The 144,179-nt window shown below is 37.9% G+C and overlaps 8 protein-coding genes across 8 annotated transcripts; 6 read left to right on the top strand and 2 right to left on the bottom strand.

The window, feature by feature from the left end:
• Positions 1-10,006: 10,006 nt before the first annotated feature.
• Positions 10,007-38,783, top strand: LOC590806 (aminopeptidase N). Its single transcript, XM_030972867.1, has 17 exons — positions 10,007-11,906; positions 20,283-20,556; positions 21,487-21,607; positions 22,946-23,100; positions 23,849-23,962; positions 24,843-24,977; positions 26,297-26,428; positions 28,332-28,504; positions 28,987-29,078; positions 30,256-30,392; positions 31,356-31,559; positions 32,357-32,439; positions 33,084-33,209; positions 34,969-35,139; positions 36,704-36,841; positions 37,239-37,317; positions 37,690-38,783. Exons 1-17 carry the CDS (start codon positions 11,155-11,157, stop codon positions 37,837-37,839), a joined length of 3,036 nt encoding a protein of 1,011 aa, XP_030828727.1. The 5' UTR covers positions 10,007-11,154; the 3' UTR covers positions 37,840-38,783.
• Positions 38,784-42,792: 4,009 nt separating this feature from the next.
• Positions 42,793-43,470, top strand: LOC115919347 (aminopeptidase N-like). Its single transcript, XM_030972865.1, has one exon. It carries the CDS (start codon positions 42,793-42,795, stop codon positions 43,468-43,470), a length of 678 nt encoding a protein of 225 aa, XP_030828725.1.
• A 4,393-nt stretch (positions 43,471-47,863) lies between these two features.
• Positions 47,864-48,568, top strand: LOC115919344 (craniofacial development protein 2-like). Its single transcript, XM_030972855.1, has one exon. It carries the CDS (start codon positions 47,864-47,866, stop codon positions 48,566-48,568), a length of 705 nt encoding a protein of 234 aa, XP_030828715.1.
• A 2,354-nt stretch (positions 48,569-50,922) lies between these two features.
• LOC115919339 (aminopeptidase N-like) lies at positions 50,923-51,809 on the top strand. Its single transcript, XM_030972848.1, has 2 exons — positions 50,923-51,254; positions 51,291-51,809. Exons 1-2 carry the CDS (start codon positions 51,009-51,011, stop codon positions 51,807-51,809), a joined length of 765 nt encoding a protein of 254 aa, XP_030828708.1. The 5' UTR covers positions 50,923-51,008.
• A 6,105-nt stretch (positions 51,810-57,914) lies between these two features.
• Positions 57,915-70,687, top strand: LOC115918303 (aminopeptidase N-like). Its single transcript, XM_030972843.1, has 16 exons — positions 57,915-58,182; positions 58,759-58,879; positions 59,361-59,515; positions 60,038-60,151; positions 60,623-60,757; positions 61,616-61,747; positions 62,777-62,952; positions 63,392-63,483; positions 64,115-64,251; positions 64,784-64,987; positions 66,203-66,276; positions 67,918-68,028; positions 68,480-68,647; positions 69,589-69,732; positions 70,185-70,266; positions 70,538-70,687. Exons 1-16 carry the CDS (start codon positions 57,928-57,930, stop codon positions 70,676-70,678), a joined length of 2,241 nt encoding a protein of 746 aa, XP_030828703.1. The 5' UTR covers positions 57,915-57,927; the 3' UTR covers positions 70,679-70,687.
• A 3,345-nt stretch (positions 70,688-74,032) lies between these two features.
• On the bottom strand, positions 74,033-85,385 carry LOC115919118 (sperm-associated antigen 16 protein-like). The gene is made up of 15 exons (XM_031000481.1): positions 85,276-85,385; positions 84,226-84,300; positions 83,555-83,622; positions 82,916-83,040; positions 82,215-82,352; positions 81,533-81,640; positions 81,022-81,139; positions 80,306-80,524; positions 79,302-79,435; positions 78,510-78,653; positions 77,748-77,848; positions 77,283-77,367; positions 76,852-76,978; positions 75,744-76,001; positions 74,033-75,154 (listed from the first exon to the last, which is right to left on the bottom strand). The coding sequence occupies exons 1-15, from the start codon at positions 85,325-85,327 to the stop codon at positions 75,044-75,046; spliced, it is 1,863 nt and encodes a 620-aa protein (XP_030856341.1). The 5' UTR covers positions 85,328-85,385; the 3' UTR covers positions 74,033-75,043.
• Positions 85,386-86,118: 733 nt separating this feature from the next.
• Positions 86,119-97,825, bottom strand: LOC590896 (fas apoptotic inhibitory molecule 1). Its single transcript, XM_031000482.1, has 5 exons — positions 97,738-97,825; positions 95,806-95,940; positions 94,151-94,373; positions 93,758-93,807; positions 86,119-90,465 (listed from the first exon to the last, which is right to left on the bottom strand). Exons 2-5 carry the CDS (start codon positions 95,914-95,916, stop codon positions 90,316-90,318), a joined length of 534 nt encoding a protein of 177 aa, XP_030856342.1. The 5' UTR covers positions 95,917-95,940; positions 97,738-97,825; the 3' UTR covers positions 86,119-90,315.
• Positions 97,826-102,035: 4,210 nt separating this feature from the next.
• On the top strand, positions 102,036-138,400 carry LOC589176 (F-box/LRR-repeat protein 20). Its single transcript, XM_030973309.1, has 14 exons — positions 102,036-102,184; positions 112,385-112,443; positions 113,177-113,231; positions 123,796-123,870; positions 124,611-124,705; positions 126,153-126,317; positions 130,243-130,369; positions 132,676-132,750; positions 133,818-133,948; positions 134,543-134,603; positions 135,584-135,628; positions 136,107-136,163; positions 136,958-137,170; positions 137,839-138,400. The coding sequence occupies exons 1-14, from the start codon at positions 102,155-102,157 to the stop codon at positions 137,944-137,946; spliced, it is 1,296 nt and encodes a 431-aa protein (XP_030829169.1). The 5' UTR covers positions 102,036-102,154; the 3' UTR covers positions 137,947-138,400.
• The last annotated feature ends 5,779 nt before the right edge of the window (positions 138,401-144,179 follow it).

Here is a 144,179-nt window from a genome sequence, read left to right as displayed (position 1 = left end):
AACCCTGTAGCTTGTGATCTATAGTCCGGTGATTTATCCACTAGACCACAGCACCTTAGCTCTAAACCGTGTGAGTCAAAAACAAAATTTACACCTAGAAAATGGCTAATTATTTTAAAGATCATCTATGAACAGTAAATGATTATACATCTTATGAAAGAGTATTATATTCCAAATCATTTGGTATCTTTTTTGTGTGGTATGTGTTCACGCTTAAATGAACAGGAGGCATTGTTTGCAAGGGTGCAAAAATCGACTTGCGCCAAAGTTGCTTATGTGATGTATTAAAGTAATAGAGGATGAATTAAATGTATAAAATAAGATGCATTGCATAGGCTTTTTGCAAAAGCAAAGTCACACACACATACATTTGATATTTGATATTGTGTGGCATGATTTATTTTGTTAGGGGTGTTATTTGGATCTGCAAAGAACGAATTAATACCCAAATCCCAATTGTTTTATTCAAACATCCCATAAGAAACTTTGGCGCATTTAAGTCGATTTTTGTGCTCTCGCAAACAATGCCTCCTGTTCATCCAAGCGTGAACACATACCACACAAAAAATGATACTAAATGATATGGGATAAAACAATCTTTCATAAGAATGTATGATAATATACTGTTCATAGATGATTTTTGAAATAATTAGCAACTATCTAGGTGTAAACTTTTTTTTGACTTACATTGTATGAATCCGTTCTAAACAGTGGATTATCTAGTATAGAGATGATCCGGCGTAAGAACCTAGCTCGATGGAAGATCCAAAGGGGGAGGGGGGTATTGAAGGTCATCATGCAATTGTAATGTTTCTATATTTCATTTTTTTTTTGTAAAGTCTCCGCGATCTTTCTTCTTCTCGCCCTCTCGCCCTCTCGCCCTCTCGCCTTCTCGCCCTCTCCCTCTCTCTTTATCTTTCTTAAGCTCCCCCCCTCCCCATCCCACTCCCATCCCACTCCCCTGCCCTTACCCTCCCCTCTGACCCTTTCTCTTTCGCACTCTTATCTATCATGTCTTTTTCGCCTGGCAATATGACACAATCTTGCAGGCGGATGTTTGCCTCTTAATTTCCAAATCATCACTATACGGCAATTTAAAACAAAGATTGATTGTACGACCAGTACCTATAGCTACAGTCCCATATACGTCCCGGACCGTCCCGGACCATCCCGGACCCCATCCGGGGTGATCCGGGATTCGGTCCGTGTTGACACCGTGTTGGCACCGGGGTGGTCCTGGATGGTCCTGGATGGTCCTGGATGGTCCTGGATGGTCCTGGGCGGTCCGGGAGTCGACCCCGGATGTTTTTGACGGTCAAAAACTGCCGGGGTGGTCCGGGACGGTCCGGGACAATAGTTTGATCCGGGGTGATCCGTGTAGCCACCGTGCTGGGTCCGGGGTCATCCGTAGTGGCGCCGGGGCGGTCCGTGTTGATCCGTGGCAGTCCGGGAGTGAGTTATCGACCGCCCAGGACCATCCAGGACCATCCAGGACCACCCCGGTGCCAACACGGTGTCAACACGGACCGAATCCCGGATCACCCCGGATGGGGTCCGGGATGGTCCGGGACGGTCCGGGACGTATATGGGACTGTAGCTTTTAAAGCCCCAGTCCCATATAAAGCCGGACCAGCACGGACGAGCACGGACCACTCCGGACCATCCCGGACCATGGTCTGGGGTGATCCGGGATGGTCCGGGATGTTTTGTTCAAAAAAAGTGTGATGCTTTTAAGCTACAGTCCCATATATGTCCCGGACCGTCCCGGACCATCCCGGACCCCATCCGGGGTGATCCGGGATTCGGTCCGTGTTGACACCGTGTTGGCACCGGGGTGGTCCTGGATGGTCCTGGATGGTCCTGGATGGTCCTGGATGGTCCTTGGCGGTCAATAACTCACTCCCGGACTGCCACGGATCAACACGGACCGCCCCGGCGCCACTACGGATGACCCCGGACCCAGCACGGTGGCTACACGGATCACCCCGGATCAAACTATTGTCCCGGACCGTCCCGGACCACCCCGGCAGTTTTTGACCGTCAAAAACATCCGGGGTCGACTCCCGGACCGCCCAGGACCATCCAGGACCATCCAGGACCACCCCGGTGCCAACACGGTGTCAACACGGACCGAATCCCGGATCACCCCGGATGGGGTCCGGGATGGTCCGGGACGGTCCGGGACGTATATGGGACTGTAGCTTAAAGCATCACACTTTTTTGAACAAAACATCCCGGACCATCCCGGATCACCCCAGACCATGGTCCGGGATGGTCCGGAGTGGTCCGTGCTCGTCCGTGCTGGTCCGGCTTTATATGGGACTGGGGCTTAAGGCAGGCGCGGATCCAGGATTTTCCAATAGGGGGCCCGGAAATTTGGAAAGTGTGCAGACCATTTTTTCAACTCAACATACCAATACTGACAAGGTCATATTAGAAGCACCATACCGGTACAATTTTTGACATTTTCATCGGGGGGGGGGGGGGGGGGGGGGGGGGGGGGGGGGCTAAAGCCTCTTTCATCACAAAAGTTTCATTAAATTATTAGAGAAAGAAGATGATTCGTTGTTATATTCTCGACTCTAAAATAATCCTTGTCTGAATTCAGTTTTCCCCCGCCCGCGCGTAGCGCGTAATTTTCGGACGCTTCATTAAATTATGAGAGAAAGAAGACCATTCGTTGTACCATTCTCGACTCTTAATCCTTGTTTGAATTCAGTCTTTCCCCTTCCCGCGCAAAGCGCGGCAGCTTTGACGTTTCATTAAATTATTAGAGAAAGAAGAGGATTCGTTGTACCATTCTCGAACCTCGATCCTTCTCTGAATTCACTTCTTCTCCCCCCCCCCCCTCCCGCGCGAAGCGCGGAAGCTTTGACTTTTCATAGTTTAATGATATTGTTAGAGGAAGAAGATGATTGGTTGTTCCATTCTCGACTCTTAAAGGCACACTGTCCTACTTGTAGCTACTTGCTCCCTCTATATAGAAAACTTACCCAATCGGCGTCTGTTGGTCCCCCATGATCCTCTTTTTCTTATGTTAAATGAGAGCTGAGTTAATGAGATAGCCACCTGTCACAGTGACCTCGCTGGCTCGCTTGGTTGTCTAACCCCTTTTGGCTGAAGTAGTAAAGCCTGCCTTTAATCCTTCTCTGAATTCAGTCCCCCCCCCCCCTCCCGCGCTAACCACATAAGCTTAACGTGTCGTTAAATTATTAGAGAAAGAAGACGATTCGTTGTACCATTCTTGAATCTCAATCCTTGTCTGAATTCAGTTCCCCCCCCCCTACCGCGCGAAGCGTGGAGGCTTTGATATTTCATTACATTATTAGAGAAAGAAGATATAAAAAAAATATTTCTTTGTCTGCTCCTTTTTTGTCTTATGTCCTCTTACTGCCCCTACCGCCCTTGGCTGTACGCCTGCTTTAAAGGGAACATGAAACAATCATGATTGTGATAGCACACAATTAGGTTAGTAAAAACGAAAGGAAAAAAAAATCTATTACACCAACCATGGATAAATCACGGCCGGGAGCGTCATATGATATGATATCATATCATAGTTTTGTGTTATCGGGCGAGGGCCGGGGCGTAGCGACCAAGCGAGATTTTGCAATGTTGAATGCTGAAATTATGCATTCTAGAATAAGCCCAATAATTCTTTCCGCTATATGTCTTTCTAGCTGTATTTCTAAATTTCCAGGGCGACGTGTCCCCCTACCGGGCCCAGGATCGCCGCCCCTGCCCCTGTCCATGCACCTGTGTGTTGGCTAAGTCAGTAGAGCGTCCGCCTCACAACCGGGAGGTCGAGGGTTCGAACCCCGGCCGCGTCATACCAAAAGACGTTAAAAGACGGGAGTTGCTGCTACCTTGTTTGGCGTTCAACAATAAGGGATAGAGCAACGTCGATATGGCGCTGCTCAGTGGCTGCCGGGCTCACGATCAATTGGGCAAAAAGAATTTCCATTTTCGGTTTAACTTAATAAAAGATTACAAAATATGGACTATAAAAGATTATTATTATTATTATTATTATTATTATTATTATTATTATTATTATGATTACTACCAACATGAGTTCAAATACAAGCACAAGCGAGTTGGTACGAGCTGAATCCAAATGAAGGGCAAAATAAGAGTTGTGAAGCGGCCCTACCGTTAATTTAAAATTTGACTGTTGAGTATATAGCTTCTATTTAAAAGACATCCAAAATATAGTGCCCTTTTCAAATATCTCACTAAAGAGTGATGACCTTTGAAGCACAGGGGCTGTTTTGAACGTTTAACTTTGAATCCGCGGCTCGAGATTTTATGCGGCCGGCCCTGCCCCCTCTATTCAATAACGTTTCCCAAGCCTTCTGGAATGACCCCAAATCTCCCGATTATAGTTTTTCCCTTATTCGTCGTTACTGTAACTAAGCGCCATTTCCTTGTCTTTCCCCCTTTCTCACCCGACTTTTCTCCCCCCCCCCCCCCCCCCATCTAGGGTACGCGCATGTATGTTCCTATGGTGGCCCTGAAGGGACATCGCGAATAGACTAAATCGTGAAAAATATGCGTACTCTATTTACGATTTCGTCAATTTTATCGCATATTTTTCACGAAGAAATTCACGAAATTGACGATATCGTGAACTTTATCGTGAACTTTTCACGATGAAATTGACGATATCGTGAATTTTATCGTGAAAAGTTCACGATATAAAGTTCACGATATCGTCAATTTTTTCGTGTACTCTATCGTGTACTCTATCGTGTACTCTCCTGACGGGCGCTTCGTAAACAAAACCAGCCCTAGCTGGGGGAGACAGAGAGAAGGAAAAAGGGAAAGGGAAAGAGAAGATAAAAGGAAAGAAAGAATAATAAGAAGAAAAGAGGGAAACGGGGGGGGGGGCGAAGGGCTCTTGCCTCCTCCTCACTCCCCCCCCCCCCGCCAAAAAATAAATAAGGAGAGAGAGAAGGGAAAGGGAAAGGGAAAGAAAATATAAAAGGAAAGAAAGAAGAGGAAGAAGGAAAGAGGGAAACGGGGAAGGGCGAAAGGCTCTTACCTCCCCCCCCCCCCCCGCCAAAAAAAATAAATAAGAGAGAGAGAGAGAGAGAGAGAGAGAAGGGAAAGGGAAAGAAAGAAGAGGAATAAGAGGGAAACAGGGGAAGGGCGAAGGGCTCTTGCCTCCTCCCCCCCCCCGCCAAAAATAAATAAGAGAGAGAAGGGAAAGGGAAAGAAAATATAAAAGGAAAGAAAGAAGAGGAATAAGAAGGAAAGAGGAAAACGGGGGAAGGGCGAAGGGCTCTTGCCTCCTCCCTCCCCACCCCCGCCAAAAAAATAAATAAGAGATAGAGAGAGAAGGGAAAGGGAAAGGGAAAGAGAAGATAAAAGGAAAGAAAGAAGAGGAAGAAGAAGAAGAAAAGAGGGAAACGGGGGCGAAGGGATCTTGCATCCCCGCCCAAAAAATAAATAAGAGAGGAAGGGAAAGAGAATAAAAAAGGAAAGGAAGAAGAATAAGAAGAAAAGAGGGGCTCTTGCCTCCTCCCCTCCCGCGCCAACAAATAAATAGGAGAGAGAGAGAGAGATAGAGAGAAGGGAAAGGGAAAGGGAAAGAAAATATAAAAGGAAAGAAAGAAGAAGAAGACGGAAAGAGGGAAACGGGGGAAGGGCGAAAGGCTCTTACTCCCCCTCCCCCCTCCCGCCATAAAGGGAAAGAGAAGGGAGAGGGAAAGAAAATATAAAAGGAAAGAAAGAAGAGGAAAAAGAATAAGAAAAGAGGGAAACAGGGGCGAAGGGCTCTTGCCTCCTTTCTTTTCTTTCTTTTCCTTTCTTTCCTATTCTCCCTCTTTTTCGTTTTTCTCTTTCTTTCTTCTCTTTCCCTTTCCTTCTCTCTCTCTCTCTTATTTATTTTTGGCGGGGGGCGGGGGACGAGGCAAAAGCCCTTTGCCCCCGTTTCCCTCTTTTCTTCTTCTTCCTCTTCTTTCTTTCCTTTTATCTTCTCTTTCCCTTTCCCTTTCCCTTCTCTCTCTCTCTCTGATTTATTTTTTTGGCGGGGAGGGGGGGGGGGAGTGAGGAGGAGGCAAGAGCCCTTCGCCCCCCCCCCGTTTCCCTCTTTTCTTCTTATTATTCTTTCTTTCCTTTTATCTTCTCTTTCCCTTTCCCTTTTTTCCTTCTCTCTGTCTCCCCAGCTAGGGCTGGTTTTGTTTTACGAAGCGCCCGTCAGGAGAGTACACGATAGAGTACACGATAAAATTGACGATATCGTGAACTTTATATCGTGAACTTTTCACGATAAAATTCACGATATCGTCAATTTCATCGTGAAAAGTTCACGATAAAGTTCACGATATCGTCAATTTCGTGAATTTCTTCGTGAAAAATATGCGATAAAATTGACGATATCGTGAATTTTATCGCATATTTTTCACGATTTAGTCTATTCGCGATGTCCCTTCAGGGCCACCATATGTTCCCTCTCTTTGAAAGCACCACTCTCCAGTGTGTAAAGTCAGCACGGGCCGGATTTTGTGTATTACGGGCCGGACTTTGTTGCGTGAAAAGTTACCCTTTATCGGAGATTCCCGGAGTGGGAGGGAGGGGGAGGGGGGGGGGGGGGGGGGGGAGCTTTCTTCTTTTCTTTTTTCTCCTTTTTTTTCTCTCTTTCTGCTTCTTTTCTCTTCTTTCTTTTCTCTTCTCTTTTCTTTTCTCCTCTCCTTTCTTTTCTCTTCTCCTTTTCTCTTCTTTTCTTCCTCTTTTTTTCCTTTTGTTGCGCCGCCAATAGGGGGGCCGCGGCCGTTTCGGCCCCTCTGGATCCGCCACTGCATAAGGGGGGATATTGACGATAAGGCTCACATCTTGGCACATCTTGGCTCAAAGCTATGGCATACTTTTTTTCGTTATGTTGATTATTCATTAGCATAGAGTACTAATTTGGTCATTAGAAAATAACCACGTTTGAATTTTATTTGGTTATTATAATACCATTCATAGTAATCAAATATCTCTGTGTGCCTATGGGAATCACAAGAACGTCAAAGAATATCTTAGTTTATTTACAGTTTGTGCTACGATATGATTTGAAAATTAACCTCCTAGATACCAATAGTAGGATAGTAGGAATATAAGTACATACTTTTTGGAGGATAAATAAAGCCCTGTGTATCCGCCCTTCCCCACCCCCGCCAAAAAAATAAATAAGAGATAGAGAGAGAAGGGAAAGGGAAAGGGAAAGAGAAGATAAAAGGAAAGAAAGAAGAGGAAGAAGAAGAAGAAAAGAGGGAAACGGGGGCGAAGGGATCTTGCATCCCCCGCCCAAAAAATAAATAAGAGAGGAAGGGAAAGAGAATAAAAAAGGAAAGGAAGAAGAATAAGAAGAAAAGAGGGGCTCTTGCCTCCTCCCCCCTCCCGCGCCAACAAATAAATAGGAGAGAGAGAGAGAGATAGAGAGAAGGGAAAGGGAAAGGGAAAGAAAATATAAAAGGAAAGAAAGAAGAAGAAGACGGAAAGAGGGAAACGGGGGAAGGGCGAAAGGCTCTTACCCCCTCCCCCCTCCCGCCATAAAGGGAAAGAGAAGGGGAGGGAAAGAAAATATAAAAGGAAAGAAAGAAGAGGAAAAAGAATAAGAAAAGAGGGAAACAGGGGCGAAGGGCTCTTGCCTCCTTTCTTTCTTTCTTTTCCTTTCTTTCCTATTCTCCTCTTTTTCGTTTTTCTCTTTCTTTCTTCTCTTTCCCTTTCCTTCTCTCTCTCTCTCTTATTTATTTTTTGGCGGGGGGCGGGGGACGAGGCAAAAGCCCTTTGCCCCCGTTTCCCTCTTTTCTTCTTCTTCCTCTTCTTTCTTTCCTTTTATCTTCTCTTTCCCTTTCCCTTTCCCTTCTCTCTCTCTCTCTGATTTATTTTTTTGCGGGGAGGGGGGGGGGGGGGGGGGGTGAGTGAGGAGGAGGCAAGAGCCCTTCGCCCCCCCCCCCCCGTTTCCCTCTTTTCTTCTTATTATTCTTTCTTTCCTTTTATCTTCTCTTTCCCTTTCCTTTTTTCCTTCTCTCTGTCTCCCCCAGCTAGGGCTGGTTTTGTTTACGAAGCGCCCGTCAGGAGAGTACACGATAGAGTACACGATAAAATTGACGATATCGTGAACTTTATATCGTGAACTTTTCACGATAAAATTCACGATATCGTCAATTTCATCGTGAAAAGTTCACGATAAAGTTCACGATATCGTCAATTTCGTGAATTTCTTCGTGAAAAATATGCGATAAAATTGACGATATCGTGAATTTTATCGCATATTTTTCACGATTTAGTCTATTCGCGATGTCCCTTCAGGGCCACCATATGTTCCCTCTCTTTGAAAGCACCACTCTCCAGTGTGTAAAGTCAGCACGGGCCGGATTTTGTGTATTACGGGCCGGACTGTTGCGCGTGAAAAGTTACCCTTTATCGGAGATTCCCGGAGTGGGAGGGAGGGAGGGGGGGGGGGGGAGCTTTCTTCTTTTTCTTTTCTCCTTTTTTTTCTCTCTTTCTGCTTCTTTTCTCTTCTTTCTTTTCTCTTCTCTTTTCTTTTCTCCTCTCCTTTCTTTTCTCTTCTCCTTTTCTCTTCTTTTCTTCCTCTTTTTTTCCTTTTGTTGCGCCGCCAATAGGGGGGCCGCGGCCGTTTCGGCCCCTCTGGATCCGCCACTGCATAAGGGGGGATATTGACGATAAGGCTCACATCTTGGCACATCTTGGCTCAAAGCTATGGCATACTTTTTTTCGTTATGTTGATTATTCATTAGCATAGAGTACTAATTTGGTCATTAGAAAATAACCACGTTTGAATTTTATTTGGTTATTATAATACCATTCATAGTAATCAAATATCTCTGTGTGCCTATGGGAATCACAAGAACGTCAAAGAATATCTTAGTTTATTTACAGTTTGTGCTACGATATGATTTGAAAATTAACCTCCTAGATACCAATAGTAGGATAGTAGGAATATAAGTACATACTTTTTGGAGGATAAATAAAGCCCTGTGTATCCGCCCTTCCCCACCCCCGCCGAAGCCTCATATTTACCATTTTGAAGTTGAGTGAGAAACGGTGGCTTCATTTCATCAAAAACATTTGAAATTTAGTGTGCTGAAATTTGGAAATCGTGCCGGCCGATATTTCGCCCAGTGAGGGGGGGGGGGGGGGGGGTCGCATAGTGAGCGTTTTTTTTAACGATTTTTTTTTCCTTTTTTATTTTTTGCCCCGTCTTTTTTTTTTGGGGGGGGGGGCAGGGTGCATCGCCCGCTCCCCCCCCCCCCTGGGTCCGCGCATGGTTCGATATATAGGTCAATATTTTTTGAGAAACTTTGAATGCTTTGCATAGTAATGATATGATAATAATGCTGTTCCTGTATAGCGAATATCACATATAACAGATCGAGTATTGCAAATGTAGATTAATGTCTTGCTAAAGGACGTTTGTGCTGCGTTAGGGATTCGAACCCCATATCTTATGGTTTACAATCCGGAGATTTATCCGCTAGATCACAACATCGCTATGGTATAAGATGATTCTCTTGACATAGATACGCAAAATAAACGATTTATGAATCCATTTATTTGATCATTAATGTATTTTATTGCGTGATTGATCTTTACAATCTGCCATACCACCCCCCCCCCCCTTCTTGCATGTTTATATCTTCGCTATGAATTTTACAAGGGTTATCTGCCCCTCACTTCTGAAAAAATCATCCTTCTCTTATTTCAGAAGAGCCTCCCCGAAGAAAACCAAAGGCAAATAGCAAATAGCGAAGCGCGGGATGGACCCTGGCTTCCGTAAAAGGTTGGGGGTTAAGGTACAATGCCGAACAAAATCTCTGACAAACGAGCGAGCAAAAATTGTGTGCGTTTGTACTTGGGGAAATGCAAGATAGATTTTAAAGGGTAACTGCTCCCTCTTTCCTACCTCCTTCCCCACCCCCTTTAATCCGACAGTGGATATCCGACTTAACGAAAAACACTCTGAGAACTGCATGGGTTGACAGTTCGCTTTACTCAGCTTCTCGGTTATGTCGACAAATGTTTATCTGGAACACTTTCCCATTCATTTTCCGAGACAGACCAAACATTTGCCCGCCTCCAGCGCTTGTGGTAAGAGGAGAATGAAGGAGGGTGGAGGGATGCAGTACATGTAGTAAGATGCGTGGTACTCTCTGCACAGCAACTATCAATAAGGTCTCTACTAGTTTTCACATGTCTATTCACCGTTTCACGGCTCTTTTAACGGTATTGGGTTTTCAATGCTGATGGTTGTGTCGAACACGGGCAGTGCAATGCCATTCAGGAGTTCTTGCTGCAAAACTAGTTTTCACATCCTTCGGATTGCGTCCGATAGGCCAATAGATCAAATCACTTCATATGCTAAACCTTTTTGTGTGAAGTATTTCTAGTATATATATAGTTTTACGTTGTTTCTCCCTCTTACGTGGACCTTGGCGTATATCTGCAACAGCTTTAACACATGGACCTAGTTTAAATCAAGGGTGTGAACAGGATTTTGTCGATGTTCAAGGTTTCTAAGGAAGAGCATATATAATTCATAAAGTGTTTCATGGAGTCAACATGCGGCTGTAGTTTCCAGGATCGTCGCCGATTAAGGAAATGCATCCACTTAAACGAAGGAGCAAAACGACTCTACATTTTGCATCATTTTTTTCTTCAACTGAGAGTTAGACAATCATTTTCACTGATTAGCTAACCCTCATTATCTTGAAACCGCTGGCACCCCTTTGACTTTCAATTAGAAGATAACGCGCACACAACATTTGGCGCTTCAAAGGCACGCCCCTCCCCAGTTCTATTTCAAAATCCGAATACGCCACTGGAGCTGTATCATGATCATGAGAATAGGAAATCGGTGGCTAGATTTTGCTTTTTGTTTTATTTTCGTTTCCCTTCAGCGTCTTCCGATATTCCGGTGGGAATATATAGACCGAGCCCTGATTTAGTAGGATAATACACATGCGCACTTGAGGTCAGTACGGAAATTACAGTTCATGGCATTAGCCGTGTATTTAAGACAAAATCCAGGCGGTTATTAGACCCACCAATTTTATTAAATTCTTACTCGCGCATAGTCACAAAGTCTAAACTGGTCTGTTCACCTATATCACCTGGCCAAGATCAAGACAGGATTAGAAAGATATGGCGACAGAGAAACTAACATCAGTTGATGGTGAGATAACCAAGTGCGACTTCGAAATGGACGCCGATTTGAAGTCGAAAAAGAGCGGACGGGTATCATTGAGCAGGACCAAGGCAGTGGCGGTGGTTGTGGTATTCGCCGCCATTGTCATCATGGTAGGCCTTCTGTGTTTCTACGAGACCAAGCGGGAATGCGACCGCAAACACGCAGCTCTCATGAACGATCATGATGCTGACGACAAAGGTGACATCAACGACATGGACAATGAAGGGGCAGATCGACCACCGTCCACTCCGCAGAATAGATTCTTGACCTACCCGCCTGCAGAAGACGACCCGGGACCATGGAAGGGCAGACTACCTACTAATGTCATCCCCGACTCCTACGATCTCTATATCAAGCCCTACCTCAACGACGAGGACGTCGAGGGGACGAACAAAAGACGGTTCACGTTCGACGGTCGTGTGGCCATTCGAATACGATGCGACAACACCACCGACGAAATCGTGCTTCATCTCAGCAACTTGACGGTGATTTCAATCACCGTGGTCGATGCCGAGAACGGAGGCGGCGACAACTTGTATGATTCGACGTCGTACGAGAGTCGGTATTCCTTTCTTCGTATATTGCTTACTAAACGACTTGTGCAAGGACGATCCTACAATGTTACTCTTGTCTACATCGGAGAGATCAGAGAAGAATGGGATGGACTCTATCGTAGTAGCTATATAGATGACAGAGGCAATCTATCGTAAGTTACTTACATTTTTAATTATTTAAAGCACGGATGCGTACGAGGCGAGCGGGGTGGGGGGGGGATTAAGGGGGGGTTAAATATCTATTATTTGGACAACCGTCATATCGTTTCCGGGCAGCGAGGTGGTATATTTTCACGCATTTATATAACAAAAACAACAAAAAAGTGTTTATTTGTCGCTCGCTTCGCTGGATCGCACAATTTATAAACTTGAAAATGTATATACACATGCAAAAGACAGAAGCCCTTAGGTGAAATTCTGTTTGTACGCTTACGATCTTTAGTACGAATGATTTTTGCTCGAGACTCGCTTATTAGCGTCAGGAAAACCCTAAACTTTATAACAATTATGTGATTTTCACTTGATATTGATCAGCACAATATAATCCGTTTCTGCATCAACTTAAATGTCCTATACTCAGGCACGTAGCCAGAGTGAGCCGAGTTTGATGTTTGGGGGGGGGGGGGGGGGACACCTACATGTAATCGATCGAGGTAAAAAAAGGGGTCTAAAAAAGTTCAACCGATCTTGGAAATTTTGAAGGGGCACGTGCCCCCCCCCCCCCCCCCCCAACCGTGGCTACGTGCCTGCCTATATTAGTCTCAATTCAAGATGTAATGCCTGATAAAGATTTTATTACGGGCATTAACACAGTGACATAAGTATGCGTGGTATAGGTCCCTGTTAGAATTTAGCAGGGGAAGGCCTTTCATTTGAAGACCCGTGCGGGAGCACAGGTCTCCCCTGCTATATTACCTCCCCCCCCCCCCCCCCCCCCCCCCCCCCCCCCCACCCCCTCCCCACCGTCCTTACCAGTCTGTTGAAGATTGTACAATCCTGTACAATCTCTTGATACGCCTTTGCTTGCCGAAAATTATCACTTGCTAGACCAAATGCGCTTATTGGGAGTTGGGGGGGGGGAATGATGGAAATATCTCTTTGCAAAAGGATATTGTAATATTTTGAATAAATGCCATCTAGGTCTTTCGCTTCGAAAACTATCAAAGTATTTATTGACTTATGCCAGTAAAGTTTATAAAGCATGACAAAACACAAACAAGAATAAAATCGACGTAGAAGAAATTTAATATAAAAAAGCGGAGAGACAATTGGGACAAAAGAAAGACAAAAAAGAATAAGGGAACATAATTCAACATAATTTTTTCAAACAAAGTTCCTAAATATTACAGTTCTGCTTGAGGTAAAGCAGAGGTAAAAAATATAGCCAAAGACGGAGAGAGAGAGAGGGGGGAGGGAGGGGGAGGGGGGTGAGAGGCTTGAGGAGATGGAAGGGAAAGGGGGCGGTGAACAAAATGATGTTTTTGTAATCTACCCTATTTAATATGAATGGTAAGACGATTGACACTGAAAGTTCAGCTGCCTGAAACGCCACAAACAACTGTCAAGGAGTATGTCAAAATCACTCCACATAATTGGATAGACAGATCGAAAGGAATGTCGCATCTTCTTCAGGGGTTGTCTAGAAGATCGTTCTCATGAAATCTAGCTTTCTGTACGACATTTTGCTCGTTTGAAGATTTCCCCCGCGGTAATTTCCTGCACCCAAAAAACGAATTATGAACTTTAACCCTGAACACATCACTATACCTGAATTATAGTGAATGAATGTACTTTTTCTCTTTTTTCTCACCCACATTTGTTTGTTAGCATTCGTACATAGGGAGTAAGTCATATTGAGGCAATATGGTATGATGTTTGGGCACCTCCGCTAAGGGCCTCATTCATTCATTCATTCATGTAGAGCCTATACATGAATTGTTTATTTTGACTGTTTTAAACGCTAAATAAACCTGAACTCTCCCCCCCCCCCCCCCTCCTCCATTCACTCATCTCTCTTGTCCTTTTCTCGTGTTCACACAGGTGCATGGCCCAATATTTACTTGGATTTTTTTCTCTCTGAGCTTGACCTCTAAGCCCGTTTTGATGACCCCTCTACTCTCATTCCCCACCATCACAAGTATTAACGAACATTATGACATCCATTTTTCGTCTGTTGTGAAACAGAAGGGCGTTGTTCTCATATACCGTTTAGATAATGCCCTTTTGGCTCTCAACAGATGATTCATATTGTTATGTGTCTTGATAACAATACACAATCTAACTGATCTGTTTTGCATTTCTCCTTAAGGCTCTTTTAAAACTGTATTCCTACTTAAAGTTATTGCTCATTAATTCCCAATCATGTCAGTTAAATAAATCGCTTATGCTCTTTAACTGTTTTAATGTATTTTCTTTGTATAACATGTTAATTTAGCCCGCTTCATATTAAATGTTGCCACCCGTGATCGGTTGTGTTGAAACATGAATTAATGTAATCACGATACGACTTCTCGAGAATTTACTTTCTACTCCATCACAGGTGTAAGTCATTATACAAAAGAACACGGATTACACATTTTATTTTGATACACTTTTCCACTGAAACGAAATATATCTGAACATAGTTGTCTCATTGCAAGCATATATTACGTAACACAGTGGCGTACGCAGGATTTTTTCAAGGGGAGGGTTTTCAAATCGGGCCCAAAATTTCGCAACGACTCAGCCAGCCGCTGAATAAAGGGGGGGGGGGGGGGGGGGGGGGGGGGGGGGGGGGGGGGGGGGGGTAAGAGGACACTTTTTTTTTTGGGGGGGGGGGTCTCGAAATTTGAAAATTTGACATTTTGTCCAGTTGGGGGGGGGGGGGGGGTAAGGTCACCTTTTAAAGGTCACCTATTGGCAATTTTTTTATTTTTTATTTTTAATTATTTATTAAAAAAAATAAAAATAAAAAAACAATAAAAAGGGGAGGGGTTTTCCAAAATAACATACAAAAAACATACACATAAAAAAAACTCGAGGGGGGGGGGGGGGGTTAACCCCAAAACCACCCCCCTGCGTACGCGCCTGACGTAACATATAGTATAGTATAGGATAGTATAGTATGAAATAGTATTGTATAGTATAGTATTTATGAACTCTATCGACCCCCTCTCGGGATATGAAAATATGACAAAACTAAACGTATTGATAAGTATTACACTAGTTTGATAAACATTATATTAAAAAAATATATATTTTGTACATGACTAGTCGTTCTGGCTGTTATGCAATGGCGCTCTTGAACTTTTGTTTTGGTGTCTGAGAAACTTGCATCATACTAGTTGTGGCACATTTTGGTCTTTTTTTTAAGCTGACAACTACAAGCAGGATTAGATCATTAGATTCTTGGGGTCTGACCAGTTGACCAAAGGCCCGTAAGCCCGTAAATATGAAAAATGTTCCCCGAGACCAAAGGTCCGCCAGATCGCATGTGTAAATAATGTGCCATAAGCTACATGTATATCTATGTGGGCCGTATTCCGGCTGCTTATGGTTGACAAAATATGTATCATTTTATGTCTTGCTCATAAGGAAATAAATAAATAGTTATAAAGACCCTAGTGCACACAAATTTATCACTACACGTTTTTTGCATACACCATTGCAGCCAGGCGCGTGCGAGGCGGGGGGGGGGGGGGGGTTGAACCCTCCCCGTCAGTTGTTTTGTTTTTTATGTGTGTGTTTTGTAGGAAAAAAACCCTTCGAATTTTGTTTTTTTATTAAAAAAATAAAAATAAAAATTACTTAAAGGTGACCAAATAAATAAACTGACGTTACCCCCCCCCCCCCCCCCTACTAAACGAAATATCGGTAGTCATAATTTTCGACATTCCGGGCCAAACAAAATTGATTGGAAATCGTCTGGAGGGATTACAAGAACAGTAATGTGGTGGAATGCATCAACCATAGTTCTACACTCTAACCAAGATAGAAATAAAGGGAGATAGAATGAGTACTATTTTTTGTTTTGGATGGTCAAAGAGGCCCACACTTCCTGGAAGTTTCGGGGGGGGGGGGGAATCTTCAGGTTTCAAATAAAAATAGGTTCTTCCAATAATCAGCACCTTAACAATATTTGACGGGCATCATAAAATTTGTCAGCGTGTTATTGCGTAACATAATAGGTAACGAGATCCACTAATAATATTTTGAGGAAATGTCTTGACTTTTCTGCAATCGACGTCTGAATCAAGGGAAGTAAATTTAAGCGTGATAAAAAGTTGCACTTTAATATTGGTCTTTTAGCTAAACAGATGGGTTATTTCTGCATTTTTTGGCAGCCAATATCACCCAAAATGTATTTTTAAATACTAAAAAAAAACATTAAAAAATGTCATTATTGGGTGAAGGGATCATAAACATCAAGCTATACGCTCACAAAAATGACAGCCAAAAGCCAAATGTGTGCGCGCAAATAATATGTCGTATAACTGCACTCAAATGGTTTTCGGTCTCGCGGGCCTTCGGTCAACTGGGCTGTAACCACAGTCCTAGACTATCAGTGTCACTTGTGGAGAGTATAACGTTAAGATTCATTATGAATATAACTTATGATATTTAATGTAGTCGACTGTTATTAAACTTGCAGCTAATATTCAAGCATATTATATTTGGAAAGCTTAGATCCTCCTCTTTCATTTGATGCAACTCATAATAATGCATATTTCACGCATGAGTGATTAAAATCAATTTGGAGAGACGAAGCCGAAAAGTCGTTTGGCGGGCGGTATCTGAATTTGAAAGAGAAAATCACATTTCTAGAAAGTTGAGTTTCTGCCCTTTCATATGACACCTCATTCAGGAAAAAATGAGCTAGGATCCCCCCCCCCCCCCCCCCCCCCCACTCAGTGCTATTTAGGGTATACGTATGCTCGTTCACTCCCTTTGAAAGCATCCCCTATCTCAGGACTTCCAACATTTCTGAACTCCCCTTTCGCGGACTTTTTCTGCCTTGGAGATCCCCCATAAATCCGGAACAATGCTCTATGTACCACCCCCCTATCTATGATATTCAAGATATTTTATAAGCCACTTTTTAAATTTCTCAGGATTCCAAAGAGAGATAGAGAAAAAAAACACCCCCCTTTTTATAGAAATATCCGGGTGAAAAGTCAAATACATGTACACCCCTTTTTTTTCTTCTTCTCGGGCCGGACTTTGTAGAGCGAAAAGTACCCTTTTGTGGGGGGGGGGGGGCGGAAAAAACTCTACTTTTGGAGTATAATCCGCGCCAAGAATAGTGGAACTCACTTTTAAAAGAGTCATTCAACCACTGCTAAGGAGTGGATTCCACAATAATTGTGAGTGTATTTAACTCCAAACGAAATAATATCTAATATGAATTCTTGAAAGTGAGGTTCTCACTCTCATGCGTTAAGTAATAGAACAGAGTTCGTCAAAAGCAGTTTTTTTTTTTAAAGTCATGTGTAATATTGCGGTTAAATGAAATTTACATGTACATTTAGTAACTTCCACTTTTTGATGTATAAGTATGTTTAAAGAGAAAAATTATCTTTCATTTGGACCTGATCAGATGAAGCTAATCAATCTTGAATGAATACAATGAATCTTGAACCATGAATTCATGATAGATACAATAGATGATAATGCATGGCATATTAGAATGCTATGACTTCACCTCACATCTATTTATAATTGTAAGAATATAATATGTGCAATCCAATCAACGCATTATACCTCAAAATATCAGCTTCAAATATTCCGCAGATGTTACTTCGACAAAGATTATGCTACTTACACAAATATACATGAACAACAATTCATTATTTTTTTCCATCTTGATTGATATCGAAGTCAAACGTAAACAATTTAAAACGATGATCTTTTGAAGCGCTGTTAATCATCAATAGTGGTATATTTTGTCCCAGAATTCTTTACTTCAAATAACATTTAACATTTTGAGAATGTCGTAAAACATGATTATTTTTAATTGATTTGCCCCGTAAAAATCTGGACGCTTAATAAAAGAAAAGTCGTCAACGTGTAGGAAAAACATCAACAACACAACAACAGCGACCAAATAGAAGAAACGAAAGGCCTGCAATTTGTATACGTCTAGATCTGTCAATTTGGCGCTTTGGCAGCGTGACAGAATGGTTTATAATCTAAAGGGAAGATGTTCATGTCATTACCTCCAGTTGAGATGTTCATCATGATAAGCAGAATCAACAAGCCGTTGTAGGATACCTGTAGAGGAACATTGAGAATTTTACACAAAAAGGCGGTAGGAGTGGGATGAGGAGCTAGATATTTTGTTCTTATTTATTTTTATGAATAAGCTATCTATTCCAGAACAATTTAGAGCACAAACCGCGTTTTGTAGCTATTACACGTTATTTATGATTTTTTTTTCTTCCGAGTGGGGAGGAGTGCCATTTTTAAAAGAATGGACTATAGAGTGGTAAAATGCGACGATATCAAAAATCTATTTTTAGAATTTATCAATTTTGTTTTCTTCTTCAATTTCCGAAAGAGCATATGTCCGAATGTCGAAATCCCAATTGGCTGAGATATGACCATCTGAATAAATAGATTTCCTATAGGTGTTATTTTGCTCTGGTTCATGACATTACAAGTAGTAGTGTGCGTAACGCATACCAACAAATCGTTATCTGAAGCTTTATCTCCTAATGATGACGAATAATCTGATCCTCGACTGATTTATTTCTTACCTAATAGCTTTAATAAATGTATTAATTCACATTTAATGAAATACACAATATTCTTAACTTCATAGTACAATTCGTTGCTAATTTCTAATAACGTAGTATTACACATAATACAAAAATATGATTTTCTCAAACAAATTAATAAATTATAACATAATAGTCGTTTTCCTAGATAATAATATTATTAATCATCTAATTTGTTACAATTCTGAGGTATAAATATTGACAGTAGATTGGAATGAACGCAATGATAGTATCTGTACCAAAACTTCTCCAGTACCATATAGGTATTTTAAACAGATTTAAGTACTTGACCCCAAAACTAAATATATTATTAATGATTTACAACGCTTTGATATCCCCATATCTTTAATATTGTAATGTTGCCTAGGGGTCTTCAAATAACTATGAATGTCTATGTTATTCATATTGCTGTAAAGGGTTTCTCATTCCAGCTTCCTTGCCCATACTAGTCCATTATTTTCTAATTTGAAAATAATACCAAATGTATTTGATCTTACCTATTATACTCTAGAAATGTTCATGTATTCATGTTCCGAATAAAATTATCTCTCTCAGACACTGAGACAGACTTTATATCAATATCCGGTTTCACTCTTAGAACACATAATACCTGTATTTTATTTCTTCTGTTCTGAAGAGACATGATAACTCGATGTTCATTAAAAAAAAGGCATTATGGACACATTAAAACTGATTTTTAACAGAGCTGGCCGGGGCTCGAATCGAAAATAAGCGAAGGTCTTTTGGCCGGTCTTTTCAGCTATTCCTATAACGGAAACATTGAGTTTATGGAAAATAGAAGTGGGCTTATAAATCTATTTTCATTAAATAAGCAGTCTTTGCAATGTAAGATATTAAGATTGGACTTTTCTTATTCAATATTATTATAAAATTCTTTAGAAGGTAGTAATCGCAATGCTAATTATTACCGACTGATGCAAGTACACAGGGTCATTTGAATCGAATAGCCATGAAGTAATGACCTACATTAGAATGCGAGAACGGTCAAAGGAGGTGGATCCTTTTAATAGTTGGGCTCGTATATCATTTTGGATTGGTGTGAACATGTGCATAAAGTCCACCGCACACTATACCATCCTCCTGCGATCCGATTTTCGAAGAAGTGGCAATTATAATCAGATATGGAATTCTAAACAGACATCTTCTTCCTGATATGTTTTTTTAAAAAATGATAAGAACCTTAACGTTCAGACGTCTACTGCATTTGACCCTTCTTTTCAGAATAAAATCTAAATCGACTTCGAATCTTTAACAATCGCACTACCGGTGTGAAGCCTGAAATTCCTCAAAATTTAGATACGATTAATCATAATACTATTCAGATCCTCGGCCATTAAGGTATAACATGTTTGAATGTTGCTATAAAAGGTTATTGCAGATCGTATAGTGTGATGTGGGCTTTAGTAATATTCAGACGAGAAATGCATAACCGGGAAGTTAACATTTTGAAGAGGAATATCAAAACAAAAACTAAGTGTGTCAACCTTTTTTTATAGGCAACTCCAAATTGATCGTGAACGAAACCATCTTAGTGGAATAATTTCTGTTGTATTATGTAAATGCAATATCTCTGATGATTCATGAATGAAGTTATTTTACTTTTTTGTTTGTTAATATAAATACTTTCATTGCTGTAATTGTCATGAATAATGTTCTTATTGTTATCGTTAATATATTGCTACGAAATTATTCACCCCACCCTCTTGATTTTCTTGTTTTTCTTGTTCACCTCTTCCCTCGCTCATCATGAAGTTGGATGGCTGTCACTCAGTTCCAGCCCGTCTCTGCCCGCCATGCCTTACCCTGCTTCGATGAACCCATCATGAAAGCCACCTTCAACGTTCTTATCAAGCACAGAACCCACATGGTCGCCCTCTCCAACGGCCGTGAGATGGACACCATCGACCACGGTGACGGGTGGTCTTCGACGAGGTTTGAGACGTCGCCGGTCATGTCCACGTACCTCCTCGCCTTGGCGGTCGGTGTTCTCGACTACAGAGAGATCAACACGACGAATGGGATTCGGGTAACTGTAGTATGCCCGCAGTATTCCGACAGTCTTCGACACCGACAGATTTCGAGACCGACAGCCCTCGAGACAGACCTCGAATAAGACGGACGTATCACGAGACCATCAACTCACGAGACGGACGGCCCACGAGACCAATAAGTCAAGAGACGGACACAACCGTTAGACTACGAGACCGACAGCCCTCGAGACAGACCTTGAATGAGACGGACGTATCACGAGACCGACACGTCACGAGACGGACGGCCCACGAGACCAATAAGTCACGAGACGGACACAACCGTTAGACTACGAGACCGACAGCCCTCGAGACAGACCTTGAATGAGACGGACGTATCACGAGACCGACAACTCATGAGACGGAAGTCCCACGAGACCGACACCCCATAATACGGACGGCCCATGATACCGACAGCCACACCCTCAGAAAAGTTGTCAGAAACCACCCCGAGAACGATTAGTCGGTATCGTAGGCTGTCGTTCTTGTGAATCCTAGTTTTCCCTTACAATTTCAATGTCTTATCCTTATATTACTTTCACCATACACATGTCATTTGTTCTACTTCTCCAACGTGGGTACTTCCTTTCATAGTTGCTATGTAACTATAGGCCTACGTGTTGAAAATCAATTCAAACGGTATGGGAAACAACGTGATGTCATAGTGCGAATCACTATTTTGTGATGGTATAATTCTAACTTTCTATTTATTCTTTTCCCAGTATGCTGGGACTTCTTCTTCTTCTTCAAAATCAATAGAGAGGTTGTCTCTGTGATGTAGAACATGAGAGTCTGGTAAACCGTAGAATAAACTGTTACATTTCTTTCATTCATTCCAAATAGTTTATTCAAATACTTTCCGTTCATGTTTTTTAAGATATAATTCTGTTGAATGATTGCTTGATTAATGGATTGATTTATTTTTTCAGCTCCGAACGTGGAGTCGTCCGAACGCCATAGATACAACTGCATTCGCGTTGGAGTCGGCCTCGTCACTCATGACGCACTTTGAAGACTACTTCAGCATCCCGTTTCAGATATCGAAAATGGGTAATAATAATAATACTCAGTTTTTATATATCGTTTATTAAAATCACTAAGCGCTCCCCAACTTGGATATCATTACCCCGGCTTAAACTGTGCTGCCATTGCGGCGCTCTAGCATTTCAAAGAATTAATTCCTGCCAGGTACCCATTTACATCACCTGGGTTGAGTGTGGCAAATGTAGATCAATGTCTTGCCAAAGAACATTAGTGCCGCGCCGGGTCTCGAACCGCGGACCTTGTGATCGACAGTCCGGCGACTTAACCACTCGACCACGGCACCTCTAGAAATATAGATCAACTTGGTTATCAGTAATGTCATGAAATCGCTCATTTAACTGCGAAAAAAAGGAAACAGTGTTGTCGATGTATGCTACGACACATTACAATTGTTTATTTTTAAATTACCAAAAAAACAAACATAATTTCCCTCCCCCTCCCGCTTGTTATATTAGTTTTGTCAAGACATTGGGCGTTATAATTTCTAAAAAGAATTTAAACGAGGACAGATTTTTGTTCAAGTTTTGTCAGGGTCTGCATACACCCGTCCCCCCATCTCTTACAATGTGCACTTTCAAGAGAGGTATACTTTTATTGCCAAATTGTTTATAAAATTCTCAAGTGATCAGAATATGAAAGATAAAATGAGGAAACGTAAAAGAGAGACACCGAGGGAGAGACAGGGAATGAGAGATAGAGAGAGAGAGAGAGAAGAAAGATAGAAAGACACCAATAATATATTATATATACAGTGCGTCCCAGAAAAAACGAAACCGAGAATTATCGATGTTTTATCATAACTTAATCACAATTATAATCAATAAATGACACATAATTTTGTAAAACTTAGATCCTCCTCTTTCATTTAATATTTTAATGCAACTCATATGATGCATATTTTACGCATGAGTGATTAAGACAAATTTGAAGAGATGGTACCAAAAATTCATTTGGCGGGCGGTATCTGAATTTCAAAGAGAAAATCACATTTCTAGAAAGTTCATTATCTGCCCTTTCATAATATTATGACACCTCAATTAGGGAAATTGAGCCAGGAATAACAAAGTTCTGTTTGTTTGAAGTAATGCTTGCATTTTCATAATTTGATTAAACGAATTCGTTTTTACTAATGGAAAACATTTATGCAATCTCTTTTCCACTGCCCACTCTTATTTCTCTTTCTCCCTCTCCCCTCCCTCTCCCCTCCCTCTCCCCTCCCTCTCTCACCTCTATTTCTCTCCCTTTTAACCTATATCTCTCTCTGTCTATTCTCTTTCTATATACCGCTCTCTTTCTCTCCCTTTTTTAATTTGTATATATCTCTCTTTCTGTTTTTCCATATAGACATGCTCGGTGTTCCCGATTACGGACATGGAGGAATGGAGAACTGGGGATTGGTAACCTACCCAGAAAGCGGACTATTCTATGACCCGGATGTGGATACTAGGTCAAGCCAGGAGAGTATGCTTACAATCATTGCGCATGAAATTGCGCACCAGGTATGTCTTTCGTATTATTCGATTTCACTCAAATTAAGATGAATTAAAAAAAAGGTTTATCATAAGGAAACTATTGGCATGCATTTCCCAGGTAAGTGTCCCAAATAGTAACGAAAATACAGGTCAGTGGGTATCTCACAAGACTAGTACTACTCTGACATCACCATAAACAAATGGTGTCAAGCTATGGTTCAGCTATTTCAGACAGTTGAACAGTTAATCATGATAAGCAGTATGTGACATGTTGCTTGGTAAGACCAGGAAGCTGTAATGACAATGATTGATTATTATTATTATTATTATCATCATTATTATTAGCCACCTAAAAAGAGGGGGGGGGGGCACGGGCCGACTATGCCCCTGCCTGAATCCGGGCCTGCATCTACGTCAAAATCCTAACACAGTAATAACACAAGTTCGGCTTTCTTTTCCAAATTTGGCGGACAAAAAATATCCACGGGAAAAAGAACCTATCCTAAGCTCGTACTACGATCCCATAAAAGCCAAATATAACATTGGTCAGCATAAAACTAATAGGATAAAGCAACTTGAAAAGGAGATGATACGACCCTCACCTCATTCCGTGGCCTTGTTCTATTGTATTCATCCACCCAATTCCCCCCTGCCCCGACTCCAATGCCCATCCCACACTATGCTATTGTGCAGGGTGAGGGGAGTGTAGCAATATAATATCTAATATTCCAAATCATTATCAAAATATCTCATGTGAAAATTTGATTGATTTCAGTGGTTCGGCAACCTCGTCACCATGGAGTGGTGGGATGACCTCTGGTTGAACGAAGGATTTGGAACATACTTCGGTTATCTGGGTGCTGATGCCCTTAATCCGGAAATGATGTTGGTAAGTACAGATATTTCCTGATTTTATGCGTACCGGCAGTGACGTAAATACGTTCTGAGGAGTAAGGGGGTGATCAGTGAAAGAGCGGCTCGGAGCCTGGAATTTCAAAGCCAAGTGGAATGTTACACACATCCCATTGTTACGCTTTAGAACTCACGCATGCGTTTGAATGAATTACAAGAGTTTCCACTCCTTCTTTATCACCTCCTTGGTTGAACTAATATGAATAAGTCACTTCGGAGATACTATTTGCGCATGGGCAGATAAAGATCATTTGTACAAAATTGTAAAATCAATCTAAAATGACTGGTGAATACGTGTTTATGAAAGTTATGTCATCATTATTTATTTATGCACCGATGGTATGTTCTATGATCGGCAAGTGGAAGTATTGTTTTCAAGAAGGCTAGCAATAGGTACTCATGAAGCATCTCCATCACTTTGGCAGTGATTATTTCAAAATGCACAAAGTAGGATGTCTCTATGTGTAAATGATATAGGCCTAATAATAATAATAATATTCAGTTCTTGTATGGTACATAATACGTTATGAAATAACATCTCTATGCGCTTCCAAAGAGCTTTGGAAATTATTACCCTAGCTTTAGCTCCGGCAGTCGTTATCAGCGCACAATGCATTTCAAGGAATAATCTCTTACCAGATACCCATTTACCTCACCTGGGTTGAGTGTGGCAAATGTAGATTAATATCTTGCCAATTAAAGGACAATAGTGCCGCGGCGGGACTCGAACCGCAGACCACAGTCTGGTGACATATCCACTCGACCATGACACCTCCGTAAAACAATATAAGAATATTTGTACGAGTGGTATTTCTGAAGTGGCTTATTCTTTGTTTTTTTCATTCATCAATTTACAGCTGGAAACATTGATTGCTTCTAACAACCACGCCGTTCTGATTAGTGATGCGCTCTCTACGTCGCATCCTATAAAGGTCCACGTGACGTCACCATCAGAAATCGACGAGCTTTTCGACGATATCTCCTATATCAAGGTTTTCTTTTAACTTTAGCTTCAACCTTAAACCTTTAAGCAGTTTACCTTTCTGTGTCTGCTTTTCGTACCTTCTCCCTCAGTTCGAACATATTGTTGAATCAATAAGTCAGTCGACCTACCCCCCCCCCCCCAAAAAAAGGGTTCTACTTCTGCATGGGGGACATATGGGAGCTCCTGTACTGTTTTACGGAGTTGCTATAAACATATTTTATCGAATCAATGTCGTTTTAAAGAGATGATTGGTACTACAACATCGAAGAATAGCAACAAATACAGACATACAGAAGCTTTTTGTCTTCCACTCATCTTGATATTTACATTCGTAATTTACTCTTGAAGAGTGAAGGATGAAAATCTTTGGTATGTCTGTATTCATTGATATGCTTCGATAATTTTATTTTTTAATTTGAAATGAAACTGTCTATTATATGTATAAAGTTCATGATGAAGTCAGGTATTATTGCAACCTCTTAATCAATATCAAGTCACGGTCACCTGCATATTGATAGTAATCCCGATGCTTACCATTATCATTGATTTGTACAAATATATTATTGAAGGTTGTTGCGATTGGTCATCTTTATTTTTCTATGAAAGGAAAATCATGGCTTGATAGATATTACTACTCTATAAGAAAGCAGAAAAATAAAAGAAGCAGACTGATTAAATTAGAATGGAATTGGAGGAAAAAATGAGAAAGTCATTAATTTGTGTATTAGTGGTATTCACTAGATGCATGGGCACTTAAAATTGGCTGAATTGGTAATGTCACTGTGACGTAGTGCCGTACTAAACTGTAGTTTTTCATAATGCCTGGCCCAAAGGAGTTTTTTCTTTTTACACGATCTTTGATAATATACTGTCTATGATCTGTTTTTAGTAATACCCCAAGGGGGAATAATACTTAGGAGAAAAACAGAAATTAATGATATTTTGTAGACGAGAAACGGGAGAGTTGTCCGTGACTACGTCGCAATCCTCTGACCAATTTGCCAATTTGAGATTTATTAATCTCATCTTCTAAACATTCATAACTCTCCGATTAATAATAATTCTCCGATTAATAATAATTCTCGTATTATTGGTCGGGTTTAGTTTTAATTTTCGCCAATCTATTTCTCTTATTTTTAAGCTTCGTGCAGATTAACTTATTAGGCTACAAAGGTTGGATTGTCCTTTAAAACCATCTGCAACTATTATCTTGCATAGGTCCTAATCATACAAGATGAGTCGGCAGCAAGCAGTCCATGTGACCGCAACCTTATTTGACTGTTGTGCATTTTTATATTTCCACATCCATGTCCACAACTATACCAGGGAGCAGCTGTACTGCGCATGCTCCATGACATGCTAGGTGATGACGTATTTCGAAGAGGGATGCAGGGCTATCTGAGAACCTTCCAATACAGCAACGCTAACTCTGACCAGTTGTGGGATGCACTCACTGAGGTAGTCTCATGGGGTTTACGGCGGTACTTATGATAATGATTATGATAATGATACTGACAATTAAGATATAATCATATAATAACCTTACAGGATAATTTAACAATATGTAGCCTAAATGGAGAGGGGCAGGAATGCTTGCCTTCTCCCCATGAATAGCCAAATGCCAAGACATGCCTCCAAAGTTAACTTAATTAAGATATATATATATATATATATATATAAATTTGTTTAGACCGGAGCCCTCTCTCCTTAAAAATGGCACTGTGCCGTTCCTAACTCTTTTCTCTGTGCACCCCCCTCTCTCTCTCTCTCTTTCTCTCTCTCTCTCTCTCTCTCTCTTTATTATCTCCCATATAAAAATTGATATGCTACCCAACCGACCATGGCATCATAATCACATTGTTGAGTTAAATGATGCAATTGCACGGATGAATCTGATTCCGGTAATGGGTGCACACTATGAAGTCCGTAAATATTATTTAATTAGTGTAATTATAATTAGTACAATCATGATAGTATTAATTAATTCAACAAAATGGAGTATCGAATCGTGTAAGTGGAGGTATTATCATGTTGGTTTCGCTTCGGCAGCCGTTACCATTAGACAGTCCATGTGGAAAAGGTGTCCCTCCCGCCAAAGTTGTTCTACTTATGATGTTCCGAATGATCGAAACTTAAAGGGACCGTTTATGATAAAGAAAAGCGATATGCAAATTTCATAGGAACTTGACTAGAAAAAAGACGTCAGTGACAAAATAAAGTTGGTAAAGTAAAAAGTATGATATCTTTCATTTTAATTATGAGATTCCTATTTATATTGCGATCCAAATTTGTGAATTTCACTGCGCGCTGCGTGACAGTGAGGTATTCGACAGCACTCACATTTGTCCCTACATTACATAAAATGGTTGACATAATTTTTGTCTCAATCTATACCAATTTACCAATTTGAATATTCACATAGGTTTAGTGATCACAGCTTTTGAGCGTTAGTTTCTCTTTATATATTTTCCTAGTTCTTTCAAACTTACACCAGTCAATCGTCTGATTTGCTTACGATTCAATTTGTTTTAAAGGTTTAAACAAAATGGCGCTAAAATCTTTCCATTGTACATAAAGCTGCTCATCGATCTTGAGAAGAATGTTGAATAACAGTGGAAATAAGATTACGTTAAATGAATGCACTGTCCAACTTCCTCTGTAAAGGCAGGGAGGTGTCCCTGGTAAAGGGACCGTATTAAAGGCCATCGGATAGATGGTTAATTCCAAGCATTACAAAATAACGTTTCCGGGGAATTCTCTATTTAAAATAGAGAATTTCATTGACATGTTAATGTCAATCTCCAAACTAATGATATGATATATTAACTAATATGATGAACTTTCACAGCGACTGGGTTTCCTAGCAACCATTCATCAAATCGATAAAATATTTAATTTTATGCACTTTGTTACGTAATGAAATAAAAGGTTGATTTTTTGTCATTCCGTTACAAAACAATTACAAAATACAATATTCCATGTATTTGACAAATGATAGGAAACTTAAACTGTTGTGAAAATACCTCATATAAGTTTATGTACGTTGTCATTTATTTGTATATTTTTATCTTAATTTCTTTAATATTCTTTTCTCAAAATGAAAAATTCTCTGAAAATGTCATTCCGTAACGCTTGGAATCTACAGGCACTTTTAATGGGTTTTTGTCTTACCGTCAGCTCCCACTTCTTGGTGCCGCTTCTTCGTGATACCATAGTCACACCAACGAGACCGACACCAGTCCGAACAAACTATTCCATTACCCTGAGTGACCAGGTTTGGGGTTTATGTTGAGTCGGCTTGGAGGTGTTAGTGAGGCCCCCTATAAAGTTCTTGTTGTTTCGCTTTTGGTTTCACGTGCAGGCTGACGTAGGGTTCGGCAACATTGACGTATGGCAGGTGATGGACACCTGGATCCTGCAGATGGGCTACCCATTGGTCAACTTGACCAGGCTGGACGAAACAACAATATCAGCCGTACAGCAGAGGTATATCGTAAAAAGCCAGGTGTCCGACCCGAGAGAAAGTCCATACGGGTAAGGTGGTTAATGACGAAGAATACACTTACACAGAGTTCATTATAAAACATTGTGGGATTGGATTGTCGATATTGATCTGTTTAATTGTTCCCGATACTGTCATAAAACATCACTTTACCATCGTTCAAAACACACGAGTTTACAGGATTCCCTTAGATCCCTAGGGCCATGTAGAAGATGTAAAACGGCACAGAGTGAAAGCTCAAGAACATTTCAGTTCAAACACAAAATAAATAATCTTGAAATACTTTTAAATGATAAAAGATGATATTTCGTTGTCTTTCACTGTCTATGTATTATATATTAGAGGACAAGAGCTATTAGTGGTGATGAAGATACGTTACCTCTTTGAGAATAAAGCTAATCTCATGGTATTCTCTATCGTTATATTTCTCTTGTACTACTTCATATATAGATTATGTATTTTTGTGTGTGTATTTCTCTTCTTGTGCTACTTGTCATCGACTGTCTCTTTTCAGATACGTTTGGTCTATCTACCTTACACATACCAATAATGGATCAAGAAATACCGAAAGTCCTCCCTCAGTTTGGATAAGAGATCAGGAAATAAGTGAGCATCTTTAGAATAAATAATTGTATTTCTTCATAGTTTATCTGTTTCGCCCTATATTATGTGATTAAAAATCTGTCGACCTCATTCTGTCTCCTTCCGCGCTGTTTTTCTCATCTCTACATCTCCTACCACATTGCTTGACAAAAACTAGCCGTTCCGTCATCGATACGAAGTTTAATGATCATGATAATTGCTGAGTGATATTTCATATCAAAATCCAAATTGAAAGGTATTTTACAAATAAGAGTATGATTTAACTTAAAAGCAGGTGAATGTTATATGAGCAAAGGGCAAGGTCTGAATACACCACTGTTCGGCCATTTAGGCTACCTTTGGTTTCTATGCACTCTTAGAAAAAAGGGTGCAAAAAAGGGTGCAAAATAAGAGTTTGCACCCTTTACATAAAAATGAACCCCATTGAAGGAAAAGGGGTTCAAAAAAGGGTGCAATATAAGATTTTGCACCCTTCCCACAAAAATGAACCCTATCGACCAAAAAAGGGTGCAAAATAAAAGTTTTCATATTGCATGCATATTCATGATTACTTTCCACGTGTTCACATAAAAATACATTTATCATGATTTGTTAAGCAAATTATTACAATGCACATCAATTTTGTGATTTGTATTTTCCTTTGGCAATCATTAACCAATAGATTATTTTGTCTGATCATGTTACAATTACATTCACGTTTTAGCAATAGATATATTGATTATATGATTACTAACCAAGAAACATCATGCATGTTTAATATGTATTTGTGTACGAGCGAATTTTTCCAGTATGCAGGATTTAGGGTGCAGGATTTAACCCCTAAAGGTGCTGTTATTGCATCGGTTTGCACCCCAAATGGAGCAGGATTGAACCATTACGGGTACTAACATGCCTCCTAAAAGGTGCAATCTGGCACCCTCTTAAAGGGTGCAGGATTGAACCCATAAAGGTGCTGCTAGTGTTGCATCGGTGTGCACCCCTAAAGGTGCAGGAATGAACCATAAAGGGTACTATTCCCCTAAAAGGTTCAATCTGGCACCCTTTTAAAGGGTGCAGGATTGCACCTTTAAAAAGGGTGCAGGATTTAACCCCTAAAGGTGCTGCTATTGTTGCATTGGTTTGCACCCCTAAAGGTGCATACTTGCACCATTTTTTTCTTAGTGTGTGGTTTCTTTTCCAGATGAGTTCAGTTTAGCTGATGGAGTAAGTGTGGATGACTGGTATCTAGCCAACATCCACCAATTCGGTTTCTTCCGAATCAACTACGAGCCGGAGAATTGGGCCAAACTTATCCACCAACTCAACACTAATCACGAGGTGAACGCATTTAGATAGTCAAAATAAACCGATCTGATTTGTTTTATGTCTTCCAGATCTTTTCCATGAAAGGAATTGTTGCCTGGTTGTAACAAAAGCTTCAGAAAGTACAAATCACTTTTATGAAAAAGGTGAAATAAAAGTGTCCCGATGTTTGCTCAGGGCTTTACAATAATAATGATGGTTATGAAAATGATGATGATGATGAGGACAATGATGATAATGATAATGATAATAATAATATTAATAACGATAACAATCACAATAAATATAACAATAGTGATAATAATAATAATAATAATAAAAATGATAATGATAATGATAATAATATTGTTTAAAAGTTATTATTGAGCGCTCTATACATTTCGTCAAAGGTATAGGGTAAGGGTTAAGGTTGCATATGGGTTTCAGTTTAGTTTTATTTATTTTATTATTATTATTTTCATTTATGAAATTGACCGCGGAGCAATTACCACAGGAGCGTGTGTCGTACAAAATTAATGAAGTAAAAACATTCGCATGACTCGTTTATTTATTTGATTTTTGCAGATAAATTGGGTTGGGTTGTATCATGGAGTGTGCTTAAACACATTTCTTTTACACTCAAAACCAACTAAAATATCGATTTATGGATTGTGTCAAATTGAGTTGTCTGTTATATTACCGATTGAGCATAGTTCTCTGCATTGAGTGGACAATATCATGTCAAACTATCAAGTTTCCGAGTCCACCAGCCATTAGCGTTAAAAATCATTGAGAGTGTCCATGTCCAAGAATTGCATATAAGACCATACCAATGAAATCTGATCAAAAGTAATTGCGGTTCAGCATGTCCTACACGCCCCTTAAATCTTAAATCTTAAATTCCCCTTTTTCATTGTTAGGCTCGATCAGATATGACGCGGTAAAAACCACTGCCAAAATACCCCCACCTTCACATATTAATGGCTTTTCTTGTTTTAGGCTATTCCTGTTCTGAACCGGGCACAGCTAATGGAAGATTCCATGAATCTGGCCCTTAATGGCCGCCTCCCGTTTTCAACTGCCTTCGAACTCACTAGATACCTAAGGAACGAGTTCAATTCCGCACCTTGGAATGCTGTCCTCAGCTACTTGATCATCTTCCGGGATAATTTGGGTGCCACCGCCCTTCAAGGTCCATACGAGGTACAGAGGTCTCTTTGATCCGAATCGATCGCAAGTCCTATAAATTATTATTTCATATGATCATATCTCTTCTTTACATACTCTTTCCTGTATTCTATATACTTCTACTTCCTATTACTTAATGCAATTACTATTGCCTCTCTCTTTCACACACCTCTTACTGTTTGCCATGTTTTACTATTACCTATTTCTTATGTACTTACTATTACATGTTATCTATTATATATTATATAGTTTCTATTCGATATTGTATAGCACTCATATCTACCCATTAAATCGGCTCAAGGCGCTACAATGTTACTCCTTCTACAGCACGGATACTGTTTACGGCGCTCACAACATTCGAGGCAGCCTTTCCTACCGGTACTCATTTAACCCCGGTTAGGATATAGCGACGGAAGTAGATTCATGTCTTGCCAAAGGACACTAGTCATATTGAGTGATACCATATGCATTTCAAAATTAGTTGTGATCGACTCAGATCAAAAGCTCCCATTCCTTTTATAGTCAATAGCGGCAGCTCTTGACAGATTTGTAGACTATCGGCATGATGTATTGCTTTGTTCTATCTGTTGCCTGTCATGTTAATGTGACTAGTATTACTTGAAGACCATTAACATCTTCTAATACTGAAATGCATCGATACTCCGCAATTTAGGTCTCGATATGTCCATTACCCACAGTTCAATGGTTCCTGCTTGTAATCGACCCCAATCCCAATCATAATTTATGAATCACCGGTTATTTTTCTATTTTGATAGATTTGTATGCATCAATTTCCTCTGTTTATTCAACAGAAATATCTCCGAGAGCTGACTAGCCGAGCATATGACGAGCTCCGACTCGAGATTGACACTAATCAGATATCACTCGATAAAGCGTAAGTGCAAAATGGGATAATTAGGAAAAAATTACCTAAAGCATTATGATAAATGGTTTATATAACTATATTAGAAGTGAAGAAAGATGACATTTGTACGTTGGAATAGTTTTGATAATTATGTTAGATTTGTATGTGCGTCAATTTGTAAGTGTTAATGTAGGGGAGGAAATGTGTGCTTGTGTACTATGAAGATTTAAGAGAAACTAGTGATTGGTTTGTGGGTGTGTGCGCGTGCTTGGAAGGATAGTGGGTGTGAGCGCGTGCTTGGGAGGATAGTGGGTGTGTGCGCGTGCTTGGGAGGATAGTGGGTGTGTGCGCGTGCTTGAGAGGATAGTGGGTGTGAGCGCGTGCTTGGGAGGATAGTGGGTGTGAGCGCGTGCTTGGGAGGATAGTGGGTGTGAGTGCGTGCTTGGGAGGATAGTGGGTGTGAGTGCGTGCTTGGGAGGATAGTGGGTGTGTGCGCGTGCTTGGGAGGATAGTGGGTATGAGAGGGTGGGGTACGGAAGTGTTTGGCGTGTGCGTGTGTGTGTGCGTGTGTTTTACGTGGAAGAAAAAACATAATCGCCTATAGACAATGCAGATCGGGGTCCTATGGAGGATTAACGAATGTTTTGTTTTCCGGATGAATTTTCTTGAAACAGAAAGACAAGGGAACTCATTGTACCAATTGCCTGCAAGGTTAGGAATCCCGAATGCAGTCGTCATGCTTTGGACCTGTTCGAGGATTTCAGAACGACATACAACCTTTCAGACCCGAGTAGTAATGTGTATGTATTCTTATGAATATGCAAATTATACTTTTTTAATATTCATGTTAATGTGTTGATAGAGGTTGTAATTAATGCAAACAAACGAACTTGATTCTGAGGTAAGAGCCAGGGCGGGACTGCACACGCACTAATAACGAGATGAGGACGAGTTGAACTGTCTCTGAACGGGGTGGTTGAGTTATAAACTAGTTAGAACAAGTTGCGTACTAGTTAGAATTAGTTGGACGTATTGGGAACGAAGTAGAACTAGTCAATGACGGGTTTAAACTGACTACGGACGCGGGCTTGGACTGCTTGGAAATGGCAAATTTACCCGATCTGAACTTGTGGACAGGGTACAGACGAGTTGGACATATTGTGGACTGTTTGGGAATGAACTAGGATCGTATTATAGACATTATTTACACATTCTAACCCGACCAGAACCCATTTTACGATTTTCTAGGACGATTCCAGAACGTAGTGAGAACTAGATTGGTGTGATAAGGGCTAATACTACTGTTCATTGATGCTCGACCAGGTCACGTTGTAACACGTTCCTAGTAGGATCGAAGTACGGCAATTCCGTTCATAATACCGCAATTAGTCCGTTCGTAGTACGTCCATCTCATTTTAAGTACGTTGTGAATCCGACTAATTGCAGGACGGGGGAAATTTTGAACAGGCTCAAAGTTCTAGAGCACTTTCCCGTCCTAGCGAGGCCGAGCCCGTCCATGAAGTCCTTAAACAAACAGTTGCTACTACGTTCAACTCCGTTGGCACACAGTTTGAGCCCGTTTGGCAACACTTTCGAGAACGTATTGAGAACTAATTTGGTGTGATGGGGGCTTTAGGTGGGAGAATGAGTGCTATAACTTAAATCTTTAAAGGTATAGACCAGGTTTGGAAATGCCCCCCCCCCCCTCTCTCAAAAAAATGAAATGGAAGCTCTTATTACCAATCATGTGAAAGAATATGTCTTGACTAATACGTGATGTTACAAATTTTGCCGGAAACCGCAAAATAGATAGATATCACCCACGTGTCCGTGCACGTGTCGCGTAGTCACATGTACATCTTTCTGCATGTGTATACAGTGCTTGTAACTTTACCAAGACTGGGCCAAATTTCTTATCGTTTTGATGATTCCAGAACCTTGCAGTACACACCAATACTTATATGCTAAGCGATCAACCTTTTCTGATCGATTCCACAACGTTTCTTTCACAATCAATCGCATTTACCTTTAACTTGCCCTGACCTTACAGTATCAAATAATAGTGGCGATAAAATCGAATTTATTGAGGGAAGCGTCGTCAGCGTTTATAGGCTGTCGTGCTCGTGCTTACCTCCCTTGTATTTTTTCCTGCTGATTCTGCCTCCTTCCCCCTCTGAAGATTCTTGCAAATGATCCATATCGGCAAAAAGTACCCCAAAATGTTATCTTAATTCATTGTTTATCTCTTTCCCTGACTTTCTCTCTGCGCAATATACGTCCTTGCTTTCTCTCTCTCTCTCTGCGCAATTTCTACCCTTTCTGTCTGTCTATCCCATCCGCTTTCTTTCTTACTTTTTATCTCTCTTTCTTTTTATCTCTCTTTCTTTTTATCTTTCTTTCTTTTTATCTCTCTTTCTTTTTATCTCTCTTTCTTTTTATCTCTCTTTCTTTTTATCTCTCTTTCTTTTTATCTCTCTTTCTTTTTATCTCTCTTTCGTTTTATCTCTCTTTCTTTTTATCTCTCTCTCTCTCTTTCTTATCGTTCTTTTTCTTATATAGTCTTGAAGTGAACTCACTGGAAACGCTGCTTTGTACGGCGATCAGGGAAGGTTCCTACACGGAATGGGACTACCTATGGTCATTGTATATGGATCCTAGATCTAGTACGACTCAGACAAAGATGTGGATAACCGCTCTGGCCTGTACGATACGTCCTTGGCAGATACAAAGGTACTGTACTTTGAACCTTAAACCTTGAAGTGATAATCCCTATTCAATAGCTCCTTGAAGCTTTCCTGTTATGATCATAAAATAATAAATTGATAATAATGATTATAATGCACTTTATATTATGAACCAGGAAAACATAAAAATAATACAGAAGAGGTATCAAAAGAAGAAATATTCCTAATTGTTACGGGTAGGGAATTTCACAGAGCACGAGCTGATGAATTGAAAGATCGGTTTCCATATTTATCCATATTCACAGGGTGTACTGCCAGAAGATGAGAAGATGATCAAAGAGTACGTACTGGACTAAAGTGTGTTTATGAATAATTTAAATAGAACACGTTACTTTACAGGCAACCAGTGGAGTTTTTTTAAGAATAGGTGTCATGGAGTCTCTTGAACAAGCACCCAATATCAACCTGTTTCTATGTTTTTGGTTTCTCGTAAACCCGGTTTAATCATTTTTTTTATTAGAAGCTTGATAGAAAGAGTTACCATGATCTGCATGTGACATACTTACATCATGATGGTAAAATGGTGCGTATTGTTGAGACGTGCCAAAGTGAAGGCGATTAAAAAAATAATCTACATCACGATCTGTTTGATTGAGATCAACCCAATCGTGTGAGCTTACACCAAAATGGCACGATTCCTCACGAGCTTCTGCTCTTCAAATCTGCACACCAGACGCGACGTAAAACGGCACCCATATCATCTATATTCTATAAGATAGGGCAACAGCCAATAAGACCGACCACCTACTAGACCGACAGCCCATGAGACCGACAATTTCTATCTTCCCTTTTATATGCCTTTATTGTCTCGGTCTCGTGCGCTGTTGGTCTCGTGGATCTGTTTTGTTTATGTTACTTCTGTTTTCATAGTTTCAAACGCAATCTTTTCTTTGTCCTTCTGGTGGGTTGTTGGTCGACAGGGATTACCCCCTAAAACAGAGTGCAAATTTGAACATCATATACGCTCTGCACCATGGACAATAGCCTCTTGTCGATGCCCTCGCGCTGTTGGAGTCTCTAAATTCTGACGAGCGAAGCGAGTCAGAATTTAGAGACTCCAACAGCGCGAGGGCATCGACAAGAGGCTACATGGACAATGGTGAAAAAGTGAACCACAGGAGAAACAAAATAGTGTACAACTGACAGGCTGCAGTATGTTAATAGTTAAAGGAACCTTTTAAAAAAATCAAATGTTGGTCCCATAATGTTGGTCCCACTGTAGTGTTATAAATGGACATGTATATCGGTTTGGGTACAGATTTGAACATTAACTGTCCATGTGTCAAGTTATAGTCGTAATTGTCATTTGAGAACGACGATTATACTTTCATCCTCAAAACTGTGTTCTGAAGTCTGAATAAGGCTCAACAGAAATGCGACTCTCGCTTTAGGTAAAAAATAGAGTAACATGTAAGGAGGACTATAAAATATACGCGACTTTAAGCTTAACTTGTATCCTTTTTGACGGTGATATATTCATCTCTGTTTCTTGTCTTAATTCGTCTCATTTCATCTTACCATATAACGCGATTAGTATCCAATTTTTACAGACTGATCGAGTACCCGATGCAAAACCCAATGACAGCACGTCAGATCGGTTTCGTCCTCACCAAAGTTTCGATAACTCCTGTCGGCCGGACGTTGGCATGGGACTACATCCGGCAGAACTGGGATGCAATACAGGACATGTAAGTTCGTTTTCCTCTATCTGTCTTGACCATACTGATGATGACGATGATGACGGCAGCAACTGCTTGTAGCAAAGTTGAAGACCACGATGATGATGGTGATGATGATGATGATGATGATGATAAGTCTTTTTCTACAGTCGCCGCATCGCAGGCAAAGTGCGAATCCCACCAGATTCTTATAGGCCATCTTATAAAATCTGATAAATGGACTTTTTGTTTTTTTATTCAGAGTAGCCAAAAACGTAATTAAAATGAAGATATGTGAAGGCTATCCTAGAAGCACTCATTATACTTAAGACCCAAACATCGATAAAACAATGATTTTTTTATTTTATTACAACGGCTTACTAGCGTCATGAAGAATATTTCCCCTTCTTGTTCATTGTATTTGCAGGTACGGAGGGGCATATAGGTGGATAATACTCCTTTTGTCCACAACCAGTGACTTTAATACTAAAGCACAACTCGAAGAGGTAGGTGGAAATAAACATAACCTGTTCATATTTAAGTTCTTGAAATTTGGTTGAAAGCTTTTGAAAGTTTGGACAAAGTATTTATACTGTCATTAGGATTGAGAAGGAATAGCTGGATTCAATACAAGAGTATTAAAATCTAGTACCGGTATTCCCATGGACCTACTAAGTCCATGGTATTCCTCTGTGAGGCTCTTTCGCATCGTCCAAGTTCACTTCGCGAAGTCACACTCGGTCACGTATAGCACATAACCATTACGAAGAAAAAATAGTAATGCACAAATGTGACATGTAAAATTGTTTCAAACTTATTTTCAAAATCGCCTCTACATTAATGTTAAGAAGTTCATTATGTTTTGTTCTTCATTACAGCTGATAGCCTTCGCCAATTCGAGGGATCTAGGATTCGGCGCTACTGCAATCCATCGCTCTATTGCTCTTACTCAACTCAACATAGAACTTTTCGAGTCCATCTATCCCCAAGTACGGGCCTGGTTGGAAGCCTATGATCAGACCCACTGAATTCTACGTCTACAATATATTTGTTTTTTGTTTGTTCCTTCTCTCTCTCTCTCTCTCTCTCTCTCCTTGAGGAGCCAATATTTACTTTGAATATAATCATTGACATACAGAAAAAAGACCCCCAAAATACAACATTAAAATACACAGAAGAAGCAGACCCCTGTTACATCGAATCCAAACTTGTAACTCGGGGCGCCATGAGATAGGTATCGGTAACGTTTTATTTTGGTGTAAACGCACCAAAGGTCTTTGGAACCGCTTTTGTGCAAGTCTGGCCCTCTGGTCCGTCTTGTGATATGGACCAAGGCCCGTGTTTCACCAAAATATTTGTGCAAGGGGTCTTAGATCCGATGGTAAAAAAATGATTTAGCTTCACGTACTCTCTTGAAAAGTTTTACCCGATGTGGTTGTAAATATGTGTGACTAAACCTGGGCCCCGTCTTATAAAGAGTTGCGATCGACCCGAATCAAAAAAAAATTTAAAAAATCACAAGTCCTCTAAGTTTGCAGTTCCTTATCTTTTACGTACAATGGTTGCGATTTTCGCAACTGTTTATAAGACGGGGACCTCGACTCTAATGTCGCGTTTCACCATGGTTCGTTATGTTTGATAAGAATCAACAAGTGAACAATGCTCTCTTGATTATCAGTATTCTATTCGAATGCAAATTTAATTATTGTTTAAATCTTCGGAATCATGTAATTGATTTTAAAAAAAGCTATAAACTGATTGCACTTCCATCGGATTTTGATGATGGATATTAACTTAAGTGAATCGGTGAGCTAACCACAAACCGATTCTTTTTCCCTCTGCGCTGTTATGTGTTTTAAAATCATCATAATGTATAAGCATATTTATATTTGGGGATCCCGGCACAATTCTTGTGCTTGAAGGGAATTTCGCCTCTTTCCTCCACTTTCGTAAATTTGATAATATATATATTTATATATAATTATGTACACGCACGCATACACCCATCCCCCTCATACGCAAGCTTGTTTGTATGTATGTATATTACCAGTATTATCATTTTGTCAAAGTTAACATTAAGCTAAGTTAATCTACCATCACTAAATGCGTTAGAAGTTTGCAATATTTGACAACCAAAGATTTGAAAGTTATTCGAAATCTACATCGTGTTTTGGCACAGCTTGTTAAAATAGAAACTTTGATCTTTTATGTACTTTTTAAAGTTCGAAGGTTGTTGCGTCTCGTTGATTCAACAATTATTATTAAAAAAATATTGCAGCAGAAGTATATTTCGTTATATTCTTTTGTCTCCTAGCTTTTAAGGAAGATGTATAGGTTTCAAATTTGCATTGTAAAACAGGGAGGAACCAACGAGAAAGAGAGAGAGAGAGAGAGATAGATATAGAGAAGGGAGAGAGAGAGAGAGAGAGAGAGGACAGTGAGAGAGAGAGAGAGAGAGAGAGAGAGAGAGAAGACAAAGAGAGGAGGAAGGAATTTATGGTTTGTTTTTTGTATTTTTTTAAATTTAAAATTAAATCAAATAAATAATGTACCTACAATCATTTCAAACAGTGGTGAAGTTGAAAAGGGCGGAACAACGATATTTCAGATCACTAAAAAACAAACAGAGAGAGAGAGAGTGAGTAAAACATCTCTATTCTTTATCTTTATTGCAGTTCAATTAGCACCTATAACCTCTCGCACTTCTTTCCTCTGGCGAGCTCTATCCGATAATCACTCCTTTATTCAATCCATATACAAATGATTAATCAGATGAAAAATGAGTGACTATTGTGAGATGCTAACTTGATACGAAAATCCAGATTCGAAGTAAAATCGTGGTCACTCTAAAAAACAAAAAGGGTAAAATTTCACCTAACGTTGAGTAGGATGCATGCATGCATGTAAAAATTTACTCAAGAATGGTTTGGGTAAAATTTACCAAACCGTTATTGAGTAAAGCTAATAGAGGGTGGTATAGGAAACAATACAAGTACAGTTGTCACTTACGATGTAGACATCTTTGGCATCCTTTTTCCTCTACGTATAAAAATTGGAACACTTCGGATAAGAGGATTCACTCGAAGTCTCCAATATTAAAAGATAAGGCAAGAGTTCGCCTTCAGAATTGTGTACTATGCTGAGGGGGTTTACCTCAGACAGAAAGCTAACAACGTTAAACTGACTGGTCAGTCACTCTTGATCGTTTGTAGTACGGTATCATTTTGGAGAGATGATAACATGAAGAGATCATGAGCTGCCTGAAAGAGCGTAGCTAGGTCTGAATAGATTTGAATTCATAATCAAGTGCCTGATGATTGACATTCAAGCTCACTCACTATACCACTGTTTTTTTCCCGAGCAAGGAAACCGGTTAGATAACAATTTTGTCTATATTATCTCATCTATTTACGCTGTATCCAAGATACATGTATTTATGATCCACCTATATACCAGTTGGCCAATCGTATGACGTAAAAACGTAGACGTCATCCGAAGGGACCAGGGTTTACTCATTCTGAAGAGTCATAATTCTGAAAGTTAAAAAAAATGGTTAATTATTCTCAACATTTGATGCATTATCTTGAAGGTTCTATATTCTGAAAATGATATACGGCTTATAATTGCCAAAATTCAAAACGTTCTTAATTACGAAACGAAAGAGGTACGTAATTCGGAAAATGCAATAGGGTTCATAATTTTGAAAACTAGTTAAGAAACTGTCACATGTCACTGAGATTGATGTATTAAGCAGACTGAGATATGATGATTATGGATGTAATGGGTTCAAAATGAAAGTTTGAAGGGGTCTATGTTGGTGCATGACTTATATTGAAAGTCAAAAGTTATCGGATAGAATCCTATTATAAGTAAACATATGGCTCCGAATAGTTTCATTGGACAACGCCCCCTATCGTCAGAGTCCAGCAGCCTAACATGTTAGCCTACTGAATTTTACCCCAAAAAATCGTTTAAAAAAAGCACATCCACCTCGACGTACGTTGACACTAGCTCTTTCATTGGAACCCTCATGTCCCATTGAATTTTGAAAGTTCACCACCGTAATTTGGTCAAAATAGGTCGCTAGCTCGCCATTGCCTATATAACACATGTGAAACAAGTCGAACTTTGGACGCAATTTGACACGCGATTGTAAGGTTATAGGTCAAGTACACGAAGGATAACAAGCATGAATTATCATAGATCAGTTCTGATCGGTTCATTATGTCCATTTCAGCCAACCCCCAACCGTAATTTTTCCATTTAGTACAGGCAAGCAATTTGGCAAGTTAAGCAAAAACATGAATATTCATGATCGCCATAGACTATTCGATTATTTACAGAGTGGTGCAATTGTGCACCACATCAAACTCCCCTACTTTAAGTCAAGTATTTCATTGTATTATGTAGTTTGGTAGGTTTATTTTAATAACTGTTTAATTATCAGATACCAATGACAGTTTAAAGATATGGAAAATGTTCTTGTATTTTATATTTAGCAAAGCAATCTCACATACAAATTCACTACTAAGTGTCGTCTTAATAATCCGCCGTTTGCCGTCTGCTATATAAGTCCAGCGAGCGAAAATGAGACAATCGGAGCAATATGATAGATCTAATGGAAAATATTGATGATTTGTGTTCCTAATACGACACAAACTACCATTTCTATCACGTTTTAAAGCCTACGGCATGTTGAGGTTGTTCAACAACATTATTCTGTTTACTTATTTTTTTACGATTTTCCTTCTATAGACAGAACGGTTTTTCATGCCAAAGGTCCTGTCTTCGTATAAAGGTTGATGTCATCGACACGAACAGTCGTAGACCGTTTTCATGGTCTCGTTATAGTCATACACCGGCGCAGTGGCGTAGGTCCTATTGTTCGGGGGGGGGGGTGGTATTCTATTCATTCACGAACGAACGATAGGTAATAAGGTATTATCTACCCCACTGGATGCACGTACGTTTTTTTACAGCATATTCCAAGGTGCATACTCGTAAAAGAGAAGAACAAATCTTAGTAAATAACAATTTTATAACGTTGAAAGTTTATCATTGTGTGCAAAATTATTGTACAGCGTGAGTCAAAAGAAAGGAAACAGATATTTAAGCCACAATATCTTAAAAAGCAAGTGGAATCGCTGAAATATATTGAAATTGTATGACGATGGATAATGTCGTCTATAATTCGATAGGCTGTTCACCAAAATGTGACCATGGATGCTTGATGACTATTCTGCATGCACAGACTCTAAATAGACACTTTATCACAACACATTTAGCATTGAGCAGAGTCTAGCTCAATCAGCCTCTTTCTGTATCAAGAGCAGCTTAAGTACAGAGCCTAAACAGTATGCTGTTATCATAGTCTCACGTAGCAGACACTGTTACGCACAGCGACTGTCAATGGTTTGTTGTTTCTGCAAACTAATTGATTACACTGACCATTAAACAGATTGTCTAGACCACCTTTAAGCAAGTTTTCGATGAAAGGGTGTCAAGAATTTAACCATTCAACCAAACAAGTCCCATGATTGACCATCCCTTTCATTCAAACCTTGCATGAGCAGAGGCATTTGAACCATGAAAAGAACAACTATTTAGCTATTCGTGGACATGTTTTATAGATTAATATGCCCATGTCATTATTGAATAGAATGTAATAGGCTATATTGGTTAAAACTGAGGATCTTTAACTAAATAATCCTATTGTACTGATTGTGAAGATATTCAGAGTCAGATTTGAATATCATGGATTTTTTTTTTTTTTGTCTATCCTTTTTTACTCATGTTGTAGACTTTTTCTACATGAGGTGGGCGTCTCTGCACAATAGGAAAATCAAATATTTGTTCTGATCGACTCCTTATGTTGTAAATGCAAATTATCGGGATATAAGAAAGGGTCGAATTCCCTTCTGCCATCCATTTCGTACTCCCTAGTTTGTAGATGAAGTGTTGAGGATTGAGGATCGGTCAAAATGCCGGGTTTCACAGAGAAACAGACGTTCAACATCCAGGAAGATCAGAAAGATGACGAGATTCATCTGTCACTGAATAAGGTCATCATGATTGGTGCCCTGATGGCCGCCATAATCACCGGGGTCGGTCTCATCTGCTTCTACGTTCCCGACAGAAGCTGCGGGGATGAAATCATCGTCGTTCCTACCTCCGATCCTCAAAAGGGAGAAACAACCCCTAGAGCTACGACAGATGGCAGCGAGTCTACTACACCAACAGCCAGCCCGTCTGGACCATGGCCTGGTCGACTAACAACTGCCGTGATGCCAGAGTCGTACGAGCTCTTCCTCAAACCCTACATCTACGACGACGACGTGCCTTCAGGAAAAGCAAAATTCACCTTCGATGGAAACGTCACTATCCGTGTCCGATGCTACAACGCTACCAATCGCATCACTCTTCATGCTGTGGATATCAATATCACTACCATCACGGTCTTCATGATGGGCGACACCGTCGATATGTATCAAGGGCACTCGGAGGAAAACGAGTACGAATTCCTCCACATTGATCTCAATGATGAACTCGTCGTTGATGGGGTATATGACATCGAAATCGATTATCTTGGTCAGCTGAATGATGGACTGTCAGGATTCTACCGCACTAGTTATATGACCGAAGATGAGACAGAGGTGTAAGTAAACTCTCTCTCTCTCTCTCCATGTTACTCTTCCATTTCCCTTCATTCATATCTCTCACTCTCAAATTTGTGATTTTCGTCTTGATACATTACAATGATGAATTACGACTCTGAACCAGGGCACATCATTATTCGGCTGCATTTTACCCTATACTCATTTATGGCTGTCACATTTTAAAGCAAAGTGGCACCTCTTTCTCTGTCCATCTGTTTTGATGATTGAATTGAACTCAATCAGCTGAGTTTAGAAAGTCACTACTAGGCTACATCTATTACTGTATATAATGCTAATCCACTCACTCATCAGCCTTTTCAGTCATAATGCGATGGTCACAACCCGCCGTACTTGCAAGTGCGTGCTGTCTACGTGCTAAAACGTGGGCAAAATTTGGGTATCCGTACGTGGTGAGTACCGCCTCCGTACGGATTTGGGAGCACGCAGACACATCGTAGCACTTTTAATGCACGAGGAACTTTCGCTGCGTTCGTGCTGCGGTCGGGCTACCGATTCACCCTCAGTGCGTGTGACGTGCGTGCCCAGGACTGCCAACGAGCGCACAATGCACTGACTCCGTGCGTCTTTTAAATTTGTTTCCCACGGTCACTTGCTCTACGGAAAGCGCAGTTAGCTTATGCGTGCTGCACACATGATAAGTGCGGGGTCCGTGCTTACTCGCTACTTCCCCAGTTCATCTGTCCAATGAGCACGCAGATCTTACGTGGACCGTACCGAGTAAGCACTTGCTCCGCACTTACAACGCACGTTGTGCGCACTGATATATGCAGTATATAGTCTCTGCGGTGGAATGGGCGGCATCTTGAGGCAGCAGCAGCTGGGACTTCGGGCGAAAAAACTCACCGAGTTCATCGCACGTGCACGCACTAACAACATGCGAATGAGTAAGGACACCGTACGATAACGTGGACACCGCACGGAGACCGTACATTGTAAGCACGTACAACGCACTTACCACGTGCGCAACGCACGATGCACGCAACCGCTCAAGGCCAGGCGTGGCGTGCGGGCCACATACTCACACCGTGCGTGTGACGTGCGTTGCAGGTACTGCCTCCCTGCCTTTTGCATTCCCTCCCTACGTTTTCAGAAAATTGTGGCGGCCGTGGCCTCCCGTGAATCGATGAGCTAACTACAAACGAGCAACAACAAACAAAAGCATATTTATATTTGGGGATCCCGTCACAATTCTTGTACTTGAAGTGAATTTCTTTCCTCCACTTTCGTAAATTTCATAATAATATATATATATGTACACATACACACACCCATCCCCCTCATACACAAGTTTGTTTGTGTGTATTTATATTAACAGTATTATCATTTTTAAGAAGTTAACATTGAGCTAGATTAATCTACCGTCACTAAATGCGTTAGAAGTTTGCAATATTTTGACAACCAAAGATTTGAAAATTATTTGAAATCTAAATCGTGTTTAGGCACAGCTTGTTAAAATAGAATTTTTGATCTTTTATATACTTTTTAAAGTTCGAAGATTGTTGCGTCTCGTTGATTCAACAATAAGGCTATTATTAAAAGACATGGCAGCAAAAGTATATTTCATTATATTTTTCTGTCTCGTAGCTTTGGGGAAAGAGGTATAAGTTCCCAATTCGCATTGTAAAAGAGGGAGGAAACAATGAGAAAGAGAGAGATATATATATATAGAGAGAGAGAGAGAGAGAGGGGGGGGAGAGAAGACATAAAAAGAGAGAGAGAGAGAAAAGGAGGGAGAGAGAGAGGACAGAGAGAGAGGGCGAGAGAGAAGACAAAGAGAGGAGGGAAGGGTTTATGTTTTTTTAATTTTTGTTTTAGATTTAAATTTAAATCAATTAAATAATGTACGTACAATAATTTCAAACAGTGGTGAAGTTGAAAAGTGCGGAACAACGATATTTCAGATTATTTAAAAAAAAACACTTGTCTCTTTTTTTTATCTTTATCGCAGTTAAATTATCGCCTACAACCTCTCAAACTTCTTTCCTCTGACCAGCTCTATCCGATAATCACTCCTTTGTTCAATCCATATACAAATGACTAATCAGCTCAAAATTGAATGACTATTGTGAGATGCTAACTTGATACGAAAATCGAAGTAAAATCGTGGTCACTCTAAAAAAAAGTGTAACATTTCACTTAACGTTGAGTGGGATGCATGCATGCATGTAAGAGTTTACTCAAGAATGGTTTGTGTAAAATTTTCCAAACCGTTATTGAGTAAAGCTAATAGAGGGTGGTATGGGAAACAATACAAGTACAGTTGTCACTCATGATGTAGACATCTTTGGCATCCTTTTTCTTCTACGTATAAAATTGAGACACTTCGGATAAGAGGATTCACTCGAAGTCTCCAATATTAAAAGATAAGGCAAGGGTTCTCCTTCAGAATTGTGTACTATGCTGAGGGGGTTTACCTCAGACAGAAAGCTAACAACGTTAAACTGACTTTGGTCTGATCGTTTGTAATACAGAATTATTTTGGATAGATGATAACATGAAGGGATCATGAGCTGCCTGAAAGAGTGTAGGTAGGTCTAAATAGATTTGAAGTCGTAGTCAAGTGCTTGAAATATGACATTCAAGCCCACTCACTACCAGGCGCGTACGCAGGGGGGGGGGGGGGGTTAAACCCCCCTCAATTTGTATTATGTGTGTGTTTTGGAGGAACTTCCCCCCCCCCCCCCATGAAATGTTTTTTTAATTTTGAAAAAATTATTTCAAAGAAAAGGGGTGACAAAAAAGTGACCTAACCCCCCTTCCCTCCCCCTACTAAACGAAATATCGGTTGGCATTATTTTCCGATTTCCGGGACAAAACAAATATGTGCTCTTAACCCCCCCCCCCCCCCCCCCCCCTCCGCTTATTCAACGGCTGGTTGGGTCGTTGCGAAATTTTCGGCGCGATTTTCAAATGTAACCCCTCCCCCCCCCCCCCTCGAAAAAATCCTGCGTACGCTACTATACCACCGTTATTCTCCCAAGCAAGGAAACCGGTTTGATAACAATTTTGTCTATATTATCTTATCATCTATGTACGCTGTATCCAAGAAACATATATTTATGATCCACCTATACCAGTGGGCCAACATATTATGTTAAAACTTAGACGTCATCTGAAGGGGACCAGGGTTTACTCGTTTCTACAATTAAAAGGGCTTGCGAAGGTTCATATTTCCGAAGGGTCATAATTCTGAAACAAAAATTTCACATACCAGGGTGCTCATAATTCAGATAGTGAAGGTTAATCATGCTGAACATTTGATGCATTATCTTGAAGGTTCTACATTCTGAAAATGACATAAGGCTCCTAATTGCCAAAATTCAAAACATTTTTAATTACGAAACGAAAGAGGTTCGTAACTCGGAAAATGCAATAGGGTTCATAATTGTGAAAACTAGTTAAGAAACTGTCACATGTCACTGAGATTGATGAATTAAGCAGAGATTTTTGATGTTATGGGTTTAACAAAAAAGTTCGAAGGGGGCCTATGTTGGTGCATGAAATATTGAAATTCAAAAGTTATCGGATAGAATCCTTTCACAATTAAATATATCTAATGAAAATAACCCCGAGACCGTAGAAATACTGGGTGGGTTCCAGCGGGTTGCTAGTCTGATCCCGGTGTTCTTAACAGAGGAGAAGAGCTAATAGGTGACGCTGTTAGCTCTTGAAAAACTCTCATAACCCTATGACGAGAACATGACAAGGCGGGTTGTGTCGCCTTCAAATAAACCCCGTCCTGCACCGGGCAGCAGCGATGCAGTACATGTAGTTGACGGAGGATCCAAACCTTGGACAACGGTGGCTACGGGGGAGCAGAGGGCAGGTCGGCGTTAACGCTTCTGGCTTCTGTACTGCGATGGAAGGATCTGGCCGCCCACCATAATTAATTGGTCGCGTTTGTCATCATGAGATTACAAAATCAACAAATCAAGTGGGTATCGATCGGAAGGTGGAATCCGCAGGCCGGAAGATACGTCAAGAGCTACTGCGGAAGAGAGAGGTACTGCTCGTAGTACGCTTGCGGGTGATGACGGATCAGGATCGATCAAAGCCTCTTGTAGGAAGTTCTGTTCATGAAGGTCCCATGATGGAAAGGAACAGCACCCCTCTAAGGAAACCAATCAATGTAGCCACGTGGAACGTACGTGGTATGTCTGATGGGAAGGCCCGGCCCCCCACTCCGGGGTCGGAATGACCGCATGCGTGTTACCAAAATGTCCGGTAAAGGGGTACTTTTCACGCACCAAAGTCCGGCTCGTACATACATAAAATTGACTTTACACACCGGACCTAGGGGGTGTTTTCAAAAGGAGGGAACACGCATATGCGTACCCTATATTACACTGAGTGGGGGCCGGGTGGGAAGGTGGAAATGGTGGAGAAGGAGATGGCTCTAAATGATATTAAAGTTTTGGGAATATCTGAATCATGGTGGCTTGGACAAGGCAGATTTACATCAGACGAAGGAAATACAATCATCTTTGCGGGGAAAGAAAGTGGAAGGAAGCGAAGGGGTGTGGGATTCATCATAAAGAAGGCTACAACTAAATGTGTCTTGGGATATCGCCCGATGAACGAGAGAATTATGACTGTGAGATTACAAGGGCATCCTATGAATATATCCACAATTCAGGTATATGCACCAACAGCAGATGCACCGGAGGAAGAAATCACTGATTTCTACGAGATGGTACAAGATGTCGTAAACAGCATTCCTAGGAAAGATTTCCTCATAATATTGGGTGACTGGAATGCAAAGATTGGTAAAACGAGGGGAAAATTTGAGTACATTGGTAATTATGGTCTTGGCATCAGAAATGAAAGAGGTGATCGACTGGAAGAATTTTGTGTAGCGAACAGCCTCATCATTGGTAACACATGGTTTGAGCATCATCCCAGAAGACTGTGGACGTGGATGAGTCTGGGAGACAGAGCCAGAAACCAGATAGACTACATCAGGGTCAAGAAGAGGTGGCGGACTTCACTACAGAACGTTAAGACAAGACCAGGTGCTGACTGTGGCAGCGATCATCAGCTGCTTGTGACACAGACATCCCCTCTATTTGTGGCTTTATAGATTATAGCAAAGCATTTGACTGTGTGAGCCACTCTCAATTTAGGAATACAATGGCAAAGATGGGGTTCCCAAGTCACATCATCGAACTGATCAAAAACCTCTAACATGACCAAGAAGCAACAGTGAGAACCAGTAACGGTAATACTGAGTGGTTTGGAATTGGTAGGGGAGTACGTCAAGGCTGCATACTGTCTCCTAACATTTTTAATATTTATTCTGAGGACATTATGAGAAATGCTCTAGAAGGATTCAATGGGGGAGTTAAGTTTGGAGGTAAAAAGATCACGAACCAAAGGTATGCTGACGACACTACTCTCGTTTGCAGCAGCAGAAGAGCTGATGGATTTGTTGAATCGCATCAAACAGGCAAGTGAAGAGAAAGACCTTCTTCTAAACACCAAAAAGACAAAATAATGGTTGTCGATAGAGATGAAAATAACACTGACTTCACCGTAGCTGGAAATAAGATTGAAGTAGTAAATCGGTTTGAGTACGTGGGTTCAATCATCACTAAGAAAGGAGAGAGCACCACAGATATTAGGAGAAGGATGGCAATGGCGAGATCAACAGTACAGAATATGTCTCACATCTGGAAGAGCCGAGGCCTATCTCTCAGTCTGAAGGTTCGTCTGCTTCAAGCAACTTCTTTCTCTATTGCGACTTACGGAAGTGAGTCCTGGGCCATGACAAAGAATGACAAAGAATGACAGAAAGAGAGTTGATGCCTTTGAAATGTGGTGCTACAGGAGGCTGTTGCAGGTTTCATGGAAAGATAAAAAGACAAATGTGTGGGTCCTGGAAAAGATTGGAACAGACTTGACCATCAGAAGGAGAATCATGGAAAGAAAACTAAACTATTTTGGGCACATTGTTAGGAGATCTGAAGGTGTTGAGAAGCAAATACTGCAAGGAGCAGTCGAAGGAAAACGGGGGAGAGGTCGTCCACCAATATCTTGGATTGATGATATCAAGAAAGTGTCTGGACAAGGAATGAAAGGTGCAACACAAATGACAAGTGAAAGAGTTGCATGGCGTGCTCTCGTGAAGACCACAGCAGCGCTTTACAGAGCCACCTGAAGTTGATGATGAATGGAAAATATTAATAGTGTGCCTATACACAAAATACCGTAATCTATCACGTTTTAAAGCCTACGGTATGTTGAGCTTGTTCAGTAACATTATTCTGTTTACTTATTTTTTTAAAACAATTTTCCTTCTATAGACAGAGCGGGGATTCATGCCAAAGGTCCTGTCTTCGTATATAGGTTGATGTCATCGGCACGAACAGTTGTAGACCGTTTTCATTGTCTCGTTATAGTCATACACCGGCGCAGTAGCGTAGGTCCTATTGTTCGGGGGGGAGGGGAGTGATATTCTATTCATTCACGAACGAACGATAGGTAATAAGGTATTATCTACCCCACTGGATGCACGTACTTTTTTTTACAGCATATTCCAAGGTGCATACTCGTAAAAGAGAAGAACAAATCTTAGTAAATAACAATTTTATAACGTTGAAAATTTATCACCGTGTCCAAACTTAATGGACAGATTGAGTCAAAAGAAGGGAAACCAATATTCAAGCCCAAATATCTAAAAATTAAAAAAAAAATAAAAAAAAGCAAGTGGAATAGCTGAAATATATTAAAATTGTATGACGATGGATAATGTCGTCTATAATTCGATAGGCTGTTCACCAAAATGTGATCATGGATGCTTGATGACTATTCTGCATGCACAGACTCTAATTTGACACTTTATCACAACACATTTAGCATTGAGCAGAGTCTAGCTCAATCAGCCTGTTTCTGTATCAAGAGCAGCTAAAGTACAGAGCCTGTATAGTGTGCTGTCAGTATAGTCTCACAGTGCAGACACTGTTACACATAGCGACTGACACGGGTTTGGTGTGTCTGCAAACTAATTGATTACACTAGCCATTAAACAGATGTCTAGACCGCCTTTCAGCAAATTTTGGATGAAAGGGTGCCAATAATATAATCATTCAACCAAACCAGTCCCAGGATTGACCTTTAACTTCATTTCAAGAACCATGAAAATTACAACTATTTAGCTATTCATGGATATGTTTTATTGATTAATATGCCTATGTCATTATCGAATAGAATGTAATAGGCTACATTGGTTAAAACTGAGGATCTTTAACTAAATAATCCTATTGTACTGATTGTAAAGATATTCAGATTCAGATTCGAATATGGATTTCTTTCTTTTTTCTATTTTTACTCACGATGAACGACTCTGTCCACATAAGGTGGGCGTCTCCGCAAAATAGGAAACATCAAATATTTGTTCTGATCGACTCCTTGTATTGTAAATGCAAGTTATCGGGATATAAGAAAGGGTCGAATTCCCTTCTTCCATCCATTTCGTACTCCTAGTTTGTTGATGAAGTGTTGAGGATTGAGGATCGGTCAAAATGCCGGGTTTCAAAGAGAAACTTACGTTCCAGATCCAGGAAGACGAAGAAGATGACAAGATTAATCTTTCGTTGAATCAGGTCATCATGATTGGTGCCCTGGTGGCCGCCCTAGTCATTGGGGTCGGTCTCCTCTGCTTCTACATTCCCGACAGAAGCTGTGGGCAGGATGACATCATCGGCGTTCCTACCTCCGATCCTCAAAAGGGAAAAACAACCCCTAGAGCTACGACAGAGGGCAGCGAGGTGACAGATCCCGAAATACCCACCACCACCACCAAGTCTACTACACCAACAGCCTTCGTTCCTTCCTCCGATCCTCAGAATGTAAAAACAACCCCTAGAGCTACGACAGAGGGCAGCGAGTCTACTACATCAACAGCTAGCCCGTCTGGACCATGGCCTGGTCGACTAACAACTGCCGTGATGCCAGAGTCGTACGAGCTCTTCCTCAAACCCTACATCTACGACGACGACGTGCCTTCAGGAAAAGCAAAATTCACTTTCGACGGAATCGTCACTATCCGTGTCCGATGCAACAACGCTACCAATCGCATCACTCTGCATGCTGTGGATATCACCATCCATACCATCAAGGTCTTCATGGTGGGCGATACAGTCGATATGTATGAGAGTGATTTGGAAGAAAAAGAGTACGAATTCCTCCACATTGAGCTCAATGACGAACTCGTCGTCGATGGGGTATATGACATCGAAATCGATTATCTCGGTCAGCTGAATGCTGGACTGTCAGGATTCTACCGCACTAGTTATTTGACCGAAGATGGGACAATTGTGTAAGTAAACTATCTCTCTCTCTCTCTCTATCCATGTTCCTTCCCCATTTCCCTCTAACTATATCTCTCACTCTCAAATTAGTGATTTTCGTCTTGATACATTACGACTCTGAACCAGGGCACATAATTATTTTGCTGTATTTGACTTGTACTCATTTAAGGCTGTCACATTTCAAAGCAAAGTGGCTCCTCTTTTTCTGTCTGTCTATTTTGATGATTGAATTGCACTCGATCAGCTGAGTTTAGAAAGTATTTATCTCCATCACTACTAGGCTACATCTATATAATGCTAATCCACTCATCAACCTTTTCGGTCATTCTTTGCAAAGTAAAACGACCTTTTTTTAACACCGTATACGGTGACTTCCAAATGGGATTATGTTTAGGATAGATTAAATTGATGTAGTACTTTTTTGCCACCTACGAGTGTACACCAAATACACCAACATTTGATTGTTTATCTTCGGATTTAACAGCATTTTGCATGAAGAATAAAGTGTCTCCATCCAATTTGCTTCAATTTTCACGAGGTTTTAGGGAATTAGAACAGAATCTCTCTGAGAGACAGATATAAGTAGTTAGAGAGACTCAGAGAAGAGAGAATGGGGGGTGGAGACAGAGAGAGAGAGAGAGAAAGAGAGCGAGAGAGAGAGAGAGAGAGAGAGTGAGAGAGAGTAAAATATAACTGCACAATATTACATCTTCATTTTAACATTGTCAAGACGGGCCCTGTCTGATATCTATAGAATTGTAAAAACATAATATCTTACTTATTTATATTAAAATGTTACATTTACATTGGGAATTGCGATTGCGAATTGCCATTATAAACCAACTCTTTTCATTTTATGAAGACACTAATCAACTATGAATTTCACTACTTCAAGGTCGTTTTCAAAGATTAAATGAAAACACTATTTAAAGTGCGTGTATCATATTTATCAGTCACTTAGAAATATATAAGATAATTCATAATCAATATCAATATATTAGTATAATAGTGTCGTGCCGTGTTTGTGCCATCTAACTGGATCGACCAAATCAATTGATTCATAATATATGTATATTATGCAATATTTTTTCCCGTAACATGAGAGTAATTTTAATAGTTTCATACTATTAATTAAATGTATTGTTAACTGTAACTGTATAATTGTTTTAAATGGGGGCACGCTACAAGAGTCCTATCTCGCACCCCGGGGCAACGTGTCTGACACGGCCGGTTGTAGCAACTACTCCGAAGATCAAGATTACAGTAATCTTGATCTAAGGAGACACGAACGAACGAGTATAATAGTTTATTGTAGGGGAACGATGTTAGACATGCAAATGGTTCTTGGTTCATTTTGTTGAAACGATCGTTGGAGGATTTAGGGAGCACAAACGATCCGTGGTCTCTTTTGTAAGCATATGGGGCATACCTTCAATTCCCCCCCCCCCTTTTTTTCGTTCAAAGGCAACCAACATTTTGATAACCTAATTAACCCCTTTATGTATTTGATTTTTTTTTTATTATGTTTTTTTTCTACCCTCAACCATGGGTTTTTTGTGTTAAATCATCATCACCTAGAAACTTGATTTTTTTTAATTTTTTTTTTTTGTTGGGGGGGGGGGAGTAGTTGTTTTGCTTGTTTAGATCTTTCTGAATTTGCCCCCCCCCCCTCACACTTTTCTTTATAAAAAAAACACGTATACCCGCCCCTTTGATGGACTACTTGAACTATGACGTCATTCTCGTTTTAATACAAAACACGTGACAGCTGTTTTCCATGTTGTCTTATCACGAAATCAAAAGTCAAGTTTATCTCTGACGGGAATAGGCCATAAATATCCCTTTTAAAGTTTTAATCGATTGATCAACGATAAATGCTCTAAGCGAAACTTCATGACTAGCGAAACGCTCTTATTGCAACATTTACGACCAACGAATAATGATGGCAGTTCAAACATTTACAGATTTGAGATAAAATTAATGAAGAAGTTCATTCAAATGGGTTCACCTCCACAATATGATGTAGTGTAAAGAATAAAGTATCTAGCCTTCGATGTTTGCCAAGACATCTTTTATGTTGGAAGGGCCACAGATATTTTTTTCAGTGTAGAGGAATTCATATTTTAAAGTATTTCCAGCAAACCCTATGTCTACTGTATGAGATCATTTTAAACATATAGTATAGGGTACTAATCCCAACTCTGGGGGTTTAAGAACGGTCTGAATAAGAGGTAAAAAGGGAAGTTAGACTGAAATCTAAGTTTCCCAATCGTTAAACGTGACTTAGGAAGTATCGCGTTTACCTCAATTGATGTGTTGGTCGTTTACTTTGTTCACTATAAAACCAAACAATGTGTAACTATAATCCACTCACTTGAGAAAGTAGATATCATTGGTTAAATTCAAAGATGATTTAGATTACAAATACTAATTAGAACAATAAAGATTGTATTGTCCACCCGCTTATTTGCGAAAATTTTAATAATAGTAAGCAAATAATTACCGTTGGTGAAGGTGATGGGACAAACTATCACTTTCGAGGCGATCTGGATGTAGCTATCTTTCCGAAGCAAAGCTGAGGAAAGATAGCGTATACATTCAGACCGCCGAGGAAGTGATAGTTTGCCATCGTCTGAAACCAAAAGGTGATTATTTGCTTAATATTCCACATCGGAAACATTTCACTTCTTCCGTCATTTCAGAGCAACAAGTCATCAACTAACAGCTAGCAAACGGTGTACGAAACGTACAGTGTATGCAGTATGGTGGTGTGACCATAGTTCGCGCGTGATCAAAGTTCGCGTACTAACACTAAAAGCGCTTAAAGAGGAGAGCAATGCGCAACGTATACAATTAAAGTGCGTTGCACTGTGTAGATAGTACTTCTATCTTCTTTTGACCAATCGTAGAGCAAGATTATTAGTATGTGGAATATAATATATAATATTATATACCTCACTTTAGAAATCTAGCCATCTGATTAGTCGAAATTGGAGTCGTGCTTTCTAGCCATTCCCGCAAAATGCCAAAACCGGTCTTTTGAAAAAATACTTTTTTGCATTTTACGTATATGCGTGCAATCTCAATGGGAAGGATTTTAGCACACAAACTCGAGTGGTGCGCGACCAGATACTATATGTCACGCAGCCTTTTCACACACAGCTAAAATTCTATAAACATGACTAGTATAAACGTGTTTCGAACGTGTTTAAATTAATCACGAGCCTTTCACACACAGAAATTTCGTTGCGATCGTTAATAGTTTCGTGATTAACTACTGCTCGTAAAATGCGCAGTAGTGCCATTGCGCATTGAAGGTCATGTCATATCAATCAAAGCGCACGCTCCATCCAGTTTAAACACGTTTAAACACGAATTTCCTTTTACACACAAAATGTCAAGCTCTCTAGATACGAACTTCCTATCTGCAGCCTGCTTTTAGGGGCGTATGGATCGCGACTTCGTATCTATCCCAACATCGTATAAACGATGTTCACACTGGGAAATTTTGTCTATAAACATGTTTAAAACTGTTGAGTGATTCTAATCATCTCTAGATACGATGAATTTTAGCTGTGTGTGAAAAGGCTGACGATAGCGTAAACAAACTTGATTACCATGATTGGTAAGTCGCACAAGTATTATATGACCCTTTTCGGTACACTGCAAAAACCAGGGTGTTAAATTTCTAACACCAGTATGGTATTGAATTTTTTTGACACCATTGGTGTTAGTTTTAACACCGGTCAGATTTAAGCATGCATTAATAATTACTTGGTGTTAAGTAACATGGTGTTGTTTTATGCTCGGTGTTGAAAGTATCATCACGTGATTTCGTTTAAGGTGATTGATTGGTCAAATAAGTTTTCACAAAGTGTACGCGCGCTTAATGATTACTTTACACGTGTTCACAGAAGAATACATTTATCATGATTTCTTAAGCAAATTATGACAATGCACATCAATTTTGTGATTTGTATTTTCCTTTAGCAATTATTAACTAATAGATTATTCGTCCGATCTTGTTACAATTACATTAACGTTTTAGCAATAGATATATTGATTATAAGATTACTAACCAAGAAACAACATGCATATTTATTATATATTCGTGTACCAGCCTGTATTATGTAAATGTTAATCTAAACATTAATTCAAATGATCTATGTGATGGAGTTAATGCAATGGAGATTAGAATATACCTATTGGTGGACAGTTGCCAACATCGATTATGAATTATCAGTTTACCACTGGTTCTTCTACCCTGGTCGATAATAGGAAATATGGAATATAGGACCATTGGATCAACAAGAATATAAACACCAAAAGTGGAATTGAATTTGTTATGATTCCAGATATTGTTGTTAATCTACACCAGTAGGAGTTGTCAAATATTACCACCAAGAGTGGAATTGAATTTCTTATGATTCCAGATATTGGTGTTAATCTGCACCAGTAGGAGTTGTCAAACATTAACACCAAAAGTGGAATTGAAATTATCTAATTCCAGAAAATGGTGTTAAGTAACACCAGAGGAGTTGTCCGATAAAGTGTTAAATTGAACACCCTTGATGTTAATTTTAACACTCTGGTTTTTGCAGTGTATAATTATAAAAGTTATAATGATTTCTTTAATATTCGAGGCATAGTTGTTTTTGTAGGCTCTCGGTGAGGTTACATGATCGTGCTATCACCCCTCGGCACGCCTCGGGGCGATAGCACGATCACGTAACCTCCCCTTGAGCGTATAAAAACAACCATGTATGTCATAGCAGTCATTAGTACTATATTGTTGTATCATATTTGTATCATAATGTCGAGCATGTAGCAATTTGTCTATACGTCACGTTCCAATGCTTTACTACTTTTAAGTCGAGAGTGTGCAGTTGACACAGCAAAAATTATATTTGCTTTCAAAAGATAAGGACAAAGTACAATTTCTTTTTGTTGTGTTTTGCTGACCTTTCGTAACAGACGCTACTCAGAGATGTAATATAATTTATGTATGCATTTAAGTTTGGTCTTTAAAAAAAACATGGTTATATATCCTTGGCTCGCTGTAGGATAAGTAAGGGAAAGATCAATAATTTCTTTAACATATGAAAAAAGAATATTTGACGAGAAAGTGCATCATATATTTGATTTTCTCTTCGACGGCAGTGTGCGTTTCTTCTTGGCTTTTACACATATAAAAACCAGTTTCGAAATACGCTGGTGTCGCAAGACTTTTTCGATTAACTGTCTAAAAGTAGTTATATTTCAGTAGTACGAGATTATGCCATATCTGGATTAAATGTACATTGAAATATTCTAGGCATCTATTTTAACTTTTCAATCAACTGTTTTATTTGTATTTTCGTTCATTATCGTAGCCCCTGCTAGTGTACTTGCAGCGTAAACTTCCCTCTAAGCTGTAGTTACTATTGTTATTTGTTCAAGTAGGCAAATGAGAGGGCAATTTACCCATTCTCGCCCCTGACAATTGTTATAATAAGATAACTGATATATTAGTAAATCATAAAAATAATTCAACTTCCGAAGAGAGAGGGAAAGGGACGATGATGAGCAGTACAGTGAAGAAGGCACATGGCTTTAGAAAATCGAGGTGCTTGTTTTGTGCAACCCATACCTGCCGAAGATGGAAAATTAAGCGAAAAACATGTAGACGGAGACATATTGGGATTTGACTGACCTATGTACGCAATGAAAAAACTGTCTAGAAGCAATGGGGATCGGTTCATTATAAATGTATGCTGTGGTGTTTAGGAATAATCAAAACAATATGACTAAATCTTGCTGACGTCACAAGAAGTGGGTACATGGGATTTCACACACATGTGGCAGGAAAGTTTAGTCCAAGCCTTTTAGCAAGTTTTGGAAATATTTCGAATATGATTAATCTGAAGAGTAATCCTAGTCAAGGTAGATCTCTACTTTGATGTTCCACCACTATAATATGAATATAACGAGAAAGCTCATTATCCACTTCACCAGAAGGCACATTTTGATTGATTATATAAGAAAACTGTGGCTCAGGGTATCATAATAATAAATATGAATCAGTTATAGATGTCTTTTAGTTATATGGTTGTATTTCCCTGACTTATCCAGTTGGGGAGCTACAAGTCAGATGCAACCTACCAGTGCGAGGAAGGCGTTGCCTTGTTTCGACGAGCCCGCCTTCAGAGCTGTCTTCAACACGACTATTGAACATCGCTCCTACATGGCCGCCATTACAAACGGTATTGAAATCAAAGAAGAAGACTTAGCAGATGAATGGACAAGGACCACCTACCTTCCAACCCCCAAAATGCCCACCTATCTTCTCGCCTTTACGGTCGGCACATTTGACTACACGGAGAATATCACCGCCAACGGCGTTCGAGTAAAGTCCTTTTTTTTTCTTCATATGAAATAACACCCAGTTAATGCCACGGGATTTATTCATATCCAATTTGGAAATTTTATAGGCTTATTAAATAAACAGAAAAAGTGAGAAAAAAACATAGATAAAGCGAGGAAATGTCTTAATCTGCGATTTTTCTCTTATCACCTTTTAACTTATTGTATTCATTATTCTCTCTTTCTCTTTTATTGGGGGGATGTGGGGTGTGTCCTTGCTGGTTGTAAGCATTATTCCCATGTTTAATTACATATACAATTATTTGGCACCTCTTTTCTGTTTTTCATATCGCTCCTTTAGAGATATAATTTTGCACAGACTCCATTATTTCCATGTACACTATTGATATTTCTTCTAATCCCGAATTTGTTATTACATGATCATATTAACAACTATTATTCTATCTTGTGAATCCTTAGAAGTTGTGAGAACGCTCACCTGAACTTTATAATTATGTGCCGTGGTCAATGGGCTTTAGGTCTCATTGGCAGCAGCCGTCTTATCATACTTCATGTATTTTCACGTGCTGTTCTTCTTTCCTTTTCTTTTGATGACTAGTTCCGTGCATGGTCTCGACCCGAGGCCGTGAACAACACCCGGTACGCACTTGAAACCGGCTCAGAGATCATCACCTATTTCGAAGACTATTTCGGTATCCCATTTCCTCTAGAAAAGCAAGGTTTGTATTAACAAGGAGCTATTACAATGCATAATTCCATCTGCGGATACAACGAGAGACATACCGTATTTAGATAAAAGGGAAAAGAGAGGTAGAGGGGGTATCAATATAACGACTATCTGATAATGAGCTACTCTCAAAATCATCAACAAGTAAAGTAGTAATAGTTACCACTACAGCAATCTCTTACAATATTCTTACAGTTGAATGTCCTAGACAATTTTATGAAAATCGTCATCTGGCTCCAACAGTGTGCCATTGCCTCAATTCAACCAAAGCATCATTGCACCTTCTATCCATAAACTTGTACACATGAAAAAGTAAAACGAAACTGTTCTAAAGACAAGATATTCTGAGAACGAAAAAATAACATAAATTTTATGATTTGACCTACTGTTGGAACGCCAGGAATGCCACAACGTTACTTACATGTCTAGAAGCCACCATTATTATTGCTATTGTTCTGAATATGTCTTTCCAGATATGATCGCAGTGCCCGACTTTGCAGCGGGGGCCATGGAGAATTGGGGCCTCATCATCTACAGAGAGACAGCCATGTTGTACGACCCTGAGGTTAACTCGGCCAGCAACAAACAGACTGTTGCCGTCGTGGTTTCCCATGAACTTGCTCATCAGGTAATTTGACTGGCATTTCCGAAAGTAGCGGAATTAGAGGGGACATGGGGGGTCCTCAAGCCCAAATGACTTCAATCCCCCCCCCCCCCCCAAAAAAAAAAAAAAAAAAAAAAAAAAAATTGTATTGATTATAAATTAATTTAATCATGGCACATGCATGTAGAAAATGAATACATGATTCCCCTGTAGAAGAATCCATCAACATATATTTCCATATTTCCATAGACTAATTCATCCATCACCTGATGAAATAAATGAACATTACAATGTATTGCGTAATCCAAATATGATTGCTATGTATAGGATATGCAAACCCCCTATGATTTGATTTTGCTGCATTTCTTGCGATCGTCTTAACAATAGGTGCAACACCAAAACAAAAACATCGTTGCAATCTGAGGTTGATGAAGCACTGAGAGGGGATATCTACCTCAGAATGTCATAGTTATTGTCTGCTACTGATTTGGACAGCCAGACTAGGCGGATAATGATATGCTGTTTCCTTCCTCTTTCATTCATTAGTGGTTCGGTAATCTCGTTACTCCTAAATGGTGGGACGATCTTTGGCTCAACGAGGGATTCGCAAGCTACGTCGAATACCTCGGCGTTGACTTTACAGAGCCCACATGGGGCATGGTAAATATATTTTTACTCATAATAGTTGATGTTGACATTAAAATAGAAATTGGACAATTGCGATCACGTTGGGTTTACTGATTTTCAAAAATAACTTTTGTACGTCTTCTATTTTAGTGAGGCGGAAGTAGCTCAGTGTCAAGCAACTTCTAAATTATTTCTTCGAAAACGTATATCGTACGTAACAGTGAATTTATTTATAAAAGTGTCTTACGCGGAGGTCGTTTAGATACGATAACGTTTAAAAGAAAAATAGAAAGATTTCGATTGCATCAACGAGGCAAACAAACAGAAGAACCTCTCGATGCCAGGATGTGCATGGACAGTGCGCATCTATGACTTTGAATACACACTGGACAATCAAATGAACAAAACATACAAGTAATGTTTAATAATTTAATTTGTCATGTGAGAAGTTTTGAATGTTCAGGTGCCATTCAAGTGACGACATTTCTTGTTTAATGATTGTAGAAGGAACAGTTCGTAATTAACGACTTAGAACCAGTCTTTGAGCTCGATTCCTTGGGAACTTCTCACCCGGTTCGTGTCGACGTAGGTGCTCCGGCAGAAATCAATGAAATATTTGATTCGATTTCTTACAACAAGGTAAGACACATACACCCCTGAGGTAAGGTACCAAAGCTAGCAGAGGAGAGTTAGCTCTAACACTGACACGTCCTCTCGTTCATTGGTCAGATTCATGGAGGTCCTTTCCATAGAAATTGTATGATATAGACCACTATTTAGAGCTGCCTGAATTTGAAGGTGTGACAACTACTACTCTTCTGCTAGCTATGGTGGGTATACGCCGCTTACGTGCTTTGCTCGATATATTTTATCTTGAAGAGATTAAAAGATTTTGAAAACGGAGCATAAAGCTAAGCTTTCATTTGAATTACTTGCTTTATCTCAGTATAGTAAATCGGCACTATAATAACGTGATACGTTTCAGAATAATTACGATTTACATTAACATAGACATTTTTTGGTAACGTAATGCGTCTTGACATTTATATATACTAATGTTATCAGAATGATATTATCAGTATTATTCATAGTATTACCATAACTTTTGCTATTATCATCAATTATATTTTCACCATTAAAGCTATCATAAGTACATAAAAAACACGATCGCGGCTATTTTCGTTAAATCAACTCCAGGGAAATTTGAAAAACATATTGTATGTCCCATAGAAATAATGTACGGATTACGTAATATTTCAAAGGTAACGTACATGGTGATCGAAATTGCCTCAGGTCGATTTTAAGACAGTAGTTGCTTGGTGTCTAAAGTACAATCACTTGAATTAAAGAGTTACAATAAATATGCAATGAAAGTATTATAACAAAATATGCAATAAAAGTATTATAACAAAATATGCAATTAAAGAATTGCATAAATTATATAATCCACATAATGGATATTATTTGAATTTCTATTTTTTGTCTTCTTAAATAAAGGGTGGTTCCATTCTGAGAATGCTGAATAACATCCTGACAGAGGAAGTGTTTACACGGGGCCTTACAGCTTATCTTAAGGAACATGCCTATGGCAACGCTGACTCGGACGATCTTTGGAGTGCCTTAACGGAGGTCAGTGGAAACGCTGCTATCACGGCAAATCATGAATAAAGTTAAAAGGAAGAGCATCGCCTGAGTTTATTTATTTATTTTTTAAAGGTTGTTGTTGGTGTAGATGTTTTGTGGGGAGGAGTGGGGGGCTTCGCTTGTTGAAAAATACTAGCCTAACTTGACAGCGAATTTGATCCGAAATATACCCCAATATTACACTCAAAATGGGCTACTTACACCCTGTCTCCAATCAGGTGATTAAAGGGTCTACTACCAACAAAATGTTGGTCTACAAAAATAGGGGTAAAGTCATTCATGTGCATAAAAGGGATGTCCGAAATGTTTAGCAATATCATCCTAGTTTACAAGTTGACGAACATTTATGTTCTTGTCCTGCTAGCGGCAACACGACGAATTTCTGTTCGGAGTACTAGTCATATAGCGGGACTTTGCTTTAATCTTTACGTAAAGACGATTGCAAAGAATTTCGAGAAATCAAATCATGAGCAATTCAATTCTCTACTGTACTACCTATAGAAATCACGTTCACACATTCAATCGGTGATAAACAAGGCTGTTGAAATAATATTGAATAGTAATTTGGCCTTTTATACCAAGGGTTGCCACATTAGTATCAATCTTCGTGTGGACCCCGTAATCGTTATTACTCCAGCATTGTCCGGTACCCAATTATACGTGGGTTGAGAGGGGCAAATGTGGAAAAATACCTTGTCCATGAATGTAAGTACCTAGCATAGTTGATGACTTAATTTTGATCTGTTATTCTTGTATATTGTTGTATGTTGGAATCTTCATGAATAAAAATCAATCAATCAATCAATCAGCAAGGATCGAACACAGGACTATTCGTTTGAGAGTCAAGAACGTTCCCCAATACATCACAGTGCTCCCACAGGGCTCCCAAAATTGCCTCTGGTGTTGATTTTCCGAAAGTCTTTGCGATTTTGTTCAGAATATCTGATTTTTTGTTGCAAACATTCCATTTCTGTGTTTTGGTTATTTTGTGTTTTTTTTTCCTTTCTTTTAAAGGCTGACAAAGATGACGGTGGCCTCGACGTGAAAGCCATCATGGACACCTGGACATTACAGATGGGCTATCCTCTAGTCACCTTAGAACGAACAAGTCAAAGAACAGTAACGGCTTATCAGGAACACTATCTCTCTAACCCATCTGAGGGTGTCAGTCAGGAATACGGAGATCAGGGGTAATTGCTATATGAACTACAAATACTGATAGCAATACCTGTTTCTTATAATAATAAAACGCTTTACCTTAAAATGACCAAAGCGCTTACAGAATTATTATTATTATTATTGTCGCAGTCAATTATGGATTCAATTACTATTGCGCACACTGCGGTGCACATTCCTTTTTAATTTTGAGCGTAGTAGAATCGCAATTGCGGTGTATTTATGGTCTTTCAGCTGCAAATAATAGTGACATAATTTCAGTCGCGAAATTGTCTCCGATATGAGACTGACTTGACATTTTCTTCTACCAAGAATACTTCGCATGATAACCTGTGTAATGATGTAGTGCGCGAAAAGAAAAATTAATGATGTTGGTATATTTATGACGTTATTTACATTGTTAAACTACACGCTGTTGCTGAATGTAACTTTGAATAATTCACTCCTACATAGGTACTTATGGCAAGTTTACCTCCAATACACGGACAAGACAACCAACAACTTTATTATGCCAAACTCAGCTTGGATGAAAAAAGAACGTTCTAGTAAGTATAACAGATTTATTAGTTTAATTTGTCTCGTAATGCGCATATTGTAAATCACACTTTACCAAACATTTACGGTTACAGATATCGTATAGACCTGTTCTGATGATTATATATACATGCATTGCTAATATCTCCAATGGTGAATATGAAGACTTCCAAACATATCAATATAACATACACTTAATCGGGGGTACTCCTGAGGAATCGGACACAATTTTGGCCGAGAATGGTTGCTATCAATAACTAAGAATGGACTTATTTCTTACGACGGACAGGTCAAAAAAATTATTGCACGCACTTTTTAAGCAAATGTACATTGGAACGATAGTTGTGCGCTTTCCCATATCCCACTGCAAATTCTAGGTGGGGCACGAGTTTCGCTGCGTGCAAGATTTGAACACCCGTGTGGTAATTCGAACTATCAGTGTACATGAAAACTGTCGAAAATATGTCTTTAACCTTTTTCTCTGACCATCATGCATTCACTCCCAACTAAAAATGATTGACTTTTAAATTATTTTTTTTAAAAAACAAGAGACGACAAGTTTTACAGAACTCAAAATAGAACACTGCAAAAGTTTAATTTCTCGTCAAATTGTTACTCTTTAAATTATATTTCATTCTTCAGTCGAATTCGAGCTTGCAGATACTGTGGATGAAAATGACTGGTACATGGTGAACACTTACCAGTATGGCTTCTACAGAGTAAACTATGATCATGAAAACTGGATGAGGTTGACCGATCAACTCATGACTGACCACAAGGTATGAAGGCTAGCCCTATATGCCTACTTATCTTTTATTCAACTTCAAATTGACAAAAAAAAAATCACATTCCTCCTCCTACCATTGTTTTTCGGGTTGCAGTAATATGAGCAAGAAGATTAAAAATAAGAAGAAGTAGTACTTGTAGTGAAAGTAATAGTAGTAGTAGAAGTAGAAGTAGCAGCAGCAGCAGTAGTAGTAATTAGTAGTAGCAGTAGTAGTATAGTGCCTTTACCCGTTTTCAAGCGAATGGCATGTGGAACAATTTCGTAATTATGAATAGATGACGGTCATCAACATAGATAAGTCAAAGCATTACTTTGGCCGTTTTTAGTATAAGTAGTTTAATACACCTTTAAATATTAATGTTCAATTCTAAATTTGGAGAGAGTTTTTGTGAAATCTGATGAAAAAAATATAATCGACACTCAACCAAAATGAAACTCTTTCTCAATTAAAGCTAGACTTGTCAAAACCAACTCTTGTTTCTGCATATGAAAATAGCTTTATCCTTTCTATCATTTTCTAACAGGTTTTCCCTAACGAAAATCGTGCTCAACTGATTGACGACGCGTTCAGCCTTGCCCGCACTGGCAATATCTCCATGGAAACCGCGCTAAATCTCACTAGATACCTTGGAAACGAAAAGGATCTTCTGCCATGGGAGGCCACACTGGACTACATGTCCTACATCACTAACATGTTCAGACTCAGTGGAGGCTTTGGCCCTCTAGAGGTAAGAACCGTAATGTTTAGTCAGTACAGTGTGACGTCATTTCTTATCTGTTTTTAATGCATTGTGACGTTATTTATCTCGTATGAACCCATGATCACTTTCCTTTAAGATAGCATCACATGACATTATCAATATAGTCGCTCTACTCATTTTATGGACACTTCTAAGATTAAGTTGAGTTATGGTCAATTATTTCTTGTTATAGTTTGAATATGAGGGCATTTGAAGAGCAATCCTTTCCAGGAGACATTTCTGCTTTGATAATCTTTTATTAAAGCAGACATAAACTAATATGTAAGTTCTCAAATATATTTCTATTTTACCAGAACTGCACCATGTCTATAAGCCGGGTGCAAACGAAGTGTCATTTCGATTGCGTTTTTGTAACCAACGCGAATCAAGCTAATGCTGGCAATTAGTATATGCGCTGGTGATCCAACGCTGTGTTTGCAGTGTTCCTTATGCTGCAGAAGTATTATTTTATCATTTTAATAATTTCTATTTGAATGTACAATGACAAAAATCAGGCCTTTACCCAATACTTTTTAGATTATAAAACTTTCCTGATTTTTATGTATATTAATTATTATTACTATTTTTTCTAACGGTTAATATGAAGACTACCGAACTATCAATATTAGATATACTTAATTGTGATTTCTCGTGGGGACTCTATATAATGGCAGTTATAGGTATTTACCGGACAACGGGTTCGATGTCGCTCTCATTTGGTGCGTCATAGACTGCGTCAATGGCTATTGCAGCGTTCCGCCAGGAACTTTTGTAAATGGCTATTTGGGCTTATTATTATGACAAAGCGTTATTTCCATTGCATCACTCAAGGACGTTAAGGCAATAATAAATGCACATGCCTGGGCAGAGTCCGTCGGCACATATTATGCAACTCCTTGACGCAGGGATGCGATAGCCTAGCGCGAGGTTCCTATCTGTCCGAAAATAGGCGCCATGACACTGGCGTGAGTGCGTAGAGAACATTGCTCCCGGACATTGCTCGACTCCTCGTTGTCTACCGGCCATATATATATATACATTGTGTAAGGTTCACTGCATGTATTATTTAAATTGAAATGATCAATTATCGTCGAAGCTAGCTAGTAGCTACAGTGGCACTTTGTGTATAATGAGTAGGCCGCTTTATGAAGTTGTCTTTATCCATGATTGTAACAATATGATTCTACTATAATCTTTTTTCAGTTGTACATGCAAGCTTTGGTGGAGCCTCTCTACGACTCTCTAGGCTGGAATGACACTGACGAAGTCCTTGAGCAGTTAGTATATTTCCAGAGCTGCATTTTTTTAAATTCTCCCTTTATCTGCCCCCATTACAATTTTGGACAAAGTATATATTGTAACATAAAGCCTCTATCAGGTATGACGCGGTAAACCGCGGTGGGTTTTGTTTTAATGAAGACGTACGTGTTAAAGCCTCATCTTTGACGCGGTAAGCCGCGGTGGGTTTTGTTTTTATGAAGACGTAGGTGTTAAAGGCTCAGCTTTGACGCGGTAAGCCGCGGTGAGTATTGTTTTTATAAAGATGTAGGTGTTAAAGGCTCAGCTTTGACGCGGTAAGCCGCGGTGGGTATTGTTTTTAAGAAGACGTAGGTGTTAAAGGCTCAGTTTTGACGCGGTAAACCACCTCCACACACACACACATACACACATTCTCACATCAGGGCCTTTGTGGGGCACCTGATTGTGGGGTATTTCTGTGCGTTCCAGATATACCTTGTGGTCCCCTACTAGTGGGGTATGTACAACCTGGCGATAACAACCCGGCGGTGTGCTTACGATGTTACCATAAAAAAGTGTGCAAGTTTTAGCACACGCTCACAAAAAGTCATTTATGGGGTACCACTTCTAATGCCCCGCAGGGCATAGGACACCGAATATACAGTCATTTGAAAGACTTTACTCTGTGGGGTCCTGAAAAAATACCCCACAAAGTAAAAATGCCTCACAAGGGGTATGTGAAGCGCACATAAAACCCCACAAGAATGCTGAGGTGAGAGCACACACACGCGCACACACACACACACACACACCAAAAAGAATCGTAAATAAATAATAATTATAATAAAACCGCCACGGTTCTGCCGCGTCGTATCTGAACGAAGCTAAATATGCTTCACATCACTGCATCTTGTAACATAAATCATATATCAGTAAATTCACGTTAGACCTTTGTTGCGCATACTTGGCATTCATTTTATACAAGTTGTAAAAAATATTTTTTAAATGCTTTGGTTTACCACTTCATATCTTAACGAGTCTTAAAGCTTATCTACCATAGTTTACAGGAGGGATTAGAGCGCCCTGCAAGGTCACTGAACAGGTGGTTATCTCATCAACTCAGCTCTCAGTTAACATAAGAAAAAGAGGATCATGGGGGACCAATGGTCACCGATTAGGCATTGTTTGTTATATAGAGGGCGCAAGTAGCTACAAGTAGTGCAGTGGGCCTTTAAGAAAGACTCTTAATTTTACATATAGTCGGGGAAAAGCTAATCGAACTTTCATTTGGCAGATTTGGACCAACCCTTTTCGGCCACGTGTTTTCAAGTGGTTCGGTGGTAAGGTTTTAACCCCTCTCTACATGCTGTAGCTCATATTCACCTGTTTGTGATATTCAGCAACATGTACATGACACTTGAAACTGCTCAATAACCCTTGAAACCAAACTTTCAAGACTGTTTTAAAAGGTGTATTTTAAGAATGATATTCTACCACGATTACCAGTATTCTACACTATTGGTAAAAATGCGATTTTGGTTATATATTGGCCATGTTTGGAGGTATCGCAGAAAATGGAATATCCTGGTTCGTGTTTTTTTTTTCTATTTCCATCGCTCCCATGGGAAATATCATTGCATTGATGGTGATTAAGTGGTTTTATCATTTGATTCTGCTAGATACAATCGAAACAACGCCATTCGTGTAGCGTGCTACTACCGCGTGACAGACTGTCTGGACCAAGCCTCCAAACTCTACCAAGATTACATGCAAAATCCTGATAACAACCCGTAAGTCTGGAGGGGGTGTAGAAGGGAAGGAGTGTAAGGAGGAGGGGAAGGAGGAGTGGACGGAGAGAAGGAGAGGGGACGAAGAGAGAGAGAGAGAGAGAGAGGGGGAGGGAAAGGAGGATGGGGAAGGATATGTGCAATACTTTATAGTACGTACAAGGAGGAGGAGGAGTAAATTAGAAGTAGTAGCAATAGCAGTAGTAGCAGTAGCAGCAGAAGTAATAGGGATAAAAGTAGTGATAACAGTAGAAGTGGTAGTAGTAGCAGTGGCTGTCGTCATTTTCAAAGTTGTCCTCTTTGTCTCGAAGAGGACATTAGACCAAAAGCAAGTATCAAGTACGCATTACTAAAATATCAGAAAAGACTTCTATACACGTAGAGCTTTTTTGTGTTTTATCGAGACTATTATCCCACACCTTTGACCATCTCTCTTTACCCATTCTTCATACAGCATTAGCAACAATCTCAAGACCACTGTGTACTGTAACGGTATCCGTGATGGCGGTCAGACCGAGTGGGAGTTCGGCTGGAACAAGTACCTCTCGTCCTCCGATTCCTCAGAGAAATCAAAATGGCTGTCGGCCCTTGGTTGCTCTAGACAACCCTGGATTCTCAACCGGTAAGAGCAAGAGATTTGCTAGAATTAAACTATTACCAAATATGATATTATATTTGTTTTAAGGAAGTGTATATTCTCTTTTCAAACATTTCTTTATGTTGTTGCATAATAAATTTGGCTGATGGTATTGAACGCTTTTTTATTAGAAATTTCGATTTCAATAGTCTTCGGATTATCTCAAATAAAATGGAGTTTAAATTTTTACATATTTAATACATTTGCTTCTGGTGTATGAATTGAATTTTCGTTTTATTCCACTTTTGAAATCAACAATTACAATAACAAGAACAAAACTGAGATAGAGATTATTCCAAACCTTTATTTGGTTTAAGATTATGTCCGGGACGTGTATGAACAATTCGTCTGTTTGGAGCCAGGAGAACGTCAATATAGAGCTAATGCCCTTCTGGCTCTGAACAGACGAATCATTCCGTCAAGTGCTATATAAATATAAATATACAATAATGAGCTAGTCCTCATACTCGCATTTCATGATTTCATAAGTTATTACTCACCTAACCTATTAAATCGCTACTCCTCAACTTCATAACTCCCTCCCTACACCTAACTACCTTCTTTCTCTTTCTTTCTTTCTCCCCCCCCCCCCCTCTCTCTCTCTCTCTCTCTCCCCCCCTCTCTCTCTCTCTCTCTCTCTCTCTCTCTCTCACTCTCTCTCTCTCCATACACTTCTCTCTTTCTTCCCCTTCCTTTATCCCACCTCTCTCTCTTTAGTACATCTATTTGTTTATTTTGCTACAAATTGGGTATGATATGTTTGTAAATTATGAATGTATATACCAAAATTATGTTTTATTTCCACCTTGTATTACTTTGCATGATGTATATCCAATGTGATTCAGTTGGTGAGCTGCCATGTGGTTTTAATGCATACCATTTAACAATTCAATCACAATCAATCAATCAATCAATCAATCAATCAGGTACCTGATGTATACGGTGGCAGAAGACACCCAGGTTCGAAGCCAGGACGTCTCGTCCGTACTGTCAGCCGTGGGCAACAACCACATCGGTATTGATCTCGTGTGGGACTTCTTGCGTAACGATTACGACAAGATCTATGATTTGTAAGTTGACCCTAGACACTAAAAATGATTAATCATAATTTTTATGATTATTAGGAGCACTAATAAAATATTAAGCGCCGAATCAACACCCCCCCCCCCCCCCCCCCCCCTTGCGCCAAGGGGAGGGGGCCCGGGCCCCCCGTGCCCTCGCCCCCTAGATCCGCCATTTGATGCGTGATACTGTTTTACAAAACAATTACATGTATATAGATAGCTATCTGGGTCTGTTAGGGTAACGAGTAGCAACCCTAGAGAAATAAATTACTCGGGGTCTACCAATAATGAAGTGCATTTGAACCCAACACATTTAGAAGATGTAACAAAATGTTTAACGCTTTATAGCTATTTGATCTCTAAGCTCTAACCATATGTTTTCCGAATCGTTGTGTTGATTGCAGACTGATGAAGAAAGAATAATGCTATAAAAACTGTACATATTCTTTTGTTTTCAGATTTGCTACCAGTATATTCACCTTCTCCAGCATTATTTCTGCTGTGCCGCAAAACTTCAACACCGAGCAACTTTTAGAGGAGGTAAGATGACCATGATTCACATAACGGCGTATCATGGGGAGGGGGCCGTGGGGAGGGCGAACGTGCCACGCCCGGGTGGCAGAGTATGTCATTGTAATGTTCACACATTTCAGCTGGTGACTGACAAGGTTACTGGTATTACCCATGGTCGATTTCATGAAAGTCTTCGTGATTTTTGTGTGAAAAGAAGCTGTAATCCCGTAAGTTTTGTGCTGTGTTAAATTTCCCCCTCTTTCCTCTTTTTTCTACAAACTTCATCGGGATTGTCCAGTGGATAGCGTTCGGTGAGGGGAGGGATTTCGGTCCTGCGACGAGGACTTACGAGCAAGGAACCGAGACCATCAAGATCAACATCCAATGGATGGAGAAGTATGAGGACTCGATCACCGAGTGGTTAATGAGAGCTCTATAGAAGGAAACATGTAGAGAAGAGTCATCATCACCATCAACATCATCATCACACTAATGGAATCAAAGGGGTTTCTTGCAGGATTTATTTTTCCTCAACCATTTTAGCGACATACGATGTAACAGCGGTGGTTGGGATGAGTGTGTATACCCCCAGACACTCCCTCCATTGATTCCCCACTTCAGAAAATCAAATATAGTTCATACCTCTTCCAAAAGTCCTATTTTCCTGAACAACTGACGTATGTTATTCAATGAGGCTAATTTATATAGACTTACAAGAGGAAGAATCACCCATGGCTCAATCCGTACTTACAATTGTATCGAAATTGTATTGTATGATCTCTTTGGAATTTCAATTTTAGTAGGCTAGTCGTAAGAAGTTATAAACTCATTATATTGGAGTTCAATCAAAGCACAGTTCATTTGTTATCCAGTAACTGTTAAGATACAAGAACACAAAAATAAGATTAAATGCCTGGTTAAAGCTATACTGCGGTTGCTTCAAAATGTCAAATGATGTTCAGAACTATATAATATGGAAACTACAAATTACTTATGTTATAGGAATATTTGTTTAGGAAATGGAATCGCACTCCATTCTCAAACATTACTTTACATTATCACTTTAAAAAACACTTATGTTGCCTATGGTTATGGAGCATTTCGCCATGATCGAAATTTGTAATGGCATTTGTCTGTAACTGGCAATTCTTTCTAAGTTTTGTTTTGTAAAAATGTTTGCGTCCACTTAAAGCGTGGTTCACATAATATGTGAACGAACTTTAACTGTACTTATTAATGTATGTACAATTTCACAGTGTCTTATATTCTATGATATAACCAGCAACATAATATCATTTTTTATTAGTTCAATGTCCACACCAGTACTGGTAGAATTAATTGTTAGTCAACTTTTTTTAATTTTAGTTTACTGGGCATAAAGGACATAATTTTGTTTTGGTAATATGGCACGTAAGACTTCATGTACAATTCATGTTCTGGTTTTTACTTTCTTAATCCATCGCAATTTCACAGCTTGTACAATTGCTTATTCAACTTTTATAAACTCTTATATGAATATTTTGGAAGCCGCTTATATTTCCAGTTTTGAGTTTATTATCGATCGGAAGTGTTTAATATTGTAAGCTTACATTTATGACCATATCATGTTAATTTCATGTTATGTAGAAATGAAGAGATTATATTGGTATGTCAACCAGTACTCTATGTGTTTAAAACAGTTGACATAGGCTTGTTATTTCCCCTTTAATGGCCAATAAAAGATGATTTACAAGAAAGTTATATGATTCCTGAAAGTCAATAGAATGTTTTAATGTGTTTATGAACATGTCATGTCAGACAAGAGTCGTATTTTTTTCTCTTAGTATGGTAATACGGTAATGCGCATTATTTAAAGTAATGTACATATGCACACAAAATTGTACATTTACATGCATCTACATGTAAATTTCTTTTAAATTTTTTCAATCTTTAACTCCGCATTATCTTTCATCAATCAACATGAAAATAGCTAATTGATTGTTATCAACTAAAATTATATTTTGCTCAACACTGACATGGAATTACATGTATACATTTATTTATTTCAACATTTTGAAAGCTAGATTATTTTATACAGTAGGCTTGCGGGTGATTTATTTTTACTTCAATCTTTGGACAATCAATATTCTCTTGAAGATGTACAATCGCCGAAGTGCAATAGTCATAAAGAGAATACCAAGTTACGGGGGAAAGAGTAGCAATTAGAACAAATAATTTTGATAATAGCTCCAACCAAATTTTCGCTCAGTGCCTTGTCTGATCACAACTTGGTTAGGGACAGGTTCTTCTGCTGTAACCTTCGGGATGTTTTAAAATTGTACCACTTTAAATTATTGCTGATGATTCATAATTCCGCAACACAAATTTCCCGTTGGGGTTCATAAATTCGGAAAATGAAATAGGTTTTGTTATTCCGAAAGTAAGTAATTTCGAAAAATGATACAGGGCTCCATGTATTTTCAAAATTATGATCACTACGAAGCCCGTGTGGGTGTGCGCGCGTGTGTGTTTGTGTGAGAGAGAGAGAGAGAGAGAGAGAGAGAGAAAGAGGTGATGAAAGATGGGGTATGAACATAGGGAGGGAAAGAGAGAGAGATAAATGAGTAGAAAGAGAGAGAGAGAGAGAGAGAGAGAGAGAGAGAGAGAGAGAAAGAGGGGGAGGGGGGAGGGGGGAGGTGGAAGTACCAAATGGAAATCACTCGGGTACAGATTCATTATTTTGAAGTCAAATGTGCTTTAATTAAGAATAGCCCTATCATTCTTCTTCTTTTTGTTCTGTTTCTTGTTTTGTTTTGGGGTTTGCATTGTATATGGGGACATTGCGTTATGTTGTTTTCTTACTATACTAGAGCCTTTAGAATAGTAAACAATTTTGCTGCATACTTAAGGTATGCCGATCACATTGCACAAAAAGGAGGGGTGCCCCCATCCCTGAATCTAAATCTGCCACTGCTTTAACTTTATCTTGAAATTAATATAAGGCTACTAAATGTCCTTTTTTGTGACTAAAATAACGGGGAAAAAACACATCTCTAGCTGGAAGTGGGGAAATAAATTTGTACGAGTTTTAAAACTGAAATAAAAAGAAAATAAGCAGTAATTGATATCTATCTCTATTAAGCTTGCTTATTCCATTTCAGTCTTTGTAGCTGTTTAGAACTTATGGGTAATTTATAATTATCAAGTAACATTTGGGGTGATAGTGAGCTCTAAAAAAAAACAGGTTTTTTGTTTTCCCCTCAACCACGCCCCCCTTGAGTAAAAAAAAAAAAGAGGATTCGCGGGGGAAAATGGCATCTAACAACATTCTCCCCTTTCGAGTAAGAAAATTGGGACAAAATTGGGAAAATTGGGAAAAAAATAGCGCAAAATAGGGAAGAATAGAGAAAATAAGAAGGGAATCGGGAAAATAGGGAAAAAACAAAAATTGTAAAAAAATTGTAAAAAAAAAAAATATCTGGACTTTTTTTAAATCGGGAAGAAAAAAAAAAATCGGGAAAAAATCGGGAAAAATAAAAAAAATCCGGAAACCGATTTAAATCGGGTTTTTATCAGGCCTGATCATTTCCACGATCTTGAATTAAACTTATGTCTTCTCTATTAAATTGGATATGTATTTCTACTTTTTACATTTAATTCAATGATGTTTAAGCACTAATTCTCATTGCTTTATAGTGCACTGTATGATGTACCCTATATCAAATACACAATACTGTATCCAGAATATGCCATAACTTGATATATTTTATGAATGTTTTTTAGAAAATAAAGAAAGTCTATTTCAAACAAAAAGACATGTCCATTCAATGTTTCTTTTTAATTTCTTGAATATGTACAATAATGGAAACATTCAAACATTGCATAAGACACACAAGGTCATAAATATGAATCATTCTATACATGGGAATTACATGTATATGTAAATATAAGATACAAAACTTGGTCATAAAGAATAACCTAAAGAACATATTGTCTTCTGACAGGGAAAAGAGCATTAACTTGTATCATTTTACACTTAAACCAGCCTTTGGGGTTTATAATAGATGAAACAAAGGGTCTGATTTTTCATTCCCTACCACTCTGAATATCCGGCTGATTCTAGCAATTTGTTTGTATTTCTTCCCATTGCTTTATTTAGTTTTTTTTTTTAAGTTGTTTTAGTAAAAATATGATTTAACAACAATTACAATATATCACAAAAATAAATGATATTGAAAAATGTACACTTTGACAAAACATTATTAAAACCGGGATTTATAAGTGGGATCAATGAAATTATGAAGAAGAAAAATATGAGTGCCTCTGTAATTCTGATTCTGGTATCTGTATTATATCACTTTTGTATTATCAGGCTTTTGCCAATTGGTAGTACTTGAAATGCTGTTGCAAACTGGCAACGACAGTGGTCTTGTCATAGCATTGTCTTCAACTATCAAACATACCAAATTCTTTGAATACAGGCAAATACATGTAACTTGACATACTGCCTAATCTAAAGCATTACAATCTTATCTCCGAAGAAATATGGTCTAATTAAGTGTCAGTCTTCTTGGCATTGGTAGCGCTAACAAATTTCACTCTATCAGACATTTCCAGTGTCAAAGATGCATGCAACTGTGCCTGCTTCCATGTAGAGAATAGTAAGAAGAGGGCAGTATATAAACTTAGTTATTACAACATCAACAAGCATAATGCTGTTAAAAATGAATAGATTTAACAATATATAATCTTCCTAAGCATGCATGGGCAGATATAGATGGAAAGCAGGAACTGGACCAAGTCTTAGATTAGAAACAGGACCAGATCAGGACCAGATCCTGACAGTGTTATCTGCACCTCCCGAGACCAGGAAGTCACCAGCCCTGTCAAACATGACGGCATGGACAGCATCTTCATGACCTGCAAGGCTAGACACCTGCAAGATACAAGAGAACACATACAGTTACCATTTCAACATTTTACAATGACATGCCAAATAGTCGCAGTAATATATCATAGATAACTTTTAAAAAGTATGCATAAAATGTTCTTGAATTTGAAATCAATTGAAAAACAATTATGTAGGCTTGCAAAGAAATGAGCCCCCCCCCCCCCCCCCCAAAAAAAGGAAAAAATGGCAACTTTCCTCTTCAACATTAGAAATGCATATTCTTATATATATATTTTTTTTTTAAATTAAAAATCGTACACAGGATAATGTGTAACTTAACTTCCATTGAATTTCCAATCTTAATATGATGACCATGCAACCATGCACGTTAAGAAACAGGTGTCCCAAATTTTTGAGACAGGTTTCAATCACAGTGCCATCTTTTATTGTATTTTTTTTCCTCTTTTTTTTTCCATGGCATGAACTATCAATATTTATGAACAGACTTTGAATTTGCAGAAGCAATTTTATTTGTTTATTTGTTTTCTTCTTTTAATCACCATATAGAGGATTAAAGTTTGGGCAATTTATCAACACTATAGCACTATTATAGTATAAGGGTTAATCGCCTTACCTGGCCTGATGTAAGATCCATCATCTTCACCGTTCCATCATTACTACCCACGGCCAGGACTGTACCGGATGAGTCAAAGGCCGCTCTGTTGACCGGGTGTGGTCCTACGTCATAGGTCGCCATGGATGCACAGGTCCGAGTGTCCCATACTCGCACCACACCATAGGAATCACAGGAAGCAATGCTGTCACCTCGTAGACTGAATGTGGCATGGTTGACGGAGTGGACGTGGCCGTAGAAAGTCTGACCACAAAGACCCTGTGGTGGTGATGGGGGGATAATGAGTTTGGAGAAATGAAGTGAGGTGTCTGTAAAGGGGAACTCTGCTTTAACAAAACATCTACCATATCAGAAAGATACCCTGGCTACCTGGAATTGGACTTCACTTAAATAAACCAATAAATAAATCCTATGAAAATAAGGGATATCATCTGTTAACCCCTTTAAATTCCTCTTAATCAACTATCTTGCCATTCTGAAAATAAATCCTACATATCTAATATTGTCAAAGGTCTGACAAATCTATAAACTATGAAACAAATAGGGATTGATTAAGAAATGTCAGAAATGGTAGCTGAATTGCTGGGTTTTTCCCCCATTGCAATATGAATTTGAATGACACATCTAAGTTGCTGATTCGCTGCGAAGAAAGTGAAGGAGCAAAAAGTATTTCAACCATTTTTTGTCATCATTAGAGGCCTTTAACCCAGCCCAAAATCAACCTATGCCTATAACATTGTGCTAGTCAGGACGTTAAACTCATTAGGCGCGATAGCTCAGTCGGTAGAGCAGTGGTCTCGTAATCCGGTGACCCTTTGGTGAGGCATTAATCCTCATTACCAGGTCCGTCAGAGAGGACCTTAAGCCGTCGGCTGTCTGGTTGCTTATTTACAGTACAAGCATTTATGCTTTCTTAGCAGTCAGGTAAAATATCCACTACCACTACCACTACCACTAACTGAATAGACTTTTGAGAGAGCCATCCTTCAGAAAGTAAGAGGTAAACAGATAAGTACGCATGGACTGGCTTTCATAAAATCAGGCCAGTAGAAAGATTGATAGGAATAGAACAGAAATCATTGAGATTCAACTCTCTCTCCAGGCTTACCGTGCGTGCATCCCAAAGTGAGACCGTCTTATCAGCCGACGCTGTGAGGATGTTGTTGGAGAAGGGCAGGAACATGACAGAGTTCACCGAGTCAGCATGCCCTCTAAGTGTGAATCTACAGCGAAGGCTACAGGTGGAAACAATGTATGATAGCTAGACTCAATGGAAAACAATGGATAGGTATCAAAAGACCTACCCAAATGGCCTTAGTTAATTGCAACATCAGTAACAACAATTTGTACGCATTTTAACAAGCAAGAAGAATTGTTATATTGCATGCTCGTGCACACAAAACAAAATCTTGAGTGTCATGTGACACCTTTTCAGCTAATATGATAGTTGCTAACAAATACGATTTGTTTCATACGATTTGTTTAATAATTAGGTTGAAACTTTTAATGAATGTAAGAACAGCCGATTGCATATCATACCTGTTGAGATCCCATATCTTGGAGGTGTTATCCATGGATGCACTAGCTACAAAATCACCAGATGCATGCCATGAACAACCCCATACTGCAGAACAGAAAAGAAAAAAATAGGGTCACATCAGAACACGTCGTTATCAAATTATTTAGGTTTATAACTAATAAACAAACAATCTAACAACAAAATAGCTCAAAACACTTTTTTTCTACAATATGACAACATTTATATTCAGTAAATTGCAGAATGGTTGGAAAAGAAATTAATTATTAACTTCTATTGTTTGTTTTAATTCCTCCAAAAGACAAACTATAGATATTTCAAGAACATTCTTCAAAACATTTCTTTTCTTCCAAAAGACAAACCATAAATATTTCAAGATATTTCTTCCACATTCTGTTGTTGAGGTGTGTAATTAACTCTCAATATCATAATCTGAATATTAAAGGTCAAACTGTTTTGTTACCTACCTGCATGTTGATGTTCTGAGAAGGTATGCACACATTCTGCTTTAGAGAAGTCCCAGATCTTGACCGTTCCGTCACCTCCAGCCGTCACAAGCTGAGAACCACTGCACACCGACGACAAATAAGCAATCAATCAACTATATATACACCACCTTTCTCATACGTTTTAGAAACTTATCTTGTGCGATGGATATCTTTCATTAGAATTATAAAGGGTCATGAATCTCGAGATACAATGAAATCATTGAGTATTACTTTAATTAATCTTTTTTGGGGGGTTACTCATCATTACATTCCTAGAAATAGAAGGAATAACAAATTTAATAATAAACAAAGTTTGATCTTTAATATTATATACCGTTGATTCCTACAACCACTTTCAATATTAAGTGATTTGATGAGAATAAGTAAATAATATCACAAGTCAAATAGAGAATGTAGTGATGTTTACTATCAGTGATGATATTGTTAAAGGCCATTCCAAAACGATATAGTGTTTGAGCTTCAGCTAGCATTTAGTTTGGGTATGTTGTGTCAATGGTTAATTGAAATTGGTGATTCAATGAGTGTTGCAAATTGGCAGCAGGGCAATCGCTGTATAATGCATTATCTTCTTCACAATTTTTATTTCTGGAGAAAAAAATTCTTGAATGAAAGTTGGTAGTACTGGTTTAATGAAATAAAGTCGAATTACAGGTTTTTTACAATAGAAAAAGCAAACATCAAAATTACAGGAAACAAAATAGTCTGGCAAGCTTTAATTACCTTGGATGGAAATCACAATCTGCTATCCAGTCTGTATGCCCCTCACCCGTCATGATGATGTCACCGCTAGGTATGGACCACATCTTCCAATTCTGATCGTCACTCACCGTCGCTAAGATCTGCTTCCGAGGATGGAGGGCTATCCTGATGACCAAAACAAGAATATGGAGAAGAAACAAATGATGAATATGATGAAAACGCATCATTTCCTTTACTTATTGCTGAAAACGGTCTCATGACTTGACTGTCTGAAGAAGTTGTATGGCTTCACAGATAATTATTAATTACTCAACATTTTTCCTCCTTGAAAAGATCAAACCTAAAAAAGAGACTGGATATTGATGTTATACATAACAACAATTTATAATTTTGTTTCACTATAATAGCAACATGTCTGTGATATAAATTAAAGTATTTGAATGGAGTTTATACCCAAAGCTAATGGGAGTAACAATATCATGTTAGCAAAATCAATTACTTGGTGTTTAGTGCTGCAGGTCTTCTATATACTGTATTTTCATTATTAGCCAACATTTTTACAAAGGAATGAGACAGGTACTAAATTCTTACACACTATGCAAAAATAAAAAAAATAATAATTAAAAACAATGCTTATGAAGCGCTTGAAACAAACAAAATACAATGATAAACAATTAAATATTAAACAAAACAAACAATTACAAATAAACCTACAAATTATAATACATATGAAACAAGGAACACATAAAATACACTGCAGACTCCCCCCACCAACACCAAAAATATCAATATGAAGTTGCAGCTAAGACTTACCCGCTGACAGCCAGACTATGGGCTTGGAAGGTGTGGGTGAGTCTGAACCCACCGGTTCGTGTCAGATGGGCTGATGGACCTTTCACACTAGCAAGCTGTGGGTTTACACCATTATCCACTGGGAACTCTGAATCCTGAAAAACGACGAGATAGTAAGAAGTGTAAATAACACTTTTCATACATTCTGCTTAGGTATCAAGGTATGAAAAGATGTCTCATTTTGTTATCGGTTTTAGATTTAAAAGGTAGAGCATGAGTTTCAACCTGTCATAAGTGTAAAAATTGACTTGGCATGAGGGATAGACATTTGAAGAAATGTGATGGCATGTGTACAAGTATAATATTGGTCACATTACACTGATAAATCCCAAAGAATGAACATTGCAAGAAAGAAAACAACATGCAAATACATACAAATATATAGAAATATAACAACATGAAAGTAAACATTTCATTTTGTTAACAGGAACAAGTGGGATACAATTTATCCAACAGAAAATTGCATCCAATTAAATATGCATTTAATACATAAATAAAATATGACATGTTGCAAGATGAATATACTATACTGAACAAACTAAATACAACACGACAATCAAGTAGAGGGATAGAGTAGATGAGAACAGAAATGAGATATCATACTAACTAAGGGGGGATTAATTCAAGCCTGATCGTTCATCTCCTAATGTATTTAGATTTCAAATAAAGTCAACTTGACTCTCATTCTAAATGATTCTAGTGATGGATTAACTTTGAAGAAGAATTAATTTCCAATCCATAAGGCCCTTGAAAAAAACTTGGTTTTATCTAATCATTGGGATATGGAGGTTCACTGAGTTTTGGGGAGAGATGTAACTAACTGTGATATTCAAATAAAATTGCATAAAAATATGTAACGGGATTGTGTTTTCAATGCCCAAGTGCATATGGTAGACATATAGGCAGGTGGTCTTTCCCTACAGGTGATCACTAATGAAGGTTTGCCTGTAGTGGATTCCCTATACCTTAGGATGTCTTGGTATGGTCTGTTGAGTCACATCCATACTGCTAGGGTCAGGCTGGAAGGGCTCCGTCGTCATCTCACGTGCCCTATGAACATTCTGCTGGGTCGGACCCACACCTGATGCAAACATAAGACGTCGCTCCTCCTTGGTCATCTCTTGTGTAGCGCCCTCTCTCAAGCCACTCTCCAGGCTGCGGAGGGTCGCTTGCAGGGCAGACACCTGCACATGATACAGATAAGATGGATTGGATTTTAAAATGAAAGTGCTGTAAGAACAGATTACTTGTACTACTGTCTAGTGCAATTTTTTTTCCTTTAAATTCTGCTCCATATTAGTCTGTGAAACAAAAAAAAATACTAAAGTTCATGTTGTACACTGTTGTTCCTGAATTTAAATTTAGAGCACTGTAAAACCTCTTGAGAAAGAAGCTTTTGAAACTTTGAAATAGTTTCATGCCATCAAAATAACTGAATCACAATACAAAAATTCTGAAATCCTCAACAAGGTCTGCTATGTAAATGGCCATCGAATAATTCCGGAAAGTTTCAGGTCATCAAAGTATATGAATGTTACAGTTTTCCCCTTTGTCGAACCACTTCTCATTCAGTTTTTTAATAAGTGATTGTTTCCAGCAAAGATCAGAACTTAAATTTTGAGAAAAAGGTAAGAATTTCCCAATGTTGACAGCATAATATCTTGGTAATTGTTATTCTTACCTGATTGACAGCTCTGTCTCTCTCGAGCTTGGCCAACATACGTTCCTTCATCACTGCCTCATACTTCTGCTTCAGTTGCTGCAAGGTAGGTTCATAGGAACCATAGTGACGCTTCAGCCTACATTCAATGTGGGAGTTCACATAAAGAAACATTTAGCTCATCCACACTGCAATTCCTATTCATCTCTACAGGATAGAACTATAACTTATCTACATATTTTCAAAAGTTCTTCCAGTAGTCTTCACAATGTATCCAGCAAATCAAAGCCCTTACATGTAATTGCTTAAGGTATATCATATACTTTTCATTAAAATTTTCAAGCACAAAATAAAACTTCCAGCAAAATTCATTTAAACAAAATTACAGGTTTTATTAGTGCTACACTTTTTCTCTAAACTCCACAATAAAGTAAATTGATCAATCAATTATTGTATCTATCTTGACTGACATGAGCGCTATACAAGAACCCACTATTATTATTATTATTATTATCTAACCTTTTCCACTGACCTTTTGATGTCGTCGATCAACTTGTTCTTTTCCTGGACGACCCTCTTGTGATGCATTCGATGGAAGTCCCTCTCCTTGCGTAACTTCACATAAGTCTCCTTGGCTTTCCTATTTAAAGACAAGAAAATATTAACGAATTAACATGTTGTATGAAACAGCAACATGAAGTAGGGAAAGGTCACTAGACCTAAGTATGGTCTTTGCCTTCGGGATAATAACTTCCTTTATCAGAAAAATGTCTTGAGATTGCTTTCCAAAAAGTTAATGAAATGGCTATTACTTTAACAAAAATTATGATCGTTCATAACATAAGATCAAATGAAAAGGAATAGCTTTGTATTTGTTTAAGTACTTGGATCTCGCTATCACTCATCATCAGTGCTTATGTACTTCACAAATATCAAATCACAAAATATGATAATTTATTACTTAAAATAGAACCATTTAGACCCCCTCCTGTGCCACAAGGATTCTTAACAGTCCTCATAAATGCACTGAAATTTTGACTCATAAGGCTTAAATAAACTTCAAGATAGGGGTACCTGTTTTTGTTTCAAGAGGAGAAATGTAACTATATTTTAGTCACAACATATTGTTTGACACTAAAATTCTTATGCAGGATTTGCTATCCTGGATGGCAAAGAATTGGTTGAATCCAAGAATGAAGAGTTTTTCAACTTACATGGCAGCATCCCTGAACCTGTCCACATCAGTACGGAGAAACTTGACCTGATTATCGAGCTGTTGATTGCGGCAGTAGATGTCAGGTACAGTGCCAACGTCCTCCTCATTCATCAGACCACGTTGCTGGAGCTCATACCTGGGGGTAGGATAAGAACCACGATGAGAAGGTTACTCAGTGTCAAAGACATGATTCTTGGACAATATAAGAGTACACAAAGACACTACTTCTAGTAAACAGTTGGATGGCTCAAGTCTCTCTCCCCTTCTCTCTCTTTCTCTCTCTCTCTCTCTCTCTCTCTCTTTCACTTTCTCTCTTTCTCTCTCTCTCTTTCTCTCTCTCTCTCTCTCTCTCTCTCCCTCTAACTAGTTTTCCACAAGCATGAATCCTGCTGGTATTCATTCTCTTTCTCCATTCTTTCCCAATCATTCAAATTTAAACACAAGCAGAAAAATATTCAACTAGAGACATAAAAAGTTATGAACACAGAGAAACTAATTCCAAGAAATTCCAATAATCCAATCTTCTTTCAAAGGTAGGATTTCATTCACTCTGGAAGACAAGTATGACAAATTTCAAATTTTAAGTATTGACCCCCAAAATCCAGGTTCTAATTACGAATTGTCATGAAGTTCAAAGGGGTTATAGATATTCACTAGCATAGAAACTGATGTAATCTCTGATTGATTGATAATACTTACCATTCTGTTTGGAAGCAATCCAAGGTACGACTCATTCCCATCTTAACCAGGAAATTACGGACAAAGTCATCAACGACCTCTGGCCTCTGAGTGACAGGTGGAGGAATGAGACCTTCCTTTCTCTTCTAATCATCATACAAGAATGAGGAGAGAAGGGTGAAAGGATAAACGTGATAAGCAAAGTAACATTAGAATGCTGTCAAGTTTCACCACTAGCACATACACATAGGTGCATTGTTATACCTGCATACATTACATGTTTACTTTCCGATCAAACCCAAGTGAAATTCTGAGACATTAACTAATCCTGATTTTTCTGAAGAAGTCTAGCTTTATAGATTGGAATCAAATCTTTTATTCCATTGAATAATTTATTCATTCATTATAAGGGTTAATACAGGGGCCACTCTGTTCCAGTAGGTAATGAGTCATATGAGATCATCAGGGAAGGATTTCGGCTACCGGTATCTTAGAAAAGCATTTCTTCCCTTCATACCCTCAGAGGCTCTATTATCAAAATCAAAATTACTCCTGAGTGTACACAAATATAGATCTTATGTGATTATTCACTCACATTAATCCTCAAGCAACACCTACAAAAGTATATGTATATCTAACCCAAAAGAAACCTCAACTTACAGCTGCTTCCTGGTCTTCCTGTGCTTCCTGGATAGTACGCACAGCATTGTTAAGATCCTCATCAATTTCTGCAGAAAGAATGATTATGAAAATCCATTAATTAATTAATAAAAATCAGTAAGAACTTACGATTTTCAAAATTTCAGCAAGTCTTATTTTGTTTATTACTTACACAACATCAATGTGCTCCAGTTTTTACAATCTTCTTTCATGAATAAATACAAACACTTTTTTTGTAAATGTCTGTCACTACCAAGTTTAATACATGAAGTGAATTCAATTTTTGCAACTCATGTTACTACCGGTACTACTATGAAAGCTGTATAAGTCACATGTTATTAAAAGTGAAAAATTAAACTATCTTTTCTGACACATTAATGAATAAAAATCCATATCAAACTTTAAACTTCTACCCCTCCAAAAAGAAAAAGAAATTTGGAAACCTAGCATATCTCACCTTTAATATAATAAAGTCTAATATTGAAACAGCATTTACATGTATGTATAGTAAATACAGCACTCCTGAAGTTTAGATATTAATGCAGCTCTAAATATTTATGCAGCTTTAGAGATTCATGCAGCTTCAATGAATTTTAATAATTATTCATCTCACTGTAAGCAAAGAGGTACTAACATTTAGCAAAATATATCCTGTTTGATTGCCAACTTACCAGAGACTAAATCGTCATCAATAGGGATCTCCTCATATTGGAACTCATCATCAGAATCCTCAGTGATTGTGGCACCTGGCAAATATGGTCATTAAGGAACATCTAAAAGTACCTCATCATCAAACTGTATACTTGTCTTTGTATCATAAGTAAACATGTCAAAGTTCTAGGATGGATGCATAACAAACTGTCAACGGTTAGGTTTGGATTTAGTAGATCTAGACTAGACCCAGACTCTTTACCGGTAGACCCTATCTTGTTTTTTATTCATTTTTTAAAATGTTTGTTTAATATCTTTTTTCCCCCTTTCAATTTTGCAACTAGATGATAAGAGCATGCAACAAATTATCTTTTTTTCTTTATTTTCATTCATTTATTTATCTAGAAAAGTCTATTAGTTTATTTATCAATTTTTTAAATTTTAATTAGATCTAGATCTAGATCTAGATAGATCTGGATCTAGATCTAATATTGGTCGTTACAATACAACTTGTTTTGGAGTCCATAAAACTGACAGGACAGAATAGGGTGATTTCCACACATGAACTATCATATTTCTGAAACTAAACACACACACACACACATATGCTCATACTGTACTGACTACCGGTACTTACTGTCTCTAGTGAGAACACCACCACACACAAAATTACGAAGAGCATGAACCAGAGTCAGAGACAGTTATTTGTTATCATACAAAAATTGATAAAAAGTTAAAGGCGTAAATATTCTTGAAGAATGAACGCCAATAGCACTAAACGACAACAGCAAAAGTCTGATCACTATCTTCTTCTTCCTCCTACAGTCCTACTAACACTACTATTAGTATTTCAAGTTCAAAGTTGTCGGAGATCAACACCACCAAGCTGCCTGCATTGAGACACAATTATCAGTACACGGGACTACCCTTCAAAATTAATTGGCGATTACTAGTCATGCATGCGAGTAATTTTCATTAATTTGATTCAATATTCAGTGATTTCCATTATTTATGAGTAAGGTAATTTTTAAACAATAAAAGTATAGACACAAATCATCATTAAAGGATACGTTCTAGGAAATAAGCGCCTTCTTCTCCGATTCTTTCACCAGACGAAGCCATGGTTGTTGATAGTTGTTGCTACGATCACAGCGCATGCGCGCGCAGAGATGAGCTTGCGGCTAGCTAGGCTCCGATGTTGATCTACTAAAAAATTCTGACACTCCGACTCTAGGTCGCAACTCTTTTCCCAGATCCAACTTAGAGTTAGAAGCAAGTCCCGAAGTTTTAATCATTCTCCTTCTCCTTATTCTCCTCCTTTAATTCTTATCCTATTTTTCACTTTTATTCTTTTATACTACCACTTTTTATATCACTGCACCTCCACAAAAAGTTCTTCTGAGTTAAAAAGAGTGAGAGAAATAGGCCAGTGAAAGATAGCTGAAAGTTATAAATACATGACAAAAAAGAATATACTCACGATTTTTTTCAAAGTTCAGAGCAAAGAATGTGTCTGGCCATGTGTGATGTAATTATTTTGTGGACTGCTTTATTTGGATCTTCAGATAATTCACTCAATCTAATCTATTTCGAAAGTGAAAAGATACTGTATTCTTCCTGATATCAATTTTTATTTTTTTATTTTTTATTTTTTCCCTCTCTACCCAGTATGTATCTTCTTCAATATCTACTGTGTTTGCTTTGCACCAGAACATGAACAGTTCTTGCTCACTTTTGGTGCCAATCCATTTAATGTGGTTCTTTAAAGTTTAATATTCTAGCAGAAATTGTGAACAAAATGTATTTTCATTATGGGTAAAGGTGCTTTAATTGCTGACCCAGGTGCGATATACAATTCAAAATTCAATACTAACACGCCTGCATGCAAAAAAAAAGATATCATATTCCGTAAATTCAATGGGTATTCATATATGTTTTAATATATTCAATAAATTCTTGTGAATGATAGAGTTTAATAATATACTGTACACATAGTACTAATGATTCTATCATGAATACATGGAATATCAGAACTCATAAAACTCAAGGTGATTATTAAAGGTTACTTGAACAAAATCACAATATCATCTACAATATTTACACACCCATAATAACACATTTTACTACAGATTGAAGATCTAAAAGATAAAAGGGTCATTAGACCAAAGGTCAACAAAACTTATGTGTTGAACCTTTAGTCTATACAGTCATGTAGCTGATGTTTTATGGGAGGGAGGGAGGGGGGGGGGTCAGAAACATTCCAAACAATTGGCTTGTGAGACCAAATCTTGTGTGCAGTCAATCTCTTGGGCCTTTAGGGCCAATCTGGTCATGTTAAACCTATGTTTATCTTAAAGTCAAGTCCTTGCATCTATTGATGTACCTAGGGACAGGCTTTGAACTCTACCTGTAAAATTGTTTCTCTAAACCTGGTACAACTGAACCCAAAGATTTGTGTTGGCAGATAAAGTACTTTTCATAATATTGAATTATTTGTATGTAGAATTATCACTCATGTACACCATCAATGTCTTTTTCTCTTCACCAATTCTATCATTCTTTCTACAGAGAACAGCTCATTCTTACTATAAACAGAATCTTTAAAAAAAAAAAGTAAAAGTGAGGAAATTATTTCCAATGATAAATCATGCATGACATACATGTAAATTAGTAACACCTTCAAATCAAAGATAAAAAATACCCTAATTACAAAAAATAGTTGATATACATGTATCTCTATCTAGCAGTACTTTGAGGTTGAACTTAGCACAACCCAATTGGCAATTAATTCATTTATGTTGTAATCAATATTTTCTACAAACTCCAAGCACTAAATAACACACAAACTGCAGACATCATTTAATATAAAGTTGAATTAAATATTAATTAAGCTTTGTTTACACATGATAAAGTAAACTACGGTACCTCAAAAACAAACAAACATCACTGCAAAATAAAACTGTCGAAAGTAATGTGCACATCTGATAACGCCCTGCTAATACACATCAGGAGCTTTCCACTTGCCATTAATTAACACATAAACCAGAGTTTTTATTTGCCATAGTGCTTTTTAGTTGCAGGCCAAAACCCTTGTCAGTTGCCATGTGTAACAGTGTCTGCAATATGAGACTATATTGACAGCATACAACATAGGCTCTCTACTTTAGCCGATTCAAAATCTGGACAATAATTTTAATCTTATTTGACACAGAGACTCACAGAGCTAGACTCTGGTCATGGCTTCATTCATTGTGGTGAAGTGTCTGTTTCTGTGCATGCAGAGTAGTGTTATTTTGTTGTAGTTGTATTAACCTAGGAAAGATTCAACAATTTACATCATACTGGCAAAAAATACCCCAAAAGTGGTTGAAAATGGGTAATTTCTCAACATAATTATCTCCTCATAATAACCTCATGATGGAAGTTAAGGCTAGGAAAGATTTATGGACTAAGCATTACGAATTTTATAAAAAAATAATTGATTACTATTAAAAGCAATGGGGGGAAAATCCATTTGCTGTAGGTTTGTATACAAAGATGACATTAAATTTAGGAGCAAACAAATAAATAAAATATTAAAATATATTATAATAAAGAATTATCTAAATCACTGAAGTACTTCATAAATCCGAAAGAAAGAAAAATAACATCCATGCCGATTTAAATAAAAAAACATGTTTGTGATGGCAAGAGTCAAAATACTAATTAAGGAAATAAAAGTGTAATCACCCTGGTTGTTTTTCACATGAATGTTTTTTAAATTTATTCTCTATATCTTTGTGGTATTTTAAAGTACACTAGACTATTTTTCTTATATTTTCTCATGCAAAAAAAATGGAATATAGACCCCCCCAAAATGTGTAAGCTTCAGAACAAAATATAGATGGAAAAAATATATTCTGGGTTGAAAATAGTCAAACACAAAATTATTCTGTGCTGTTTTTTCACTATTTTCAGACCATTATATGTTGACTTAGGCAGACTTAGGCATTTTCTAATTTGATTGGCAATAAACAGTCACGTACAAGGCCTTTACAGTACAACAGATTACACACCATAAAAAGCTAAATAAACCCAACACTATAATCCCTGTTCACTCTTTCAGCAATTTATACCTGTGTCATTTTTTAAGGAAAAATTCCCTATATGCAGCATTTTAAGATCCTGTTAAGAATGTTTTTTTAATGTAAAAATATATAAACTTTCCATGAATACATACATAGTTTCACAATATAATTAAACAAATTCTAAAAACTTCATATCAACATCTTATGGATGTTTTTATTAAAGGGGTAGGTCCAGAGTAAGCCGAGTAAGATATCTAGGGGAACTACAACAGGGCACTGAAATTACCCTTGAATTGATTTCTTGAAAGGGTATGTTTATTTGATAATCGATATATGAAAGATAACTTTACATTAAAAATTGTATCTGAAAATCTTAACCGTATCTAGTGTGCACTTTCTTCTTTCTTTCTGCTGAGTGTACATTAGATAAATACACTTTATCACAATAATAATTAAGAACAACTTACATGTAAGCAACACAAATAATAAAATTACGTAAATGTTTGATTTACTTACAAAAATATAATATGAATCAAATAATGCAAAAGTTATGTGCTAAATTTTAAAATTTAAAAACAAATAAATTATCTAAAACAATCACTCAACTACACAATTTCATCAGTAGCAAGAAAATGTCCACTCATTGATGTACATTTTGACACCCCTGTTTAAAACTTTAAAAGCCATTTTAATTTTCACACGTGAATAGTGACCGCAAACATGGACTGTCTAAATGTATACAAATAATAATAAATGTTTCTTACAGTTTAAATATATCTAGTGCCTTTCATCATACAAGTAACTGACTATATACATGTACATGTACATGTATAGTGCACACAGTATTTTTATCCAGAAATACTGATGATTGAATAACAAATTGATCATTGGGGGATTCAAATCATCTACCGATTACCATCAAAAGTGGGTGTAATAATTTAAAAGTCCTGTATTTCAAGGAGAGGGGGGGGGGGGTAGACAATGGACAGGTTTTACATATTGTGCATATCAGCAACAACTACCCACATGGGGGGGGGGGGCAGATTTCCCAAATAAAACAAACTGCTAGGAATAATATTGTATGCTCTCTGGTAGGATATTCTCTGTGCCGTCCCAAATGACGGTGTTTGTTGCTTTATGTTGGATATGCATGTGCATCAGATGCAGTCTGATATCAGCTAGCTTTGATGCATTGTGCAAAGAAATCCTACTGGTCCATACCAAATTTCTTTCATGTGTTGTTGAACATACAGGAAAGCACTGCTGTTATTATGTCTTCTATATTTAGTGCCTCATACTCATGACAGTCCAAGTTACATTCTAATAGTGCTGATTCTAATATTTGTGGAGATATAAACATGAACATTTGTACACGTAGACTCGTGACAATATTTATAACAGTTTTTTAATACACACAGAAACTTCAACATGTTTTATTTAATTGAACACTGTTTTTCTTCATCTTTTTCCTTTAGCTTTGTTCCCACATGCCATGGTAAATAACAGCGGGAACACAGCCAGAGCAAGATAAATGTACATGTAACATGATTCACTTTCTGACCCCTGCATCTTATAACACTCAGATTACTAAGGATGCATATTACCTTTGTTACGCCCAGATTCACTTCCTCACACCACTCGCCTTTCCAAAAGACAAGCAGTTCACCGCGTCATAAACTGTATGATCGAGCCTTTCAAGGTTTTTTTTCGTTCAGTGAGGAGTATGTTTAGATATAATTCAGCATAAGTACATTGAAAGAATGGAACACAGTTCCACCATTGCATGGGATCCTTGTGATATTTTCTAGTTTGGTCATTAGGTTGCCTTCTGATTCTGTAGATTCCATTCCACCTTGTAAAAAACAATCCCAGGAATTCCACTCATGATCTCTCTACAAATCTCCACAGTAATGTTCATCTCTTTTCCTTTTTTTGTTACAATAGCCTGCAGAATGAACGCTCTGTTTCAATTTGGTACTGCTCACAATTCATACCTACAATGTACAAGTCAGTGTTGTCTGTGTAATAGTATAAATGATGACATCATTCCATCGTTTCGGGGATTTCCCTATCATCAATGACGAGTGAATGGACGAGGCCCTCTCTCCTCTTACCGCTGCTGACTGCTTTGATGTAACAAGCGCGTCCTGACAGCTCAAAATGGGTCTCTGTACCATCCTCCACAAACTCACCCTGGGAAGAGAGAGACAAAGAAAACACAATGCAAGCACTGATCAGGGAAGTATATATGACAGGAGGGAGAGATAGTAGGACAATTTAGACATATGAAGAGGCAAAAGTTGGTAGAGACATCTCTGAAGGCTTGTTAAGATATGGTTTTTAAGTTTCAATAAATGGCAACTGTGTGCAACAAAGGTCCTCTGCGTATTCACTGAGCTCTGTGTTACAAGATACAAAAATGTTTAACGATTTACATTTTACGTCATCATTAAAAAAGCTGCAGTTTTTCTGCATCATATTTGAACAAGCCTTTAGACAGGAAGATGGACAGGCATACAAGACGACTTGACATATCATCAGGCAACTAGATTGTTGCATGTTAGAAACCCACAGGTTGATTAGACATGTTGTATATTACAGGTTTAGAGGAGTAGGCAAACAATTCAATGTGTACATGTATCATTTAAGAGAAAATAAGGAAAAAGTACATTTTAAAGCAAAGGGTGCTTTTTTTAAATGAATGACTGAACATGTAATAAATTGGAGGTTTGGAGGAGTTATATGAAAATGTTTATCAAATAAAATAAAGAAAGGGTACATTTTTAACTTAATGATAAAGTCTATGCAATCCCAATCTCAAGTTGAATCAAGAGGGTTGGGCAAGCCGTATAAACAATCAGATGGACTGACACAAGAATGATGTGAGAATGAGAGTTACATGTATAAAGACATTCATGTTGAGTAGTTATATAAAATATCTTTTATGTGAGGATTTAGAAGAAATTAATTAGCACATGAACAGCTCATGAAAAATTAATGAGAAAGGGTTCGAGTCAGATGCAAAGTACATACAGAGTGTGCAAGCCCATGTAAAGAGAGAGAGAGAGAGATGGGAGGGAGGATGCTACAAAGATTAGCCTGTATTAGTTTTGATATGACTACAAATGTACTACACTATAACATGATGATATATTCTGAAACATGTTTGAAATACATGTATTTACTGTATGGTTTCTTCCATACAACATATTATAATTTTGCAGACTTTCACACATATACGGCAGTTTTGCCTCCGTAAAGCATAATGTCCCTTGATGAGCACTCCTGCAAGCTAATTACTCATTTCACACACCATTGGGCATGCACACATAAAAGCCAGACATATCATTATTTGAATCACTTAACATACTTGTATAGCGCTACAGACATTAAGTTTGAAAATATGTCCATTACGTTATTACATAGTAATGATCAACTAATATCAGAGAGGCATGGCTTTTTAATAAACATCTACCTCTTTCGTTGTATACAGTGTACATACATTTACCCTCCTCTTGGGTAAAACAATCAAAATTAAATTCCTTTGTATGATGACATGTACATGTACATGATTGCCATGACATCAAAAGCTAGTATTCTATAATTGTAAACAAACTACTGCAGCCTCTAACCCTTTTTTAGTCACTATTTCATCCACATACCGGTATTGATATGTTTAGTATTGATTTCAATATCAACTCAAGCCAATTCTGGGATGCTTTCCACAGATATAACAAAGTACCAAACCCATTGTCATATATCAAGGAGCCATTCATTGTCATGTCATGGCTATAAAAATAATTCATTCTAAATTGGCAATTAAACACATCATTTCCTTCTATCATTAGTACATGTACAAGTCTTTTTGAGTATTAGCACATACATATTTTCCTTCTGGTTTACACAAAGATACAGTACATCCCAACCTGGTACATCAATAATTTCTGTCCGGGTTCATTGGTTCAGCAGGGTCCTAATTAGATTAATTATAAAGATGTCTTTTAAAGGTCCCCACAGACATGATTATATCCTCTCCCTAAATTATTAGCAATATTCATAATTTCAGAGACAAAAATAGCATATACTATATATATAGGCATTTATAACCACTCCATCCTGCTAGTGAACTGCTTTTGAATTGAAGATCAAGAAAGCTAAAATAAATATGTCTCTAGCAGACCAGGGTGTGATTATATATTACATTTGATCTATCATTTTGTACCATAGTACCCAAGTAGTCTTGCTCAGATATCTTGATAAATGCAAAGTATAATAGAAAAAATAAAGTACCACAAACGGCACATGTGCTGTACATGTACTCCAGCTTCAGTATCTATTGTTAAGTTTGTGCTAAGTTCAGTATCTATTATAAACAAGGAGTATGAGACATTGTTCATATATTCGAAAATTCCTGTCTTTCATTATCCTTTCCAGGGCCAGATTCCAATAGATTCGACCATTTCTCAAACTAATGCCTCAATGACCATGATGGTTGAACAAAGTGATCAAAAAGACCTTGTCAGAGGTTTGCATTACACCATCACCAAACCGACCTGATTATGGCAATTGAGATAATGTAACTTGTTCAGTCAGGAATCAGCCTTTTTGGTGTGATCAAGATATCACTTGGCAACAGCTATCGCATGCACTCTGCGTCAAGCAGTGTATACAGTGTAGTTTCAAATTTAAAACAGAAATGGGCCATTCCATGGTAACTCGCGTTACACTTAATGGGTACATTGACACGATAATGTGCCTATATCTTTAGAACTGCTAGGATCTACAAGATACTTTTTTCAAACATGGACAGGGTAGATATAGAACAACTGAATGAAACAAAAAAGAAAATTGAAGAACAAACATTTTTAGATTCTTGGATTATTGAATTTCGGTAACTCGCGTTACAAAAAAAGGACATGGTCAATTCTACGAGACCCTCTTTTCTCCTCATACTAGACAATCTTGACAAAATCTTTCCTACTTTAATTTGATAGTAGGTTGTGACTTACTAGTATAAGATCACAATATTAAAGATAAGAAACAATGGACTAGTAAAATGCAGGAAGCAAATATGTCGGTAACTCACGTTACGGTAATTCGCGTTACATTTTGTCCGGAGGCCATTTTCACCCCTATGTAATAGATTAAATATCACAGGACCCCTTAGAATATGGAAATATATTCATCTTTTTCCATTTAGCGAAATTTTCAGGAAAAAATATTACAAGAATCCTGTGTAAACTGCAATAAATTGTTTTTTTTCAGCTACAGTCCCACATGTACGTTTTTGATGATAGTTTGAGATCTTAGGAAATCAACAAAAATGAAAAAAAAATTGTATTGAATTTGAAAGGCCCTAATGTTTTATGAACATCCATGGCATAAGGTTAGTGATAAATCAAAGAATTAACATAAGAGGTACATTTCTTTTTTTGATGTCATGTCCTTCTTCTCATGGAATGGCCCAAATATAGTGTGTACTTACTGCTGTTTCTAGAACATGACCATCACACCAAACTTCCATAGAATCTTTCTCTGCAAAGAATAACAATAAGAAACAATCATATTCATGAAAATGATGTTAAAATTTGTTTACTTGTATTCCAGCACCATATGTTATTAATTATGCATTAAGAGAGAGAGAGAGAGAGAGAGAGAGAGAGAGAGGGGGGGGGGGGAGGGGAGGAGGGGAGGTGGGGAGGAGGGAGAGAAAAAGACAGAGGGGAAAACAGCATACATGTATATAAGCTGTACATTAGATACAACGTAAGCCTGATCAAATAAATTACATTGTTGCAAATGTTGTCGCCAAATGTACTTTAACATGCAGATAATGACAAAGTAACAACAAAAAATGATGTGAACATCAGTATCTTACCAAGAACTATCCTATGTCCAACTCCATCTATCGTTGGTGTCCAGACTTTGCAGGTTCTGCTCCTCTGCTCCACAAACTTCTCCAAGCTCTTGCCTCCAACCTCCAATTGGTACTCGTATGCAAAACCGCTGCATGCATCTATGTTAATGACTGCCCTGGTACCACTTATGGTGAACGTTTCCCTGCCGACCAGCTTGAACATCCAATTCTTCCTGCAAATCTCCTGTAAATTTCGAAAAATTTCTTGATATATTACAATACATGGACAAAAGCAAACACAATCGTCTATATTCATATTGAGTCTATTTAATCTATTCATGGAGTGCCTAATTTGCAAAATTTCTTGATATATTACATGGACAAAAGCAAAAACAATCGCCTACAGTCTACTGTATATTCATATTAAATTAAATCTGGTCTAACTATTTAAATCTATTTCATTTATTCCATGGAGTGCCTTATCTTCCTTGACATTTCCATACATATTACATTCAATAAGCAAACAACTGAACAAAATGAATCAGATAATGACATGAAATAAGCATATTTGATTTTTATATCTATGATTCATTCATCATTTAGCTACACATAATTTGGTAATTTTACGAGAATTAAGATTTGACATTTCTTCACTTAAAGGTACTATGTCCCTTTTGCAGGCCAAAAAAATGAAAAAGTTAAATTCGAACTGCATTTGAAAGATAATACTAATTTAAAACTTCCCTAAAAAAGATGGGGCTTAAAAATGTCTTCAAGTGGGAAAATAACGACCATTAGTTGTCAAATCGACTTTAGGGCTATAGAGCTCAAAAGTAATAGTCTTGATTTTCAGACAATTGTACCGAATGGTCATACGTTTTATGATGCGCAAAGATTCAATCAGTTTAATCTTGGCCATCACAAGAAGTGGGTTATTGATGTAGACAAATGCTCATGTACCCTTTACAACTCTTTTCATGTATGTTATTACCAAAAAGAAAAAAAGCCAGTCAGTCACTCAATAGTGTCTGACAGTGAAGTCTAGCAAGTAAACGGGTTTCCTTGCATAATTTGAATATGAGGACACTGCTAACGTTTAAATTTCACAGATAGGACATACATGACATATTCATAATTCCTGCAAAGTTCTACAGCATTTGAGGTTGGCTGCAAAAGGGACATAGTACCTTTAATAAACCATAGATAAAGACTTACCACAGAGACGAGACCTAAACCTGGACGTCAAAGTTCACCATTTGGTTTGCATGTGGATATCCTCTCCTCCCCCATCCTAAAAACCGTTTCTTACATACCTCTCTACCAGTTTCAATGTAGTTATAGTTATCATCCAGTGACCGAGGTGCTCACTGGATGCAATCTCAGGTCTATACTTTACAAATAGGCACATTCTCCACTCCTCCTGGAGTGGCCTGTTTCACAGTATTTCATGACTGATCTTACTTACAGGAGCAAGTTGGGGATTCTCCTTTAAAGTTCTACATATGTACATGAACCTGTCTTAAGGAAATTAGGCATCTGGTTAGCCATACATATTGTATTTTTTTGTGTTTGGTTTGGTTTAGTTTGCTTACTCAAGTAATAAAATGGTAATGGGTATATACAGGTACATCGGAAAATGAATTCATAAAACAAAGATATTCTGTGGACATCATTACCTTGCCATCTACAAAAATGACCCTCTTTCCGCTCGTAGTCCCATGCTCAAACTGAACCTTGTGAATCCCATCACTTAGAGAAACACTCCACACAGCAACAACGTCAGCCATTTTAAACAAGATTTACCCTGATTCCTGCAGTAAAAAAAAGATCAATGTGACGGACAGTTTTTAGAAATGAGCTAAGACAACATGCAAGCAATGTAAAATTCCCACTAACTACATGTACATTACAGTGTAGTGTTTGCAGACATAAAATATAGAGCATCTCTATATATTTTTCTAGTCCATGACTACAGATGTCAAGATTTCATGAAATAAACATCCACTAGTATGGGGTTAGGATATAGCCCACCACCAGGGAGACCACAATCACTTTCGAGAGAAGAAGTTCAAGCTACTAATCGGACAGTTCCAAATAGATTAAAAGCGTCAGTCTCTTATATACTGTACATGTAGATCGTCGTTCCACTGAGCCGAGACTATGTCTGGTTCCATACACTGTCATACGGCATATCACTTCCACAGCAATTCCTTATCACGACTTCGAACCTGTTATATCTATTCAGAACGCCATTTTAAGGCAACTTTAAGTAAGTCTATGGGCAGCTTAAAATTAAAACTGAAATTTGTTTATAAAACTTATTTCTTAATCTTCAAGCTCTCATTTCACTGTAAAGTTAAAAAAAATCATTGTAAAAACATACAAACTGTTCTTTTAAGGTTTTATGAGACAAATATCATATTTACATACATTGGTCTACCACAGAAAAGTCGCTGAAGTCTGTACCGGTAATTATAGACTCATGAGAATTGACAACAATTATCATGTAGGTATTTCTCAAGATATTTTCCATTTCCAAGCCCAATTTTGATACAACTCATATCACATAAATATATTTGATAAATAAATGTTAAAATTATGAGACATAAAAATATATTTTTTAAAACTATTTTCTTAACTTGTAAAAAATTCAGGGTCTTCTTTCGATGGGGTATTATGAGTTACATGTATGGTATCCTCTTACTTGCAAATTTCCATTCTCTCGTCGCCAAAGCAACCTCAAGTTTCAACTTTATACATTTGTAGATCTAGATCAAGCTAGATCTATCATACACTGTATTATGTTTTCATGCGAATTGGGTGTTTGTATTTTGTGCTACCACTAACTTAGATTTTTGCTTTTTCATCCAGTTTGAGTAAAATTGAGCCTCTTAATCAAATTTGGTAATTCACGATAAAATCAGATGGATCTTGGCAAAGAATATATATTTTTTTAGCTAATAGTCTATCAAAATAATTAATTCATTGCTGCAGATCATGTGGTTTTGTGAAACGGTTTATCCACTTCCTGACATCTCCGTTGCTAGGTCGCCAACAAAGTATACGACTGTCATGGAGTTGGCTTCATAAAACGACCTCCTGGTGTTATCATATGATGGTTCATTAATTTCTGTCAAACTTCTGAGCCTTAAATTTTATCTTTATTCCTTAATCCCTAACATTTAGACCCTAGTCTGCCGCTCGCCACCAACAAATTAACAAATTTCTCTATTGATCAGCTAGCCAATCTTTGTGGACTACACCCCTAGCCCCTAATACTGAAAATTTGATCTATGGTGGATAACCTATCAGCTATCCCATTTTTAGCAACGCGGCGTCTTAAATCCATTGGCAACGGGCGCCGCGGCCTGCTCCATCGCTAGCAACAAACGGAGCCGGCCCAGCCCGGAAGGCGAAGGGTACTGCTTCGGCCCGGGATTGTTCCCAATCAAGTCGCACACTTGCAGAAACCCATCACACACGTACACAGCACGACACGAATAAAAACTGCTCTCTCACATTTTTTTTTACTTGTTACATAAATTTAGAAAGTTAGATCTCATATTCAAATTCACACTGATATAATTAAAATGACACATAACACATACCGTATAATGAATCTTTACTGTGAAAAGACTCTAATTGTGCATCCGATCATTGTAGAACGCTCACAGCGAGACTACCAGTACCACACACTCACTGTATAGAGCTCAGTGAGTAAACAAGACAGCAAATAACATGAACAACATAAAATATTTAACGACGGGCGCGGACCGGGTGGGGGCGGTCCACAGAACTGGATTATACGTTCCAGTACTGTGGGGCGGCCGCGTTAATTGCGAATCTACAATCAAGGGTGTGTTTTTGTTTTGTTTTCTTTTTCTCCATATTTATATGATAATCACTTGCACTGGCGTACTTAGAGGCTTGGAGCTGCTGCCCTCCCCTCAAAAAAAAAAAAAAACTATTCCAAAAGGAGAGAGAAGAGGGAAAAGAAGAAAGGAAAGAAGAAAATGAATGGACAAGGCACTGATGTGCACAAAAATTCAAAGTCTCACTCTTAAATTATTAAAAAGCTCGCTCGGTCACTATACGCTCCTTGCATAAAATGTGTTCACTTTCAAATGAAGTAGATTTGTAAACCGTAAGTACATTAAGGAAGGAGTCGACATCCAAAAAGGATTGTTTCGAAAAAACTGCCTGATATAACCTATTCCCATAAAGAGAAAAGTGTAGACATTATTGAGCATGTTTTAATTGGCTGTGTGATGGAAAGGACTCTTATAAATGCAAAGCCCCAAATAGTACAAATCGTAAAATTTTCTCGATCGTTAGCCCGTATGCAACCTCACAAAGTAAAATGCATAACATACCTATAGGGCATCATTGTAATGTGATTTTTTAAAATAAATACAATAAAGGCGGGGTGTGCCCCCTTTCCCATTTTTTAGACTTTCTTAAAGTTTCACTTTAATTTGTAAAATGAAATTCCTCAAAGAGGGGACAGATGCAGAAGTACACTTCAAAATCCTATGAATTACTACAGACTTACAGAGGGAAACAAAGCACTTATCATTAGGAAAAGGAGGACTTGTCAAAGTATCAGGGGAACTCATCGGAGATGTAAACGGGCACTTATAAATTAAGGTACCTCCTCAATATATCTCCGTCGTGAAAGTCAATATGGGCCGGACTTTGTCTCGCAAAAAAGCGCCCCTTTACCGGAGATTTTAGGAACTGACTCCCCTCGGTCCCTCCGCCACTACATACCGTCTGTTACATACAGAGCCTTGGAGAGTTTTTGAGCAGTGGTGGGGAGGGAGCATGCGAACGACCACTATCATCTCAGTTATCGAAATTTAGGTATTATGAAACGTGTCTACTAAAACAAAAAGGGCAAGGGCGTTTCTAGAGAGGGTGTGGCGGTGTCACCCCCACATTAAGATGATCTAAAAGAAACTGTTGAATTTTGGTCGGACAATCGTCGCCCACTCCCCCCCCCCCCCCTCATTAAAATAGTCTAGCGATGGTTCTAGGATGAGTGATATATGCAAGACAGTGGTAGGACTACAACTTATACTGTTAGCCTTTTCAGAATTGTTAGCCTCATTCCATATTTCTGGTTATTCCTCAGTATAAGATGGTTTGAATTTAAGAACTTCTCAGAACTTTCATCATCGAATGAGATTATAATTTTTTTTTTTTAAATACAAGGAGTGTAATTGACTCAATAAGATAATCCGAAGTCTTGCAATTTCAGATTCAATTGAATACGCTGCTTTTATAGGATAATGTTATTAGACCTCCAGGCTAATATTTTTACCTCTGACATTTTGTGCCTTTGTGACGCTTTTTTTTTTCCTGACGTTTTTTCCTGGTATTGGTGGCATAGATGTGTCCAAACAACGACGGGCGGAAATGATCACAGTCAAACTTAATAATGATTATAATTAATTACGATAATCGATGATTAGATCTTATTTCCCAATATCAATAATAAATGACTGCTCTTCCCGCGGGCCCTGCAACTATCATTACCCCCACGATTGACAGTTATCCAATTAAGACATTTTAGTCTAGAGGCCCTGGGGCAAATGTGGTAAAAATACGTTGTTAAATGTCGTAAGCAAGGTTCAAATATTGCGGGCGCGGTTGTAAGTAAACATTTTGAAGGGGGTAAAGGCTGTGGGTTCTGGCATTTATTTTGTGCACGTACCTGACTTAAATTAATTTCAAAATCAAATTGTTTTTTTTTTAGGGGGAGGCAGGGTGCTTGAGCCACTCCCCGGCAGGCACGTAGCCACGGGGGGGGGGGGGGGGGGGCACGTGCCCCCAACATTTTCCAGGATCGGTTGAAATTTTTTAGACCCCTTGACCTCGATCGATTACATGTATGTGCCCCCCCCCCCCCCACCCCCAACATCAAACTCTGGCAACGTGCCTGCTCCCCGGAACCGCTTTCAAGAACCGGGACCTCTGGCATGAGACTCAAGAGCTTCCATTAACTATTCCGTAAGTGGGACTTTGAGGGCTTTAGGGGCTTTCAGAAAATATCAATCCAAAGAGATTCGGTCACCAAGTGTAAGATGACCAAAATAGACAAGCACCAGACCTTTTGTTATCTTCGAAATAATTCGTCGCCGTTTTCACGAACCGGCACAGCCCAACGCGCAACGAAATAAGTACATTCTGAGAAAAACGCGTTTTACGTTTAGCCCGTTTTGAATTCGCCAGAAACATGCCTCATGTCAAATTTTATATCACAAAATACATATCAATGAAAGGAAAATATTCTGTATTTTCTATACATTCCATTTGTTAAGCATAATGACAATTACTATTAATATTACGAAGCTTTGGACTCTCGTGCCGGTTCGTGAAAATATTATTTTGCTGTTTACGTAGCAAAAATATTTTCACGAACCGGCACAAGCCACTGTGTCGTTTTTCCTATGTAACTTTACGCGCAAGACAAAAGCGCTCGCGCTGTCTTAGCGCGTATTTTATTTTCACGAACCGGCACAACCGCCTGTGTCGCGTCGTCTAGGTCTTGTAAGCGCAAAGATATTTTCACGAACCGGCACAGCCCATTGACTTATAACGGCGCGTGCCGGTTCGTGAAAATATGAATCGTGCTTTTTGGCTCGTGTGTCGTTTTTGTCATTTGTGTAACCATGGATATCTCAAAAACTAAAGCGTTTTGGATGCTGAAATTTGGTGAGATGAAAGATTGTTGATAACTTATGCTAAAAATGCAAACAAAATAAAAACTACATTTTGAAGGGATTTCGGTGGCTTGTGCCGGTTCGTGAAAACGGCGACGAATTGTTTACAAAATGAAATTAGAAAAAAAAAACAGAAGAAAAAAAGAAGGCGTAAATAGGTATCGTGGGGGCACTGCATGTCCCCCTGCAATGCCCAATCTAGCCTAAAGTAGCAAATGGACAATACAAAATGTGCTCCTCACTGTGCAATATATTTAGACTACAAAGTCACCTGAAATACGTAACATTTTTGTTGTTCCTTTGCTTGTTTGTTTGTTTACTTGTTTCCTTATTTGGTTTGGTAATTTGTTGCTTTAATTTCAAGAGTATCTAGCGAGCGGCCACTGACAAACGAGGTTTAAAAAACCCAATTAATATAGTACACCCCTGAAATTGTCATTCGCTTTACTATTCCTGACCCTCGGAATTCGAAATACACCGATAAACTTTCACTCCTAGGATGGCCGGGGGGGGGGGGTATTTATATTTATATTTATATGGATTGTACACGCTGCACAGGACGTCGGAGGTGGATCCGGGCTGCACATGCCATGCAATAGCTATTGTGGTATACCCTATTTTTAAATTTTATATTATATATATATATATATATATATATTTTATTTTAAATTTTCTTTTATCATGACAAGGCTATTATCGCTGCAACTGTTCCTCACTTTTCCTTCAAATGCTAAGATTTTTTACGCTACGCGCACAGTGAGGAATTCCACCTGTAACGCAAAATACGCGGAAATATAGGGGCAAAACGTATCTATTAAGTATTATCACTAATTAAACTGCACATGCGCGTAGGGCTCAAAACATGCATAAAGAGCTAGAGGAGCTCCGTAGCACCCGTAACAGCTGATTAAAATCGTGAAAAGAACGAAAGATTTGATTGGTGGAGCGAAGAACCCTTGCAGAATTAATGTCTCATATTAGAAAATCCTAAGTTCTTGTATTTACATTAATAAGCTGTATTCAGGGGTACATATTTGTTGACATTTTATGTTAAGGTAGTACAGATATAGAATAATTCTGCCTTCAAAAGTAAAACATGTGTGTTAAGTCATGAGCCCAATAGCCAATGGAACTCGCGCTCTCATCAGCTGTAGACAATAACAATGTTAAAGGCCCTGCCATATTCCCATAGATCTACATAACTTTGTTATGGTCATTGTTATGGTTCGTGAGTTAATGTGATGTTCAGGCATACTGTTCTAACTTTAGTCACCTTGCATTTGCCCTGAACAGCGCAAATATGACGAGTAGTGTGAGGAGTAGAAGTGAGGTGAGTATAATAATTATAACATTTAGTGATAGTGGAGTAAAAGTGGAAATTGAAAGAGTTGACCGTCGAATGATGTCTGCCGACGACGATTGCCGACTAGGCCGAGCAGGGGCATGTATGTAAGGCTGCGCCTGCTGACGGCGCGCAGTGCAGTGCAATGCCAATGGCGAAGAAATATAATGCCTGTGACTGTGTACGTGTGCATGTGTTTTTGTCTGGTCAACATTTATGTTGTGCTACGTCTGTCTGAGAAAGGAAAGGGAAGTAGATAAATTTATAAAGTTACTTCTTCGATCACCATCACCATGATGAAAATATGACATGTTCTTCATGGAAATTGTCTAAATTGCTCATGATTTATTAGACCGAATTTTCCGTCTCTTTCGTTCGTTAGCCTCTTATTGGGGTAGGGTCGGCTCTCTCTTTAGAGACGGAAGCCGTTTATACACATGTCCTTGCTAACGCCACGGCCAGTTCTGGTCGTAGCGTTTTGCCCCCAAAATCCCCCAAAATGTCATTTTACCTCGAGCATGTTATATTGTAAATTAGGCCTAGGCTATAATAAATCAGTTCCACTTACCAACTTGACTGAAATAATCAGTTTAATAGTCCCTTTTTAGGAAATTATGGGTCAAAATCGGAATCCATGTTGAAAAAGATTTTCAAAATGGATTTCGATTTTGACCCATAATTTCCTAAAAAGGGACTATTAAACTGATTATTTCAGTCAAGTTGGTAAGTGGAACTGATTTATTATAGCCTAGGCCTAATTTATAATATAACATGCTCGAGGTAAAATGACATTTTGGGGGATTTTGGGGGCAAAACGCTACGACCAGAACTGGCCGTGGCGTTAGCAAGGACATGTGTATAAACGGCTTCCGTCTCTAAAGAGAGAGCCGACCCTACCCCAATAAGAGGCTAACGAACGAAAGAGACGGAAAATTCGGTCTAATGATTTATATGACACTTGTGAACATTTGTTTGAACTTCCTAGCAATTATAACCCAGCAGAATAGATTAAGTTAGTAACGGTAAGAATTAAGAAATGTATAGATTGTAACTTCATATTATGGTGGGTGTAGAACCTGAAATACAGAGGAATCTAGTGTAACGTTAGAAGAGTGAATTCTGCTACAATAACACAGGTGCCTGAGGCATGAGGCAAAGATTCCTGCTTCTTTTTCCTCCTGTGGGTGTCGGAGACAACAGGGCAATTCCACGGTAACGGAAGGACACTCAGACAAGATTTTTGAACTTCAGGTTCATACTAAAAGAAATGTTTTATAGTATGTATTAAACTATGGGGAACAAAATGTGTTTCAGTCAATTGGGAAGCTTCATCACCTTCACAAAGTTTGGATAAATACTAATTAACTGGAAAAACCATGTCCATTTTTATGTCCTTCCGTTACCGAGATAATTAATATGCACATTCTTAAACTACTTAACTATAATGACAATTTTTTGTGTGAAAATTAAAGGCACTTATATAGGTATTATATCTGTACTGTTTCACATCTTATACTAATAAAACAGTTCTTTTAGTATGAACCTGAAGTTCAAAAATCTTGTCTGAGTGTCCTTCCGTTACCGTGGAATTGCCCAACAGCACCTGAGGAGACAGAAATTTTCGGTCTACCGCCTAGAATGCATGATGGGCTCTACTTGGATTCTTGCTACATCATATATGTTGACTTAATGATGGGGGTTTCTAGAAGAAGAAAAAAATACTCCCCCACAAGGGTGGATTCCAATAAATGACTGTTTTGTGAGATGTGCACTTGGTTTTTCTAGGCCAGGTGAGGGTAGTGTCAGATTGTATGTATTTCACTATATGTACATTTAAAGTGAACATAATTTTGAAAAAAGATCCCATTCCTGCATAATACTACTTCAGCTGCACATGCTGCATGATTCAGAAGAGTATCACGCATGAATTTGTTCAGAGCTAGAAGGTCGTTTAAACTCTGTGTCCAAATTCATGAGTTAATATCCTCCTTGCTCGATCTGAACAGCGTCAGCAGTCCTGAAAGCCAGCCTTGTCCTTTCAGTCATCAAATGAATCTTCTTCTTCCATTTTGAGTACATCTGTACCTCTTTACAGAGTAATATCGTACTATACTGTGGTATGTGCTGGTGGATCACTACTCTGCACGAATAGTGCAGTGGGTTCTTAACATGCAAAGGTAGTGACTCTTCTCTACACGGGGCCTCCATTTAACATCCTATTCGAGGGACGTAGTGTTTTTCAGGCTATTTGAGGCTCTTATGTGACCAATAGTGGATATAGTGGATATATTTTGGCACCCAAGATACACGACAGACCTGAGGCTGAGGGAGATCAAGAAAGTGCAGAGATGAGCAACATAGCTAATTCCATCTGAAGCAATGTTAGACTATATGGGAGCAGGCTTTGAGCAATAAAGTTACCATCCCTCCAGCACAAAATGAGAAGAGGTGACATGATCCAGAGTCTAGACTTATAAGGATGAGGATAAGTTCTTCTCAACTGTCACCGTTGAGGCAACTCTAGGTCATCAGCATACAGAAGTGTGAGGTGATCCTGTTGAAACTACCGGTCGTTTTATCGAGTGGTGCTTCATTCTAACCTGAACTATTTTTGCTTGCATGGTGAGTGGATGCACATATTCAATTTTATGGAAGCGTTTGGTGCTGAGACTGAGAGGACCAGTGCTTGTCCAATCTAATCTTGAAAGAAGTCATCCATTCAAACTCTTTCAGAAAAGTAGCAAACTGGACGTGAGAGCAAATTAGAGAGGTGATTGACAGGAACTCTCCTCCAACTGAGGTGAACTCTTTCAAAGCCAGGCTTGACAAATATTAGTGTGGTGAACTATATATGCCCACCCTTTGGAGGATTAATTTAACATTGAAGCACTGCATGTGCACATTACATCTGACACTGTCACACGTCATCAGATTAAATTATTGGAGAAGGAAGATAGACCTGAAAACTCAACTGCAGGGCAGCATTTAATGAAACCGTCAAAAGTTCAAGTTAACCAACATCCTATTGAAATATGTGTATTAGTTTAACACACGTTTCCACAAGATGTTGTTGTATTTCTACTTATGAAGGTTTCATGAAACGATGCCCAGATCTCTGCATTTTCAAGTACATCCGATAATAAGTTAATTGAGTCTCTACACTATATAGTGAACCTGGTATCCACAGAAAGACAAGTGTTTTTAATTGCCAATGCTTTGTTGTAGTTTCCATAACAAACCCATTAAAATATCACATTCACTGCTTAAGCTGCACATGCAAAATAACATGGAAAAGTAAATACAATACATCCATTACGTCATTGCCCTACAGAGGATCAATTTTCAAAATGGAAATTGAAAAAAACTTTCCAAAATGATACTTAGTGTGTAACAAACAATTGGTACAAAGTAGTATGGTAAATGTGTATGCATCCAGGGAGGTCAGATCCAAAGGTCATCTTGAGTAAATTCAGCTATTTATAGAGATGATGCCCTGTACTGTTGCTAATGTACATGTGGATTAGGTCAGGAAACCTTTTTTAACTGAACATTACTGAACCAATGATAAGAAATGCATCTAACAATGGTTAAAACATTCAGGTTGCGTGTTCAGACATTTAGAAAATGCAACACTTCTTGCTACCGCAAATACGGTATTTAGCCTGTACATTTGGGAGGGCAGCACCTGCCATGGTTATATATTTGGCAAAAGCAATCCTGGTTCCCATACAAGTACAATGCATACAATCACTATGGAAGCCGGAAGAAACCTTGTCTTTATCATTTTCCCCAGTATTGTATCTGCGCATGTGCTGATCTGCGCAGTGTAGGAGGAAGGTCGCCATCTACGGTTGAACACCCTATTTGCGGTAGGGAGAACTGTGCTTCGGTTTATTTCATCAAACGGCAAAACTTCACAGGAGATTTAGATTTAACCCATGGTTTAAACCCTTATTTACATAACCCATGGTCTGAAATTAGCGCAGAATAAGCACGAAACAGTCAGATGTCCAATATGTCCAAGGCAAGGTATGCTTAATTTGCGCTAATTTTAAACCATGGGTTATGTTAATGAGTGTTTAAAATATGGGTTAAAGTTAAACCTCTTTTGTTAATTCGGGCCATAGGGCTAGGGTTGCAGTTGGATTTTAGGGGATGTTAAGATTAGGGTCACATGTACATGTACATGTAACTGTTTTTTTTTGTGGTCCGGGTTGAAGTTAAAAATGTGTGTAGTATTGAGAGTGGAGGAATTGTTGAAGTATGTGTCGTACAAATCTGAGTTAAAGGTAAAGACCAGTTATGGTCATGCGATTGCATTGTGAAAGAAACGTTGTGGAATCGATCAGAAAAGGTTGATCATCTAGCATCTAGCATCTGCAAGGTTCTGGAATCATCAAAATGATAAGAAATTTGGCCAATTCTTCGTAAAGTTACAAGGACTATACACAGAAAGATGTATATGGGACTACCCTATATCTCTCACAGACCATGAGAGAAACAAATTTAGCAAATATATGAATTAGTAGGCGGTTTCCCGGCAAATTTTTTATCATCATGTATTAGTCAAAACATATTCTTTCACATGATTGGTAATGAGAGCTTCCATTTCATTTTTTGAAATTGGGGCGTTTCCAATACTGGTCTTTACCTTTAATTCAGTTTTGAAGTGAAGAAGGGCTGTACTGTAGTATGTACACCTACAAATGTACTCAATCAAAAGAGCGTCCAATAATGATAATGGTTTTATAGCCAGCATACTTGCACATGCATTTTGTGTAGACAGCCCTACCGTGCATGAACATTGGTATGCCAGCCTTCTTATAAGTACCGGTATAAGCTTCACCAACGTATATACAACATAATTAATGTCTTTGCACAGGACATCAGTGTCACAGCTGGGACCTGAACCATGGACCATGTGATCTACATGTACAGTTTAGTGACTTATTCACTAGACCACAAGACCTCTACATACCCTGAAAACTGGATCTATACCCTGAAAACTGGATCTACATGTACTATTCAGTTTTTGTACCTCAAAAATTATTGCTGGTACTTCAGTCACTGTACATTTGTTGCACAAACTACTGTACATACATGATATGAGAAATGGAGATATGACTGTGCATGTAAAATAATGATAATGGTTTTAGAGCCAGCATTTTTGTACAGTCATATCTCAAATGCAATGACTAATGTACTCGATTCACATTCTGACTATTGAAATAGATTTATTCGTAACAGGTGAATGAAACAATTGGTAATGAGGCATTTAAGAAAGACTTATGCATTAAATTTGATTACAGTACGAAAATGGCCTATTCAAGTTTTAATGTTGATACATTACCTCTCTAGTTGGTGTATCATCATGCTTGATGTTGGTATCATTGAAAAACCAGTTTATAACCCCTTTTCAGTGATGCCCCTTTTATGTGCAGTACACCTGAATGGGAGGCGAAAACGAAAGTGAAAAGTTGCAAAATGCATTTTTATTCCTTCAAAACACAGTCCATCCCCAAACAAATAAAGAATCCACTATTGACAATAACAATTTGCAACATTTCACTTTTGACTTGGCCCTATATTCAGATGTACTGCACATTCAATGATCATTACAAATGGGGCAAAATTGAAAAGGGAATAAACAGGCTATTCACTGATACCAACACCAAATGTGATTATACATTAACAAAAGAGATTTCAATGCTAAAACTTGAACTGCAGAACCTTTTTGAGGGGTTTAGATCACTTCTGATGCACTATGTTTAAACCTAAATTTGTATGAAATTGTTTATAGGTTTTGAGGATATTACATGCAGCAATTTTCAATAAACCTTTGTCCTATGACAAAGTGACCTTTATACGATGTACATGTAATGCACTCTGCTCATGTACATGTTTTGAGTATCTTTGTGTTTTCATCCTCTCTTTGTTCTCATGTTATTTGTTTAACTGGCTCTACATGCTCTTGCCCGCAGTCCATCTCTTCTTTTCGTTCTCTCTCTCTCTCTCTCTCTCTCTCTCTATTTCTCTCTCTCTCTCTCTCTCTCTCTCTCTGTTTCTCTATGTCTCCTTGTTTGTCCATCTACATGTAACTCTTTCCATATATTATTTTACAAATATCTTTGTCACCTTTTTTTAACAGTACATTTACATGTACATGTACATGTACGTGCTAAATGTTGGTTTCTTCTGATCTCTCTCTCTCGCATTCCTTTTTTTTACTCTCTCTTTTACTCTCTCTTTAGCTACCTTTCTGTCTCATTCTTGTTACTATACCAAGAGTGCACAAGGTTTAAAAAAAATGTATCCTATGTTCATGTGGATTCTTTGTCTCTCTCTCTCTCTCTGTCTTTCTCTCTCTCTCGTGCTCTTCCGCCCTCCCTCTCTGTCTGTCTCTCTGTCTCTCCCTCTCTCTGTCTCTCTCTGTCTCTCTCTGTCTGTCTCTCTTTATCTCTCTCTCACTCACTCACTTTATTCCTTGCTCATTCTCTTTGTGCTCTTTGCCCCACATGTCAATCTGTTTCAATTGTTCATACATCTGAGTCACAACCAGAAATAGTTTGGACTCCCAGTGGCAACAATTTATTTGTGGTCTCTCAAGATACACATTTGAGGTTGGCAAAAGGAAGTGCTCATCACATTTCAAGCTGTTTATAAACACATCACAATGGAGTGAAGGAAGATTAGCTTTTAACAAAGGAATATATCATCACCTCATTATTTGAGAACATTTAATGCACTTCCTGTTAATAATTCAATAATAATTATAGAATTTGATTTTTCAAATATGATTTCTATGAATTGGAAAATAAAAGCTTGCAAAGAACCTACATATTGAACATGTATATTAGTAATATTTATCTACACTTGCAGACAAAATAAATCACTAGTCTATAGTTTGAAATGTTCTTTGTTTGAATTAACATTCATGGTTACACAAGGAACGGGAATGGGTTTTCATACCCCAAAATGGTCTAGAAAATTGGGATGAGCCTTTTTTCGATGTTAGATTCCGTTCCATCGTGTGCTATACATGTACATATATTATTGTATGTCTGAGTGCTGATTTATACTGCCTCAGTTTGTATTGAAGTTTAACCTTATACATGTAGCATGAAACTAGGACATGTACCGGTATACAGTATTTTACAACATGAACTTGGCCTCCATGACTGAATCAGTAAAATCTTCAAACACAGGATAAGATATACATTACAGATGTGTATTATGAGCTCTTTCTCAATACAATGTACAGAATATTACAATGAATCTAAGCCCTTCCTTGTTTTATCACCTTTTAAAAAAATAATTATCCACTCAAAATAATGAAAATGAAAATACATAAAATATTTATTTGATGTAGTATTTTCCTTCATATTATCTGTTGTTTCATCATGCAGCGTGGTTACATACATACACTGTTCACTCATACATGAACATGTAGGTCTATAGTTATTGCCAACATACCATAACATACGAATACATATGTATATGAAGTAATGTGGCTTCATGCATCCTAATTACTTTCTTCATGTATGTGCATGTATTAGACATTTTTTTGAAGGTAATCCTGTGAGGCAATTATTGTGCGTTTCTATGTACCCTTCCATCCTAGCATTAATATACATGATTGATGTTTATAAGCCGGTACATGTACACCTGTACATGTACAATGTAAGACATTAGGAATGTGCAGGCTCTTTTTTGCCTTGTTGCTTTATGGAAGCTGTATCTCTGCACGTACACAAACATGAATTACGCATTTATGTGAAATTGTGAATGAATGCAAACATGGAAACATAGGTGTGGAAGGCTTAGGTTGCACAAAGTAAATGCTCAGGTTCATGCCAGGTTACTAGAAAGTTCATTTGAGGCCATACGTGTTGAGCATACCTATAGCGGCCTCTATGCAGTCGAGGACCCCTCTAGGGCCAGGTTGCATAAATACACGGTATAGCTGTAATCTGCACCCACTCTGGTATGCCAACTCAGCTGTTCCTAAGCAATTATTTATGGAAGGCCTTTGTGAAGTTACTTTGTTGATCAAATCCAACAAAGAAGTATGAGTTTTGCTGTACATGGATGTATACATGTAGGCGTAAAATATTCAATGTACAGTTTAGTTTCATATGAATGACGTAGGCCTTTCTTTTCCCTTTAATTTTATCTTCATCATGATCGATAATGATGAGGATTATTATTAATATTAATGTTATCATTATTATTATTATAATTATTATACAAATCTATGGTAGTTCTTATCAAAATTTATTATAAATTATTATTACTTTATCAATTTTATTATATTGTTATTATTATAAATATCATTATTATTATTATTATTACTTTCTATTTATTATTAATTATTTTAGTATTTTTATTATTATTCTCATCAACATAATCCTCATCAAAATATTGTTATTATGATGATTAGTAGTTGTAGTAGTAATAGTTGTAGCAGTAGTATATGTAATGATATTATTATCATTTCCACCACTGTCAATCAATCTTCAATAGTATTTTATTTTTATGCCTCCGCCACCGAAGGTGGTGCCGGAGGCATCATGTTTTCGGGTTGTCCGTCCGTACGTCCGTCCGTCCGTACGTCCGTCCGTCCGTACGTCCGTCCGTCCGTCCGTCCGTCCGTCCCGTTTGACCGTTATCACAATATCTCAAGAACCATTTAAGATTTAAACTTAAGACTCGGGAATAGTATTTATCACCATAGGAAGACAATCTGATTAGATTTTGGAGTACGTAGGTCAAAGGTCACAGGTCACAGAGGTCAACTTATGAAATTCCTTGTATTGAGTTTGTTAGCGCGATATCTCAAGAACCATTTGAGATTTAAACTTCAAACTTAAGGATAGTATGTATCACCATAGGAAGACGATCTGATTAGATTTTGGAGCACGTATGTCAAAGGTCAAGGGTCACAGAGGTCAACTTATGAAATTCCATACATTGAGATTGTTATCATGATATCTCAAGAACCACTGGAGATTTAAACTTCAAACTTAGTGATAGTGTGTATCACTATAGGAAAACAATCTGATTACATTTTGGAGCACGTAGGTCAAAGGTCAAGGGTCATAGAGGTCAACTTATGAAATTCCATACATTGAGATTGTTATCATGATATCTCAAGAACCACTGGAGATGTAAAAACTTCAAACTTAAGGATAGTATGTATCACCATAGGAAGACGATCTGACTAGATTTTGGAGCACGTAGGTCAAAGGTCAAGGGTCACAGAGGTCAACTTATGAAATTCCATACATTGAGATTGTTATCATAATATCTCAAGAACCACTGGAGATTTAAACTTCAAACTTAATGATAGTGTGTATCACCATAGGAAGACAATCTGATTAGATTTTGGAGCACGTAGGTCAAAGGTCAAGGGTCACAGAGGTCAACTTATGAAATTCCATACATTGAGATTGTTATCATGATATCTCAAGAACCACTGGAGATTTAAACTCCAAACTTGTTTAAATTGCTCTATGGCGGAGGCATCATTTTCGACTGCGCGCAGTCAAAATTCCATCTAGTTAATTTCTAATATAATGAAAAAGAAGGTAGAGATCAGCATTATACCAGAATGATTGTTTTTCCTAGACCTAGGTTCCTCAGGTAGATAAATTTACATTGCTGCAACAATAGATGCCAATCCTGAATGTGTGCCAAGGATACATGTACATGTAACGCTCATGATTCTATTAAAAGAATAGTATGACTCTGGTTGTTATATTTATAGTCTTTTGTTTGGTTTATTTTCATGCATTGTAGTCTGTAACACAATGGTTTTGAATTTGTTGTCTTGTACTGGTTTCTCCTTATTGCTGTGATCATGTTCATTGAATGTCAAATCTTTCTGAGTTTATGAATGTAAAATCTTTCTGAGTTCATGAATGTACACTGACATGTACAGTAGTAGGTGTAAAAGAAATGTGATGAAAAAGTAATGTAAAAAGTCATATTTTCCTTTTGTCTTAGAAGGCCAGTGGAAGTGCATCGATGTGGTTAAATCTTGGTTGAATATTGTAGCATGAGTTCAGGAAAATGCAATTTGTAATAAGGTCACAGTACAGATAAATCAGAATATTCACAATCTACAAGTACATATGTACATGAATATAAGCATAAACATTCTTTCTGTGTTTCATTGTTCTTATTCAGATTCGGACGGAAGAGGAGGCTATGATTAACCAAAGGTTACCTAAGGAAGATATACTTAGGTAGGAAAATTATCATATTCTTGGAGAAAGATATAACTATGTATCTATAAAACAGTATCTTACCAAAACAGTCAAACAACAGATGTGTACTGTTGATATATTACACTGTTTATATTATGATTTACATCTTCTTGTTAAAAAAAGTTCCAGTATTAAAGTAATTACATTTCCTGTTTGGGGGTCATATTTAAGGAATCTAACTCGGGTTCACATAGATGTATCCTAGGGCGTGTTTATGCTTCCCTTTTGAAGGCAGAATGAGCGATTTGTAACGCTCATCGTAAACGCTCATCGTAATCGCAGTTCCACGGTGTACTGTTTATGCTCACTTCTCAGGTAGGCTCCTCCAGGCAATTCTCCCTGTGTGGCCTTAATTGGTCTTCCAGCTGGATTCGCAAACCTTCACTGTGCATGCAAAGTAGACCCACTAGAGGTCAGTGCGTTGACCCCATTTAAACACGTTTACAAATTGTAAACGCATATTTTTGTGAGTTTACGATCGGCGATCATGATCGCCGTTTTTCGGTGATTCTACAAAAGTGAGCATGGTCGCAACCGTGTTTTAAACTAAACGCGTAACAGATGCTTGATTCTGGCCAGAAAAAGTGAAGCATAAACACGCCCCTAGTCATTTACAATGATTACATACATAATATGTTAAACATCCTTATCACTGTGTTTCTTGATGAATCCCCCATGATTTTGCTATTTTGTTTCTCTTTCTGTTTTGCAGGGTATTTTCGTATCTTGATGTAGTCAGCCTGTGTAGATGTGCACAAGTATCAAAGGTAGGTTTGTGAACATTCAGCCACACGAAATAGGACAAAACCTGTATGGATACCTCATTTGTCATTGATAAATATATATATAGCCATCATGCATAAATTTCCCCCTTTTTTCTCATGATCAGGCATTGTTAGAAAATAGACTTTTCTAAATGTAAATCTTTGTTTATTCTTCTTCTTTGTCTTCTTCTTCTTTGTCTTCTTCTCCTTTGTCTTCTTCTTCGTCTTCTTTTTCGCCCTTCTTCGTTTTTATTTGTATAAGTCATACAAGATGTTATATACAATATACAATAAGAACCACACTTAACTTGAAATAACGCAATGGCTCGCGGAAAGACAAGACAGCACGCTTGTCTACTCCACTAGAATTGAGCATCTTCGTGTTAGATCAATATATGAGCTTTATAATGTATGCAGAATACACCAGAAGTATGGATCAAAAGATTTAATATCCTCCATATATGACAGCCTCACAAAAAGCATTTAGTATGGCTTACATAAGTTATGTTTCAAGAGATAAAATAGAAGCTTCATCCGTGACAAATGATAAAAACCTAGCAGGAGAGAGAAAGATTTTATGGGTAAGTCTAGATGATGCTGGTAATGGGGCCAGGGGTGGGGATATGAGTGTGTTTGTGTGTAAGGTTTTGTTGCATGATGATCATGGAAATTGTATTAATTATAAGAGATGAATGATATATGAGTAGCTGATAATTGTTACCACGAACGATGCTTTTATAGCCACAGCGTAGACAGTTAATGCAATGTCTCTTCTACTCTTCTTTCTTTTCCTTCTTCCCCTCCTTGTCTACCTTCCTCCTTCCTCCTCTCTTATTCACTATCTCTTCTTTATCATGTTATCATCTCTCCCTTATCTTTTCTCTCATCCCTTTCTCTCTCTTCCACCTCTACCCCCATGCTCCTTCCTTCTCCCCCTTCCCTCTCTCATTCACTCTTTCTTCTCTCCTCTCTCCCATTTCTCCCCTCCCATCTTGCTCCCTACTTCTCTCTCTTTTCCTTCTTTTGCATCTCTGGCTCCTCTTACTTCCCTTTCCCCTCCCTCCTTCTCTGTCTCCCCTTTTTCCCCTCCCCTTGTTTTCTCCCTTTTCTTCCACTCCTACCTCTTCTACTTTTATTCCCTTCCTCTGATGCCCTTCCTCCATCTCTGATACTCTTTTCTATTTTCTTGCTTAGTGTATCTTCACTCGTATTTCAGTACTACATGTACATGTAGTAGCTGTAACAGCCTGTGGAGATCCATATATGCTAGCCATGTTCCTTCACCTTCCACACTTATCTCCTTTTCAATAATTGCCATCTGACTTCTAACCCCTCCTCTTTGTGCTTTTAGCCCCCTCCTTTTCAAAATATTGAGCATCGACCTGTCATTCTGGATACTTGAATAGTATAGTGGTATTTGTGATGCTTTTTTCTTCTTATTTTGTACCTTTTATTACGGCTACATTGTCCATGATTGATAATGCCTGGGAATGGGGTATGCATTATGCAGATTGACTCACATGTGTAGTATATGATATGCTTACAAGTATATAATGCACTTGCACCTGCCCATCTTTGATCAGCAAGAGAGAAGCTACTGTAACGATCCGCTCCGCGGTCGTGACGTAACAAAGAGGCCTAACTTAAATGATTGTTGTTTTCAAGCGCGTCATCATACACCGACGCACAATGTTTACGTTAATAATTTGCATACGAGCGATTGACATTTGGATCCATTATTGAGATGCTTTAAGATGTTAAACTGTAATTGTTTATCAATATATCACATGAATTTGGAAGGAAAGTTGTTTAGACAATGTAACTTGTTAATATTTACTGCAACTATGTCATTCAGAGTGTTGTATATAATTAATGGTAAAATAAGAGATTTACTTAGATATTTTGCTCTGAACTAGCACAGTCTTCATGTTAGGTCCATTTTCGCTGCGCGTGTGCTTTCCAAGATCGCTTAGCGCATCGATTTCCCCCACGTCCGCATTATGCCTTTATAACCCGTAACATTTCTGAAACGTGAGGAGAGGGAATTAGACGCTCGTCGGAATCAGAACTATTTAGTCTCTCCCTGGAAATCCCCCCCCCCCCCCCCCACCTAAGGACTTGTCTTGGAATTGGGCGCTCGTCGGAACTGGTACCACACATAAGATCTCTCTCCCTCCCTGGAATATAAAGGTACACAAGGAAGTCTACGCTGGAATTAAGATGCTGGAATTAATGAACCACTAATGCAGGAATATTCTAAGTCCACCTCTCCCCCTATGATGCTATGGAATTAAACTAAGAGGAAAACTCCCAAGTCCCATAAATCCCAATGAATCATTGCCCTTCACTTTATTACATGTATTCGAATATAATAACGACAATCGTATAAATTTATTAAGTATAACTATAAGCACAAGGTATTTGTGACAGTGGTGATATAAAGATGTAAATATTTGAAGTACATGCATTAATAAAAGTTGACCATTTTCTTTTGTCTTGAAACTTAAATTATGAGTCTATAAACACTTTGTCTTTCTTCTTGACTGGTACTCCGTCATAAGTCGTATATTTCGACGAAACGAACGTAAATAAGTATTGTAGCTTCCCCCGTCTTTCCTCAAATAAAAGATAAGATCTAATTACTCTAACCGCTCGGACATACATTATAAATAATGTCGGCTGACGAATATCCTGACAGATGTAAAGAATCAGTTTCCCCAGCTGGGAATGAGAATAATCCCGACGTAGAGGTCGAGGTGGGAGACGGAGGCGGGGGCGGCCGCCACAAATTTGGTGTCAGAAGTGGGATTATTAATATGGCGGAGGTACCAAAGTCTAAGAAAGAAATAGATGAGCTAAGTTGCTCCTCAGATGAGACAATGTCTAGTACAAAAAGTTCAAAGAAAAAGAAGAGTAGGTCAGAGAAATTACAAAGTCGGATATTAAGCCAACTAACGAAGTTAATGGGGCAAATGATGAAGTTGAAAAAGAAACCAAGGAAGAGGCGTGCTGGCCCAGACTCCACCACGGAAGAACTATCTGATTCTTCAGATGATGAAGTGGAATTCAACTCCAAACCAAATAGACGACTGATAGGAATGGAAGTCCAACATGGAGACGAGGAAGGAATATCTCATGTCGATGAATCAAAGACGAGGAAACTTGAGGAAGAAACTAACCAGATGAAAACACAAAAGAGGAATGATGACATTCGCTATGCCAAAGAAGATAGAATTCGGGAAACTACTCATCGACCACTGATCATGCCGGACAAGTATGATGGAAGTACCGACTGGAAAGACTACGCCTCGCATTTTGAATCTTGTTGCGAAATCAACAACTGGAAAGATGAGGAATCTGCCAAGTATCTAGCTGCTAGCTTGAGAGGTCAAGCTCTGAGATTACTAGAAGAACAAAGAGGCACCAAGTGGAACTTTGAAGAAATAAAGAGTAAACTGTCATTCAGGTTCTCTTCTGCCAAACAGGCAGAAAGCTATCTGTTGGAACTAAGGAATCGTAAGCGACGACAAGGAGAATCACTTCAGGAACTAGGACGTCATATTAGGGAACTAACTGATAAGGCATATCCAAACTTTGAAAGTCAAGGGGTCGATAGACTAGCTAGGATTCATTTTACTGATGCTATTCGTAGTAGTGAGATTCGTATGGGAATATTTCATGCAAAGGCAACAAGCTTAGATGAGGTAATTCAAGCAGCAATAACCACTGAGACATTTCTACAGACGGAGACTGAGAGGAATGGATGGAAGGTTAAGCCTACTTACAATAGAGGAATCGGCTCTGAAGTGGATCTAGAGAAGATGATCAAAGATGAAGTCAACAAAGTCCTAGGCCAAGCTATGGAAAGTCAACCTAACAAGGAAAGATGTCAGGGATATGTGAAGAAACCAGGAACTAATCAAAGACCAAGTCAAACAGCGCAAGGAAGATTTGATGTGAAAACCCAAACATGTTTCTATTGTGAGAAACCTGGCCATTTCGCAAGAGAATGCCGTGAGAAACAAATGGATCGAAGAGGAAGGAACTATCCAAGTGATGAATCTAACTGGTCAAGACAAAGATACCAGCGTCAGTCAAACGACAAGTGGTCGCCCCAAAGGGTCGTGGCGCGGCCAATCGTCCAAAATTAATTGAGACCCAAACTAGCAAAACAAAGACAAGTTTCATACCCAGTATAAATCAAAATGTTGATGGTCTTTATGTTCCAGTGCACATTCAGGACAAGGAATACAAATTTCTAGTTGATACTGGTGCTTCAGATTCTTACATTTCCAGACGATCATATGAACAATTAGATGAAAAAGATAGACCCCCTCTGCAACATCGTAGCATAAGTGCACAGTTAGCAGATGGTTCACCATTAGCCATTTATGGAGCAATAACTCATGAGATGAAGATAGGACCAAATAAAGGAGTAATTACAGTTTTGGTAGCAGATGTGAGTAGTGATGGAATCCTCGGCTTGGACAATCTAACAAGAATGGGGGCTAGCATTGATCTGACTAATTTCCAACTCACCACAAAATGGGGCAAAGTAGAGTGCAAGAATGAAAGTGGAGAAAGGCTATCCTGCCGCATAACTGCGTCAGAAACTACTACAATCCCCGCAGGACATGAAGCTGTAATACTTGGATCAATGAAGGAAGGAGATCGAATTAAATCTAACACCCTAGGTTTAATAGAGGCTGGAAATGTTCAACAACAATTAGTGAAGAAAGGACTCATTACAGCTAGAACTCTAATCAAGACAGGGGAGGAGTTAGTGCCTGTTAGAGTATTCAACCCATCTACTTCCAACAAAGTAATAAAGAAGAACACACCAATCGCTATGATGACCGTTATAGATACAAGTGAAGTACAAGAAGTCCCCAAGTACACCACTGTTGGTGATGGAAAAGTTCCGGAACATTTGAGGGATTTGCTAAAGAGAAGTACAGAAGGAATACCAGATCAGTATCGCCAAGACGTGGCAAAGTTATTGACTGAATTTCAGGATGTATTCTCAAGAGGAGATGATGATATTGGAAGGACCAATTTGGTACAACATAATATAGATACTGGAACTCAGCGACCAATTAGACAACGACAACGCAAGCACCCTTTTGGGCAGAGAGACGAAATCAAGGAGCAAGTGGAAGGGCTACTACAGAAAGGTCTTATTGAACCAACTGATAGTCCATGGGCTTCAAACATTGTACTCGTAAAGAAAAAGGACGGAACTCAGAGATTTTGCGTGGATTATCGGCAACTGAATGCTGCCACGATCAAGGACGCCTATCCCCTACCTCGTATAGACGAAACATTGGATGCTTTGTCAGGAGCGCAGTGGTTTTCAACCCTGGACTTGGCAAGTGGATACTGGCAAGTAGGCTTAAGCAAAGATGCTAAGGAAAAATCAGCTTTCGTAGCTGATGGTGGACTCTACTCATGGAACGTGATGCCTTTTGGACTTTGTAACGCCCCAGCCACTTTTGAGAGATTAATGGATAAAGTACTAACCGGATTGCATTGGGAGACATTACTTGTCTACTTAGATGATTTGATTATCTTTGGTAAATCGATACCAGAGGAACTTTCACGGTTACGTCAAGTATTCTATAGACTACGACAAGCCAACTTAAAGTTAAAACCAAAGAAATGCTTTCTGTTCAGGAAGAAGGTGTCCTATCTCGGACATGAAGTATCAAGCAAGGGAGTCTCAACACAGCCAGAGAAGGTTGAGTCTGTAAAAACATGGCCGACGCCGAAGAATGTGACGGAAGTTAGAAGTTTTCTCGGTCTTGCATCTTACTACAGACGTTTTGTTGAAGGTTTTGCTAGTATAGCCAAACCTCTTCATCAACTCACGGAAAAACGCCGTGCCGGACAGTTCGAATGGAGCTCTGTCTGTCAGGATGCGTTTGAAGAGTTGAAAAGAAGATTGATTACTGCACCTATTCTGGGATACCCGAATACGAAAGGTGCATTCATTCTTGACACAGACGCCAGTAAGGATGGGATTGGAGGAGTGTTGTCACAAGTACAAGATGGAAAGGAAAGAGTAATTGCTTACGGAAGTAAAGTGCTAAGTAAGGCAGAACGGAACTACTGCGTTACAAGAAGGGAACTACTAGCAGTTGTCGTTTACTTGAAGCATTTCAGTCAATATCTCTACGGTCGACATGTAACGGTGAGAACAGATCACGGAGCTTTAAGGTGGCTAACAAATTTCAAAAACCCTGAAGGACAGCTGGCAAGATGGCTTGAGGTCATCGCAGCTTATGATATAGAGATCATTCACAGGGCTGGTAGAAGTCATGGGAATGCAGATGCATTGTCGAGAAGACCATGTGGCCAGTGTGGAAGAGAACTGGAGTGCGAGTTCAAGGAAGAAACAGCCAAAGCACGTGTAATAATGATGACAAATGAGAAGAGACTGTCTGAGATGAGGAAAGATCAACTAGACGACCCAAATATAAAGCCTGTGCTAGAGGCTATGGAAAGGAAGACCAGACCGCCGAAGGAAGAATTTTCCGCCATGTCTAAGAAAGTTAAAGTCTTGTTAGAGCATTGGGAACAACTTGAAATTAGAGACGGAATACTCTACCGTAGATGGGAATCTATAGATGGCAAAGAAGTGAAATGGCGACTAGTATTACCTGGAAGGAAAATAGATGAAGTTTTGAAAGAACTTCATGGTAGTGTTTTAGCTGGTCATTTGGGAGCAACTAAGACACTGAAGGGTAGTCAGATGAGATACTACTGGGTAGGAATGAAGGCAGATGTGAGGTCTTTCATCCGTAAATGTGAATCTTGTGCTCGACGGAAGTCAGCTGGTAAGAAGAGACGAGCACCTCTACAGCAGAGAAGAAGTGGAAGTCCGATGGAACGGATCGCTCTTGATATACTAGGACCTTTGCCAGAGACGAATGACGGAAACAAGTACATAATGGTAGTAGCCGATTACTACACAAAGTTCGTAGAAGCTTATCCCATACCTAATGAGAAAGCAAGTACTGTGGCAGCCAAACTAGTTGAAGAGTTTATATGTAGATATGGGGTTCCAACTGAGATTCACACAGACCAAGGAAGGAACTTTGAGTCACAGTTGTTCAAAGAGGTTTGCCAGATCTTGGGAATAAAGAAGACAAGGACGACGGCATATAACCCTAAATCAGACGGTATGATTGAACGCTTCAACAGAACATTGCTCGATATGCTTGTTACGCTAATAGAGCCTGGAAAGAATCAGCGAGATTGGGACAAGTATGTACACATAGCTACAACGGCATACAGAAGTTCAGTTCATGAGACAATAGGAGAAACGCCAAACATGATGATGTTCGGGAGAGAACTGAAAATGCTTTCAGATCAGTACATGATCCAACCAGATATGGAAGTTGGAACAGACTACGTCGAGGAACTACGAGACAGGATGGATAAAGTCTATACAAGGATTACTGAACACAGTCAGAAGAATCTCCGAAGACAGAAGAGAAACTACGACAAGAAGATTGCTGGAAGTAGTTACGAAGAAGGAAATTTCGTTTGGTTACGAAATAATCAGAGAAACAAAGGCATCAGTCCCAAACTAAGTTACAGATGGAATGGCCCATTCAAGATTAAGACGAAGTTGTCTGATGTGACATACAGAATCCAAAAGAGTCCTGGAACCAAGATGAAGGTTGTACACTTTGACCGTTTGAAGCCATGTGAAGGAGACGAGCCTAAGGAATGGAAGACAGCTCATACTAGACGGGAAGACGCTGGAAATGATGCCAGAGAGATGGAGTCCAACTCTGAAGAGGTTGATCAAGATTCAACGCCTGACGTGACTGTAAATAGAAGACAAGAAGATACTCGACGCTATCCACTGAGGAATAGAAGACCCGCACATTTCTTTTATTAGAAATGGTTTTGTGGAAATAAAGTTTAGAATAATATTTGTTTTACTTTGGATCTGTTTCCTTCTCCTCTTTCCTTCTCTATAACTTTCTATCTCACTTCTTTCTTTCTTCTATTCAACTCTGTTTTCTCATCTATATCTCTTTCTTATACAGATTCCATTGCTTGTATTGTATATAAATGAACATTATTGACATTGTAACGCCACTGAGTAGATTTAAGAATTAGAATTTATTTGTAATAGGTAATCTAGGGCGATGAAAATTTAAGAATATAAGTGCACGTTCCATGTTGCATAGGAACAAAGAATTGACAAGTTTTGGAAGAAAAGCAGATGTCTTATGTTGTAGATGTATATTTGATTGATGCTAGTGTTGATAGAGAGATTGTGAGGTAATAGAGAAGGAGAAGAAAAGTGGGCAAAATAAGACAAGTGTTTTCTTCCAAATGTCACCTACCTTATTGGTAATAATATTGAGTAAAGATATTTTTGGTTTGTATACATGTATATACTTGCAATCGAATTTAGACAAGGTTGCATTGTAACAAGGTTATCGCCCAGGAAAACCTAATGTTTTAAATGCGAGGACGCATTTTGTAAGGAGGAGGGCTGTGTAACGATCCGCTCCGCGGTCGTGACGTAACAAAGAGGCCTAACTTAAATGATTGTTGTTTTCAAGCGCGTCATCATACACCGACGCACAATGTTTACGTTAATAATTTGCATACGAGCGATTGACATTTGGATCCATTATTGAGATGCTTTAAGATGTTAAACTGTAATTGTTTATCAATATATCACATGAATTTGGAAGGAAAGTTGTTTAGACAATGTAACTTGTTAATATTTACTGCAACTATGTCATTCAGAGTGTTGTATATAATTAATGGTAAAATAAGAGATTTACTTAGATATTTTGCTCTGAACTAGCACAGTCTTCATGTTAGGTCCATTTTCGCTGCGCGTGTGCTTTCCAAGATCGCTTAGCGCATCGATTTCCCCCACGTCCGCATTATGCCTTTATAACCCGTAACATTTCTGAAACGTGAGGAGAGGGAATTAGACGCTCGTCGGAATCAGAACTATTTAGTCTCTCCCTGGAAATCCCCCCCCCCCCCCCCCCACCTAAGGACTTGTCTTGGAATTGGGCGCTCGTCGGAACTGGTACCACACATAAGATCTCTCTCCCTCCCTGGAATATAAAGGTACACAAGGAAGTCTACGCTGGAATTAAGATGCTGGAATTAATGAACCACTAATGCAGGAATATTCTAAGTCCACCTCTCCCCCTATGATGCTATGGAATTAAACTAAGAGGAAAACTCCCAAGTCCCATAAATCCCAATGAATCATTGCCCTTCACTTTATTACATGTATTCGAATATAATAACGACAATCGTATAAATTTATTAAGTATAACTATAAGCACAAGGTATTTGTGACAGTGGTGATATAAAGATGTAAATATTTGAAGTACATGCATTAATAAAAGTTGACCATTTTCTTTTGTCTTGAAACTTAAATTATGAGTCTATAAACACTTTGTCTTTCTTCTTGACTGGTACTCCGTCATAAGTCGTATATTTCGACGAAACGAACGTAAATAAGTATTGTAGCTTCCCCCGTCTTTCCTCAAATAAAAGATAAGATCTAATTACTCTAACCGCTCGGACATACATTATAAATAATGTCGGCTGACGAATATCCTGACAGATGTAAAGAATCAGTTTCCCCAGCTGGGAATGAGAATAATCCCGACGTAGAGGTCGAGGTGGGAGACGGAGGCGGGGGCGGCCGCCACACTACTGTAGGATTGATTTGTCCTGGAGAAAAATGGTTTGATAAGACAGTTAAATATTAGTTGGTCATGTAGCAGTTACCTCTGATTGATTTTGGATTTAGACTTGAGCTTTCTTTCTGAGATGCTAAAAGCCTTGTTCCATTATGTCACAATAAACCCTGGGACAAGATAAAATGACATAGGAATAATGTGCTTCACATATCAGTATATTATAACACATCTATAAATGAGAGCAATTTGCTGCAAACAGATTTTGTTCCTTATCCCTGGGAGCCATTCATTTACATTTGAAGGAAAATAATCTTTGCCATTTACATTGCCATATGTGAACATACCTCTACTGTAGTTCAACCGTTTTAATTTGGGAGTTTCCATCACGTTTTTAGTGTGGTCTCTTCACATGATCACCTTATATACATGTAGTGTAATGTTACTCAAGTGAGTGCTTCATGGATTTCTAACATTTATAGATGGCCTCTCTCTCTCTCTCCTCATTATTTAATGACAAGAAGAGCTTGAGTACTATATTAAGTTACTCAAGTGCAGCTTTGAAGAAGTATGGAACAGGTGTATGCAAACGTGTTGAAAATCCAGGAATGTATTTTTGTACATTGCGTCATTTTTATCTCAAATATTAATCAGATACCATAATCATTTTATAAACTAAATTTCCATAGAAAATTGAATGCATGCATGCAAGAGAATCTAAATGTTCTCAAAAGTGTGTGTTTGTGTGTGGGGGGGGGGGGGGGTAGCATCACTGTGAGAGGAAGTAGAGAACTTTTATTTACATATAAGAACTATTAAGTTTCTTCTTTTTTTCTAACCACATCAATCATGTTTTCTTTTGTTTTTTCCAGTCCTGGAATATTCTTGCTCTAGATGGCAGCAACTGGCAGAAAGTGGATTTATTTAACTTCCAGACGGATATAGAGGTAACCTCTCACCTCATTTTGTCCCCTCCTTTTATAAGTTATGCTATTATCTGTTTGGAGCTAAAAGGGCCTTAACTCATAAATAAAAACTGATATGATGTGTTCAATTTCAGAAATCTACCTTTTGCGTCTAACAATCTGGCTTTATGGAGAGCTCCAGTTCACTTTCTTATAAACAAAAAGATGTTGAGTTTGTTAAAATTAGATTCACACTTTATTGATAGAGTGAGACTTTTTTTAGTATGAGAACATTTTATTAAGAAAATTGTTTGCCCCAACAGAGGTTTAAAAAATGGGGGAAACTTTGGGATGAAGAAGGTTAAAATACTCAGGGCTGTTGCTCTGATGGCCTCACAAACAGGTTTATATTGAAATTCTTGTCGATGTACACTATAGTCATTCTGTATTGGTAAGGGATTTGGTTACTTATAGTCTCCACCTGCACTATGATCAATCACCAATGACATCTCATTCTAAATATACTTCTATGTTCTCTAGGTTTGCAGTATCGACTATTTCTTTACTTTAAATATATGCAGTGTCCCATTTATTATTTATAGTGTAGTATCCATCATAATATGAGGAACAATAATGCACATGCTTGTTTTATAGTTGAGATGAAATACAAACTTATCAAACTTAGTCAATGGAAAGTACTAATGTTCTTGATAGCTTGCGGTATCATGTGCTCAGCCTTGCTACAAGTCTCTTTAATATGGATGTATTTTTCATTTTCCCAGGGGCCAGTTGTGGAGCACATATCAAAACGATGTGGAGGCTTTCTCAAGAACCTTAGTTTACACGGATGCAAGAGTGTCACTGACGATGCCTTGAAGTAAGTCATGCAATCAATCTCATACTGTATTCCTCTATTTTAACTCATGTTGCAGTTCAGGATTTTTCTTATTTTCTAAATTAATCAGTTTCCCCTCCTCGAATTGGCAACAATTAATCTCATTTTCCACTCCTTCATTCTCTAAAGAGGAAAAAAATGTTTCATTAAATAAACCAAAATGACAAAATTTTGCAAAATTTAGCCAAATACTGTGAATCTGTACACAAAAATGGTGATTTTATAGTTTACACCGTATTGCTAATTTGAGACTTCAATTATTCTTGAAGACTATAATTATTATACTTACAATTAAATCACTCTTATTCAATAATGACACAAAGTACTGCAATGCTCAATAGCATTTTGTAACTTGGATCAAAAGATAATGAAAAAAGGTAACTGAAAAGGAGACACCAAACTTCTATGGGTTATACCTTGGATACCTTGAAAGTAGGCATTTAAAGTTAAAAACTTATTTGCCTCTCGTTGACATTCGGATGAAGAATCCATATTTTGACACATGTTTTTGACACAGGGTTAATTCATTTTTTTAAATTGATACTATATATTCTTGATTTTCCCCCAATTGTCTTTTTCCTGCATGTCCTCTTCTTACGTTCTGACCATAACTTGCTTTACTTCCTCCTTCATTTCTGCTGTTACCTGGTTTGGTTCATCATTTGTTGCTCTAGTATCCATATCCAGCTTCCTGCTTTTATTATACCTTGTTTGTAATTGTCCTCTTTTTTTCTTTTCCACGTTAAATTCTTGATACCTTCCCCATGTCAACAGGATTTCCTTATATCATTTATTATTTATTTTTTTCTTCATTTTATGTAATTTATACATGTACTTACTGTCTTGATGTTTGATTGGTAGTGCATACACCTGTTCATGTACTTCCTCTTCGATACACCGTTACTGTGAAAGAGTTTTGTTCTTGTGAGTTCAGCAGACTAGTTCAAATAGAGGGTAGGGTGATTAGCACAAGTCTTGTTTTTTCATTCTGTCACTTCAGTAATCTAAAGCACTACTTTGAAAATACATGTTGATAAAACTGTGAGAAATGAATTGGTGAAAAGCACAATTACAAGGACGATGAGAATAGAACTGTATAGCATATTAATCAAATTACTCCTGAACTTTATGTTGATATGAATTATGTTAGCATATAGAATTCTAGTTATTTTCTACTGAAAATGAACATTAATGCTTCCCTGAAATAATCAATTTACACATTTCATATGCTTGACAATAAGTTTTTTTTGTAGAAGATGGGATGTACTGTATTTGACAATTGACAAGTACATGCCTATACAATGTTTGAAATACATGAATATCATAGATATTGCATGTAAATTTGTAGGTAATTAAAAACTGGGTACGGGAGTAAAAATTGCATTTTCTCATTCACAATTAATTTTTAAAAATCTCCTTGTTCTTGCAGCACATTTGCAGACAACTGCAGAAATATAGAAGTACTGAACTTAGAAGACTGTAAACGAATTACAGATCATACAGCGCAGAGTCTTAGCAGATATAGCAAGAAGCTTAGCCAGTTGAATATGGTATCCTGCACAGCAATCACAGACAATGCACTCAAGTCTCTCAGGTACGTTCCCTTTTATGTATCATGTATCACACGTTACATTGTAAGGATGAGGAGATTGAGAGTTCTGCTTAGACCTACCCTCTTGGTCATTTGTACAGAAAGTTCACATGCTTGAATTTAATGTGTGATTTACCTGTATTATATTATATGAGATAACAGAACACTTCTGACAGCTTGAATAAGACCGCATATGAAGTGAAATGACACATTTATTCAACTACATAATACTCGAACCTATAGGACATCAAATGACCAAATACATGCGACTTGACTCAATTTATGTTAATATTAAGGATATTTCCAAAACTTTTTAGGATATCAAACTTTATCAATTATTATATTGCTCAATCTAAATGCAAATTTCAAATACTTTTTGTCTCTTCATGGCTTGGAGTAGGGGGAGTGTAGTTAGGAGCCAAATCTGCCCCATTTTGGTAGAGAGAGAGAGAGAGCATCAAAGTATTCAACATATATGTTTTTAGGTTTTAGGGTTGATTATACATTTCTTCTGTCACAAATGCAAAATTATTTTCTAACTATGGCCCTCTTGGCCAATATATAATGTATATAAATATTTGTCAAAGCTCCACAGAGAAAAGTCATAACTTACCTTAATTAGATTGTTATTACTGCAATGAAGTGTGGAGACCGGTTTCTTAATCGAAACAGATATAAGATCAGGATGCTCCTTATTGCATAGAGTTGAAGCATCGAGGTAGAAGATCTGACAAATAATAATTGGACTTTATGGGTTTGACACAGATAAAATTCCTGTTCATGAAATATTCATACTTCTTTGTGTGTATAGCCTATTTGGAGCATTTCCACTGAAGTTTGGGGGTATTAAAGGGAGTTTTTACAAATAAATAGAACATATGTACATGTATGAATATCTCTGGTAGAATTACAGATACACTTGTAGTATCCTTATTCAATAATTATCTTCAACTTTTGCTACTTGTTTGTTAATTTGTTTGAACTCTGTGAAGCGCTGTGAAACTGTTTAGTACATGTATGTGTAAGAGCACTATATGAATGACTTTATTATTATTATTATTATTATTATTATTGTGTTATTATCCAAGGAAACTATCCATGTAAGGGGAAAAAATGAGATCTAGATTGAAACATTTGGAAAGCTCATTAAAAAGTATTATTTAAAAAAATAACAAAATTGAATATGGATATCAGGTGCAGATTTTTCCTTTAACTGTTCCACAATTTCCCAAATGGATTTTCGAATCACATTTCAATATCGAACATATGAGGTACGAACCGCGACGCCTAGGGCCGCAGACGGGGTGCGGGGGCATCAAAATGCCATTACTGAGTTATTGGATAAGAGCCAAAATGTGTGTAACTGATTACAAGCAGGGGTACTCAAGGGTGTCGCAGATCACGAAAAGGGGAAAGTTGGACATGCGTTCAGCGAGCTAGACATCTCTGATAAATGTATACATGATTTATAAATGTGTCTAGCATTTTAGTTGTGTACCCCATCTGGGGAGTCAGCGAGCCGAGACTTATTTTGTGAGAGTGGTTCTTGCTTTATCAAGGTCAAAATCACTTAGTTGTAGTGGGCTAAAATGAGTTTAGGATAACGTGAATGCACTGGTGACCTGCTAGTGACCTCCAAAAGGGCACAAGTCCTTTTTTTTATTACTTTCAGGGGTTCAATAAAAGCAGGGTAACCACCTACAGTTACAATCTAATTTAGAAGAGTGTGCATTTTCTGAGGGTATCTGTTGAGAGCCAGAAGGGTGTTAACTAATCTGATTTTTTTTTCACGGAGCTAATGCCCTTCAGATACTCAACAAACAATAGTTTATGTGGGGTGACAGTCATTGGTTGTTTATTATTAAATCACAACGTCTGCTTAGATCAAGAAGGGCATTAACTCTGTGTTGAAGTACATATATATGAGTTAATACCTTTTTGGCCCCACAGAGATGATAATGTACTTAACATTATGTGATAATGTTGCCATGTAATTGACATGCCATGCTTTTGATGGTCTGGTTCAATTGCAGTGAAACAGAGTCAGGGAACGCACTGGTCATTTGTTTACCAGAATCTTTAAAAAAAATATGAAAAGTGCTGCAATGTACATGTTAACATTTTATTCTTCATAGCTATTGCTGAACTGGTACTTTTTTTGTCCTTCTCTTATACATGCACATACATAGACAGTGGTTTTCTAATATATTGAACAAGTTTTGTCACCACTACAGTGGAAGGCATCATGTCACCACTACAGTGGAAGGCATCATGTCACCAAAAAAAAAATCATTTTAGATTATATCAAATGCTGGTTGAAATATAATTGTTTTTTGCCCTCAATCATGCAGTTGAAAATCAATCTGAAAGTTGAATCTTTCAGATATGATATTTTAGTAGTTAATTAGGGAGACATGTTTTCATGTGATTTTTATTTATATAAATATACAAGTAGTACATGAAGATGTAATATAGTATTAGTAGAATGTATTGTATAACTTGTTTAGTTACTCTGCTGGTCTGCCACAAGGTCAATAAATCAACTTCTTAAGAGTTTTATAATAAATAATGTATGGTATCACTAATATAATCAAGGGACTTTTCAGTTAATTGACATGATGCATTTCATGCTAATTACATGTATTATTGGAAGAAAGATGTTCAAAATTCATGTAGAAAAATTAAGAGAAAAAAATGTGTGAGTATAATAAATCCAGGTATTAGACAATGTTGAAAGGAATTCCATCTACTGATGTTACCAGCTCTCTAGCATCAATATATTTGAGCTTTCATTTGATTCATTCAATCATTCATTTATTTCATTTCATTTTCCCCAAAATTTAAGATACAATATACTGTAGTTCATTGTCTCTGAGTTAAAATATAAATAGGTACCCAAAAAATCCTTTTAAGCTGTCAGCAACAATTCCTGCCAAAGATTAACTTAATGTTTTACCATGTGTCTGTATGAGATATTGCTTTTTATTTTGTCCTGATATTTTATGGTGACCACTGATCACTGATCCCATAAAAGATATTTGAAAGCAACAACTTAATTAACAATGAAATCCTAACACTTAAGACCTCAAATTTGGATACTAATTTAAGATAAGTTTTGGCAATCCTAATGACTCACTCAGAGCTTATGTGTTTTGCTATTTTAATCACGCTATCGGGGGGAGGGGGGGGGGAGGACCTTCGTATTTTGATAGACACCATACAGACATTTGTTTACTTAAATGATCTATTTCAGGATGTAAGGTTATGAACATGCAATAAAATCAGGGTTGAAAATGAAAAACGAAGATATGCTGGTAGATCCAAATTGTATGCCAGTAGTGAAATTAAAACAAACAGCTTCTTTCTCCCTTATAAAAGGAGGGATTAGGTTCATGATGCAAGGTCTTCCCTTTGCAACATTAAAGATAAATAATTTGGGGGAATAAATATTTTGAAAACAAAATACAAATGTATATACACTGTAGGACAATTCAGTATATGTTATACGGTACATCTAGACAACATTTTCTACCTTTAATTAATGACATGCAGAACCATCTGAAAATGGTTGTATACTTGTATCAAGAAATTTGTATTTTTAGAATAAACTTAATTGATGAAGAATGGTTTCATATGGAACAACACACACAGAATTACCCTAGACATGTTTATTTACTTTTATTCTTTTATTCATTCATAAAATATTAATAAAATTTGTAATATGTACCTCTTCATTCAATTCGCCATAGTGTCCTTTGCGTTATCATCAGTTAAGGTTATCACCCCGCTTGTCTTTCATACTCTCAATTCATATAATAGTAGATCACCAAATTGTCCTTATATGATTTCAGCATTTCTGTTTGAACTGCTGTGCCATCTATTTAGACGTTAATGATTAATCATTTTTTTGTCTTGCTTAACCACACAGTGATGGCTGCCATCTTCTAAGTCATCTCAATATCTCGTGGTGTGACCAAATTAGCGACAACGGCATCGAAGCCCTGGTCAGAGGTTGTTCTCACATCAAGGTCCTTATCCTCAAGGGTTGTCATTCGGTGAGTTACTTAGTCTACCCTTCAGCCGCATTCACATGTGACCCATTAATGGCCTGAGAAATAAATCTTGAACAGCAACATAAACAAATTAATTGTGTTTCCAAGTGGAGGTGGAATTTAAGCCATGATTTTCACTAATGTTATGAAGTGTTTTAGTTTAAGTAGGGTCTCGAATTTCACCCCTAAAATAAGCTTGCAATGCCTGTGCCAGTCGCAAGTTAGTTGTTTTCATCCAGTGGGGACATCCAGTGTAAATTTATTTCATTCTGTGGGAATATATTCTTCATCATTACTAGCATTTTAGATTATATACCGGGTATGAAGATGCTTCCTTTGTTGAGGTCTTGTATCTATTATTTGATTCCCCAGAGTACTGTTGTGTGTGAGTGGGCAGATATGCATTATAGCACAGTATTTAGATTGGAGTGACCTTTAAGAAATACATTTGTAGTACAAGTACATCTGTAGTAAAGTAAATGTTAATCATATTTTCTTTCCAGAAGAGTCATTTTTAAAACTTGTAACATATGCATACCGGTACATTTCAGAATATTATAATCAAATCCATGTAGTTTGTGTTGATTTTAAAATGTGATTGCAACTTCAATATAGGCCTACCGAACTATACATACCAATGATATGAAGACAAGAAAAATTGTCATTTTGTTCATTTACATGTACAGTAGTACATTATAATTGCTTTCTGGTATAAACTGTTCTTTGATTTCAATAGAAACATTAAAAAAGCTCCTATGCAATTGTGCATTTAATGTTATTAGTCACATCTGATTTTGTTGAAAATATTACCTTTTGAATAAAAAGTAAGAAGTTTCATATTTTATACATTTGCACATCCAAGTCTAGAAATGCTAATGATGACTTCCAAAGATGCTGATGAAGTCTGTAAAATTGTGCAAACTGCAAAAATATTTTGAATTAATCATGATCATGACTCTGGCATTTCAATTGTTACATTATAGACCTTTACAATGAAGCTGCCATTAGTGGCCATCTGTATTGGTATGTCATTTAAATGGATGTACATGTAAAATCCTAAATCAACACAAATTGATTGACCTTATTATTGACCTCGATTTGAATATCATTTAATCAGGTGTGGATTTAAAACATTTGTACCTGTGCTTAATAGCTATGAGTCATTTTATGTCAATTTTTACACAGGTTTATGGTTATTATGTACACAGGTTCAGGTGGTTCCATGTCAAATCAAACATGTAGCAGACTAATAAACAACTTAGAGCCATTCTCATACATTGATGTACTGTAAGAATACATGTACGAATACATGTACATTCGATCAGAGCTCCTGAAGGCTTTGTATCAGCATTAAATGTAGCCAATCGGTCATTTAATGACAAGTTTTACAATGACTTAATGTTGGGATGGTTGTTTTACACAGGTTTATGGTTACTAAACACAGGTTCAAGTGTAACCCTTACTATGTTTCAGCAAACCATGTCAAAGCCTGGTAGACCAGCTACTTACATGTAGAGCTCATCTCATGCATTAATGTAATAATCATTCGATCAGAGCTCCCAAAGGTTCTTTGTATAGGCTTGGGGCTAGCATCTGGCCAGGGTCTAACAAAATATTGACAAGTCATTGACCCGGTTTTTTTTAAATAGAGAGGAAAGAGGGGGTTATTGGAGACTTTGCAATCAGGGATTTTAATGTGTAGACATGGTTTGGGGGAAAGTGGATGACATATCATTTAATTTCTATTTTGATGATGGGTTAATCCATCTTCCTGACTTTTTAATGTTAATGTTATTCCTTTAGAAACCCGTCCTCCCTCCCCATTTCCCCCTCTTTATGTCTACATCTGTGTGCCTGCCTGTCTGCCTCTCTGTCTCACTCTGTCTCTACCTCTCTCTGTTTTCCCCTCTCGCTCGCTCCCCCTCTTTCTCACTCTCTCCCCTTGCCTTCAAGAGCAAGAGCATGGGAAGTAGAGAGAGGGAGTTGAATAGCCAGCAAATCAATTTATAGAATTTTGCTGCATTCTGATAACAAATTAGTCTGGTTAAATAACAACATAAAAAAACTATGGAACACTTAACATGAATTTGATTGGGTAAAGATTGTGCTGGGGGGGGGGGGGAGAGATTCTTTTAGGCTGTTATATTTATTGTTATGAATGCCTTTTGGCTATAATTACAATTATTTCGTGTGTTGAAGATTTAGGGGTTTTCCCTGTACCAATTTTGAATGGTGGAACAGCTTCTTCTGCTTATAATGTTACCATTTAAAACATTTCAAATCATTTCAATCTTTCTTCTCTTTTTCAGATAACAGACGAGGGTATCACACACATAGGCAGCCATTGTAAGAATCTAACCACACTTAATGTCCAAGGTTGTGTAGTAAGTATTGCTTACTCTCCTTCAAGGTATTATATAACATTTTAAAACCACCTTGTCACTATCCCTATTCGACTATCCCACAGTAAGCTGACTGATACAGATTACAGTTCTGTTATCTCTCTATTCTGTCTTTCATATCATTTTTTAAATTTCTGTAAGGACTTTACCCGGGTATGACATTCTTTTATGATGTTTTAGCCTTACACCTGTATTTAGGGCATAAATTACATGTAGGTAAATAGAAAATCTTCCACTGTACAATGCTCAGTATGTGAACTCCAGTCTATGTTTTACCATAGAGTATTATTGACATCTCAGTTCCTTCTTTTAAACAAAGGCAATTAATTTGAATAGAGTGATGGCTTGACTATAGAATTTTAACAAAAGTTTGTGTCTCTTCATGTACTGATATACATTTTCCCTTACTGCATGAAATAGATTGGAAGCGAATAGCTGTTGTTTTTTATTGAGAGAGGCTAGACTAATTCAATTTTGTCATGTAGTATCTGACCCAGGGCTATCAGGGGAACCCCCTGGTGTGAAAGGAATTACATTGAGTAAAATCTAGATGGGGGCTCAACTGCTGAACCACCCTGGAGCTTTCATTTGTCTTATTTTTTGTTTGAATTACCCTTTTCTCATAGTTCCTATGTGGGCATTATATAGTTTTATGGAAAGACATAAAAATATATTCCAATAGCGTATCATGGTCAAGAAGTATTTTTTCATGGTAGTGTTGTACTTTTATAGTTCATGTATTGTTAAAGCTCCCTATTTTAACAGAATGTTTAGACTATGAACCAATGTAACAAATGCTTAAATGTGATCTCAAACAGTTGTGGTAGATTATCTAATGGTTTTCTATATCCTCTGTCTTTTTCCCCCTCTCTCTCTATCTGTCTCTCTGTCTCTCTGTGTCTCTCTGTCTGTCTGTCTGTCTGTCACTGCCTCTGTCTCTGTCTGTCTCTCTCTCTCTCTCTGTCTCTCTCTCTGTCTCTCTCTCTCTCTCTCACTCTGTCTCTCTCACTCTCTCCCCCTCTCTCGATCTCTTCATGCATCCCTTACAGCTGATCAGTGATGATGGTATGATAGCTCTAGCCAAGGGTTGTAGAACGTTGCAATCACTGTGTGTATCAGGCTGCACTCACCTTACAGATAACACACTCAGTGCATTTAGTCAATTTTGTCCTAAAATCAAGTAAGTACTCTTAATTATTAAGAAATAACCTGGAGATGTATGATTTTATCAATAATGGACAAAATTTTAAAAATCTAAATTGATTTTGAATATGATTTTTTGTTAATGTACATGTATCTCCAGTCTGACAGAGATTTAATATGTGTACATGTATATTCAAGATCGAGTTCATTTATTTACTCTCATCATTAAAATACAGAATATATATAATAGTCACATTTACAAATACCGAATAAACATACATAAGTATCATACATCCAAACAAAAAACATAACATAATGAAAGTGAAGGGATGAACTAAAAAGGAGTATAGTCCTTATGCAAGAGTCCATCATCCATATATAATATTAATAATATTCAAATGAAATGTCTTACTATTGGAAGCATGAAAATTAAAAAAAAGGGGGAGGGTAAAGAGCCTGGTGGGTTATTGCAAGTAAGATTCAATTACATACATTTTGTATTGTATCATATTTGCTTATATGTATAATGTATGGTTAAAAGTATTTTTTAGGAGAATTAGAAATAAATGAATGAATGAATGAATGAAAACAAAATGTGTATCTTGACACTTGTTTCCTCTGCTGCTTTCAGAACGTTAGAGGTGTCAGGTTGTTCACAATTCACAGACAACGGCTTCCAAGCCCTAGCCAGGGTAAGTCTTGGGGTTTGACCGAACAGCAGACAAAATGGTGACATCCTTGAAGGAAAACACTCAGTGAACTGTTTGCATATGCCTTTAAATTATTAGGATTCTATTTTGCATTGAGTTTAATTTTGTGGTTAATATATCAAATATAGAGATGATTAATAATAATATTGATTATTTAGGAGCTTTAAAAAATAAAAAGTATCGTAGCATTTACAAAATAACAGATTTTGAAGAGAATCATAAATCTCATATAATGGGTGAATCATATTCTATTACTGAGGGAAGAAGTATGTTTTGGGGGATCTTTTGAAAGTGGCAAGACAGATTAATTCTCTGATGGAAAGGGGGATATTGTTGAAGTGAAGAATGATTGGTGAATGCTGAAAGTTAAGTTACTTTGAAAGGGTGGTAAAAACTGAGTAATAATATGTCACAATGTCTATAGCAAAATATTGTCTTTCTATTTGATTGTGGTAAGAGATTTTATTTTGGTAAACAAATTAAATATGCATCTCAAATCTGTAGAATTTAGGGTAATTTTGATGATATTCATCCATAGTTAGATGTATGTGTTTGTTGAAGTAAGTATTCACAGGTGGTCTACTTACATTTGAAAATTCCAGAGTAGAAATATAAGAATGTGTAACGTCTAGTATTGTAGTATACTACTGTATGTTTGAAATGTCTGATCTGTAGTACATACATGTAACTTAAATACTCAAAATTTAAGAGTAAGAGTGGGAATTTTAGAATTATAAAATGAAATTTGAGATTTGAGATACATGTGTTCAAAGCATGACCAAGACAAATCATGCTTGCTAAGAGTAGTTTTTAATTTTCCATAATTTTAACATTTTAGTATAGAAAGTTGAATTATAAAAATGGTACACCCAGAGTATTTTTCTCTCACATTGTTGCCATGCTCTTTATGTGTTTGTTATTGCTATAAATTGTTACATGTGTTTTCTCATTTTCCTCTACAGACATGTATAGACCTAGAAAGAATGGATCTAGAAGAATGTGTTCTTGTAAGTTTTCTCAATGACTGTGTAATGTATTTCATGTATTATGTAATATTTCTGCTTTTAATGATGCTTTGAATGATGATGTACATGTACATGTATATAGATACTAATAAACATGAAGATATAACTAATGTTAAAAGCAATGATTGGGATCGATATCTTCATAAATCCTAGTCATTGCTTGCTCATGAATTTGTATACCCCCGTAATACGATTTCTTCTGAGTACAAACAAGCACACCAAGCAGATTCTTAAACAAATAGATACGGCTTGAATGCTCTAATATTTTTCCTATATAGAAATGTATGATTGACTTTAATAGCATCACATCAGCAGTGCAAATCGGGGAATAATGAATCGGTACCTGTATTATATAAGTTTCTTGAGAAACTTAACGACTGAATCATGATGAGCTATTTGATAGATAATTTATTTTTGTTGCTCTAACTCTTTTCCTCTCATGTTATGTTTTTGTACATAGATTACAGACACTGCATTAAGTTATCTAGCTTTAGGATGCCCCATGCTACAGAAGCTGGTGAGTGGTAATTCCATTGTTTTGGGTGTTTCTAGTCCACCAGCGCCTCTATGTCACGTTATGATGATTTGAATATAGTTTATAATATTTCGGAGCCATCACACAAATTATATCTGCATTAATACAGTCAAGAATATAAACAAAGATGAGAAAAGACCAGGTGTGTATGTGTTCATTTTTTTGTAATTTATTATCATTATTGATTAATTTGACTGTATTTACTTGGTAGTGTATGTGTTCATTTTGTGTAATTTATTATCATTATTGATTAATTTGAGTGTATTTTGTTTGTTTTTCTCTTTAAGGGCCATCCTCACAAGCATTCTGCTTTTCTACTGGTCCTTTCCATATTCCATACTGTATTTCCTAATATTGTTTGTATGGTTAAATATATATCTAGAATCTCTTGAAACATATCTGTTAGAAATTAATCTTTTTGAATAAGGGGCTATATCTGTTCTAAAAGCAATTGCAAAATGCATTTAGTGACTGCGAAAAAATAAGAGGTAAATTGTTTTTTTAATTTTCCAAACAGCATTCTAAATTCATTACGAATACTTATGGGTTGATATTATAGCTCCATACTTGATGATGAAATGGAAAATATCAGTACATGGTATCATGAATTGGATTATTTCTTATTTTATATTGCCTCTCCCCAATCGATTACCAATGCATTTATAAACATATAACTAAACTTGGAAGAATGGGTCTGTATTATATGATAGACATATAACCCACCATTTATGTAACTCATGAAAAGACTAATATGGTGTTCTTATTATCGTTTCAAGACATTATCCCATTGTGAGCTGATCACAGACGAAGGCATCCGTCACATCGGTACTAGCGGCTGCTCTACAGAACACCTCCAGGTCATTGAGCTGGACAACTGTCCTCTCATCACAGACTCCTCACTAGAACACTTGATGGGTTGCCAAGGGTTACAGCGGATAGAGCTGTACGACTGTCAGCTCATTACTAGGGCTGGCATCAGGAGACTAAGGGTAAGTGATGCTAACTGGTTGATCCCCTCGTTGATGTAGCCTTTCAGGGGAAATAAGGGAGGGGGGGGGTGATTTGGACCATCATATATATAATCCATAACGACCTCTCAACTGTGACAACAAATTATGTTACTGCTTCTGACTGCTTTCTCACATGTTCCTTGCATATTTGAAACATTTCTATAAAGTTTGCAAAAGTTGTGCCTCCATTATTCATTATTGTGTGGTCAAGTCATTGTCACATATCAGGCCACCTCAGGCCGTAATGGACATAGGCATGTAAATGTCAGTTTTTGCAGTCCGTTATCGATTAGCCTGCAACTTCATACATCTGTTGTTCATAACATACCTTGTGAAATTGTAGTAAAACGATTTGACCTGACTCTGTATCTATCTCTGAAATCTCACCACACTTTAGACGTTTAGGCTAATCTTTCATCAAGTCTTAATTGGCTCTTTTTCATTGTCCCTGATAAGAGTTGCTAATGGCCGACAACCTTTAAGCAATGCAAGGATATAATGGAAGATGGGAAAGTTATGTGTCACTTTGGTATATTGATTCCACCATTTTAAACCTGTAGTCAGGAGTTTGATTCAATTACTTATTTCACCCAGTTTGTTTTCTTCATTGGTTAATTTTTTTTTCTTCCTGTGTCTCCCATGTGCAGACTCAGCTGCCTAACGTGAAGGTCCACGCCTACTTTGCACCTGTCACGCCCCCTCCATCAGTGGGCGGAGTCAGACCCCGGTACTGTAGATGTTGTACTATATTGTAGAGACTTCTTGACCGGTACAGTCTGTCCACTGAACATTTAACCAGCACATGCAGTCTCTGACTGAACGCTTGACCAGTGCTGACTGAACGCTGCCACTGAATGCTTGACCATCCACTCCTTGCTCACATAGAATGGAACATGAACCATGGAGACGGAGAAGGGTTGCTCCCCTAACAGTGCTTTGATGTGTGAGTAATACTGAAATCGGGCTACTAAGACTCTATTAAAGCAGAAGGCCGGAAGCCAGACCAGATGATTTTCTCGCTACTTGGATGCGTGCAGTTCCCAACCCAGTGGCACTGATACAGAAGGAGAGCCTGTGTGTTACCAGAGATTTTCTTAGACGGTTCTGGAGGTATATGCATCTGTGGTCTTCACCACAAGCCTGGGTTATTCAGTGCATGACATCAATAGCTAATATTTATCGCAGTTCTCATTTAGTTGCTCTCTTAGAGTGTGTTGTAACATGTACATTTCAAAGTGTAGTGCCATGTTTGGCATTACTGGAACTCTCAAAGGAAGTTTTGGGGGCTATTGGAGAGTATTTATACAAGTTTGTGTAGGCCAGTTATGACATATGACTGAAAAGAATTTTAAATGTTAAACCTATATACCCATATCTGCCCAAGCACTAACTGTACATTGTACACAAACCTTTTATTACCCCTACCCTTTTGTGTGTATTCATTAATTTTCAGTACTGTCTGTAAGGCAACTCCGCATACCAAATATCTTGTTATAAACACATTGATTGTTTCTATTATTTGCAATGTCACACCAAAAACTGTTCACACATGTGTACATACCAGCAAAGGCACACTTTTAAATCCAAAATGTAATGAAAAGTGTACATTTTCTATTTTTGCATTGTAGGCACTGCCCCCATCAGAATTTGACAAATTGGCGTTCTGCCCAATATGAATCGTTGAAACTCAAATAATGATCATGTGATTCTGACAAGGTCTTTACCGTATGCTTCCGTTGGGGTGGTCCACAAACAAATATTCAAACATGTAAAATTTGAATTTGGAAGGAGTATGAACTGATATGTGTGAAGCACCAAGTCCCTAGTGGCTGGGTTACAGTGCTTGCTTTTAAAAGAGCTCTATGACTCTTAGATGCACTTTGGTCCATACTTTGAACATTTTCAAACACATTTTATAACTAATATTTCGTTTATAATCGTGGTTGGGGATGAAATCATGGTTTTCAAACCTGTACCCCAAAAAAGTCAAGCTGTTGTTGTTGCATGTTTAATCCCCTTGTGGACCACCTTGCTTCTGTAATATCCAAACTTTAAAAGGGTTATAGCAGGAAATGGGAATAATGTCATGTCTAGTAATACAAGAAAGGAACTTCTTATAATCATGTATAGATAATACATTAATTATAACTGCATCATTGATGGACTTCAATTATTTTTTTGAAATGTACATTCATTTAACATTTGATACACTGATTTTGATAGCTCTGTAAGTTTGAACACTGCAATAATCCTCAGTTTAGTACATTTGTCTTCATATGGTGTATGCGCACATATCATTATTTTTAGATGTTGCAGTATGCCAGACTTACATGTGGGTGTAGGCGTATTCTCGATAAAGCTTCACTGCATGTGAATGAAGAGTATGTTGACAGCTTTGCCTGATATGAAAGAAAAAGACGGGCACATTCATCAAGGTTTTAGGGTTTTCTTCAAGTAGCATCTGACTGTTGGTTCTGTTTAGATTGACCAGTTGTGATGGGAGATTGTTTGATTGACCAAAGTACTGAATCTTGGAGCATTTTTTTTTCTTCAGGGGTTGAATAAAGACTAGGCTGCAGCTCTATTATATGCATCATACATTAAAGCATACTATGTTTACTCAAGACTTGGATGTCATCTGCTTGGGCAGTAACTGAAAAGAATTGGGCCATTCAATTCATATCTACATGGTATTGCAATGTATAACCTCTGCTGTTTGATAGATCATGTTATGCAAACTCTTCATAAGAATGAGGGAGAAAATGTGTGAACAAATATTCCTTTCAAGACTAAAGTGGAAGAAAGAAGTTGGTGAAATATAATTTATAGTTGGCATGTGTGCTGATAGGATTTCATTATGAAAAGCCTACAGTTGAATCCTATTTAGAGGCATGCATTACCATCCTACCTAGGAACAATAATAACTTAACAAAAGTTGTGGTATTGCTAAAAACACAACTTTAAATCTCTAATTGCCATTGTTTGATCAGTCAATAGCAAACTTTCAGTCAGTCAGTCCTGTGGGTCACCATTTGCACTAGCAACCTATTCATGTATGTAGAAACTTGATATGACCAAATAGTACATGAATGTGCATCCATCTATTTGACACCGGCTAATGGAGATTGGATCTTCAAACGTTGACATTTTATTATTAAGAGGCCACTGATCAGCCCTATATATATCAACCCCAAATATTCACACAGCTTGTACACATGCAGACGTCGCACTTTGTGCGTTTGAGAATGATCACTGCCAAAGTGATGGAGATGCTTCATGAACAACTTTTGTTTGCCCTCTTGGAAACGATACTTCCACCTGTGTTACATAGAATGTACCGCCGGTTCATAAATGAATAATGATTATCTTCATGAACATGTTTCCAGCAGTCTTCTTGATGAGTTTTACAGTTTTGTACAAGCGACCTTTATTGGCCCTTGTGCAGATAGTATTTCCTAGGTGGCTTATATCTCGAGCTCTAGCTTGTTCAGACCAATGGAGATACACCTAGGTATACAGCGAGGTGATGAATTCTTCTCTAAATATGTTCAAAGTGAAGAAATTTTGTAAAGGATGATGAAAGCCTACCCCTTTAGCAATGGTAATGATTCTGATGGAGAGTTGGAGACTGACATTTTGATGTAAAATGGATGTGCCATGGAAGATTATTGGAAATTAAGCAAAGGAACTGTCTGAACTCTGATACATGTATGCAGAGAGTGTTGTGTGCATATCAGCTTAGAATCTGAGTGAAATCCAAGAATTATGAGCTGCGATTTATATTCTACAGTGGTAGTGGTCAGCTCCTTGAAAACGAAGTAGAGAATTTTTGACGATTGGCCTCTGTAAGCTATCACTTGATTTTCTTGTCCTTTTGTGTATTTCTGCAATCAACTATCTGTACATATTATTCCAAAGCTAATTTATATACAACAAAGGTGGATGGAGAAAGAAGAACTTAGATAGGTATTTAATATGCAGATGTGATGATGATTACATTTTTTCTAAAAAATTTAATACATGAATGTACTAGTACTACATCTGTTATCATGTTTTTGCAACACAAAGCTGTAATTACATAAATGAAAAGCATATAAGAATTGTTATGATTAGGTTGTGGATGGCCTATATCCTAGAAATGAGACAGAATCAGAAAGATATTAGGATGTAATGGGCTGTTTGGATGAGGAAATATTGATATGTTGTTGTGTTTGGATGGAAGTCTTTGGGTACAAACTAGAAGAAAGCTTTAATACGATAGTATTGTATTGTTGTGGACACCGATGTAAGATACTCACGCTGTGTGAACTCACATGCATCATATTTAAAAACACTTGTACAATATATTGACAATGTGGGATCACCAAACACCAAGCCCTGTTTCATGAAATTTGTTATCAGTAACAACAGATCCGCTCATAGCCAGACAAATGCATTGGCATGTTTGCGCTTGTAAAATAATGTCTGTCCAGATTACTCCCCAGGGAGCGAAGTGTGTCCGCTATCATGTGCAAATTAGCAATTGAATCCAATGACAAGGTAATAATGATTTCAAAGGAATGCGCTTAGAAACTTAGTATTACGTCATTTACGTGTCATACAAATCTGACTATTATTTAAAATGTAAAGATTTCAGTAGTTTATAACAATTATTGTATCTTGTTATTGATAACAATTGTTATGAAACAAGGCCTTTATAGAAATCATTGTTTCTCATTTCATTTGAGTACACAGTTGACATAATCATTTACAAGCACTTCAAATGTACCATGCATACCATGTACCATGTCTTGGTGCCTTACATACACTATCGCATGTACATCTGCTTATTCATAATGGATCAAACATGGTCTAAACTAAACCCCTCAAAAAATCTCTGTGATTCAAGTTTTAGCATTAATAACCATCTTGTTAGTATACTATCATACTTGGCGTTTACAGTGATGCCCAGTTTGTAACCATTATGTCATCATGGAATGTGCAGTTCACCTGAATATGAGGCCAAGTCAAAAGTGGCCTTTTGACAAGGCCTCCTGACTCGGGCTATTTTCCATGACAATCAGCGGCTGAGATGAGTCTAGCCGGCGACAAAGAGAGATCTAGAGACCCATGTAAATGCTCGATCAAGTGGCGTTAGCTGACGCCACTCCCATGGCATTCACCCAGGTTTTCGCAATTAGTCTCTTTTTAGTCACTCGGCGTCTTGTCAAAAGTTAAACGCTTCATAATGCATTTCTATTCCTTCAGAAATACAATCCGTCCTCCAAATGACGAATTCACTGTTGACAATAACAATGCATTTTGAGACACTTCACTTTTGCCTTTGCCCAAATGCAGGTGTACTGCACTTGGTTGCACTGTCTATGCAACATACATGTATGGGACAAGAAAGTGTGCACTTGCCCTATTACAGCAGATTAAAATGAGAACACTTGACTTCAGACACATGACTTAGTTCATGCTTTCATATTAATTAATCCTTTAAACTTCTTGCAAGCATTGCATCTAAAGAAATTGATTGTATTTTAAATGTATAGGGTATTCATGAAAAACTTGAAAACTGTGTCAAGTCATTCATGATTTCCACGATAAAGAAAAGAAAAAGTGTGATATTGAACTGTGAATGGAAGAAAGATGTGCCGTGTTTGAGCTTTTTACGAGATTATTTGAACATTATAGTGGGCCCTGGCATTTATTACTTTTTTTCTAGTTTTTATTATTTTTATTATTGAGATTGCAATGTACATGTATGCATGAGTCTTGCCTATTTGCTATGAATGAAGGAGCTGGAAAAGGATTTTCTTTCTTTCTTTTTTTGCTTGTATTTGTCCAGAATTTGAGTCCGTCAACTAGTATTCATATCTGTTATACTTTCTTCCTGTAGTATTTATCACTTCCAACCACTTTATGAATTTTGTAGAAAACACATGTCTAAACTTTAGTTATGAGGCTTTAAGAAGTTGTCTTGATAAAATATTCTTAGAACATTTTTCTTTTGTCATGTTCTTCAATGAAGCTTGTTTACAATGTTTATTATTCAGTTTTTTTAAGGAAAGTGCTTTATGAGAGAAAAAAATGTACTTGATGGAAACGTAAGATAGTTAAATAATTTAAACCGTGCTCTCTCTCTCTCTCTCTCTATTACTCTCACTCTCTCACTTTTACTCTCACTCTATCTCTCTCCCCTTCCCCTCCTCATTCTGCCTCCTTGCATATTGCCTTTTCATCCCTATGTTTTTTTTAAATACCTATCCTTAACAAAGAACTACATTTGTATGAAATATAAATATATATGTCAAACAAATTTCTCAAAAGTAGTACTACTATTTGTGAATAGTCCAGAACCTCAACTTTGGAATTGTGGTTTAAAAGTGTTTTCCCCTGTAATAAGAGATAGGTTTATCATTTATTTATTTAAATATTGATGTATTATTTAGAACTCTTTTGATAGAAATTAATTCAGCATGTCTAATCTTAGTTTTAAAAAGCATGAAAACGACATCTGATATATTTTTTTCATTTTAAGGACCAATCTTTGTTTGTTTTAGACATTGTAAGATTCATACAATTTTTGCTGCAAGCATTCAGATTGAATACCATTTTGACCATGGATATTTGAAATATCTTTATTTCTATCAAATTGAAAAAATTGACCAATATTTTAAAGTAAAAATCAATTAGTACTCTGTGTTTAACAAGAAGGCAATCGTATTTGCACCAAATATTTTTCAAATGAATTTATACTTTGAAATGCTTGTATCCAAAGTAATTTGAAGATAGTATTTTCTAAAATTTAATTTTATATCCATTTTATTTTGTTCATTAATAGAATACAGTTTTTATTTTTCTGTGAAGTACTACAAATGTAGCAAGATGACAATATTTATGAAGTTATTGAAACCTTTTGTTATTCTTTTTTACATAATTAGGACGTCGTAATTGCCATAGAGATGAACTAAATAATGCTCTGTCAAAAATCATTCTTATC

This window comes from Strongylocentrotus purpuratus, unplaced genomic scaffold, assembly GCF_000002235.5.
Source record: "Strongylocentrotus purpuratus isolate Spur 01 unplaced genomic scaffold, Spur_5.0 spur5_scaffold_6, whole genome shotgun sequence".
Lineage (NCBI taxonomy): Eukaryota > Metazoa > Echinodermata > Echinoidea > Camarodonta > Strongylocentrotidae > Strongylocentrotus > Strongylocentrotus purpuratus.
The sequence above is the reverse complement of the archived record's forward strand: the minus strand, read 5'-3'. Positions and strand labels throughout refer to the sequence as shown.

Bases quoted from the DNA above. Each gene is read 5' to 3' on its own strand.
- LOC590806 (XM_030972867.1), top strand. From the start codon at position 11,155: ATGGCGACAGAGAAACTAACATCAGTTGATGGTGAGATAACCAAGTGC. The intron at 32,440-33,083 runs GTAAGTGCAAAA...TTCTTGAAACAG, and splicing joins CAGATATCACTCGATAAAGC to AAAGACAAGGGAACTCATTG. The intron at 35,140-36,703 runs GTACTGTACTTT...CAATTTTTACAG, and splicing joins CGTCCTTGGCAGATACAAAG to ACTGATCGAGTACCCGATGC.
- LOC115919347 (XM_030972865.1), top strand. From the start codon at position 42,793: ATGCCGGGTTTCACAGAGAAACAGACGTTCAACATCCAGGAAGATCAG.
- LOC115919344 (XM_030972855.1), top strand. From the start codon at position 47,864: ATGGTGGAGAAGGAGATGGCTCTAAATGATATTAAAGTTTTGGGAATA.
- LOC115919339 (XM_030972848.1), top strand. From the start codon at position 51,009: ATGCCGGGTTTCAAAGAGAAACTTACGTTCCAGATCCAGGAAGACGAA. The intron at 51,255-51,290 runs GTGACAGATCCC...ACCACCACCAAG, and splicing joins CTACGACAGAGGGCAGCGAG to TCTACTACACCAACAGCCTT.
- LOC115918303 (XM_030972843.1), top strand. From the start codon at position 57,928: ATGCAACCTACCAGTGCGAGGAAGGCGTTGCCTTGTTTCGACGAGCCC. The intron at 58,183-58,758 runs GTAAAGTCCTTT...TTTGATGACTAG, and splicing joins TCACCGCCAACGGCGTTCGA to TTCCGTGCATGGTCTCGACC. The intron at 68,648-69,588 runs GTAAGAGCAAGA...TCAATCAATCAG, and splicing joins CAACCCTGGATTCTCAACCG to GTACCTGATGTATACGGTGG.
- LOC115919118 (XM_031000481.1), bottom strand. From the start codon at position 85,327: ATGGCTTCGTCTGGTGAAAGAATCGGAGAAGAAGGCGCTTATTTCCTA. The intron at 80,525-81,021 runs GTAAGAATAACA...TATCATGTGCAG, and splicing joins GAGACAGAGCTGTCAATCAG to GTGTCTGCCCTGCAAGCGAC. The intron at 76,979-77,282 runs GTATGATATGCA...TTCCACCTGTAG, and splicing joins AAGATATGGGATCTCAACAG to CCTTCGCTGTAGATTCACAC.
- LOC590896 (XM_031000482.1), bottom strand. From the start codon at position 95,916: ATGGCTGACGTTGTTGCTGTGTGGAGTGTTTCTCTAAGTGATGGGATT. The intron at 94,374-95,805 runs GTAATGATGTCC...CGAAATTTACAG, and splicing joins TCATTTTTGTAGATGGCAAG to GAGATTTGCAGGAAGAATTG. The intron at 90,466-93,757 runs GTAAGTACACAC...CTCTCTTCCCAG, and splicing joins GTCATGTTCTAGAAACAGCA to GGTGAGTTTGTGGAGGATGG.
- LOC589176 (XM_030973309.1), top strand. From the start codon at position 102,155: ATGACGAGTAGTGTGAGGAGTAGAAGTGAG. The intron at 123,871-124,610 runs GTAACCTCTCAC...TCATTTTCCCAG, and splicing joins ACTTCCAGACGGATATAGAG to GGGCCAGTTGTGGAGCACAT. The intron at 126,318-130,242 runs GTACGTTCCCTT...TTAACCACACAG, and splicing joins AATGCACTCAAGTCTCTCAG to TGATGGCTGCCATCTTCTAA.